This window comes from Phoca vitulina, unplaced genomic scaffold, assembly GCF_004348235.1.
Source record: "Phoca vitulina isolate PV1807 unplaced genomic scaffold, GSC_HSeal_1.0 scaffold1, whole genome shotgun sequence".
NCBI lineage: Eukaryota > Metazoa > Chordata > Mammalia > Carnivora > Phocidae > Phoca > Phoca vitulina.
The window spans coordinates 57,524,727-57,668,905 of NW_022589704.1; the positions used below are offsets into that span (position 1 = coordinate 57,524,727).

A 144,179-nucleotide genomic window follows, 5' to 3' on the forward strand; every position below is an offset into this window, starting at 1 on the left:
TTAATTTTAATTATTTCTCTTCTAATGCTTGGCTTAGGCATCATTTGTTGCTTTTTCTCTAGTTCTTTAAGGTGTAGAGTTAGTTGGTGAATTCGGGATTTTTCTATTTTTTTGAGTGAGGCTTGGATGGCTATGTATTTCCCCCTTAGGACCGCCTTTGCAGTATCCCATAGGTTTTGGACCGATGTGTTTTCGTTCTCATTGATTTCCATGAAGTGTTTACGTTCTTTTTTGATTTCCTGGTTGACCCAAACATTCTTGAGCAGAGTGGTCTTTAGCTTCCAAGTGTTTGAATTTCTGCCAAATTTTTTCTTGTGATTGAGTTCCAGTTTTAAAGCATTGTGGTCTGAGAATATGCAGGGAATAATCTCAATCTTTTGGTATCGGTTGAGACCTGATTTGTCACCCAGTATGTGTTCTATTCTGGAGAAAGTTCCATGTGTGCTCGAGAAGAATGAGTATTCTGTTGTTTTAGGGTGGAATGTTCTGTAAATATCTATGAGGTCCATCTGGTCCAATGTATCATTCAAAGCTCTTGTTTCCTTGTTGATTTTCTGCTTAGATGATCTGTCCATTGCTGAGAGTGGAGTATTGAGGTCTCCTACAATTAATGTATTGTTATCAATATGACTCTTTATTTTGGTTAACAGTTGGCTTATGTAGATGGCTGCTCCCATGTTGGGGGCATAGATATTTACAATTGTTAGATCTTCTTGTTGGATAGACCCTTTAAGAATGATATAGTGTCCTTCTGTGTCTCTAATTACAGACTTTAGTTTAAAATCTCATTTGTCTGATATAAGAATTGCTACCCCAGCTTTCTTTTGAGGTCCGCTGGCATGAAAGATGGATCTCCATCCCTTCACTTTCAGTCTGGATGCATCTTTAGGTTCAAAATGAGTCTCTTGTAGACAGCATATGGATGGGTCCTGTCTTTTTATCCAATCTGCAACCCTGTGCCATTTTATGGGAGCATTTAGGCCATTCACGTTGAGAGTGATTATTGAAAGATATGAATTGTCATCATGTTGCCTGTGAAGACGTTGTTTTTATAGATTGTCCCTGTAAATTTCTGTTGTATATCACTCTTGGGGTCTTTCTCCTTTTATAGAACCCCGCTTAATATTTCTTGCAGGGCCGGCTTAGTGGTCACATATTCTTTCAGTTTCTGCCAGTCGTGGAAGCTCTGCATCTCTCCATCCATTCTAAATGAAAGCCTTGCCGGATAAAGTATTCTTGGCTGCATGTTCTTCTCATTTAGTACCCTGGATATGTCTTGCCAGGCCTTTCTGGCTTGCCAGGTCTCTGTGGATAGGTCTGACGTTATTCTGATGTTCCTCCCTCTGTACGTAAGGAATCTCTTCCCCCTAACTGCCCTTAAGATGGTTTCCTTGGTTCTAAGATTTGCAAGTTTTACTATTACATGCCGGGGTGTTGGCCTGTTTTCCTTGATCTTGGGAGGGGTCCTCTCTGCCTCTAGGACGCGAATGTTTGTTTCATTCCCCAGATTAGGGAAGTTCTCAGCTACGATTTGCTCAAATACATCTTCTAGCCCTCTCTCTCTCTCCACTCCCTCCGGGATTCCAATTATTCTGACATTGGAACGCTTCATGGTGTCCCTTATTCTCTGATTCTATTTTCATGGATTCTGAGTTGTTTTTCCCTGGCCTCCTCTTTTCTCTTTTTATCTATTATATTGTCTTCCAGGTCGCTTATTCGTTCTTCTGCCTCAGTTACCCTAGCTGTTAGATTATCTAGATTGGATTGGATCTCACTGATAGCATTTTTAAGTTCTGCCAATTCAGCTTTCATTTCTGTCCTTAGAGACTCTATGTTGCCATTAATTGATTTCTCCATTCTAGCCATTGTCTTCACAATTGCTAGCCTGAATTCCATCTCCAACATCTTGGTTATATCTGCATCCATTTGTAAATCTGCAGCATAAGTCATGATCTCTGAGTCTTTTCTATTTTGGGGGCTCCTCCTCCTAGTCATTCTGTTGATGGGTGTTTGAGGGAATTTATAGAGTCCAAATTATTGACCAGAACCCAAGCAAGATGCACCTGTTTTCTTGGGACCTTAGGGTTGCTGGCCTATTGTTTTCCCAGCCTGTCTTCTGGGGGAGGGGCCTGCCGCACTGTTACTCAGGCAACCCTGTTTGGGCAGAGTTGCCCTGCCCCCCTGTGGCGGGGGATGGGCTCAGCGGCAATCAGTTTTTGGGGCTTTTGTTCTCTGGCGGCTTTCCGCGTCTCATCCGTGAGTCAGAGCAGAAGAGACCGTGTCCAACCCTCTGCCTCAGAGCAGAGACCGCAGTCTGTTCTTCAGTGAGCTCTCCAGGCCACACCATCTCTGTTTCTGTCCGTGCTGCTATAAACTGCAGCGTCCTGGGTTGTGCGCCCCTCCACAGCGCTCCCAGTCCTGCCTCCAGGTCAGGGCATGTCTCTGCCCTTTGTGCTTCTAAAACCACCAGCCGCTCCCAGTTCAAGCACGCGCAACCCTGCCCTCCGGGTTTCTGTCCCCGGGGCTGCAGTTCACAGGCACTACCCCGCCACTCCGGGTTCCTGCCCCGAGGGCTGCCCTAGAGTCCTTTCCCCGCCACTACCGGTCTGCGAGTCTGTGCCCGTCCACAGCGGGTGAGGCTGTCGCTCACCGGCGGTGTAGGATCCCCATGGCCAGGCTCCCTCCCACTCCCGTTTATCCTCCGATATCTGCCCGCGGAATCAGGGCTCCCCGCTTCGTACCTCAAAATCAACCGCCTGCGATATTCTGTTTGTAGAGATCCAGATCTTCTTACATCTCGGGCTGGTTTCGTGGGTGCTCAGAGTGGTCTGGTAGATATCCAGCTCAATTCCGGGGACCAGTTGAAATAGGGTCCCCTACTCCTCCGCCATCTTTCCTTCTCCTGATATGAGAAGGAGATTCTTAATCTCAGGAAACAAACCGAGGGTTGCTGGAGTGGTGGGGGGTGGGAGGGATGGGGTGGCTAGGTGATGGACACTGGGGAGGGTATGTGCTATGGTGAGCACTGTGAATTGTTTAAGACTGATGAATTACAGACCTGTACCTCTGAAACAAATAATACATTATATGTTAAAAAAAAAAAAAAAGAAGATAATAGAAGGGAAAAATGAAGGGGGGGAATCGGAGGGGGAGACGAACCATGAGAGACTATGGACTCTGAGAAACAAACTGAGGGTTCTAGAGGGGAGCGGGGTGGGGGGATGGGTTAGCCTGGTGATGGGTATTAAAGAGGGCATGTACTGAATGGAGCACTGGGTGTTATATACAAACAATGAATCATGGAACACTACATCAAAAACTAATGATGTAATGTATGGTGATCAACATAACATAATAAAATAAAAAAAATAAAAAATAAAAGATTTTATTATTTATTTGACAGAGAGAGACACAGCCAGAGAGGGAACACAAGCGGGGGAGTGGGAGAGGGAGAAGCAGGCTTCCCACCAGCAGGGAGCCCGATGCTGGGCTCTGCGATCATGACCTGAGCAGAAGGCAGATGCTTAACAACTGAGCCACCCAGGCACCCCTAAAAAAATTTTTCTTGGGCACTCTTTAAATATAATGATCCACTACTTTAGTAATAATCCTAATTACAGTGATAGCAACCAATAAATATGATAATATAATCAAATATCTAAAATACATATTTCTAGAAACCAATAAATAGTGTTATCTTGAGTTGGATTTTTCTTTTGTTTATTATTTGTGACTTTGAGTCTTGGTAATCTCTATGTAACTTTAACAAAGTTTTATAAACTTTGGGTAGATATTACTCATTTATAATGTTCATAATACATTAGACACTCTAATGTTCATAATACACTAGCAATCCTATTTCATTGCCACTATCTCACTCCTGTTACTATTTTTACTGAGTGAACAGAAATAAAATTTGAGAAAGATTCAAGACACAGAAACAGTATCTCCTAAGGTCTTAGTTCCCTTATCCCATTTCCTAATCCCCAGACAAGCTCTTCTAAAAATATTAAAAGCCTATAAAGGTGCATACCTGAAAAACTGCTTGATAATTAGAGCTAAAAGCTCACTGGTCAGCCAAGTCTTGACAAAAAAGCATGTCTGAATTTAATAAAAGTGTAATAAGATAATGTGTAAATCTAGAATATTTTGTTAGGGATGATTAACATGTACCTAATGAGAAAAAACTCATTAGTCGAAACAATATTTTCCATTACTAAAGAAAAATCTACTTTCTTGCTGTAAATGAGAAAATTATTTGAGGACAATACATAACTATAATAAACATAAATCCATGCATTATTTTAATATTTTATGCTTCATAAAGAATTGAATATTAAATTATTATAATTTTTAAAAAGGTATTATGGCTAAAAAAAAAAAAACACAAGTAAATACCTGAAATACCTCCTGGCTATCCCCTGATATACATGCCTAATTCCAATGTTATTTTCTTTCTCAATATTTCAGCAAGGCTATCTGTAGTTCTAATAGGCCATTAACGTAAATGCTATTAAAGAATAATCAGATCTGCTCAAATGAGGTTATATCATTTACCAAGATGATAGATTCTGACTTTGAAGAAGATTGCTGACCATTTATATGACCACTAAGGACTAATGTTTGACTTATAAATTCTAATTTCATCTTTTGCACACTGAGGAAAGAGATTAACAACTTTATCCACATCAAGATGCTTGTTTTGAAGAATTGATTCCATCTCTTTGAATAGTTCTTTCTCCAGTTTCTTCATGTTGTCCAACAGGGTTTTGGCTTTTTCCTGAACAATTAAAAAATAAAAATAAATAAACACACAGACACACGTACAAGTCTAACCAAATTCCAACTCACCTCTATGGACAAGATTTATTCATTCTGGTTTCCACTTATAGTTTGGTTCCCCTCCTCTTATTCTTTAGATATAGAAGGAATGAAATTCTTCAGGAAAAATCATTGTTCTAGATTGAATTAACGATTAACCCCAATTTATTAGGTATTTTTAGTAGAAAAGATAAGAGTAACTGCATAGGATTAGTCTATAAGCAAGAAACCTAAAAGACAAATAACAGGACCATTGAAATTATGATACTGTGTATGGGGAACATTGCTGAAAATTGAGGCTAAGATATTTTTTTAATGAATCTTTATTTTGAAAGCTTTATTATATAGCTACTACAAATAGTTGACTTAAACATCTTATTTTGATAGTATAGCTTTAAGCAGCATTTTTGTCGTAAGTAATCAATTTTCATATCATCAATGTTCCTTATTCTTCGAGGCTAAGATATTTTTATGAAGTTGGATCTTCTATATTTAAAATCAGGATTATCAGATTCAACAAAGGAAAAAGAACAGCAGTATTCAAGGGAAAGAAACTAAAAGAAAAGACATTTTCTCGATGATTCCTCCCTATGATTTCTCTCTGTTTCAAGAAGGGGGCAAATGGTCATGACTTTTACAGAATGAAGCAATTTTTCAGTTATTGATGAATTACCATAACCAGTTACAGGGTAGGTACTGAGAGAAAAAGTATGTAAGAAGAAAGTTATTAGAAAATGAGCTTGGGGGGTGCCTGGGTGGCTCAGTCGTTAAGCGTCTGCCTTCGGCTCAGGTCATGATCCCAGGGTCCTGGGATCGAGCCCCACATCAGGCTCCCTGCTCCACGGGAAGCCTGCATCTCCCTCTCCCACTTCCCCCTGCTTGTGTTCCCTCTCTCGCTGTGTCTCTCTCTGTCAAATAAATAAAATCTTAAAAAAAAAAAAAAAGAAAGAAAGAAAATGAGCTTGGAAGTTTTCCTTCCATTTCTATTTTTTGGAACAATTTCAGAAGAATAGGTATTAATTCTTCTTTAAATGTTTGGTAGAATTCCCCTGGGAAGCCATCTGGCCCTGGGCTTTTATTTGTTGGGAGATTTTTGATGACTGCTTCAATTTCCTTAGTGGTTACAGGTCTGTTCAGGTTTTCTATTTCTTCCTGGTTCAGTTTTGGCAGTTTATACATCTCTAGGAATGCATCCATTTCTTCCAGATTATCTAATTTGCTGACATATAGTTGCTCATAATATGTTCTTATAATTGTTTGTGTTTCTTTGGTGTTGGTTGTGATCTCTCCTCTTTCATTCATGATTTTATTTATTTGGGTCATTCTCTTTTCTTTTTGATAAGTCTGGCCAGGGGTTTATCAATCTTATTAATTCTTTCAAGGAACCAGCTCCTAGCTTCCTTGATCTGTTCTACTGTTCTTTTGGTTTCTATTTCATTGATTTCTGCTCTGATCTTTATTATTTCTCTTCTCCTGTCGGGTTTAGGCTTTATTTGCTGTTTTTCCTCCAGCTCCTTTAGGTGTAGGGTTAGGTTGTGTATTTGAGACCTTTCTTGTTTCTTGAGAAAGGCTTGTATTGCTATATACTTTCCTCTTAGGACTGCCTTTGCTGCATCCCAAAGATTTTCAACAGTTGTGTTTTCATTTTCATTTGTTTCCATGAATTTTTTTAATTCTTCTTTAATTTCCTTGTTGACCCATTCATTCTTTAGAAGGATGCTCTTTAGCCTCCATGTATTTGAGTTCTTTCCGACTTTCCTCTTGTGATTGAGTTCTAGTTTCAAAGCATTGTGGTCTGAAAATAGGCAGGGAATGATCCCAATCTTTTGGTACCAGTTGAGACCTGATTTGTGACCTAGGATGTGATCTATTCTGGAGAATGTTCCATGGGCACTAGAGAAGAATGTGTATTCTGTTGCTTTGGGATGGAAAGTTCTGAATATATCTGTGAAGTCCATTTGGTCCAGTGTGTCATTTAAAGCCTTTATTTCCTTGTTGATCTTTTGCTTAGATGATCTGTCCATTTCAGTGAGGGGGGTGTTAAAGTCCCCCACTATTATTGTATTGTTGTTGATGTGTTTCTTTGCTTTTGTTATTAATTGGCTTATATACTTGGCTGCTCCCATGTTAGGGGCATAGATATTTACAATTGTTAGATCTTCTTGTTGGATAGACCCTTTAAATATCATATAGTGTCCTTCCTCATCTCTTATTATAGTCTTTGGTTTAAAATCTTATTTGTCTGATATAAGGACTGCCACCCCAGCTTTCTTTTGGTGTCCATTAGCATGGTAAATGGTTTTCCACCTCCTCACTTTCAATCTGGGGGTTTCTTTGGGTATAAAATGAGTCTCTTGCAGACAGCATATCGATGGGTCTTGTTTTTTTATCCAATCTGATACCCTGTGTCTTTTGATTGGGGCATTTAGCCCATTTACATTCAGGGTAACTATTGAAAGATATGAATTTAGTGCCGTTGTATTGCCTGTAAGGTTACTGTTACTGTATATTGTCTGTGTTCCTTTCTGGTCTATGTTACTTTTAGGCTCTCTCTTTGCTTAGAGGACCCCTTCCAATATTTCTTGTGGGGCTAGTTTCGTGTTTGCAAAGATACAAATGTAGGGATCCAAAGGGGTACGTGCATCCCGATGTTTATAGCAGCAATGTCCACAATAGCCAAACTATGGAAAGAGCCAAGATGTCCATCGACAGATGAATGGATAAAGAAGATGTGGTATATATATACAATGGAATATTATGCAGCCATCAAAAGGAATGAAATCTTGCCATTTGCAATGACGTGGATGGAACTGGAGGGTGTTATGCTGAGCGAAATAAGTCAATCAGAGAAAGACATGTATCATATGACCTCACTGATATGAGGAATTCTTAATCTCAGGAAACAAACTGAGGGTTGCTGGAGTGGTGGGAGGGATGGGGTGGCTGGGTGATAGATATTGGGGAGGGTGTGTGCTATGGTGAGCGCTGTGAATTGTGTAAGACTGATGAATCACAGACCTGTACCTCTGAAACAAATAATACATTATATGTTAAAAAAAAAAAAGAAGAAGAAGAAGAAGATAGCAGGAAGGGAAAAATAAAGGGGGGGAAATTGGAGGGGGAGACGAACCATGAGAGACTATGGACTCTGAGAACAAACTGAGGGTTCTAGAGGGGAAGGGGGTGGGGAGATGGGTTAGCCTGGTGATGGGTATTAAAGAGGGCATGTACTGAATGGAGCACTGGGTGTTATATGCAAACAATGAATCATGGAACACTACAGCAAAAACTAATGATGTAATGTATGGTGATTAACATAATAAAATTTAAAAAAAATAAAGAAAATGAGCATAATTTAAAAAATTTGAACCATTATGGCACAGAACTCCAAAAAACAAAGATTCTTAACCTTAATGTGGACTTTAAAATCAAATTGTATCGACTTTTTCTGAAGAAATGCTACATTACATATCAGTGGGAAAAATGTATTTTGTCTACAAATGGTATTGGAATAATTAGTCAGCTCTTGGAAAACAGAATCCCTATTTCCTAACATACACAAAAATAAATTTCAGACAAATTAAAGAACTAAATATTTTTTTCAAACACACATATACATACTGGAAAAAAAATACAGAAGTTATATTTATTTTGAGGTGAGGCTGGCCTTTTCAAGCATAAAATCAAGATGCCTTAAAGGAAAAGACTAACAAATGTAATTGACTAAACTTAAAACTTTTTTGTCAGACAAAAAAGTTAAACAATAAACTGATGAAAAATCTGCAATATAACAGACTCAAAATTCACATATTTTTGCCTCTTTGAGGCAAAAGACAAAAACAACCAAGAAACAATTTAAAAATAGGCTAAGGAAAAGAAGAGGCAAGTCATTTAAGAGGAAATACTAATGGCCAATAAACATATGAGAAGATTTTTAACCTCATTAGTAATCAAGAAATGTAAAACAAGGGGCTCCTGGGTGGCTCAGCTGGTTAAGCGGTTAAGCAGTTAAGCAGCTGCCTTCGGGGGCACCTGGGTGGCTCAGTTGTTAACCATCTGCCTTTGGCTCAGGTCATTATCCAGGGTCCTGGGATCAAGCCCCACATCAGGCTCCGGGCTCCGCGGGAAGCCTGCTTCTCCCTCTCCCACTCCCCCTTGCTTGTGTTCCCTCTCTCACTGTGTCTCTCTCTGTCAAATAAATAAATAAAATCTTTAAAAAAAAAAAAAAAAGCGGCTGCCTTCGGCTCAAGTCATGATCTCAGGGTCCTGGGATGGATTGGGCTCCCTGCTTGGCGGGGAGCCTGCTTCTCCCTCTCCCTCTCCCTCTGCCCCTCCCCACTGCTCATGCTTGTGCGCGTGCTCTCTCAAATAAATAAAATCTTTAAAAAAATGTAAATTAAAAGTAGCATTGACTCTAAGACATAAAAGTAGATTAGAACCAGAGAAAGACAAATACCATATGATTTCACTTGGATGTGGAATCTAAAAAACAAAACAAACAGCAAAAATAGACCCATAAATACATAGTAAACAGATTGATTGTTGCTAGAGGAGAGGGGCATGAGGGGGTGAGCAAAATGGGTGAAGAGGAGAGGGGGATACAGATGTCCAGTTATGGAATGAATAAGTCACGGGGGATAAAAGGCACATAAGGAATATAGTTAATGGTATTGTAATAGCATATGGTGACAGATGGCAGCTACACTTGGGGTGTATATAATGTATAGAGTTGTCCAATCACTATATTGTACAGCTGAAACTAATGTTAACATCGTGTGTCAACTATACTTAAATTAAAAAAAAAAAGTAGACTAGAACCCAGCTCTTTGACACTTCTTCCCTCAAATTCTATTGTCTTTCCACTACTTTCTGTTGTCAATCAACATTTAATGCCTATTAAGTAAAGCCTAAAACAGTAACAACAGCTTTTAAATTTTAATTTCAGTATTACTTAGAAAAATGTCAATCAGCAATTTAATTAAACAAATATTTAATAATAAGTCTACAAAACCAACCTTCCAGAGCAGTATTGAGGGGAAAAGGAAGCTGACAACTCTTGGGAACTATAGTAAGCAATTAGTGCAGTGTGGAGGCTGCTCAGGGAGGAATGAGGGAAAATCCCCCCAGAGCAGTCTTGAAACATATCACTGAGGAACTTGAGCATCAAGGCAAGAGGAACCAAAGGGCTCATCACTCTTCACAGAGCTGTGCTGAGTCTGGAGGGTAAGCCAAGCTCATGCAGTGTATGACACCATGGCCAGTGGATTGGGCTTTCATCAGCACACTTAATGGGCTCCTGGGACAAATTGCTTGCCTCTCACTCCATGCCACCAGGCTACAAAAAGTGTTTACACTCGAAGTTTGTTTTTTTTTTCTTTTTTAAAGATTTATTTGAAGGAGGGGAGGGGCAGAGGGAGAGGAAGAGAGAGTCTTAAGCAGACTCCTCGCTGAGCATGGGGCCCACACGTGACCGATGCTGGGCTTCATGTCAGGCTCAATCTCATGACCCTGAGATCACGACCTGAGTTGAAACCAAGAGTCAGACGCTGAACTGACTGTGCCACCCAGGTGCCCCTACACTCAAAGTTTTAATAAAATAAAATAAATATAATATAATATAAAAAAATAAAGCAAGAATAGTGTCAAGAATTCACAGCAAATAGCAGGTCTGGACAGAACTATCTGCTTTAAGCGTAAGCAAAGCAGGCAGAGGAATGGCAACCATGCAAACATACTACAGACAAAAGTCAATAAACAATTACCTGGAGCACAATTAATTTAATTCACTTTATGTAGAAAGAATGTAAATGTATATACCTCGATGAAGAAAAGGAATTACAGGCAATAGAGTATAAACAGGTGAGAAAAGGTATAAGATGGTGAATCTTTTCCTTCATTGAAGGAAGTGAGTTGATGGTTCTGTAAAAAACCTTTAGGTAGCCCTTCCATTTCCTTCTAGTCTATTTTTTATCTCTGGAGCAGAGAGGGAAGAGGGCAAGAAGGCTGAAGAAGTATGGATATTATAAAATTGTCAATCTATGTGTGTATCTTATCTGTGTCCCCCAAAATATATCTGCTTATTTCTAGAGATGAGATTTTGGATGATATGTTAATCTTCTATAATGCTTACATTTAAAAATCACAAGCATTTATCATTTTTTTAAAACTCCAACTCATTATTATTATTTTAAGTCTAAGGGGTGTTAAACACTTTCCATTAAAATTAATCTAAGGCTATATGATTCAGAACGTTATGTAAGAGACTATGTTAACTGCCGTCCAGTAGCTTTGTCATTTTTGGTGTGAGATATAAACGAAGTAAGCTGCTTAAACTCCCTAAGTCTCAGATTCTTTATCAGTAAAATGAACATAATAATAGTAGCTACTCATAAAGAATGTGAAGATTAAATAAAATACTCTGTGTAATGGTACCATGATGCTGTTGGATAGTAAGTGCTCAGTAAATGTTAGGTACTGTTACTACATTTAATATATTAAATTTCCCTAAAAGATTCACAATGCATTCTTTTTTTTTTTTTAATTTTACAAACTGTTTATTTTCAGTCAACCTTTCCCATCTCTATTCCCATTTTGTTTGCCTTTGTGGAAGAGCAGCTTAAGACCGCTCAGTGGTTGTTCCTCCCCATTCAGTGGCCTGAGCAGTGGGAGCTGCAGACCAGTCTTCAGGGGCCGGCTGGGCGCTCCAGTCTTCAGTAGGGAACTGCTGCATCGGCACCGAGGGCACCTGCACGCCTTCAGACCAGTCTGCGACTTCAGGCTGAGTAGCAGTGACCTCAGGAGCTGGAGCCGTCCATTCACCCTGAAATTCCTCCTGGGTCACAGCCTTTTCAGCGGCGCCTGCTCTTCCTCTTCAATCTCTTCAGGATCTCTGTAGAGGTAGAGATCAGGCATGACCTCCCACGGGTGTTCGCAGGAAATGGTGCCACGCATGCGCAGAACCTCCCTGGCCAGCCGCCGCCACATCAGACCCACTGCAAGGGATGGCAATGTCCACACAGCGCAGAGGAGAGTCGGCGTTAGACAGAGCGATGGTAGGCAGGTTAACATAAGACGCCTCTGTAAGAGGCTGGTGGTCAGCCCCGGGATCAGTAACCACCAGCAGTCTCGGCTCCCGGAAGGCTGCCTGGATCTGGTTAGTGAAGGTTCCAGGAGCGAAGGAGCCGGCAATAGGAGTGGCTCCCGTAGCAGCAGCAAATTTCAGCACAGCTCGCTGGCCAGTGTTCCTGGACGATGTGACACTGACATCGGCTGGGTTTTCAATGGCAACAATGGCACGAGCTGCCAGCAGAAGCTTCTCCCAGGTTCTCCTCAGATTTATGATGTAGGTCCCATCACTTTTCCTTTTGTAGATGTACTGTTCCATTTGAAAGTCAAGGTTGGTGCCACCTAAATGGGTTCCTGCTGCAAGGAATTTGAGGACATCCTCCTCCTTCATTTGCAGGACATCAAGGGCTCCGGATATTGTGAAAGTTTCCCTTTAAGTTATGACGGGAACGCAAAACAATGCCGTATGGACACTTCCCTGGGTAGCGCGGAAAGGCTCACAATGCATTCTTAACGATTATTTTTAACCTTCAATTACAGGTCTATAATCTAAACATCTAAACTATTTTTAAACCTATTTTTGATGAAGGAAGGAAAGAAAGCTGAAATTCCGAAGTTCAAAATGTGGACTGAATCATACTTGAAACCATTCTTAATGATAAAACAGAATATAATTTAATCATACCTCCTTTTTATCTATTATTTCCAATGCCTGTTGATGTTTTTGGTAGAGTGGGTGTTTTCTGTCAGGCTTAAACTGAAAACGTGGCTTCTTTTTAACTGGATCTTCAAGTTCAAATGTTGGTGAACTGGTATCCAATAGTGGTGGAATATTTGGTACAAATATGAAAGGCTTAAAAATGGATCTAGAAGAAAAAGTCTTCATTAAATTGGCTTGTGGGGATATGAAAATATTCAGCATTATTCTAAATCTTTTAAGATTCCCTCTAGTCTCTATTAATTTGTTACATACTAGTTGTTCCTGTCATACTAGTTATACCCATGTCTGTCTTTCCTGGTACACTGGGCTCTCCTTTGGGGCTGGGGAGCACACTTTATTTAGTATTCCCATGAACCTAACAAAGGGGCTGGCACAGAAACAGTGCCAAGTGAAATTATAGTTCATCATTTTCTACTGCAAACTCCACAGTTGAAGGGTAAGAACAATCCTCAGTGTTATAGATTGAGGATTAGGATTTGGCATGAAAATCAGCAGCAGTATTAAGGTATTCATGAGTCTCATCCCATCTTCTTGAAAATATCTTTAATAACATGAAAGACCATAACACTAGGAGATAGTGACTATAAGATCATTTCTAAATGTAATGTACATTAAGTTCTATGAGAGACACTAATGACTAAAGATAGTCTGTCCAAATCCTACTTTAGATATAACTTCAACTACTGATAGCTTAAATTTTATATGCATGTATTTTCTAGATACGAGCAGATAAGTAACCATCTAAATCCAGCTCAACTACATCATTTAATCTTTTTACTGTTATTAATCATCTAATATTATAATATTGAATCTGCAAAAGAAAACCATCTACTTTTCTTTTCTTGACAATCTTAAATATATTTGGGGAAAGAGAGTAGGGATAACTGCATACAAGAATCTATTAACATATTCTCCTATAAAAATGAGAATAGTTATGGCAGTTATGTACATATGGAAATGGCAGACTACAACCTGAACAGAAAATGCATCCAAAAATTATTGTCATGTTTGTGTAAGAAAATTTAGCCTGACAAAATCACCAACAGACTAATGACTACCCCACCCCTTGACCCCTTGCTGGTTTACAATATTCTATGACTTTACCTCTCAGGATCAGGAGTCCCAGTAAAGAAGTGAATGCAAGGAAGGCTGGAGTCTTGAGGTAAAATAGAAACCATGCTTGCAGTGGTCAGGAATTCTCCCTCCATATTAATGCCACTTGGTTTATCTCGGAGAATTTCCATCATTGTTTCAAAAGTTATATTTCCTAGGGAAATCATTTTAAAAATCATCAAATACATATGAATTTGTAGATTGATATACTGTAAATATGAGCTGCTTTCTCTATATTGATAATATATAACATGAGATAATAGTCTAGGTATAAATTAGAGATTGACTCTAAACAAACCTTGTATGATAAATATTAGATTAGTTTCATTCCACTGTTGTAATGAAGATTTTTTTTAGAAAATATAAAATACAAAGTCTCAAAACCATTTATCAGGTAAAATTGTAACTTCTTAAGAAGGAATAAAAAATGCAAAATATGCTCAGTCTTGTTGCCCTTAACAAAAATTTTTAAGATGTATTTAGTTAGCAGTGAACTGACAATATCAGTAACTACTATCTGAGTCTATCCATTCTGGGAACAAAACATTAAGAGAATATTGTGCTTGGTTTCCAATGTTATACAAGATGTTCTTTATAAAATAATATACCACTTTTCCTATAATAATTTCTGTACCTGACTTTAATACCCTTATCTGAAAGTGTGAATTGTAACTAGAGTGGGAATGAAGGAGACAAAACACATTATTGGTTAATAGAATTTTTTTTTTTAAAGATTTTTATTTATTTGACAGAGAGAGAACAAGCAGAGGGAGAGAGAGGGAGAAGCAGGCTCCCTGCTGAGCAAGGAGCCCGATGTGGGACTCGATCCCAGGACCCTGGGATCATGACCTGGACCGAAGGCAGCCGCTTAACCGACTGAGCCACCCAGGCGTCCCTGGTTAATAGAATTTTTATGAACATAATTCTGCTGGACTACTTAAAAAACTTAAATGTCCATTGTGTGTGATGAAAATAGATGGCATTATATTTTGTTTTCTGTTTTCATATGTGAAGTTTGATATTTTAAGTTTTTTATTTTAGAAAAATAGAAAAAAATCTATTTTATCTCTTTAGCAAACACAACATGACCATTGTTACAGAGAGCCTCAGAATTCCGTATTTGCAAGGTATTTCCACCAAAAAATTTAAAAAGCCAATCATGCCTTCAGACAGCTCTGCTCCTTGCTATACATTTCCATAGTCAAAGATGTGGTCCCAGATCTAACTCCTAATAACAAGATGAATAATCTTATCCCTACACAATGCAGTCCTCCAAAAGTAGCCCAAATACCTTCTTCTAACATGTCATAATTCTCTTCCCAAAAATTTGACTCTCAATTCCCCTGAATCAAAACTCCTTCAAATTAAAACTTACCATTAAGCTTAACTGGAATAAGGTTCTCCTTTCCTATAAGCATTCCTGATCTTTTGTATATATTGGTCCTATCTCTGCCATTAGATTATAAATTCTCTAAAGACAAGAAATGGGATTTTTCTCTGTTTAGTTCTCATTCATTCAGTACATACTTATTGAGCATCTACTAAATGCCACGCACTGTCCTAGGAAATGGAGAAACAGAGAGATAGATATTGATGCACTTTGACATAGATATGTAGCTCTGTGAATGTAAAGAAGTGAAAGTCCCCTGGTCCAATTTCAGTTGGGGTGACCACAGTTAACAGTTCAAAAAAGGATCTTTCCTGAAGAGTTTCAGAATAGGTTTAAAAGCCTTCCCCTGAATAAATACAAGAAATTCTCATTATCAAAAGAAAATGGTACTAGAAAATAGCCATTTAAAGCAGCACATTTAAAATAAGAATCAAAATTTCATGGTAAATAGTGGAGGAAAAGGACTGATTAGGTCTTTAAAATGAAATAATAATATTACAAAAATAAATTTATATAAGCTTATAGTTAACAAAATTTAGGTTAGAATTTTAATATGCTAATTCTGAGAACAATGACTAAATCCAGTGTAATTTTTCCAACAAAAGTGGTAAGAGAATGTAACTTTAACTACTGCAACATGATCACAAAGATAATTTTTTAAAATTATTTATTTGAGAAAGTGAGAGCATGAGTGGAGGGGCAGAGGGAGAGGGAGAAGCAGACTCCCCACCAAGCAGGAAGCCTGACTCAGGACTTGATCCCAGGACCCTGAGATCATGACCTGAGCCAAAGGCAGACGGTTAACCGACTGAGCCGCCCACCCGCCCAAAACATACTAATTTAAGTCCGTGTCTGATGAAGCTAGTTTATGTATACCAGTGGGTCACTTTCTACTGTCTGCTTTCTCTTGGTTTTCAGTCACTTAGTCTTATTCCTTGGCATGTCTGATAATTTTTTATTGAATGTTGGACACTATGGATGAAAGTTTATAGAAGTTCTTCATGATGTTTTCCTCAACAGAGGATTTAATTTTCTTCTGGAAAACAGACAGAATATAAGTAGATTACCTATTGATCCAGTTGAGACTGGTCTATTCCCTATTGTAGCTTTTCTGGGTTCTCAACTGAAAGCCTGGGATATTTCCCAGGCCTCTTCCTGGTTGGCTATTAGATCTAAGTGTGTCCCTAAGGCCTTGTGAGATTCCCAAATCTCTACTTAGCTTTTTAGGCTCTTAGCAACTACTTTTGTCTTGATTTCTCAATATCTCATCCTATATTTGTGCTGCTTAGAACTCAAAAATTGCTTTAAGGAGAAATTGTGACATAGAAGGTCAGGCACTTTTCAGAGTATAGCTAATCTTTTCTCAATCTCTTGGATCTAGGCCCTCATGTCCTAACTGTTTTGGGTGTTCACCTATACCTTCAAACAGTTGTTTTTATTCCTCCAGCTTTTATAGTTATTCTGGGGGGAGGTTAGTGTAATACTAGTTATTCCTTGATAACCAGAAGCAGAAGTCCAGCTCAGTGCTTTTAACCACTCCACTATTGAGCCTCCCATCAGTCCCTTTTTACCCTCGAGTAGTATCAATTTTTCAATAATAGTAACGAACATGATACACCCATATTATAAAAAGTACAGTTAAAAAAAAAACCATAAAACATATAGTTCCTGCCATCAGATATTTTTACATACTTTATATTGGAAATGTTTAACTATTGCATTAAAATTCATTCTAAAGAAACAAATAACTACAGTTATTTGGTTGACCAAATAACAACCAACAGTTGGTTGACCACAGGTATTTATCTCCTCTCTCCTAATACCCTACTATAATAACAGTAAAGGAATACAAAATGAAATAACTCACAAAGACAAAGAGAGCATGAAAAGCAAGAATTTCCTCCCTCCATTCCCATGATATAAGGGAATAATTAAAAGAAAAAAGCTTACAGCAAGTCTGTACTCAAAATGTGATTCTGTGACATTTAAAATTAAAATAAAATTGACTTCCATATAAAATAATCTAATATTATACCCTCAGTCAATCATAAACGTTACTATTTCATGTTAATAGCAAATTTTCCATTTCTCCTTAGGATAGCTATGACTTCAAATTCAAGAAAAATAATTTATAGATAACTTGTTATAAGAACAAATCTTTCATTAATTTTAAGAAAATGCAGGAAGAAAAAAAGAGGGTGTATCTGAAAACAGCCCTTAACATTAAAACTAAACAATAAAGCAAAAGCCTACCATCCACACCTATCTATCAGACACATAGCTTCTGCACCTAGTGAGATTTTAAAATGATTCAAATCTAAATTCCTATAAATGGCAAGTTTTAATGAAAACAGTGTCAGAACCATAACACTGCGATAATACAGGTATTATGAAAATGTTTTCTGTATTCAAAACCTACAATTCTCAAAATGAAGGGAGGATTTACATGATCACTTGAGTAGGATAGCTATAAGTAATCCACTAGCAAGCATTGAATAAGTACTGAGACTGCAGTAGCAGGGTTCAGTAAAATGAATGCAAAACACAGGGTGCAATTTCACTGCAATTTAAACTAGTTATTTAAAATACATGAGTGAATATAGATACAATTTGGATATACATGCAGCACAGTTAATAGCTATCAGGTAGCTGGAAAGAAGAAGGGTAGGCTCTTCCACCTAGAAAAATCATAGGAAAAATTAACTATAATGTACTACCAGACAATTTTCTATGAAAGTACTGGAAAGACATTTATTCTTTTGGCAAGCACAGAAAGCTGGATGAACTGTACGTTATACTTGGGGAGAAAAAGAAGTTTCAGGTCAGATGCAACTCTTGCTATAATCATGCATTCATTTTAAATCTATATATAATCCAGCTATTTTGTAGTTAAAAATAACAGAATTAATTACTATGATGCAGTGGCTAATTAATTTATAATTACCTCTATTTTTTTCTTTATTTTGTCCAATTACCCAGTTAAACCCTAGGATTCTTGACATTTTCCTCTCCACCTCAATTATGTGTTGTTCTTCTTCATTTTTTTAGGAATACTTCCTAATTTATGTCCTGAACCTCTAAGTTATTGCCAGAAAAAAGTACACAACAGTGATCTTTCTTAAATTATCTGTAAGTTACAATTTAATTTAACTAACAATCCTTTGTTAACTTAATCAAAAAATACATATTAAACACATACAACATACTAGTGCAAGACACTGAACTAGGTGCTGAGAGAAATATAAGCTCAAATAAGAGAGTCCATTTTTTTCAGTTTCATAGAGGAGATAAATGAAGAGCACAGTTTCCTCATTTGTGAAATGAAGATAATACCTACTTCACATAGTTCCTTAGAGAAGATAATGCAATCACTTAGCACAGTGTCCAGCCCGATAGCTTTTAACAAATGGGAATAGGTACTGCTGCAACTGCTACTCAGTCTCTACTTTTACAGTAATAGTAAATCTAAAATTCCTTAGAATAACACATTTTAGCATTTTCTACATACCCATCTACATGAAAAAAAAGACAGTCTAAATAACCTATTTATAAAATGACTAACATTAAGAAACCTTATTAAAAAAACCTTTCACATGAGGGGCGCCTGGGTGGCTCAGTTGTTAAGGTCTGCCTTCAGCTCAGGTCATGATCCCAGGGTCCTGGGATCGAGCCCCGCATCGGGCTCCCTGCTCGCCGGGAAGCCTGCTTCTCCCTCCCCCACGCCCCCTGCTTGTGTTCCCTCTTTCACTATCTCTCTCTCTCTGTCAAAAAATAAAATCTTTATTTTTTTTATTTAAAGATTTTATTTATTTATCTGACAGAGACAGACACAGCGAGAGAGGGAACACAAGCAGGGGGAGAGGGAGAGGGAGAAGCAGGCCTCCCGGCGAGCAGGGAGCCCGATGCGGGGCTCGATCCCAGAACCCTGGGATCATGACCTGAGCCGAAGGCAGACGCTTAACCGACTGAACCACCCAGGCGCCCCCAAAAATGAAATCTTTAAAAACATAGTCACAAAATGTTTTCTGTCATACCAAATAACCAACAGATTACTAATGTGTTTAATGAATACCTAAGAAGCAAATATCAATCACTGACCTATCTCCAAATAGTTGCTTTCTGATTGGTTTACAGAACCATTTTATCCTTCAAGTGAAGGAGAATATATTAGTCACATATTTTGAAGTATTAATGGAATGACCCATTTAGTCGCTAACTGCCACCCAATAATCTAAATAGAAGTTACTTTTCTGGAGCTATTTGGAAGCAAAAGGACAAAGATACACTACAAGTTTTTTTAAGAGTTAGTAGTAACCAAATATAAAAATGGAAAAAGATATATTAATAAACAGGCAATTTGAAATTACAATTTTTCAACAAACATAAGAATGTAAGAATAATTAGACATATGAGAATATGTCTAATCTCACTAGTAAGAGATTTCTATTTTAAAATAATAGCATGCCATTTCTGCTACAAAATTTATCAAGGTTGAACAAAAATAATATCCTATATTGATAAATATATTAGAATGGCACTCAAATATTGCTGATGGAAATTTAAACTGATGCAACTTTTCTGGTGGTCATTTTGGCAATGTCTTCAAAAGCCTTAAAACATGCATATATGCTTTGACCCTACATCCTACTTCTAGAAACATATTCTAGGAAAATAATCGTGGGTGGGAATATAAATAAGCTATAAGCATATTATGTAATTTTCAATAATGAAAAACTAAAAACAACCTAAATAATGGGAACTTTGTTAACTAAATTATGATTCATACAACTAATCTTTACTATATGATGATTATAACCATATGGAAATAAACAAGATATCAAAATAACAGAAAATTATGCATCTGTTAAAAATATGAGAAAATTGGGAATATATTAAAATAGAATTATCTACATTATATATTGCTAACTAAAGAAAAGTTATATGCAGAAAAGTGTGTGTGGCATCCTACCATTTCTGTAAAAAAAGAGGAAAAAATTATACATATTTGTTTCATTAAGTATATATTAACTCTGGAAGAATATATAAGGGACTGCCTATGGAAAAAAGAAATTAATATCTAGGGACAGGATAGAAGGAAATGACTTCACTGTATACACCCTGTGTACATGTGGATTTTGAATCATGCGAATATATTTCTATAAATAAAATAAGGTCATAGAATATTAAATGACATAGGGAGTTCTGCTTTCAATTAGCCAAATAAGCTCCTATCGGACCAACCCTCCCTTAAATAACTATAAACTTGGGACAAAATATAGACTACCTGAAGGTTCTGTCAGTGAACAAAAGCAGGAAAATTCTGGAGGGAGACATTTGGAAGATGGGATGAAGCAAAGGATAAATTTCCTATTTTTGTTTTGGCTTTAGCCCAAGGGAAGGCCTCAGTCAATGCTGTGCAATATTGTGCAAATATTTACAGAAAACCTTGGGCTTTCTGGCCTGAAGAACTAGAGGTCAACCACAGGTACTAGAAAGTGAAGGAAGAATCCCATAAAAGGCAGAGTTAGAGAGAAAAACCCCCAAATTCTGTGCAAAAACGTAACAAAACAAAAAACAAAAAACCCTGTCCAAATTTCCATCTGTTTTGTGAATCAGCATGTGGGGCACACTGCAAGCAGCACAGCTAAAGAAAAAGAACTGAGCTGAAACTTGAGCTGCCCACCATTAGAGTTTGCAGGTTGAGTACAACCAGTTAAACTGTCTAGCAGACAACTGTCAAGAGTTATTCCTTTTTAGGTGAGTTTTGGTGGCTTGTGGCTTTCAAGGAACTAGTTCATTTCCTTAAAGTTTGTAGTATTTCCCCGTTATCCTCCTAATGCCAGTAGGGTAGATAATGATATTTCTTTACCTGACATGTAACTTGTGTTGTCTTCCTTTTTTTCTTTGTCAAGCTTTCTAGGGTGTATCAATTTTATTGATCTTTTCAAAGAACCAGGTTTTAGTTTGATCAATATTCTCCATTGTTTTATTGTCAATTTTATTGATTTCTGCTCTTATCTTTATTATTTCCATCCTTTTCCTTGATTGGGATTTTTGTTTGTTCATTTTTGGTTGGTTTTTTTTTCGTTTCTTGAGGTGAACTTTTAAGTTTATACTGTTGAGTTGAGACCTTTCTTATTATCAACTATAAGCATTAAATGCTATAAATTTCCCTGTAAGCACTACCTTTGCTGCATCCTACAAATTTTGGTATATTCATTTTCACTTCATTCCCCTCAAAATATTTTCTTTTTTTTCTCCCTCAAAATATTTTCTAATTTCCCTCAAGACTTCTTTTTTGACCCATTGGTTAAAAATGTGTAATTTCCAAGTATTTGGGGGACTTTGCAGATATCCTTCTATAATTGATTTCAAATTTAATTTCATTATCACCAGAGACCATACTTTGTTTTGTTTCTTTTAAATTTGGTAAGATTTGTTTTATGACCCAGGATATGGACAACCTTGGTGTATGTTTGTTGTGCACTTGAAAAGAATGTGTATTACACTGTTGTTGGGTGGAGTATCCTATAAATAATGGATTAGATCCAGTGGTTGATGGTATTGTTCGGTTTGTTTATATCCTTGCAGATTTCCTGTCCAGTAGTTCTTCTGATAACTAAAAGAGAAGTATTGAAGTCTCCAATTATAATTGTGAAATTGTCTATTTCTCTTTTCAGTTCTATCAGTTCTTGCTTCATATATTTGGAAGCTTTGTTGTTAGATGCATATACATTTACCATGGAGACATAATAATCCCATTTAAATGACCTTTTCTGATTATGTAGTATCCCTCTTTCTTCCTGGTAATTTATCTTGCTCTAAAGTCTAATTCATCTAATATTTATATAGCCAACCCAGCTGTCTTTTGATGAGTGTTTACAAGATCTATCTTCTCCCATCCTTTTACTTTTCACCTTAAGTTAGTTATTTATATATAGCAATAGCTTAGTCTTGTTTTGTTTTGTTTTTTAAATTCACTTTCACATGCTCTTTTAATTGGTGTGCTTAGAACATTTATACTTATAGATATGTTGGAATTCAGGTCTACATTATATTGTTTGTTTTCCCTTTGATCCTTCTGGTTTGTTGTTCCTCCATTTCCCCTTTCTCGCCTTATTTTTGAATATTTTCTTAGTATTCTATTTTAATTTATCTGTTCAACTTTTTTCTATACCTTATTATGTAGCTTTTTTTTTTTTTTAAAGATTTTATTTATTTATTTGATAGAGAGAAACACAGCAAGAGAGGGAACACAAGCAGGGGGAGTGGGAGAGGGAGAAGCAGGCCTCCCGCCAAGGAGGGAGCCCGATGCGGGGCTCGATCCCAGGACCCTGGGATCATGACCTGAGCTGAAGGCAGACGTTTAACGACTGAGCCACCCAGGCGCCCCTATGTAGCTTTTTTTAAAGTTGATCTAGGGGCCTGCAGAGCAACATGCCTAAGTTTTATTGTGACTACTGCGACACATACCTTACCCATGATTCTCCATCTGTAAGACACACTGCAATGGTAGGAATCACAAAGAGAATATGAAAAACTACTATCAGAAATGGATGGAAGAGCAGGCTCAGAGCATGATCGACAAAACAACCGCTGCATTTCAACAAGGAAAGATACCTCCTACTCCATTCTCTGCTCCTCCTCCTGCAGGGGCAATGATCCCACCTCCCGCCAGTCTCCCGGGTCCTCCTCACCCTGGTATGATGCCAGCATGCCATATGGGGGGCCCTCCCATGATGCCAATGATGGGCCCTCCTCCTCCTGGGATGATGCCAGTGGGATCTGCTCCTGAAATGAGGCCACCTATGGGAGGCCACATGCCAATGATGCCTGAGCCCCCAATTTTGAGACCTCCTGCCCGTCCCATGATGGTGCCCAGTCGGCCAGGAATGACTCGACCAGACAGATAAGAAGAGACAGGAACCTCTTTATATTCATTTTATATTACTTGGGTGCTGTGACTCTGGGTGTTTTCTCACAGCAGGACAAGGAAGACTTGCTCCCCCTTCCTATCAAAGAGAGAATAGTTTTGCCAGGAAGCAGTGGGACAAAAAAAAAAAAGAGCAATTTTCATTTGTATTGTGAAATGTGAAAATAAAATTGTCAACTGTTTTAGTTTAAAAAAAAAAGTTGATCTAGGATTACAATATACATACTTAACTTTTCCATTTACTAGAATTAATATTTTAAAACTTCAAGGAGAATGTAGGAATCTTACCACCATACAGGTCTCTATGTACTCCCCTCTTTATACTGAGGTAATTCTGTGTATTAAGGAAATGTAATGTTAGCTCATAACTGTCAGACATATTTTTAAAGTGTTAAGAGGAGAAACATAGTGTTATATTTACCCAGATATTTTTCATTTTTGCGGCTCTTCCTTCATTCTTAAAGTTCCATGTTTCACTGTGATATCATTTCCTTTATATCTAAAAAACTTCCTTTAAAATTTCTTTTAGATCAGGCTATTGGCAACAAAGTCTCTTAGTTTTCCTACATATCAGGATATTTTTATTTCCCCTTCATTCCTGAAGAATATTTTGGCTGAATATAGAATTCTGGTTTGACAGATCTCTTCTTTTAGAATTTTAAAAATGTTGTTTCACTGCCTTTAGGCATCCATGGTTTATAATGATAAACTCGCAGAAATCACTTTTTTACCTACATGTAATTTGTTTTTCTTTAGCTGCTTTCAAGACTTTTTTCTTTGTCTTTGGTTTTTAGCAATTTGTGCATTTAGGCATGGATTTGAGTTTATCTTGTTTGAGATTTCTAACACTCCTGAATCTGTAAGCTTGTCTTTTGCCATTTTGACAAGGTTTCAGCCATTATTCAAAAATTTTTCTGCATCACACCATTCTCTCCTTCTGAGACTCTAATGACATGAATTTTAGACATCTGGGTACTATTCCACAGTCCCTAAGACCCTATTCTTTTTGTTCGCTTGCTTCAACTTCTGTTGTTCAGATTAGACAGTTTCTACTGATCTATCTTCATGTCCACTGACTCTTTCCTCCGTCATCTCCATTCTGCTATTGAGCCTACTGAGTTAATTTTTACTTTGGTATTGTGTTTTTCAATGATAAAATTTCCAATGAACTACAGATTCTAATTAAAAGGCAGAACTTATTAGAATGGTTTTAAAAAAGAAAAGATCAAACTATATGCTTTTTATAAGAAATGCACTGATAGTCTGAATACTGATAGTTTGAAAGCAAATGATAGGTAAGTATATGTCATGTAAACAGTAAGCAGAAGACTGGGCTAAAATTGACTTCAAGAAAATGATCATTACAGTGAGAAATAATGTTCCATTAAGGCAAAAGGGCCAATTCACCAGGAAGACATAACAATTATAAATGTGTATGTACTTAACGATAGAGCTTCAAAATACAAAGCAAAAACACACAATTCCATAAATATAATTGGGAGATTTTCACACTCCTCTCTCATTAATATATACAAAAATTTAAAAAAAAAATCAGTAAAGGCATAATGATCACAATATCCAGAAGGATCACATCCCTTAGTTGTGGTACCAAACCAGCCCTAGAGTAAAGGCTACTCTAGAGCTATCCTAGAAAAGCTTAAAAACAGTTACTTAACTAATATAAGTCCAACACTCTTTAAAGGAATAAAACAAAATCCAGCATGCAACAAATAAAATCTACAATGTCTACTATCCAATTAAAAATTACCAGACACATGAATAAGCAGGAAAATTTGAACCCAAACCAGAAGAAAATCAGATCAACAGAAACAGATCCAGAAACTGCAGAGATAATGGAGTTAGCAGACAATGAGGCTAAAACAGCTATTATAAAACAGGTATGTGCTGAATATGCTCATTGAAAAAAAACCATGAAAGTAATTAATAGAGAAATGGGAAATATACACAAAAAGTACCAAATGGAACATATAGAGATAAAAAAATAATAACTGAAATGACAGTATCACTAGATGAGATTAACAGCAGATTAGATAACGCAGAAGAAAAGATCAGTAAACTTGAGGACATAATAGAAACTATCCATAGTAAATGTAGAAACTACATCCTTTTATCTCAGTGTCCACATAACTTAAATGTTTTCAATGGCAGTTACATGTAGATTCATTATGGCAGATTTCTCATTTGGATGGGAAATTTGAGTAAAATCTGAATATCTATCATATCAAATATTCACATAGTGACTACAGAGACACAGGTATGCTGAGATCCTGTGTGATTTACTGGTTCAACCAGTGTTTGTTCCTCAGCACAGCACAGGTAGCTCCAGCTGAGCCTACCAAATACATTTAGCTCCGAGTTCAATCTCTCACCAGAGACTGTGCTGACCCATAGCCTGAGACAACAGATAGCTCAATTCCAGGCTGGGACTCTGGGAAGGGAGCAGAATTGCATTTTTCAGATTCATAATCTTGGTAAATAGTCCAGTTCCTGCTCCCCAAATAGGTCTTCACCTAGACACCTACATTCTCATGGATGTTAGAACTATTCTTTAAGGCTTATATCTGGTCCAGAATCCCCTCTTTGATACAGATAGAACTGTATGAGGAAGAGACACCTCAAATCTTGCCAACACTATGGGTTCTCTCTTCATTTTTGGTAGTTGGTGATTTCCTTTTCTTGTGTTCAACCTAACTATATATATCCTTAATGTTTAAATATTTTATTCAATATTTCTAGAATTGAGGAGAAGAGAGAATTCTTACATCTGCTCACTTTGTCTTCTCAACTAGTTCTAGATATAACTTTTTTAGTAAGAAAATAACATAAGAGGATTATCAAAAGACAAATTAAAGAAACCTGTCTCCATGTTCCAATAATTTCTGAGAAGAAAAATGATCCCAATTTTGTTTAAAAATATTAGTAAAAACTGAAAAAAGGGGTCTGAGGATTGTGAATCTAAACCTGTCATTCAAAAAGAATTATTATCCTCTCAGAATTATACAGCACTTCACTTATCTCTAGAAAAAAAGCTTATATTAGTTTACAAAATTTCAGTTTAATAAAACTGTATCTTTACTAAGAATAATTCCTTCAAAACCAGATTTTATCATACCCACATTATACGCAGGCAAAATATAATTTTTCATTCTGATATTATTTCAGTGATAAAATTACCTTTGTGTTTATTCAGAAGCTTGTAGCCTTCACAGTATCTGCCTGGTGAAATCATCATCTTGGCTGTGTCAAGATAAGAGTATGTTGCAGCAAAATCAAACTCCTTTTTACCATCCCACCAACCTTTCTGCTTAGCATAGTTTCTCATGTCTAGATGTTCCCGATCAATCTTGATTGTTATAGAAAGCTGATTAGAAATATTACGAACTCCCTCTATTTTCAAAGAAGAAGAGGGGAAGGGAAAAGAAAAATCACATTTAACATGTTATATTTATCTGTACATTATGATTCTTAATCACTATTTAAAATGCGAATATAGACTTCTAAATTTTGTACCATGTGTATCTCATCTATTACATACTCAAAAAGATAAATAGGGGTGCTTGGGTGGCTTGGTCCGGTAAGTGTCTGACTTTTGATTTCAACTCAGGTCATGATCTCGGGATCATGAGACAGACCTGCATCGGGCTTTGCGCTGGGTGTGGAACCTGCTTAAGATTCTCTCTCTCCCTCTCCCTCTGCCCCTTCTACCCCCCTCTGCTCTGCTTGCACTCTTTCTCTCTCCCTCTCTCTCCCCGCCCCAAAAAAGATAAATGAATTACTTTTTTTTAATTAAACTTTTTAAACTTTTTATTTTGAGGTAATTGTAGATTCATATGCAGTTGTAAGAAGTAATACAGAGATCCTGTGTACCCGTTACACAGTGTCCCCCAATGGTAACATCTTGTATAATAGCACAGCTAAACTACTGGTATTGACACAGTCAAGATCTAGAATATTTCCATCTCCACAAAGATCACTCACGTTGCCCTCCTACGGGCACACCCACTTATCTACCCCCACTAAACCCTCATTAACCCCAGGGAACCACTAGTCTGTTACCCATTTCTATTACTGTCATTTCAAGAATATTATACACATGAAATCATATAGCATATAACCTTTTTTTTCTTTTCTCACTTGACAGCATTCTCTAAAGATTCATCCAGGTTATTACATATATCAATAGTTCCTTCCTTTTTATTGCTGAGTATTATTCCATGGTATATACCAGTTTGTTTAACCATTCACAAGTTAAAGGACATCTGGGTTGTTTCTAGTTTTTGGCTATCATGGAGAAAGCTGCTATAAATATTTGTGTACAGGTTCTTGTGTGAATGTAAGTTTCTGGGATAAATGCACAAGATTGCAATTGCTGGGTGGTATGGTAGTTGTGTACTTAGTTTTTTTAAAAAACTGCCAAACTGTTTTCCAGAGTAGCTACACATTCTTACCAGCAATGATTAAGTGGTCCATTCTCCACCATCTCACCAGTGCTTAGTAGTGTCATTTAAAAATTTTTAACTCTTTTGATATAAGTACAGAGATACCTCATTGTGGCTTTAGTTTGCATTTCCCTAATAGCTACTGATATTGAACATTTCATGTGCTTTTTTGACATCTGTATATCCCTTTAGGTGAAATATATCTTCCTGTCTTTTGCCCATTTTTCTGGTTGGATTGTCTTTTTACTGTTGAGTTTTGAGATTTATTTATTTGACAGAGAGAGACACAGAGAGAGAGGGAACACAAGCAGGGGGAGCGCCAGAGGGAGAAGCAGGCTTCCTGCTGAGCAGGGAGCCTGAAGTGGGGCTCTATCCCAGAACCCTGGGATCATGACCTGAGCCGAAGGCAGACGCTTAATGACTGAGCCACCCAGGCACCCCAATAAATAAAATCTTTAAAAAAAAAAAGATTTGATAAAATTAAAAAAAAAAGAATAACAGTCTGCTAAGTAGAAATCATTTAAATTACTCTAACAAAGTCATACTTGGGGTATTCTCACTACAAAAACTAGAATAACATCATGATAGAATCAGACAGGGAAGAGGAGTTTTCCATCTAACAGATAATTCACTAAAATTTAATTATGTAGTTCTTGGGCTCATTTAGTAATGGGAAGAGAAACCAGTTGGAAAAGTTAATCTACAACTGGATAATTACACTCAATGCAGGCGTTCATTTTGAATGGCTAGGTAGGGCTATCTTTCTCAACAGAATACATTTATTCATTTCTCTCTTGCATTTAGCACACTTAATAAAATAAAGAGTGCTAGTGGTACAATCAGGCCAATTATAAAATAAGAAGATAGTCTAAATTCAATTTTATATATTATGCAAAATAAAAACAGGTAAAATATAAAATAAAATGTCATCAAAACAACTGGCAATGACTTATTTTGAAAAATAACATCCAAATCCTCCAAAGCTCAAGGCTACCTTCATGAAGACTTTCTGAATTTCTCCAGCCCACAATGACTTTTCCTTTCTCTAAATGTTCACATCATCTATGTGCCTGAATCATTCAGGCACCATTTAATATTTTACATGTGCAAATTATCTCTCCTGTAAAACTAGGAGATCCAGGAAGTAAGTACATAAAAAGTACATGATTGTGCTTGAGTATAAGGCTGTACTCTAATGAAAGAATATTGAACTGAGAGTCAGGATGGAAAGATTTAAATTCTAAGTCTTTCAATCACTGCCTCAAGTAAAGCACTTCACATCTCCAGATTTCGTCACTTGAAAAATGAAAGGAATATATGGTCACAAAGAAACCATGAAAAAAATGCATGCAAAGCATCCTAAAATAATCAAATTGTTATTTTACTCAATGTTTACTCTTTACTATTGTATCAACATATTCTTTCCAGCCACTAACTGACAGACACCAATCCCCAGAAGCACTCCCCCTTCCTCACCTCCATATCCACACACAATAAAATGTTTGAGTTCAGCCCAAAGTTAAAAGAGGAAGAAATGGCAAGGGGTTATTAAGAAGTAGAAAAGTACTAAAACAACCAAGAGATGCAGCACAGAAAATATATACAGGTTATATAAAATTAGTATCATAATATGGAAAAGAGAGAACACTACCTTTTTCTCTTTTTCAGAAAAGCCCTTTGTAGTGCTCTTTCACTGTTAACATTCTTTCAAATTTTTTCATTTCCCCTGAAGTTCAACCCTTCATTGCACTGGATTATAAATCTTGAGAAACAATTAAATGCAATGTCTGCAGTTAAGGGGGTTATTTTATTAATTATAAGACAAATTTAAAAAAAAAAACAAATCATGAAAAGTTGTCCATACCTCGTACTTTTTCTGCAGCCCAGTACTTCCCTGCAGTCTCCAGAATCCAGGCTTCATTCCTATCAGCTATCAGGAAACTATTGTGATAGCTAAATACCATCCTACTCTCTGAACAATTTCCACCCTGGCCATATTTTTCTAATAGATCAACAATGACATTGAGGGCTTTTTCAGCTGTATCAGCTCTTTCAAGGCCAAGTCTAAAATAAAAATATAAAAGTTCTCAGATTAAATTTCCATCATTTCTCTTAAACAATTTCATGCACATGAGATTTTTTGTTTATATTCAAAGCAAAAGTTCTTTCAAGTTAATGGATAAACTGAAATCCAACTTCTAAGCCATTCCTTCTGAAGTCAGTTTGGAACCATGAAAACAAAGTCTTTGGAATCATAGATCAATGTTCAAGTTCCAACTTGGTAATTTATTGGCAAGTTGCTTTATCTCAGTATCTCATCTATAAAATGAGGATAATAATATATAGCCCATGAGGTTACTGTGAGAATTAATTAAGGTCTGATAAAGTATGTTGGGTACTTCACATAATTCACATAAACGAATCATAATTTTCAACTCCTTCCCTTCTCCCAATTAATGATCTTTGAGTCTGCAAATTACATGCATATATAAGCATACTTTGGAAATACTGCAGGTTCAGTTCCAGATCACTGGAATAAAAAGAATATCGCAAAAAGTGAGTCAAATGAATTGTTTGGTTCCCCAGTGTATATAAAAGTTATGTTCACACTATACTATAGTTTATTATGTGTGCCACAGCATTATGTCTAAAAAAACAATTACATACTTTAATTTAAAAATTAATTTAAAAAGACTTCCTTGCTAAAAAAAATGCTAACCATTATCTGAGCTTTCACCAAGTTATAATCACTAATTACAGATCACCATAACAAATATAATAATAATAAAAAGTTTGAAATATTGTGAGAATTACCAAAATGTGACACAGAGACACAAAGTAAGCAAATGCTGTTGGAAAAATGGTGCTGATACACTTGCCTGGCATAAAATTGCCACACCCCTTCAATTTGTAAAAACTGCAATATCTGTGAAATGCAATAAGGCAAAGCATAATAAGATGAGGTATGTCTGTACTCTGAAGCATTTTAACACAAACTATAAAGTATCAATGTCCAAAATATGGGAAAAATAGGAAAATAAAACTTGTAAGAGTGTTAGACAAGTTCTATACTGAAAAAATATAATTAAAAAATAACCTGACAAGGTCCATGCCCAGTAGTGCCTCTTCATCACAAACTTCTTCTCTTCCCCATACAGCTTCATTCCCAATGCAAACTCCATGCTCATTGGCTCCCATTTCTGCCCCCCATAACCAAGCTGGGCGACTAAGGACAACAGCATATGTTTCAGGAACTTGATCAATTTCTATGTAAGTACACTGTAAAGAAAGTCATAGCAACAACCATAAAACCAAAAAAGAAAGTTATCAAGTTTCAGAATCTTACAAATCAAGCAGAAGACATGCCCACTATGAAATAAAGTATAACTAACTTAAAATTTTCTATAATAAAGTTATTACCCTTAAAACTTATCCAGAATTGACCCTAAAGCTTTTATTCATTCAAATATTTATTAAGCATCTCTTACTACAAAGCACTCTAAGAGATATATTAGTTATAAAGATGAATCAGATACAAATCTTGCTTTCAAGAAACTAAGACTTTCACACTAACTAAAATACAACAAAATGTAAAGTATAAGGGCCATTAAGAAAAGTAAAAGTGAGGTGCTAACGTAAGCTCAGGAGAGAGAGTTTCTAGTTGTGAAATCTCGAAACATTTTGTAGAGGAAGATGTATTCAGTTGAAGCTTAAAGGGAATGGATCTCAATCTCAATGTCCAGTATTTCTTAATTAGTGACATAAGTCCCATATGGTAGCCCTTATATACAAGAGAATTGCTATAGAAGCCTACGTAACCTGTGGAAGTCACCCATCTGGTGTGATGGGTGTGTGTGTGTGTATGTGTGTGTATATATATATATATACATATATATATATATATAGTAGTATACTATATATATATAGTATACTATATATAAACTGTACTATAAAGTAGTATAGTAGTAGTATAAAGAATAAGAACCACTGGTTTACAGAATAGGAGAAATTTAAACATAAAGAGAGAAAGTGGAAATGGATCTAAGAGGAATAAATAGTCTCGCAAAAGAAAAAAAAGGCCTGTATACAGAAAACATCTAATATTTAATATATTTTAGTATTAGAATAGCAATAAAATGAAATCTGAAAAATACATAACTTAGCAATAAAAGCATAATGTGAAACGTTTTAAGTCCCATGTTGAATGGATTTTTTTTTTTTTAAGATTTTATTTATTTATTTGAGACAGACAGAATGAGAGAGAGCACATGAGAGGGGGGAGGGTCAGAGGGAGAAGCAGGCTCCCTGCCGAGCAGGGAGCCCGATGCGGGACTTGATCCAGGGACTCCAGGATCATGACCTGAGCCGAAGGCAGTCGCCTAACCAACTGAGCCACCCAGGCGCCCCTGTTGAATGGATTTTTAATAATTTTTAAAGGATCCTTTAATTAATGTGTATACTACCAAATGGACTGCATAAAATGCATGTTAATAGTATTATCACAGGGCCCCATAAGCCTTTTTTTGACGATAAAACTGTTATTTCCAGAGACTGGAATGACTTTCTCTGTTCTATACCAATCAGAATACTTTCTGTCCATCAAACTCCAGCTGAAACCCCAGCTCCTGGTGAAGACTTCCTTGATCTCTAGTCTGAATTAACTGCTCCTTCTCCACTGTTGTCACAACTGTTGCTCTTACTTAAATTGAGCATTTAAACCACCCTATTTTATAATAGGGTTAGTTACATACACATCCTATTCCTCTACTAGACCCTAAGCTCCTGGAAGACAGAACTGGTCTTGACAGCAGACTTTAAATCTTTGCCCTATTTGACATGCTTGCGTATGATAAACATTCAAATATTTGATCAAAGAATTAACAATTATTTTTATTGTTATTTCAGCTTCCTCCAAATCATTGAAATATAAGACCAGAAATCTAGTTCTGACTCAAATTATTTTTCAAATTTAAATCCTTGAATTTTTAACTTCTATAGTCCCTGCCAAATAGCTAGGTATTTTTTTTTTAAAAAGCTGTTTATGACATTTTTTAAAGAAAACTATTGCTAACAAAACATGTACTTCAAAAAAAAAAAAAAAAAACGAAAAACAAAACATGTACTTCACCCACCTGAAGACGTTCTCTCGGGTTATCATGAACTGCAGCAGGAAAATAAACTACCTCTTGTACTTCATCGCACAATCTATCTGAATTTTTTCCAAAAATAATCCTGTTACCAACAGTTGCTGGAGGTAATGCCACAAAAGTATCACAGGAACAAGGCTCCATTTTTAAAAAAACTAAAAAACATATAGAAGATTCAAAATAAAAGGAGAAAAACATTTTTAGTATATACAAAACAAAGAATTTTACTTGATGACCAATGGATGTTATTGCCATACCTAATAAAGGGTGTTCGTTAAAGTTTAAACTTTATACTGTACTACAAAAATCAGTAAGAAAACGACTTGGGAATGAATCTTGTACTACAAGAATCAGTAGGAACATAGCAATGACCAGTATCTTCTTCTAGTCTATAGGTCAAATTTATCCTCTAAGATCTTTCTCTCCTGAAGTCTTCCCTGAATCTCCTTTCACTATTTCCATATTTGGGAAGCCTGCATTTTACTGCTATGAAGACCGTATCTGTGTACACATATGAGTTTCCATATTTGTGCACATATAGGAGTCTCCTCCTGGATAGTAAGATCATTGAGGGCTGGGAGTACACTTTATTAATCTTTGTATTCTCATCACCTGAACTTATGAAGAGTCCCAGTATTTCCTCAAACAAGAAGAATACACTCAGAACATAATGCTGAGCTGGAGAAGAATACACAGATTATAATACTGAGACGACTAAAATTTTTAAAAACTCACTGAATCAGACAAATACAAAAATATTGTTTTTGTTGATATTTCCAGGAAGAAGTTCACATACATAACTTGTAAATCCTGATTGTAGAATTTAGTATCAAGATTGTGTCTTCATTTGTAATTTGGAAAATCTTAAATCCTCAATTTTGGTAGAATATATTCGCTTCCAGAATGGACATAATTTTTTTAGAGTTTCCTTCTTTCCTTTATGATGCCCAAACTTTAGAATGGCTTCATACAAATAGAGGCTAGCAATTTAAAAACAACATAAATCTAATAAATGTTTCATTAAAAAATCAAAATGACTCAAGTAAGAAAGCAACACCTTCAGCCTGAATTAAGACTTGTCTCTTTTCCTCAGCTATGGATAGTTCCTCAGTTATAGGATAGCTGCTATTCTTTTCTGTGTGAATCTCAAACTTTATGTCCTGGATCGCCTTTTCTTTGTGTTCCAAAGTTATTTCTACCACTGCATATCCTTGGCAGGCTATTTAATCTCTATCTAAGCCTTCTGTCTCGTCGGTAAATATCTCAGGAGGCTGTTATTAGAATTTAATAAGACAATATGTAAAGCTTTTTTGCATAGTGCATGAAACATACCAGACACGCAAAAAAAAAGCTGTTATAGTTATTACTGGACAGAAGAGTAAATTTCTCACAAAGGGTTTATTCTTGCTATCACACCCACTGCCTCCCTGAGAGAGGACTGGGTTGGTGGATCCCTACAGAGGTAGCAGCCACGTCCAATGAAAACCCTGGAGTCTCAAGGGCCGTCAAGCGGCACGAGATGATCAGTGCTGGCTTAACAGGCGTCCTCCGAGAAGCTAAGGAAACATGCCACCTAGTTAGGAAAACACCTAGCCCACTTAGAAAGGGAAGGTTTGAGAGCCTTTACGAACTCCTAGTACGCATTCATCATTCAACAAATGTTTATGAACATCTTTCTGAACCAGACACCGTACAGCTGGTAACAAAATATAATCCTCGCTCTTGTGGAGTTGGCATTCTATTTTATATGCTTTAGTTCACCAAGAGCTTTCAGAAACATCACATCGTTTGATCCATACGAACGTACTGAAGTTTTGGCGAGAATTACTGTTTTCACAACGCAGACGAGAAAATCGGTGCGGAAAACTTCATGGAACCCGAGTCAGAGTCCAGACTAAAGGGCTCAAACTTCAAACACCCCTTCCCACCCAGCACACACTCCACACCCCAGCTGGCGGCGCTCAGCCCACAGCCCGCTCCCCTCAGACCGGGGGCACCTCCCGCAGCCCCTCGATCCCGCCCGCGCTGCCCCTCGCGGCTGCCCACTTCGCACCTCCGCTATGCACGCCCCTCCCCCGTTCACGCCCCTCCCCCGGCCTAGGACCTACCCTCAATGAAAGGGGGAAGGGCGTGCTGGGGTCGGCGGAGGCGCTAGTCGCCGGAAGCTGTCACCTTTGACCGCGGAAGTTCCCGCTCGCCCTGGTGGCGCAGTTCCGGTTAGGCGGCAGTGTTTGTTTACGTTGTTCACAGGTCCCGCGGCTACCTTCCCCAGCTTAGGCTTTAGGATGGGGAAGTCTTTCGCCAATTTCATGTGCAAGAAGGACTTTCATCCCGCCTCCAAGTCCAATATCAAAAAAGTAAGTAGGGGGAGCAGGGGAGGGTTCTGGCCTTTGGCGTCTGGGTTCCCAGGGGCTGCTGGAGGTGAAAGTGGTGGTGTCTCTGGGATTCCTGGGACAGTCACCTCTTCCCCAGGCCTAAAGCCCTGGTCTTCTCGCCCCTTCTTCTCCGCTGAGAAACTCGCTGACAAAGCTGGCCCTCGACGCCTATTCTACATCAGCCAGAAGATGGGCAGCCTTCGTCTGCTCGGTCGGCTTGTCAGCTAGAAAGTAAATCTTTAAGATATGAAGAAGTCTGATCATAGGGTTACTCATTACTTCCTCAGCTGATTCTGGTTCCCAGAGATCGTGGCTTCTGAGCTCTGCCATCCTGTCCAAAGGTGATTCCCTGTTTATTTAAGATAACTCTTAAAAGGGAAATAAAGTCACCTCTTGTTCCTCTTTTTATCCCACCCGGTAATGTAGCGTCTGATGATCTCTTTGAAGTTTGGCTGTTTATTTTACTTACTATTTTTTAATTGAAGTATACACAGTGTTACATTAGGCTCAGATACACGACGACGTTTGGTTTTATTTTTGTATTTGCTTATATTTTTTAAAGTAATCTCTACAACCAACGTGGGGCTCGAACTCACGACCCCCGAGATCAGGAGTTACACGCCCTGCGACTGAGCCAGTCAGGCGCCCCCGTTTTGGCTTTTTAAATAATCGGTTACAGGCCTACTCGGTTCAGTACAGAAAAACCATGCTGAATAGTGTGACAGTGGAAAGCAAGAGTGGTCAAGTAGGAAAAGTCTGACCTTGGAATGAGACCTGGATTCTAGTTATTTCAGCACAGTCACTTTTAGCCCTGAGACCTTTCACAAATATTTAATATCCCTTATCCCCATCTCCTAATCTGTAAATTTAAAATGACCAGTATCAGTTACCTTGCCTTGAGAAATTGTTTTAAGGACTAAATAAGATGGTATATAAAGGTTTTGAAACAAAGTACCACCTAGCACGGGGCCCACCACGTAGAGGGATTGCTCAGTAAAATGCTAATTGCCTCTACACACAAACTTTATTTGTAGCCTGACCCTAAAATACATGTGTTACCCAGAGCTTCATCCTTGGCCTGTGCCTTTATATGCTTTCCCAGACAATCACATCCAATTTCATGGTTTTAGCTACTCCCTCTCTACTCTCGACTCTCAAATCTACATTCTAAGTTTTCTCCCCCTAGCTTAAGGCACCTCAAGACAACTATATACTAAACAGTGTCATCTTGGTATATTACAGGCATCTCAAACTCAACATATCTGAAATGGATATATCTTTCATCCTAAATCTGCTCTTCTTTTTATACTTCCTATCTCATATTAGTAGGAAATAGAGGTAGTAACACAAATCCTTCATCCTGACACCGAAGCCAGAAATTCAAGATTCCATCACCCCTTTATCTAGGTAGCTAATAAATTCTATTTGTCTTACCTTACAAATATCTCTTGAATTCATCTCTCCTCTTTGTCACTACTGCCTGTTTCTTAGCTTAGACCCTCATCATCTTCCACCTAAACTGTTAAATTTCGTAACAGGTTTTTTTTTTTTTTTACTCCAGTCTTGACCCCTCTTGACCCCATTCTCTATGTAGCCATCAGAATAATATTTTTTTAATTTGGCAGTTTTATTGAGATATAATTCACATACCATACAATCACCCACTTAAAGTGTACTATTTAGTGGTTTTTAGTATATTCTTGGATTTGTGCAGTCACCACCACAAACAATTATAGAACATTTTCATCACCTCCCCAAAAACGCTGTGTCTGTTAGTAGTCACTCTCCTTTTGTCCTTAACCTTCCCTGCTCCCCCTCCCTAGGTAACGACTAACTTGCTTTCTGTTTCTGTAGGTTTGCCTATTCTGAACATTTCCTATAAATGGAATCATGCAATATGTGGCCTTTTATGAATCGTTTCTTTTTCTTAGTATAATGTTTTAGAAGTTCATCCGTGTTGTAGAATGTATCGGTATTGTATTCCTTTTTATTGCCGAATAATTCCATTGTATGGATATAGCACATTTTATTTATCCATTTATCAGTTGATGAATATTTGGGTTGTTTCCATAGAGTGGTCTTTTTAAAACACAATTCTGATCTCTTTTGGCTCCTTATTAAAATACTACAGGATTAAGTCCTAGTTATCTAACTTCAGTTTATTTTTCCTTCTTCATCCCCTATTGCTGTTCTTCCTCAGATTTTATACTCCAGTAATATCAAACTACTTAATTCCTATTTTACACATCTGGGCCTTTGAGTTGTTCCCTCTACTGGTAGTATCTTACCCTGTTTTTTCCTTGGCAAAATTTTGATCCTCTTCAAAACCCTGCTTAACATGTATGAAATTATTTATGTATGGGGTTATTTGTTGAAGCAGAGTTTATAATGGCAAAAGATTGGAAATTACTTAAATGCCCATCAGTACAGCAGGAGATTAATTAAATAAATGATGAGATAGCTCCACAGTGGAATGATATTCAGCCTGTCCTCCCCCAAAACCAGGAAAGCTTTTATTTACTGATCTAGGAATGATCTCCATGATATTCGGTTTTACTTTATGCATATTCTGTGTGCATGTATGCAGTATATGTTACCATTTATGAAAAGAGTGTGTATGTTTGTTTTATATATATACATATATGTGTAATTTTATGTATATATGCATTAGAACATCTTCGGAAAGATTATAAGAAATTATAACCTTGGCTACCTATGAATATAGTTACTTAATTTAAAAATTAACCTCTAGGGGTGCCTGGGTGGCTCACATGGTTGAGTGTCCAACTCTTGGTTCAGCTCGGGTCACGATTTTGGGTTTGTGAGATCGAGCCTCCTATCAGGCGCTGCACTCAGTGGGGAGTCTGCTTCAGATTCTCTCTCCCCCCTCTCTCTAAAATAAAATAAATAAATCTTTAAAAAAAATTAACTTCTAAAAACCAGAACTTGCTAGAAAGCATTCCATTATACCAGACTTCCTCCTGTCCTCTAATCACTATCTTGTTCTATTTATCTTGGGCATATTTTTATTATCCTGATATCAAACTTTATTATTTTTTTGTTGTTGTTTTTAAAGATTTATTTATTTATTTGAGAGAGCGAGAATGAGAGAGAGAGAGTACATGAGAGGGGGGAGGGTTAGAGGGAGAAGCAGGCTCCCCGCTGAGCAGGGAGCCCGATGCGGGACTCGATCCAGGGACTCCAGGATCATGACCTGAGCCGAAGGCAGTCGCTTAACCAACTGAGCCACCCAGGCGCCCCCAAACTTTATTATTATTTACCCAATTCATTTTTCTTATTATGAAATAGCTTAAACATACAGAAAAGTTATATAATTTTTTTATTAGATTCTGAGCATTTTGAAGGCAAAAGTGTGTTTTATTTTTATTCCAGTCCATGGTACTCAATATGTATTTAAGCTCTTGAGCAATTGAGACTAATAAATAACTTTGTAAAATCTAGAGCTTTAAATAAATGGTATTCTGTTAGAAATAATATGTTATTCATTTGAATATTATTAATGTGTTATTCTACGAGGCAGTGACACCCTGATGTCTTTGTTGCAGCTGTTTTCACTTTGAGCTACAGTGAAAATTCCAAATGTGCTTTTTATTGCCTATTCCAAGTGTAGGGGTTTTTTTTGTTCCGTAACGTTACGTTGGTAAGTATGAAGTCAGTGGAAGAAACTTTCAGGAAACTTGTACCGAAAGAAATTTCTGGTGTATGCTGTCCCTGAAGAATTCTCTTTTCATTTCTGTTTTTGCTTTTATTTCCATATGAATCCCTTCTTGTCCACATCTAAAACAGTGTCCCCTTAGAACCTTCCTTTTTTATCACTACTAAAATACTGGTAACTACCCCTCTTTTGCTTCTAAAATTGAGTAATGGCAGTTTGTCCCACACCCTCTTCACCACACCTATCTGCCCCCATAATTAATAATTATAATTTTATCAATGTAAGTATTTGTCCTCCAGTTTAGCTTCTTAAAACTTAGCATGTTTGGAGAGAAAGTTTTGACTTGCTGTTTACATTGAATGGTTGTCAAATACTGTGTCCTTTACTGTAAAAGCAGTAGGAAGGCATTGATATCTTTTAAACCTAGAAATAACCTGATTAAGTATCCTTGAATAAGTTGTGTGGGCTTTTTACCTCCACCACTTTTATGATTTTGAGGATTTCACATGGGGACACATTCAGCCTGTGGTGTGGTGCCCTTGAGCAACTCCAAGACATTTGACGCATCTCTGTGTTGTCTCTGTTTCCTCTCTTGTCTCTTCCCTTTTTTCTACAATTACCTTTCAATTTCTTTTCTTTTTTCTTTTCCTTATCCTCCATTTCCCCTCTTTTGGAGTGTCTGTGTTACCCATTGGCATTGGTGGGCATTATTTATTCCTACTGGTTGTACCCTAGATGTTTTCTAGACTAGACATGTTCCAGACTAGACATGTTCCATAGAGAGAGATGGTCATTCTCTTCTCTGAGATAACACAGAGACTCAGTGCAAGAAGCTGTTGTACCACAGGTGCTCAAAGTGGTTCTTAAGTTTGATATTTTTGCCTGAAAGTTTAGCTGTTTTGAATGACTAGATTTAAGGACCTGTATCAAGGCACAAATCAGACTTTTTAGCTGTTTTTTTGTGGTGATGTCATTATTGCCAAATAGGTTATGTTGTAAACTATGTATGGTAACATTTTATATTTTATTATAAAGAAAAGCAAACTTTTTATTTAACTTAAATTTTTTACTTTATTAATTTAGGTATGGATGGCAGAACAAAAAATATCATATGATAAGAAGAAACAAGAAGAATTAATGCAACAGTATCTTAAAGAACAAGAATCATATGATAATAGGTAAGAAATTCCACTATGCTAGTGGTTTTATTTGTGTGTGTATGGTTGGCTTTTTTTTTAATTCAATTAATTAACATGTAATGTATTATTAGTTTCATAGGTAGAGTTCAGTGATTCATCAGTCTTGTATAATACCCAGTTCTCATTACATCACGTGCCCTCCTTAAAGTCCATCACCCAGTTACCCCATCCCCCCACTCGCCTCCCCTCCAGCAACCCTCGGTTTGTTTCCTATGATTAAGAGTTTCTTACGGTTTGTCTCCCTCTCTGATTTTTGTCTTGTTTTATTTTTCCCTCTCTTCCCCTATGATCGTGTTTTGTTTCTTAAATTCCACATATCAGTGAGATCATATGATAATTGTCTTTCTCTGATTGACTTATTTTGCTTATATGCTAGTGTTTTTAGAATAATCAGTTGCATGAGAATGATCACTTATTAAATCATGTATTAAATTAGCTTTTTTTGAATTGAATGCCCCAATGATAGGATTCTATTTCCTGGTACCCTTTTTACTCTTATATCTGTACATTGCCACTTTTTCCAACCTTACCCATAATTCACATAAAACATACGTTGATGTGACTCCATATACAGTTTATGAGCAAATCCCAACTTAGGTAAAGCTTGGAAGAACAATGAAAGTCTACACTCGAACTACTGAGACTGCTTACAAGATATTTCTTCAGCATACACTGAAATGAAGAGATGCACAGGACACCTTCAAGAAGTAAAATGAAGTGACTCTACTTGACCTGCATGTCGTTGCTCTATTAATGGCAGGATCATAGCTAGAGTCCTTTATTGGTTTATTCTAGCATAGGACCTGCCCTTTATTTATTGTCATTTTATGTTTATATTAGCAAGTCTAACTCAAGCTGGTTGCTCTTGGTTAATCAAGCAAGTGAATAGTGGTGCTTTAGTTATATAGACCATACTTTCTTCAGCTCATTTCTGTTTTTCATCAAAATATGAAATATAAGTACTACTAAACTTACTAAATATTCTCTTTAAAATATAGTATATCAAGAGTGAAATTATAGAAATAAAACTTTTAGTTTCAATTAAGTACTTTTCTCACTAATTCAGTTTAATCTGGTTAACTTTTATTGAGTACCTTCCATGCAAGACAATAAATAGGCCTTTTTGTTATAGGGGCTTATAAAAGTATGATATGTAGTTTGTCTCTGCCCTCAGGAATATCTACTAAGTATTATAGTTCAAAGCTGAATATAATAACTGATATATTAAAAACACAAATGTTTTAAAAACTGTAGCATGCTAATGTAGGACAGAATAATAATTTGGGATAACAAAGTAAGACTTCATGAAAGAAGTGACATTTGAGCTGAACTATGAAGAATGTTGAGGATTTAGATCTGTGGTTCTATCTGAAGACCATTATTGCCCCCACATACACCCCATGCCCTTGCCAGGGGACCTGTGGCAGTGTTCGGACATATTTTTGATTGTCACAACTCAGAGGTTGGATGCTACCAACATCTAGGGAGTGGAGACTAGGGATGCTGCAAAACAACCTACATTCAGAGAAAACAAACAAAACAAAACAAAACAGCCTACAATATGCAGGACAGCCCCACACAGCAAAGAATGATCTGGTCCAAAATGTCAGTAGCATCACTGTTGAGAAACCCTGATTTACATATAGTAAAAGCTTATTAAAGATCACAGGGGGAAAGTAGAGAGGGTGTTCAGGGAAGCAGCCAATAGTTGAGTTAGGCTGATAAAGAGATAGTGGAAGTGGAAAAGTAGGTTTGCAACAGATTATACTGCTTATTCTTTTTTTTTAATTAAGTAGGCTCCATGCCCAACATGAGGCTTGAACTCAAGACCCTGAAATCAAGAGTTGCACGTTCTACCAACTGAACCAGTCAGGCACCCGTTGTTTATTCTTTATCTTAAAAGAGAGTTACTTTATTCTCTTTGTAATTTAATATTTGAAGCTATACAAATACCCTGTTCTTCCTTGAACCATTGTTCACTAATTTAGCATTCACTGGTGGATATTGCCTGCATCCGTTATTACTGTGGTATTCTAATCTATTCCTCTCATTCCTTCTACATTTTAAAATTTGAATTCCTGTGGAAAAAAGAATTTTCCCTTTCCCTCCTTTAGTTATTTATTTAATTATTTATTTCTATCAGTATGGACTCAGGTATTTATTTAATGGGTTATAATCCAATACTATTGTTACTTATTTTGGTGCTCAGATTGTTTCAGTTTTGGCCTTTGGCTTTTGACCTCAGATTCTACCAGCTTGGCACCTATGTCCAGCCCCTGGTAACCACTATTTTACTTTCTGTCTCTTTGAATTTGCCTGTTATAGGTGCTTCCTATAAGTAGAATAAAAATATTTTCTCTTTGCGTCTGACTTATTTCACTTAGCACAATGTGTTCAAGATTCATCCATATTGTAGCATGTGTCAGAACTTTTTTCTTTTTATGGCTGATTAATATTCCATTGTATGTATATACCATATTTTGTTTATCCATCCATCCATGGATAGACATTTGAGTTGCTTCTGCCTTTTGGCTATTGTGAGTAATGCTTCTGTAAACATTGGCATGCAAATATCTATCTGTTCAAGTCCCTGCTTTCAGTTCCTTTAGGTATATACTTAGGAATAGATTTGCTGGATCATATAGCAATTCTGTATCTAGCTTTTAAAGGACCACCAAACTCTTCCATAGTAGCTGCACCATTTTACATTCCTACCAATAATGCACCAGGGTTCCATTTTCTCCATGTCCTTGCCAGTGTTTATTATTTTCCTTTTTTTTTTCATAATAGCCATCCTAATTAGTATGCAGTGGTATCTCATGGTTTTAATTTATATTTCTCTATGGTTTATATTTCTCTAATAACTAATGATACTGAGCTTTTCATATGCTTGATTTTAACTTTTAAAATGGTGTTAATTTAAGATATAATTTGTTAAAAGTGTATGTTGGCTTTAAGTATATATATTTACAGAGTTTTGGAGCCATCACCGTAATCTAATATCAGAACGTTTTCATCATCTGAAAAAGAAATATTGTACCCGTTAGCAGTTACTTCCCATTCCCACACCCTGTCCCTCTACCTGTCAACACTAAGTAACCACTAATTTACTTTCTGTCTCTGTAGATTTGCCTGTTCTGAACTTGGCATATAAATGGGATCATACATACAAATGGTCTTTTGTGACTGGCTTCTTTCACTTAGTATAATGTTTTTGAAGTTCATCTATTTTGTAGCATGTATCAGTAGTTCATTCCTTTTTATTGCAAAATAATATTCCATTGTATGGATATAGATCTGTCATCCTTTTTTTTTTTTGCTCTCCTTTTTTTTTTTTTTTTTTACGGTTCTTTATAAATTCCAATGGAAATAAGAGAAGAATTATAATTATGTAATATACCCTTTGTGATTGCCTTTTTCAAGTATAAGAGGAGATTCTATTCACTCTTTAGCTTTCATCTTTATAATCAGGACTTACTTGGATCTTATGAATTAAAACTTTAACTCAACCAGGCATTCAATTTATTGCAGAGCTTTTTTAAAAAAAAGTCACTGCATATCTCTCTAAACAGAACCCAAACTGGCAATTTTCAGTGTTAGAACTAGAAAGAAAATGATTTTTGAGGTGCAGCAGACATTGATTCCATCATAGTAATTAACCTGTTGTAGAATATCTTTAAACTGTTCTCTCCTCTTTGGCTTCATCAAAGAATTTGATTCTCCTATTGACTTTGACTCTTATTACAAGCATTAATTGGATTTGACTTTCCAAAGAAATTCCAGAGAGACTCATTTTTCCAAAACTGTTTGATCCCTCACAATTAAGAAAAAATGTTGGCACTATTTAACTTAATTCCAAATTTGTGCTGCCATATAGGATTTCAAAGCTGTCATTATTTCCATAGCATTTCAAAGTTTAAGAAAAGCATGTGAGAGTGACCATGGCATTTTTCCCCTTTTCTGTTGGAAGGGCGAAGATCTCTCAGGTAATGAGAAAGTCTCAAATTAAAACCAGTTACTAAAGAGGCAGTACTGTTTGACTTCCCATTCATGTACTTCAGATGTTATCTAATCAGTGAAGTAAAGTTTTGGAACTTTATCTCTAATAAAAATATTTTCTCTTAACTCCCTTAGGGTTGTGAGAGATGGGGAACGGTTATTCTGTAATTTTTTTCCTCCTATGTAAAATTGTTAACTCTCTTGTTTAATTTAGGTTGCTTATGGGAGATGAGCGTGTAAAGAATGGCCTTAATTTCATGTATGAGGCCCCACCAGGAGCTAAAAAAGGTACTTGCTTCATTTCCTTTTTTTTAGTCTTTGATGTGTTGACAACTAATTGAGAACTATTATGACAGACATTTTTTTAAAAATTGCTCTTCGGGGCGCCTGGGTGGCTCAGTTGTTAAGCGTCTGCCTTCGGCTCAGGTCATGATCCCAGAGCCCTGGGATCGAGCCCCGCATTGGGCTCCCTGCTCAGCGGGGAGCCTGCTTCTCCCTCTCCCACTCCGCCTGCTTGTGTTCCCTCTCTCACTGTCTCTCTCTGTCAAATAAATAAATAAAATCTTTAAAAAAAAAAAAATTGCTCTTCATCTTTTGGGGCTCCTGGGTGGCTCAGTCGGTTAAGTGTCAAACTCTTGATTTGGGCTCAGGTCATGATCTCAGGGTCATGAGATTGAGCCCTGTGTTGGGCTCCATGCTCAGCACAGAGTCTGCTTAGGATTCTCTCTCCCTTTCCCTGCTTGTGTTCTCTCTAAATAAATAAATAAATTTATATATAAATAATCTTTAAATAAATAAATACATACATACGTAAAAGTTGCTCTTCATCTTTTAAAATTGCTATTATTCTGTAAAGATAATTTTAAAATACTGAATTCAGTACAATAGAATAAATAGTAAAAATAATTGTCTAATCTAGTAATATTTCGTGACTTGACATTTTTAATGACTTGACCTTTGAGGAGGAAAAAATGTCAGCATCAGCAGAAGTGCATTTATTTTTTTATAATTTGTGTATACATCTTTAGTCCTTCTTACTGAATATACTTATAGATAGCATAATATTTTGTCAATGAAAAATATAAAAGTTTATTTTATTTATTTATTTTTTAAAGATTTTAGATTTTATTTATTTATTTGCGAGAGAGAGAATGAGGGACAGAGAGCACGAGAGGGAGGAGGGTCAGAGGGAGAAGCAGACTCCCCGCTGAGGAGGGAGCCCGATGCGGGACTCGATCCCGGGACTCCAGGATCATGACCTGAGCCGAAGGCAGTCGCTTAACCAACTGAGCCACCCAGGCGCCCAAAAAATATAAAAGTTTAAAAACTAGGAATTAACATGCTTACTGCATACGGTCTCATTCAATATTGTATTTATCCTTTAGTGATTTGAATTTTATCTTGTGAAAGAAGAAAAAAAAAGGTCAAACCAATAATTTCTTAAAAGTTACAATTAAATACCATGACATCATAGTATAGTATATGATAGCAGACTTTAATGTTGAAGTTTTTAACTTGATCTACCTTTTTTTCCCTCCCATATCTTTGATCTGCAATCAAGAAAACAAAGAGGTAAAGTACTATTTTCTGTGTTTGGATTTACTTGGCAATAGATTGTAGTTTTATGGAAAAATTGAAAGACTTCTTTATGAATGTTTTTAGAAAGAAGAAACAGAAGGAGAGACCGAATACAAATTTGAATGGCAGAAAGGAGCCCCCCGAGAAAAGTAAGAGCCAGTTTTCTTTTAAGATGAAATATATATCACGGGGCGCCTGGGTGGCTCAGTCGTTAAGCGTCTGCCTTCGGCTCAGGTCATGATCCCAGGGTCCTGGGATCGAGCCCCGCATTGGGCTCCCTGCTCAGTGGGAAGCCTGCTTCTCCCACTCTCCCTCCCCTGCTTGTGTTCCCTCTCTTGCTGTGTCTCTCTCTGTCAAATAAATAAATAAAATCTTAAAAAAAAAACTTAAAAAAAAAAGATGAAATATATATCACCAACTTTATCTAATATCCCATCTTATATTGTCTTTTCGTTCACTAGTGCAGGCAACTAATGTTAAAGGTATTTGTTTTATACAACTAATTTACTTGATCATAGACTTTAATTTTATATAGTTTTCATTTTTTTAAAATCACAAATCATCAGGGGCACCTGGGTGGCTCAGTCATTGAGCGTCTGCCTTCGGCTCAGGTCATGATCCCAGGGTCCTGGGATCGAGCCTTGCATTGGGCTCCCTGCTCGGCGGGAAGCCTGCTTCTCCCTCTCCCACTCCCCCTGCTTGTGTTCCCTCTTTCGCTGTGTCTCTCTCTGTCAGATAAATAAATAAAATCTTTAAAAAAAAAAAAAATCACAAATCATCAAACTGGACAATTAATAATAAGTGGTGTTTGGAATTACTAAATAGATTTCCTAGTTCTGTGTATTTATTGAAGTTACATATTTTATAATGTATTTAGAACTATAAAACTGTTTTCAGAATAACTGCTGTTTAATTTATTAAATTGTTCTTAATATTGTGTTTGTACGTATTCTCTACTTAATAGATATGCCAAAGATGACATGAACATCAGAGATCAGCCCTTTGGTATTCAGGCAAGTGACCCATATTTTACTCTGTAAGAATAATTTTTATTTAATAAATACTTCTTTATACTGTTGTCCAAAAGGTATGTAAGCTGAAAAGGGCTCTTTGGTTTTGATTTGTATCAGGTAGTAAAAGGACTAGGGGAGAAAACATTAAATGTAGTAGACTGATAAAATAGGAATCGGGAATCTCATGTTCATGTGGATTCCCTGTACATATGCCTATTAAATTTGATTTTCTCCTGTTTAAAAAAAAAAAAGATAGGAGTCAAAGTTTTGTACTGAAGGTTATAATGATAAGGGTCTCTTCAGTTTCCAGGAAATTGGAGAATTAGCTTAAGGTTAAGAAAAGATTTAAAACTATTTGTTTAGAACTGGGACAAAATATCACCAGAAGGCCAGATTCTTGTTGGAAATAACATTTTTTGGAATCCTGCCTTGCTTATTCATTTACATATTATCTGTGGCTACTTTCCTGCTACATTGTCAGAGTTGGAACAGAGACCTCTGGCCCATAAAGTTTAAAATATTTACTCTCTGGTTCTTTACAGAAAAAGTTTGCCAACCCCTGATTAGGAAACCGAAACTTTAAAGGTTAACTTTTAAAAATTAGAGAATTTAAGATTCAGCCATAACGTAATTCCTTTTTGGTATTTTACCATTTCTTTTTGGATGACATTGTTTTATTGCCACCAAGTAACAGTCAAAAAGAAATAGGATTCATAGCTTTTAGGCAGAATTTATAAAAGATATTAGTATTTGTATTAAATTACCAAATATAGTCATGGAGTCTTTCACTGGAAATCTTTTAAAAATGACAGTAATTTAACTTAAACTCTACCAAGGAGTAGGGATTTGAACATTTCTTAGATTCTTACTATCTTAATAACTAAAATAACGTCCACTATTTCTCAGGTTCGAAACGTGAGGTGCATTAAATGTCACAAATGGGGTCATGTCAACACAGATCGAGAATGTCCTCTGTTTGGTCTTTCTGGAATCAATGCAAGTTCAGTTCCCACTGATGGCTCAGGTAGGCACTAGACATGAATTATGTTTGTTTTAGAATTTGTATCAAGGATAAACATAACAAGGAAAGATAACATTTTTCTTTCATCTCTCTGGGTATTGTTTTCCTTTGGTTTGGTTTTTTTGGACTAAGTCATGTACCCAAAATATGATCAATGGGAAACTCTGGTAATATATTTTGAATTTGAAATGCTGTGTATTAGAATTAAATTTAATTTTTCTAGCCCAGAGCCTATAAACTTGATTTTAAAGGTAAAAAATATATTAAGCATAGTTCATCAGGTTAGTAACCTAAAAATAGAAGGAAGAAATGGTTATTTCTCATGTCCTCCAAAATTGTAAATGTAAGCTGACTAGAAGACTCAGCAATTGTGTCATTTTAGTCCAGAGATAAAATCAAAACTGAGATTAAAAAGATGTTAAATATGTTAAAATTTTTTACTTGAAAGTTATACCTTCCTGCTTATTATTGACGACTTAAAAAGACTGGTCTAATTTGGTTTGGATCATTTGCGTTCTCAGATTTTTTTTTTTTTAATTATCTGTTTATTTGAGAGAGAGTGAGAAAGAGAGCACACAAGCAGGGAGAAGGGCAGAGAGAGTGAAGCAGACTCCCTGCTGAACAGGGAGCCCGATGTGGGGCTCAATTCCAGTACCCCGAGATCATGACCCGAGCCAAAGGCAGACACCCAACCGACTGAGCCACCCAGGTGCCCCTGAGTTCTCAGATATTAAAGCTGAGAAGTTTTGAATTTATCAGTGCCTTATTAGTATATTATTGAGACAGCCACACCAATCCAACTATAAGTGATAATAAATTATAAATAAAAATAACCTGCTTAACTCTGTAATCTTAAACAAGTTACTTCACTTTTATGAGCTTCAACTCATCTTAAAATAAGGATGATAGTATAACTCAAGAGATTTTTCAGCATTATTTAAGAAGCTATAGAACCTTTTTTTTTTTTTTTAAAGATTTTATTTTTCAACAGAGAGAGAGGGAACACAAGCAGGGGGAGTGGGAGAGGGAGAAGCAGGCTTCCCGCCGAGCAGGGAGCCCGATGTGGGGCTCGATCCCAGGACCCTGGGATCATGACCTGAGCCGAAGGCAGACGCTTAGCCACTGAGCTGCCCAGGTGCCCCCGCTATAGAACCTTTTTTAAAAAGAAATCTTACATGAAACCCCAGTACATAGAACATGTATTAAGGCAGAGCTGCTGTACTGAAGCAAGTGCTCTGGGCGTGAAGGCCCGTCCCCTCAGTTCACCAGCCCTCTGATGCACCTTTTTGGACTCCCTGTGGCTTTCACTACCACCTTTGAGCCCAGGGTTCACTGTCAGTCAGCATATGACCTTCAGCCTCTATTCTCTCACAAGAGATCCTGCTTCCTTCCAGCAAGCCAGAGGCAGGCTTTAGGATTCAGGATGCCAGTTCCCATATTAAGAGTTTAGGAATTTGATCCATTGTCAAGTTTGACAGTGTTTTTTTTGTTTTGTTTTTGTGGGTTTGTTTTTTTTTTTAAGTAGGCTCCATGCCCAGTGTGGATCCCAATGCATGGCTTGAATTCATGACTCTGAGATCAAGATCTGAGCTGAGACCAAGAGTTGGAGGCTCAACTGACTGAGCCACCAAGGAGCCCCTTGACACTGTTTCTTTTATGATGTTATGGATGTTAGAATGAGTAGAGAAGTACAGAGACAGAATATTAACAATTGATTTTTTTTTTTTCCTTACTGCTCTAAAGAAGGTTTAGAAATCATATTTTACGGAGAGGGAAACTATTTGCTCAGTGATGAGAGAATGTTGGTCTGTACCTGGCAATCTCTGACAAAAGAATGTCCCACTAATTCCACAGTGCAGGTACTCTTAAAACCCACATACTGATGTTCCCTCCTCCCCTGCCCCCACTCAACTGATGAAAGAAGAGAGAGTGGTCCCAAAAGAAATAAAGCCCCAAAGAACATGGGTGTAGACTAGGTCACATAAAGAACCCGTTGATCCAAATATTTCTTTTTTTTTTAAAGATTTTATTTATTTATTTGATAGAGACAGACAGATAGTGACAAAGATAGCGAGAGAGAGCACAAGCAGGGGGAGAGGCAAAGGGAGAAGGAGAGGCAAAGGGAGAGGGAGAAGCAGGCTCCCCGTGGAGCAGGGAGCCCGACGTCGGGCTCGATCCCAGGACCCCGGGATCGTGACCCGAGCCAAAGGCAGACGCTTAACCAACTGAGCCACCCAGGTGCCCCAACCCAAATATTTCTGACCACTAATCTTAGTAGTCATAGGAATCTGATGTTGTATCTGAAAGGGGGTTGCATCTTTCTCATTTTTCCTTCACTCAGCCTTGTGGTGCCCTTACAACTCTATGACTCCTGTATTGGCTAGGGGCAGGCAGTGGTAATGGCTGTCTTTGTTCCCTAGCTTCATCTTACTTTGATCCTGCTTCTGAGAGAATGAGTAGGATAGACTCCAGACTTAGCCTTTTATTTAGTAATCAATAGACCTGCTTTGTCTTGATTCTATATTAGAAAGTCTATAACAACAACCAAAAGAACTTGTGCTATTAACCTATTTTTAAGAGTATTGGAGGGGCGCCTGGGTGGCTCAGTCGGTTAAGTTTCTGCCAGGGTCCTGGGATCGAGCCCCGCATCGGGCTCCCTGCTCCGAGGGAAGCCTGCCTCTCCCTCGCCCTCTGCCTCTACTTGTGTTCCCTCTCTCCCTGTGTCTCTCTCTGTCAAATAAATAAATAAAATCTTTAAAAAAAAAAAAAAAGTATTGGAAATGGTGAGGGGTGCCTGGGTGGCTCAATTGGTTAAGTGTCTGCCTTTGGCTCAGGTCATGATCCTGGGGTCCTGGGATTGAGCCCCACATCAGGCTCTCCCTGCTTAGCAGGGAGCCTGCTTCTCCCTCTCCCTCTGCCCCAACCCCCTGCTCGTGCTCTCTCTTTCTGTCTCTCAAATAAATAAAATCTTGGTGAATTCAGATACAACAAAGCTGGTTTATTAGCTCTCCTCCACCACCCGTTTACATTCATAAACTTTAATCATTCATTTTATACAAAGTTTTTGGAGCCCACTTATGGTGGGGTTATACTGTAGTACTGTTCTTCAGTCATATAAACTTTTTCAAAATAAAGTGAACCAAATAGAAAAATGCTGTATTTTTTAGCTTCTAATAAGTCTTAACATATTTGTAACCAAGCTTGAGATGTCTACAAATTAGTGACTCTTTCTCTGTATCTAAATGAATTGAGCAGTGGGGTGGTAGAGGGTAAAAAAAAGTATTAACTTTATTGAAATACTATAGTTGATATCACTAATATATAAAATGTTCTTTCAATAATACATAAAATGTTTTTTCAAGTCAACATGAAAAAAATGAACATACAAACGCAAAAGAGCAAAAGATATAAATATACGTAGCTTAGAAAAGGAGGACTCCAAATGGCCATTAAACCTATGAGGACATTTTCTTTTTTTTTTTTTTTTTTTTTTTTTAAAGATTTTATTTATTTATTTGACAGTGAGAGACACAGCGAGAGAAGGAACACAAGCAGGGGGAGTGGGAGAGGGAGAAGCAGGCTTCCTGCAGAGCAAGGAGCCCGATGCGGGGCTCGATCCCAGGACCCTGGGATCATGACCTGAGCCGAAGGCAGATGCTTAACAACTGAGCCACCCAGGCGCCCCAAACCTATGAGGACATTTTCAAGAGCATTAATAACCAAAGAAATAGGGGCACCTGGGTGGCTCAGTCAGTTAAGCATCTGCCTTCAGCTTAGGTCACGAACTCAGGGTCCTGGGTTCAAGCCCCATGTCAGGCTCCCTGCTTCTCCCTCTCCCTCTGCTGCTCCCCCTGCTTGTGCACACTCTCTCTGTCAAATAAATAAAATTAAAAAAAAAAAAATAACCAAAGAAATGAAAACTAAAATAATATATTATCTTTTTGCCTACCAAATTTGGCAGGTTTAAAAGAAGTATACATCCAATGTTGAAGCAAGTGTGGTAAAATTAACATTTTAATCCACCGTTGGTAAATTGGAATAGCCTTTTTAAAGAGTCATTTGGTGATATGTATCAAAAGCCTTAAAAACATTCATATTCTTTTACCTAGAAATTCAGCTTCCAGGAGTTTATAAGAAAGTGATAAGGGGAAGCTCCTGAGTGGCTCAGTTCATTAAGCATCCGATTTGTGATTTCAGCTCAGGTCGTGATCTCAGGATTGTGAGGTTTACCCCTGCGTGTGCTGGGCTCTGCGCTCAGTGGGGAGTCTGCTCCCTCTCTCTCTCCCCACCCCCCGCTTGCATGTGCGTGCTCTCTCTTTAAAAAAATTTTTTTGTTTTTTTTGTTAAAGATAGATATTGGTTCCCAAGCTCCTATTGAATCAGAGTCCTGAAAGGAGTCTGAGACTCTCACCCCTAGAGGATGATCATGATCTGAAAATTTAGGAAAACAGGTTTAGGCAAAAATGATGCCATAGAATATCCTGTGTAGTGTGGTGTGTTGTTTTTGGAAGTGGGATAGCACAGTGGAGAAGAAAAGATGGTAATGTGATGAAAATCCTTTTTTTGATTTTAAGGGAAATGTTCATTTCAGCATCATTTCTAATTTTTCACTCTTATAAACTAAATACCTAGCACTAGGGGAATGGCAGAATAAACTGTTGCTATATTTAGTGAATTAAGGAATACTAATTGAATCTACATTATGATTTTGATAATATAAAACTACATGTGTATACATTAGGACTGGAAGGAAACATGGAAGAATGAAATAGTTTAATAATTTGGTGAAATTACAAGTGACTTTCTTTTACTTTTATATTAAAATGTGTGATTAAAATTGGGAGAGAAACTTAAAATTTAGGCTTAATAGACATTGAATATTTCATGATATCCTTCAGAAGGTAATGTTTTCCTTTGTACTCCTATATTAAATTTATTTTCAGAATAGTGGGAACAGCTAAATAAAGCAAAGAGTTACTGGTGTTTTGTAAATTGTATATTCATGATGAGAAATAACTAGCAGTCTAATTCTTTGCCTCACTCTTTATAGAAAAAGGCATTAGGAAAATTTCCATTTCCATTTTCTCCTTTAAAACTGACAAATGTGTGAGAACAAATACTGGTAAATACACAGGATATTTTTTAATTTCTTAAATCCTTTATCTTATTCATCTGAGAATATCTCAAAGCACTGAACTCTGTAATAAAATTATGGTAAAAATAGATCAATAACTTTCACCATCTGTGATACCACAGGAGATGATGAAAGTTACTGATCTATTTCTGATGCACTGTCAAGATTGAGAACCATCAGCTTCAGCTGTATGTAAGAACAATTGATAATGATATGAAGATTTAATGATATGGATGTTGTCGAAAACATTTGGTCAAATAAAAAAACAGATTATAAAACAAAGCTACATGGATTCCATTTGTGTTTCTCTTGGTGTCTGTAGGTAGACATATAGACAGCTACTTGTAGAAAAATGGCAGGAAATAGACCAATATATTAACATTGGTTGTACATTTGTAATTTTTAAGTGAATATTATTTTAGAAGAATTAAAATTTTTTACATAGAAGTAAATTATTTAAAATTTTATTGCTTAGTTAATATGTTTGAAGTTTGACCTGAATTTAGAAGTGCCACTTAACTAACACTAAGAGAAACTCTTAAAGGTTTCTCAAAAACAAAATAAAAAACTCTACTATATCAAATAGGAAAGCAAATAATAATGATGTTTTATTCTGAATTTGAATGCAATGAAAAATAAACTGGCCAATTTCCTAATCCACTTGCTGATTCAAGCTAAAAAATCTTTTCATTTTAAAAAATCACCTATTGAATAATATCTCACCGGTGAATAGAGATTATTTTTGCAATAATGCAATTTCAGTGGATGTGGTTATCATGGGATAATCACACCCCTGGGGTACAGCCTTGTGCCTGTAATCTCCCAGGAGTGTAATTATTTCATGATAACCGCACCCCCTGGTGTTGCATTATTTCTATTATGAAATTCTTAGTTTAGTATATAAAGTAACTTACTTTGATCACTGGAAACTGCAAGGTGCTGTTAGAATGTTCCAGCTGTGAGGTTTACAGAGACCAGCTATAAGATTTACTTCTCCTTTACAGAGTTAAATTAGGCAATCAAAATACTTCTTTTGGCTAAGCTGGTTTATATCTTTTCTACCGATAAGATCATCTTAACTTTGTAAGTTTCCATGCACTCTAAATACATCAGAATTACATGTAAAACTCTCAAGCTTCAGTGGTGACTGAATTTTTATAAAATATTTTTATATTACAGTATAATTAAGTGGCCTGCCCACCTGCCTCTTACCCATACTCTTTGGCCCTTATTCTTACCATTGACTCTTACCATCTGTCCCTTATTTTTTTAGTGTATACTGAAATTAAACATTATTTTAAATCCACAGTGGGGGTTTTCAAGGTAAGAGGGGTATTTTTGTTTTTGTTTTTTTGCCTTCTTAATAGATTTAATAGTTACATATATCTGTGTGCCTCCTACTTAATCCTTTTGTTTTGTTTTTTGTTTGTGCTTTTTCTTAATAGACTACTTTTTTAAAGAAGTTTTAGGTTCAGAGCAAAATTGAGAGGAAACTACAGAGATTTCCCATAGCACCCTGCTCCCACAAATATATAGCTTCTCCTATTATCACCATCCTCTACAAGAGTGGTACATTTGTTACAATTTTTTTAATATTTTAGCTTTTAAGTGATCTTTATACCCAACATGGGGCTCGAACTTAGAATCCTATGATCAGGAGTTGGCGTGCTGCACCGCACTGAGTCAGCCAGGCGCCCCACATTTGTTATAATTGATCAACCTATACTGACACATCATTATCTCCCAAAATCCATAGTTTGCATTAGGACTCACTCAGCATTGTATGTTCTGTTGGTTTGAACAAAGGTATAATGTCATGTTTCCAACATTATGGTATCATACAGAGTAGTTTCACTGTCCTAGAAATTGTGCTCTGCCTGTTCATCCCTCCTTTCCCTCGAGCCTCTGACAACCACTAACTTTTTACTGTCTCCATAGTTTTAAACTTTTCCTGAAGATCATGTAGTTGGAATCTTAACAGTATGTAGCCTTTTCAGATTGGCTGCTTTCACTTAGTAATATGCACTGAAGTTTCCTCCTCATGACTTCATAGCTCATTTCTTTTTAGTGCTAAATAATATTCCATTATCTGGATGTGCTGCAGTTTATTGATCTAATGGACATCTTGGTTGCTTCCAAGTTTTGGCAGTTATGAATAAAGCTCTATAAACATCCATGTGCAGGTTTTTATGTGGTCATAAGTTTTCACCTCTTTTGGGTAAACACCAAGGAGCATGATTGCTAGATACTGTGGTAAGAGTATGTTTAGTTTTATAAGAAACTGCCAAACTGTCTTCTGAAGTAGCCATACCATTTTTACATTCCCATCAGCAGTGAATGAAAGTTCCTGTTATCCACATCCTCGCCAGCATTTAACAGTGTCAATGTTAGGAATTTTGGCCATTATAATAGGTGTGCAGTAGTATATTGTTGTTTTATTTTGCATTTCCCTGATGACATATGATGCATCACATGTTTTCATATGCTTATTTGCCCTCTGTGTATCTTCTTGGTGAGGTGTGTGTTAAGGCCTTTGGCCCATTTTTTTTAAATTGGGTTTGTTTTTAGTGCTGAGTTTTAAGAATTCTTTGTATATTTTAGATGATATTCCTTTACCAGATGTGTCTCCTACAAATATTTTTTCCCAGTCTGTTGCCTGTCTTTTCATTTTCTTGACCAGGTGTTTTTTTAGCAGCTTTATTGAGTTGAAATTTACATACCATACAGTTCATGCCTTAAAGTGTACATTTCAATGGTTTGAATTCGTATATTTACAAGAGTTATACATCCATCATCACCATAATTAATTTTAGAATATTTTCATTACCCCAAAGGGAAACCCCTCAGCCCTTCACCTTCCAGCTCCTAGTCTCCCCAAGCCCTGGGCAGCCACTAATCTACTTTCTACTTTTTTTGTAGATTGCCTATTCTAGACATTTCATATAAATGAAATCATACAATATGTAGTAAAGAAGGTAGATTTAGTATCATTTTCTTTGCCTTTAAATTTCACACTTACACAATTATAATTGCCTTTTTTCCACCCACCATCCCAAACACTTAACATCCAGTGTCCTCTTCCCATGGAGTCTACGCATGTCACCCTCCTTGCACATCAATTATGCACAGAGTATTGTTAACTAAGGAAGGTCACCTAAGCCAGAGTTTTTATTAGGGTTTATTTACATAGTCTTGATTGATTAACTTATTGGCCATATAGCTGAACTCCCCTCCAGTTCCTCTCCCTTCTCCAGAGACCAGGCTAATGTCATGTGGCTCAAAGCTCCAACCCTCTAATAACATGGTTGATCTTTCTGGTATGGCCAGCCCTGTCCTGACTCATCTCCTTAGCCTAACCTATCTAGGCACTCACCATGAGTCGCCTCATTAATATAAGCTGTCAGATCCCATCATGAATAACAGACACTCCTGTCACTCAAGAAATTTCGAGGTTCTTTTTTTTTTTTTAAACCGGAAGTTTTGATTTTTTTTTTAAATTTTTTAAAGATTTTATTTATTTGACAGAGAGAGAGACAGCATGAGAGAGGGAACACAAGCAGGGGGAGTGGGAGAAGGAGAAGCAGGTCTCCTGCTGAACAGGGAGCCTGATGCGGGGCTCGATTCCAGGACCCTGGGATCATGACCTGAGCCGAAGGCAGACACTTTACGACTGAGCCACCCAGGTGCCCTGAAATTTCAAGGTTCTATAAGTTACCCAGGAAATATCTAACCAAAGAGGTAAAAGATCTGTATCCTGAAAACTATAGAACACTTATGAAAGAAATTGAAGATGATACAAAGAAATGGAAAAACATTCCACGCTCATGGATTAGAACAAATGTGTTAAAATGTCTGTACTACCCAAAGCAGTCTACACATTTAATGCAATCCCTATCAAAATACCACCAGCATTTTCAAACAAGATACTATGTTAGATCGGTTAAGAATAAGAAAAAATATTTTATATTTTATTTTCAAATGCTCTTTCTTTATGTAGATCCAGATTTCTGATCTGTGTCATTTTCCTTCTCTCTGAAGAACATCTTTTAATCTTTCTTGCAAGGCAGGTCTGCTAGTGACAGATTCCTCAATTTTTGTTAGTTAAAGAAACTATTTCTCCTTCACTTTTGAGGGACAGTTGCACTGGTTACAGAATTCAGTGTTGGTAGGTTTATCTTTCAACACTAAATACTTTGCTCTCCTGTTGCTTGCATGGTTTTTTAAGAGAAGCATGATGTAATTTTTATCTCTGTTCCTTTCTAGGTAAGGGTTCCCCACCCCCACCCCACCCCCCCAGCATCTTTCAAGATTTTCTCTTTGTGTTTGATTTTCTGCAGTTTGAGTATGCTATAAGGGTAGATTTTTTGGTATTGATCATGCTTGGTGATCTCTCAGCTTCCTGAATCTGTGGTTTGTTGTCTACCATTAGTCTTGGGAATGCTCATCCATTTCAGGTATTTCTTCTTTTATCTCTCTTTTCTCTCTTATCCTTCTCATATTCCTGTTGTATATATGTTGTACCTTTTGTAATTGTCCCACGGTTTTTGAACATTCTGGTTTTCTTTTTTTCACTTTCTTTCCCTTTGCTTTCAGTTTGAGAAGTTCCTGTTGACATATCTTAAAGCTCACTGATTCTTTCCTCAGGCATGTCCAATCTACTGATGAGCTCATCAGAGGCATTCATTTCTGTTAATGTTTTTTATTTCTAGCATTTCCTTTAGATTATTTCTTAGAGTTTCTATCTCTGTTTATATTATCCATCTATTTTTACATGTTGTCCATTAGAACCTTTAGCATATTAGTCTTATTTTAAATTCCCAATCGGGTAAGTCCAAAATTTCCATCATAGCTAAGTCTGATTCTGATGCTTGCTTTGTCTTTTAGCATACTTGTAATTTTTTGTTGTTGAAAGCTGGACATGATGTGTCTTTAGTGTGAGGTCTTATGTTTATCTGGCTAGGAGCTAGGTTGTATTTACAGTTGGGTGTAGCTGTAGATGTCAGGGCCTGAATTTCCTGTAGTGTCCTTGTTTTTGTCTCCCCTGTTATCTTTTGGTGTCCCTACAGGCTGCTTCTTTATAACATAAAACAGTCTGAGCCTTGCTTCAGTTGTAATCTCCTCTTTTTATACAGGAGCCCTATTGATGTGGTGGTAAGATACAGGGGAAGGGGAATCATTCTATAATCCTATGACTAAGTCTCATTCTTTTCTAAGGTTTATTTTTATTTATTTATTTAAGTAATTGCTACACCCACCATGGGGCTCAAACTCATGACCCTGAGATCAAGAGTTGCATGCTTCTCCAACTGAGCCAGCCATGCGCTCCTAAATCTCACTCTTTTTAGTGAGCCTATGCTCCTGGGCTATAACCTTCACAGGTGCTTCTCAGCTTTTTTTCCCTACTTCTCAGCTTCTTTTTTTTCCCACGTAGGTTAGGCTCTGGTAAAATAGTTTCCCTTGAGAGTGAGCATATGTTCAGGACAACAAAATGCTCTGGGCATATTTTCAAAATGGTTACTTTTCCCTTCCTACTGTTGGAAGGTAAGTATAAGGGGATTATATTCACAGTGAGAACCTGGTGAGGCTCCTGGAAGTAAAACTCATTAAAGTGTTTTTAGTTCTCAAGCTAATCTGTGCTCAGTCCAACAATAGTATATTATTCTTTTAAGGATTCCTAGTAGTTGCTGACTCCATTGGTGGTTTCTGATCCTGTTAAACTGTGATTCTCTGTATCGCCCGTCTCTCCTGTTTTGGGGGCAGTGTTTTACCCTGTGGCCTCAATTCTCTAATACCTCCCAGAAGATTTGTTGATTTTCAGTTTTTTCAGCTTTTTGTTGTTGTAAGGATGGGAGGACTTTCAAGCTCTTTATATATTGTACCAAAATCTAAAAGTTGTTAAAGCAACATAATAGTGAATAAACATTGAATCCAAATTTGTTAACATTATAGTTTCATATTATACTAATTATTTGACTTTTGGTTTTTTAGGCTTAAGTTGCTATATATTTAAAGTTGCTCTGCCATTTTTTTTAACTTAGCTAAAATATTTGGAACTGACTTCATATAATACGGCAAATTTTACATTTTTAATGAAAGTAAATTTCAAATTCAAAAGAGTGCCACTGGATAGTTTTGACATGTACAAAATTTCTTTTTCTTTATAATATCTAAGTCTCAGAACCAGTCACACTACAGATGGCTAAACTGATGTTAGGTAGGTATGTTTCACATGTCTCTACGAGTTCTGTTTACACCATGGTTTTTAATCCGTTTCATTCAATATGAAAATGAATAAATAGCTTAAATTGAGGAACATATTATTTTTACACTTAATACAAAGGTTTGTTTGCCTATGAATGCTCTTTTCCTTACCTAATTTTCCCTAACTCTTGATTTAATTTCCTTGAAGAATGTTACACTAAACTGTAGCACTGATAGAAGTTTTCTGCAACAGTTTCCACATGCTGCTCTTCCGTCTTTTCATTAGCCTTTTTTTTTTTTAAGATTTATTCATTTATTTTAAAGAGAGCAAGAGAGAGAATGAGCATGCGCACATGAGAAAGCAGGTGGGAGGGCAGAGGTAGAAAGAAACCCAAGCAGACTCCACACTGAGCCCGATGTGGGGCTCAATCCCATGACCCTGAGATCGCCACCCTAGCCAAAACCAAGAGTTGGACACCCAACCGACTGCACCACCCAGGCGCCCCTTCATCAGCTTTTTATGTTGAAAATATTTTGTCATTTCAGAATATGTTTGGGAAATTTCGCAAAATAACTGTCTAGTCATAAGCTTTGCTAGAAAGATACCTAGGAGCATGCGAGAGGCACTTTTCTGTAGAAAGAAAGATGATAAACTCAGTTGCCCATCTGGCAAATCTCCCTGAATCTGTTATGGAGTTCCTTTATGCAACTCCTTGAAGAAGTTGAATCCTACCAGCATAGCTACTAAGATAGACCTATATCTGATGGCAGAATTTTTGTTTAATTCTCCAACATAATTCTACTGCAGAAAAAGTATTTGTGTTACCAGAATCTTATTAAAGCTAAATTGGGAATACCTGGCTGGCTCAGTCAGTAGAGCATGCAGCTCTCAGGGTCATGAGTTCAAGCCCATATAGGGTGTGGAGCCTACTTAAAAAAAAAAAAAAATAGGCTAAACTCCTAAAGTAGGCAGATATTAAAACTAATAAATAAAGGATTGACCTCAAAATAAAGAAGTGAAGTTAGTCACCATTTCTCTCCTTTATGTAGTTGATCAGTCAGGAACCAATTTTTTTTTTTTTTAATGCACGTGGAAGCTAATTAGCTGAAAAGAAATATTGACCTATTAAAGAGATAATTCAGTAAAACTTGTCAAGTCATGGTGCTTCAAAGGTCAAAATGGTGCTCTTGATTAATACTTTAAATTTTGGCTCTTTTATTTTAAGTGATTACCAGTGGTTAAGGCATTTCTAACTATTTATAAGCACTATTATAATTCAGTGCTTAAATTTGTTGTTACAGGGACTAGGCCTTGAAATTCCATTGACATTAACAAATTAATTGTAATCCTGTTCTATCAGTAAATGACTCTGCTCTCTGTTAAAAGCATGTGTGGGACAGTGGGAGCTATGCTTTCCATAATCTCCAAGGGGTATTAAGATTCTCAGATCACAGTCATAACTCTCTTTTACATGATTCTTCCTATTAACATCATTACATCTACTCAAGGTCTGCCAGCTTCAAGTAAAGGAAATTAGCTAGTGATTTCCTGGAAAAGGAAAATGAATGAAATGTAGTCCACCTAGTAAATATTAATTCTGCTACGCAAATCAAACTTAATGAAGTTAACAACCTTCATCATGTTCCACTCATTTAGAATGCCCTACTTTTTACCTTTTCCTAAATCATATGAGAGTTTGAAAATCAAACTCAGTTTCTTGTTCTTTCCTGGAAAGTCTAAGCTTTTCTGAATTAGGAACTGTATCTTACTTATCTTTGTGTCCCAATGCCTTGCACAGTGTACATGCTTAACAAATAATAGTTTAGTGATTGAATGGAAAGGTTTTGCTAACTATTATAAACATCACTGTTTCTTATCTTCTCTGAATATATCTCATAACACAGACTTATAATTTATATTTTTCCTGTTCTTTGATACGAACTAGTGTTCCCCAAAAGATTATAAACTTCAAGGCAAAAACTAAGTTCTCCGTTCTCTAAGAGGCCTAATGAAATAAAATAATTGCTCAGTAATACATACTGATTTTTTAAAATCACTTTCTCTATTATATAGTAGGGATGAATTAGTTGAAATTTCCTCTGCCAGGCTCTCTTCATAGTTAGACGTAATACAGAAATGTAGTGAGAATCTGTAATAACGTGGTCATTCAGTAATTACTGTTGACCGGTTTAAAATACCATGTGTAACTTTCTTTAAAATGCATTGGTTCTTTAAAAAAAAATTTTTTTTTTCAAAAAAAAATAATAAAATAAAATGCATTGGTTCTTAAGCGTAGAGTTTGAGCCTGACAGATGTATGTACCCATGTAACCAATGTCTCTGATAAGATACAGAGCACAGTATTGCCATAATCTAGAAAATATCCTTATGTCCCTTGCCAGTCAGCCTCCTCTACCCACAACTGCTATTCTAATTTCTAATCTCATATGTTAGTTTTACCTGTTCATGAACTTCATATAAATGGAATCATATGGTATGTATTTTTTGTGTCTGACTTCTTTGGCTCAACATAATGTTTTTGAGGTTCATGGATGAATAATTTTCAAGAGCTCTCATATTCTCTCTCAGGAGCATTCATATTCTTAAAACTTAATTAAAACATGGTGCTAACTTCTAATACTTCATGTTCATCACAGCACAAATGATTTTTCTTAGTGCTCTATGGACTCTGAATTCACTTTATTATCACTGGATATATCATCACTAAAATATTTGCATATAACTTAAGTTGAAGATGTAATCAAATGTAAGTCATATATTTAACTATTAATTCTGTTAAGGGAAGATTGTTTTTAATAAATAGTGTTCTTTACTGGCATACAATAAGAGAGGTTTTATTTTTTCCTTGTTTTTGTGTATTTTCTAGACACACAGACTAAAATGAAATGTTTAATTTTTCCTTTACATTGTATGTTTTAATAGAGATCAAATTAGCTGTCTTCAGTATGAACTTGGAATAAGGGCAATAAGAAACCCTATTGTTTCCAGCCTCCACTAAGCTGAACTGGCAGTGTGTCAGGAAAATTCCCAGTATGGAGCAGTTTTATTACAATTCAGTACAATTGGTTCTTGCATAACCTTTAGAAAATCATACATAAAACATTCTCATCTATATAAATAAAAATCACCCACACACTTTATTAATAGCTTTGTTCACTTTTTCCCTGGGACTTGTGCTGCATGTTCCTACTGTGCCCCCCTTTTCAGTCTTTTTTTAAGATAACTTTCTATAAGCTTTCTTAAAAGCAAAAAGGTTAGGTAATATTAGGAATCATATATAAGATTCTTGATAATTTCCACTAGACCAGATCTCCCTCTCAATCGTGTACTATATAACTAGTGTCTCTATTTGTCCTTTTTACATTTAGTAACAGGGAGTGTTTTTTTTTACTAGATACAGTCAGTTTAATTTTAGGAAAGAAAGACAGAAGGTTGTACTTTCATGGAAATAAGAATCAATATATTTTATTTGTGATAATGTTTGGGGTTTATTTTAAAACATTTTTAAGGGGGCGCCTGGGTGGCTCAGTCGTTAAGCGTCTGCCTTCGGCTCAGGTCATGGTCCCAGGGTCCTGGGATCGAGCCCCGCATCGGGCTCTCTGCTCAGCGGAAAGCCTGCTTCTCCCTCTCCCACTCCCCCTGCTTGTGTTCCCTCTCTCACTGTGTCTCTCTCTGTCAAATAAATAAATAAAATCCTAAAAAAAAAAAAAACATTTTTAAGGTTCTGCCACTGTGACTATGACTACGTGGTAACAGCAAACATACTAGGTTGAAGTCTCAGCCTTTTTTCCTTAGTCTAGTTCATTAGCCAGAAATGTGTTTGTTTCAAGTGTCATTTTTCTAAATCTAAATTTAAGAAGATTTTCTATGTACTCCTCCAAAGTATATGGCATAAAATGCCAAAATAATTTAATAATAAGCCTCTAGATCTAACTACCAACTTACAGAAATACAGGTGACTAGAAGAACATATGAAATGACATCACTATCCAGAATGTGGGAAATTTACAGGACAAATGACCCCGTTCTCTCAACAAATGAAAGCAGGTAGGGGGTGGAGGTGGTGACATTTTTTAGATTAAAACAGACTTATGTGTGGGGCACCTGGGTGGCTCAGTTGGTTAAGCGACTGCCTTCGGCTCGGGTCATGATCCTGGAATTCCGGGATCGAGTCCCGCAGTCTGCTTCTCCCTCTGACCCTCCCCCCCCTCATGCTCTCTGTCTCTCATTCTCTCTCTCAAATAAATAAATAAAATCTTTAAAAAAAAAACAACAGACTTATGTGTCATTTATATCTCATTTTTAGTGTATGTGCTGCTGAAGCTAGCACTGTGTCACTTATACCTCAATTTGAAAAGAGAGATTTGAGAGGTACGTGAACTAGATGCAGTGTGTGGACCTTGTTTGGATCCTAATCTGGACAAACCCAACTATGAAAAGATACTTTTGACACAACCTGAGTGTTGACTGGATATCAGATGATGTTTTAAAAATGTCAGTATGGAGGGGTGCCTGGGTGGCTCAGATAGTTAAGCGTCTGCCTTCGGCTCAGGTCATGATCCCAGGGTCCTGGGATCGAGCCCCACATCGGGCTCCTGGCTCAGCAAGGAGCCTGCTTCTCCCTCCCCCTCTGCCTCTCTCCCTGCTCATGCTTTCTCTCTCTCTGCTCATGCTTTCTCTCTCTCTCTCTCTCTGTATCTCTGTGTCTCAAATGAATAAATAAAATCTTAAAAAAAAAAAAATGTCAGTATGGATAGGTGTAATAAAGGTGTTAGGGTTTTGTTTTTAAGAAATACTCCTTGTTTATTAGTGATTAAATACCAAAGTGATACCTGAGATTTTGTATCTATCAAATAAAATCTAGGTTTATCAAATCTCTATCAATAACTATCAAAAAAGAAAGGAAGTTGGAAGTAATAGGTAAGAATGACAAAACATTGATAATTGTTGAAGCTGTGTAAGGGGTACATAGTATTCTCTCTAGGTTTGAAGATTTTCACTGTGTAAAGTTAAAATACACAGAAGGAAAAAAATTGATCACCACTGTATTTTTTTTTTAATTTTATTTATAAATTTTGGAGAACGCAAGCGACTGGGGGGAGGGCAGAGGGAAGGGAGAGGGAGAGAGAATCTGAAGCAGACTCCATGCTCAGCATGGAGCCTGATGCAGGGCTCTGTCTCACAATCCCGAGATCATGACCTGAGCCCAAATCAACAGACCCTTAACCCTGGCTTAGCCACCCAGGCGCCCCTACCACTTTATTTATTTATTCATTTATTTTTTAAGATTTGTTTATTTTAGGGGCACCTGGATGGCTCAGTTGGTTAAGTGTCTGCCTTCGGCTCAGGTCATGATCTCAGGGTCCTGGGATCGAGCCCCGCATCGGGCTCCCTGCTCAGCGGGAAGCCTGCTTCTCCCTCTCCCACTCCCCCTGCTTGTGTTCCCTCTCTCGCTGTGTCTTTCTCTGTCAAATAAATAAATAAAAAAGATTTGTTTATTTTAGAGAGAGAGGGCACCAGCAGGAGGGGCAGAGGGAGAGGAAATCCCATGCAGACTCTGCACTGAGCCCGAGTCCAACACAGGAAGTCGATCTCACAACCCTGAGATCACCCCCCAAGCGGAAACCAAGAGTCAGGAGCTCAACTGACTGTACCACCCAGGCACCCTGTCACCACTTTAATAGCAAACAAAACTATATTCACTTTAGAAATAGCAGACATTTTCAGCAAACAGCCATAAATTAATGTGTTAAATTTAGGGGAAGGAGTAAACGGCATTTGTAATACAGCCTTACCTAATGTACAATTCAGGGCCCTCCCTTCTCCCGCTGAATACCACGAAACTAGAATGTTTTGCTTGAAAGGAACGATGAACTTTCAAAGGAAGATACATTTGTCCTTGGGAGCAGATGGGCCTAGTGCTAGCAGTGAAACCCAACTGTCTTTGCCTTCACCATTCAGCTTTCTTTTGTGCCATTTGTGGGAGTCACTTGGGACTGCTGTCTAATTGTGAAGTCAGTGATGTGGCCTTTCTCATAGCCAGAACTTTTGACTTCCTATATTATTCTCTGATAAAACATCTATTTTACTACGGAATATTTTTTACCTTCCATTACTTTTGCTTAGTTCTATAAAAATGAACGCTCTAAATGAATAGATTAGGCCCTTTACAAACATAATTTTGTACAGCATAATTCGCCTTCTGGGATTTTTTTTTTTCCTGAGACACTGACTTCGTGGTGTTTTTCTAGTAGAACATAGTCTAGGTCTAATTGGGACATGGAGCTGAATATCATAGTCACAGTCAGTATTTTGATGCTTACCCATATCACAGCAAAGAGTTTGTAAAATTAGTGAATGTTGAAAACGGTTTCTTCAGTGATCTGCTTTTCTAAGTTGTAACATTGGTTTTCATGCAGTGGAGGCTTAACCTAGCCTGACTGAAATAATCTAGAAAGGAGCCCTCACAAATCTACGTTTTAAAACAAAAGCTCTTTTCCTGAATTCTCTAGAATTATTCAATCATAGCAAATCTAAGAGCAAACCAAACATTCCTGAGCTCCAAATACAGTTGTAATTTAAATTATTAAGGCACTATACATGAAAGTAGTCATTTTGCATTTTGAATATATTTGTAAAATGTATTTTTTCAACATATCTATATAATCTATTATATCAACTATCAACTAAATTTTGAGTTCTCAGCTGGAGTAATTTCTGTCAATTTAACTCTTCATAGCCACTGTCACAATCACGGGAAGTATAAAGATATCTTGCTAAATATATCTTAATTAAACCTGACTTGTCACATCTTCTAAACCCAGAACTTTTGATGATAGAAGAAGGTTTAAGTATAAGAGTATACGAGTAAGGGGTTGGGGCAATGGGGTAACTGGGTGATGGACATTAAGGAGGGCACGTGATGTAATGAGTACTGGGTATTATATAAGACTGATGAATCACTGACCTCTACCTCTGAAACTAATAATACATTATATGTTAATTAATTGAATTTAAATAAAAATATTCAGAAATAAATAAAATAAAATATGCCAGCTAAAAAAAAAAAAATGTGTTACCAACATTAAGGAAAAGACTGTATTGAGAAATAGTTTAAATACAATAGATGTTTTCTGAAGAGCCTATTGGCTATCCACTCCTCTAGATTAATGCTTCATGCAGTGATTTGTCCTTCTAGTTTACTCCCTTGAACATAATTAAACAAAAAAATAAATAAAATCATATTGTATTATTAAAAAAAAGAGGGCACCTGGGCGGCTCAGTCATTAAGCGTCTGCCTTTGGCTCAGGTCGTGATCCCAGGGTCCTGGGATCGAGCCCCCATCAGGCTCCCTGCTCCGTGGGAAGCCTGCTTCTCCCTCTCCCACTCCCCCTGCTTGTGTTCCCTTACTCGCTGTGTCTCTCTGTCAAATAAATAAAATAAAATAAAAATAAAAATAAATTAAAAATAAAAAAATATATGAATAAGACTGGATTTTGAAAAATATTACTCTAAAAGCATTTTTTAATTATAAAGAATATGTCATAAGATAATCATAAATGTTTTATAGCAACTGGCAAAAATAATAATTGTTACTGTATATTGAATACTGTTTGTCAGGTGGTTCCCTAAGTATTTAGTCTTACAGTGTGGAAGTGTATGCCAAGCATATGTACTACACAGAGTTCACTTGAGGTTTTGGAGCAATGCAAATGCTGCAAGAGTCCTGTTTGGTTCATAATCTATATAATCTGTCAGACTGGCTAAAGGGAGATAATTTTCTTGAAGTAGTTATAACTGCTATAATGAAAATGTAAAGGGCGCCTGAGTGGCTCAGTTGTTAAGCGCCTGCCTTCCGCTCGGGTCATGATCCCAGGGTCCTGGGATCGAGTCCCACAATGGGCTCCCTGCTCGGCGGGAAGCCTGCTTCTCCCTCTCCCACTCCCCCTGCTTGTGTTCCTGCTCTTGCTATCTCTCTGTCAAATAAATAAATAAAATATTTTTTAAAAATGTAAAAAGTGTGGTTTTTTTTAAAACTTACTAAGATTACCCATCTTTTGATGAAATTAGTAACCTGTCATCATAATGGCCAAGCTCTTTGACCCTTTCCTGGAGTAGTTTTTATCCTAATTTTTAGTGTGTTTGCTTTCTGAATTCATTTGACATCAAAAAAAAATTAACAGGGAAATGTAGGGGCGCCTTGGTGGCTCAGTCGTCAAGCGTCTGCCTTCGGCTCAGGTCATGATCCCGGGGTCCTGGGATCAAGCCCCACATTGGGCTCCCTGCTCAGCAGGAGGCCTGCTTCTCCCTCTCCCACTCCCCCTGCTTGTGTTCCCTCTCTCACTGTCTCTGTCAAATAAATAAATAAAATCTTAAAAAAAAACAAAAACAAGGAAATGTAGTTTTGACACTTCAGAAAACACATTTTCTACTTTATAAAGTTATGTTCGTACTTTCAGTTGTTCCTGGTAATATGAATAGAGTGGTAAAGCCCATAGATCATAATAAAAGATAGTAACATGCACCTGAACTTTTCCGACCAAACTTTTTAGCCAAAGATGCTACTGACAAGTGAACAGATTTGAATTTTATTGTCTTTTGTTTTCCATGGTAACATGTAGGTGAATTCGCAAATAACTAGTAAAAGACCAATAAAGCAGTGAAAAAAAAAAAAGAGATGAAGTATTTAATAAAAAACTAGAGAATCTGGGGTGCCTGGGTGACTCGGTTGAGCGACTGCCTTTGGCTCAGGTCATGATCCTGGAGTCCCGGGATCGAGTCCCGCATCGGGCTCCCTGCTCAGCAGGGAGTCTGCTTCTCCCTCTGGCCCTCCCCTTTCTCATGCTCTCTCCCTCTCCCTCTCTCATTCTGTCTCTCAAATAAATAAATAAAATCTTAAAAAACAAAACAAAAAAAAAACCTAGAGAATCTGTTTTTGAAGTTTCTCTATCCCCAACCCTCCCTTATGAATTCCTTGTTGGCAGGAACTGTCTTATTCTTCCTTATATTCCAGATAGATTATCCAGGGTAGTTCATTTAAGACAGTATAGATAATTTAGGCCAGAAACTTTAAATAGCTTCATGAAATGTTGTCCTTGTGTGCTACCTGCAGGGAAAACAAAATGAAACTGAAATAATATGAAAGAAAGAGGAAAGAATCCCTCCTTCCATATGGTAAACGTATTAATGTTTGAGGGAGGAGCACAGATATTTTTTAAATCATTTTTTAATTGTATCTATCTTTAGTCCATATTATGTATCTTTAGTATATATTATGTGACCAAAAAAGGAGCTTGCTTTTCAGTTTGGGATTTTGCGAAAGTGGAAACAGCAGCTTGTGAAAGATACAACACACACACACACCTATAGCCAGCCTAAAATTGTTTGTCACCAACCCCAAACTGGTAACTAGACATTTCAAACTCTGAGTGTATATATGGGAGATTAACAAAAGTGCTTAATAGTGACTCATAGCGTGTGTGTGTGTGTGTGTGTGTGTTCTGTTGATAATTCACAACCACATGGCAATGTGTTCAGTGTTGGTATTTGATAAATAAGGATGAGGAATTTTTAATTGGAAACTACAATAATAAATTGCTCATGTACCTTTAAAAGTATCTTTTTAAAATTGAATTCTTGCTGTGAGAATAACTGTTAAAGTTTAATTTCAGTTTTTTACCATTTTTCTTTAATTTTATACTAAAAACTGCCAAGCAGATAACATCTAAATGTATCTTTTTCAATGTGACAAAGTTACATAAGAAGAGAATCCCCTGGCACGTAAAGAAAAATGCAATTATTTTCTATTCTGAATCTCCAGACTGCTGTTTTAGAAAATCATATCTGATTATTTGCTCAGCAGAAGATTATTGAGTTGATTTAGCTGTGATTTTACTTAACAAAGCTTCAACTGCATTCCTACTGTGGAGTCCAAAAAAGGTAGAGAGATATAAATGATACATTCAAACTGTGATTTTTGTGAACAGGGCCATCGATGCACCCCTCGGAGCTAATAGCGGAGATGAGAAACAGTGGGTTTGCACTGAAACGAAATGTACTGGGGAGAAACTTGACCGCAAATGATCCATCACAGGTAATGATCTTTTTATCGGTAAGCTGAAAATGTCTATAAATCTAAATGTGATTGCTTGTGAATTGCTACTTAATGTTTTCCAATATGCATATATCCATAGGAAAGCAAGATAGAGCAAAGAAAATGCCTAAAATGTATTTTGATTTTGATTCTTTATTATTTTAACCTAAATGAGAAATTGTTTTTAAACCTGTATTTTAATAAATGAAACTGCTCCTCTAGGTTTATGTGGATAAAATCTCTAACCGAACTGGTGATAAGGTGTTTTTTTTTTCCTTCCTGCTAACTTACATTAAATAGAGCCAATGAGAAGTGGTATATGGTCGCAAACTCCTAAAAATTATAGAAAATATTTTAAACTTACTTAATTTATTAAACTGTACATAGATCCAGAAAATGGTTGCATTTGAAGGGTTATAGATATCCTAACCACAAACTATTTTATTTAATGAGGAAACTGGAGCCCAGAGAAGTAAAGCAATTGTCCTTGTGGCTCATGTGGTTGTTTAGAGAGAGAACTGACACTAAAACCCAGACTCCCATTGGCATAAACTTGTGGTACTCTGAAAATAGGCACATTACTTTTCAAACACTGCTAGGGACTCTTCATATAACCTATATAATCGTGTATCTGTACTGTTCGATATATTGGTATATACTTGATAATGTACTGTTGAATTTATAAAGGCTAAAATTGTGGATGTTTTGACCTTCTTGTACAGTTCATGAGCAGGGACACCTGGGAGGCTCAGTAAGGATCTGCCTTCGGCTCAGGTCATGATCTCAGGGTCCTGGGATCCAGCTCCCCATCGGGCTCCCTACTCAGTGGGGAGCCTGCTTCTCCCTCTCCCTCTGCCACTCCCCCTGCTTGTGCTCTCTCACTCTGTCAAATAAATAAATAAAATCTTTAAAAATAATAATAGGGGTGCCTGGGTGGCTCAGTCGTTAAGTGTCTGCCTTCGGCTCAGGTCATGGTCCCAGGGTCCTGGGATCGAGCCCCACATCGGGCTCCCTGCTGGCGGGGAGCCTGCTTCTCCCTCTCCCACTCCCCCTGCTTGTGTTCCCTCTCTCGCTGTGTCTCTGTCAAATGAATAAAATCTTAAAAAATAATAATAATAATAATAAATAAATAGTAAATAAAGTTCATGATCTTCTTGGTTTTAACATTTCATTAAGTTAAAAATAAAATATTTAAATGCTTAAGTGTTTAAATTCAAACTCAAGAGGTGGAGAGTAGAAGCCATGCTATAAATGTTTTATCTGTGTTTTCTATCTTCTTCTTCCTGATAAAGTTTGTTAATGCTGACAAAGCAGTTATCCTCACCTCTTAGTGTGTTATGATCCTCCTTGGCAAGCAGACTACAAGATTTTTTAGTCCCCCACCCCCTGCTTCCCAATCCAGGATGTCATACTCATCTTATAGTATGTCTCTAACACAAAATTCCTTATTTGTAAATGTTTTCTTTCCCATCTGATAACTAATTTGTCTTGCAATCTAGCAATTTATTGATGTCTTTGTTGATTCAGGAATATGTTGCAAGTGAAGGTGAAGAAGATCCAGAAGTCGAATTTTTAAAGTCACTAACAACCAAACAAAAACAGAAACTTCTCAGGTAATTAAAAGTGTATATTTAATGGATTCAACTATTTTTTCTTATATTTTATCTTAGTATCATATTTAACCCTGATCCTAAGAGCTTATGAAGCAACTTTAAACACATGAGTCACATCTACTAATTTGTTCTTTAGCTATAATAATACAATTTTGTCTTTCTTTCAGTAATATGAAAGTGAATGTAAGATTATGTATTCAGATTATGGCACAAAATCATTGTTCTTCCCAGAACATTTAGTTTGGAAATAGCTTTATTTGTAGGTGTTACTTTTCATAATGGATTTGTACATATCTTTGCACACAATTTGTTCTCATAAAACACTTGTGGGCCATGTATTATTCTTTTTGTAAGATTTTATGAGGAATGCTGAAAAATGTTTAAATTTAAGGTAAATATGAATCTTGTTAAACAGACTACCTCTGGATTAAAGAATTCAAGAAATGTCTGCTGAGTCCAATAGAGGGAGCTCATGATGTTTCAGTATGTGGATTTTGAGAATGGCTGGACAGAACCCTCAGTGAAGACATTTTTATTTCAGAGTAACTCAGACACATAAACAAGTTACTCTTCTGAGAATGTGAAGTACTCTTTAGAAATTCAGAATGCCTTAATGGAATAATATTGATTAATATTTCCATACTTTAAAATGGCACATATCATCAATTTTTCGTCTGATTATAGCTACATATTTGAGTTTACATTAGCATGTAACTAATGTTATAAAGCTTCCTTGAGGTCAGGATGACTGTTTATTTAGAGTGGTATATAATTTCAAATTTTGATTCAGTAAGAATTTTTTTAAGGATCATTACTATTAAGGAAAGTATAGTGAGAGAATTGGCTTAATGCATTTAATTTTATGTGTGACTTGAATAATTTAAAAGAAAATTGTCATTTAATAAAGAATGCATTTATATTTGAATACCACTTTCAGTAGTGTCAAAGAAAATATATTGTCTATTTAAAATTTCATTTTTGTCAACAAAAGGACTATTTTTACATAGTATGTTACTATTTTCCCAGGAAATTGGACCGGCTTGAGAAGAAAAAAAAGAAAAAGAAAAAAGATAGAAAAAAGAAAAAGCTTCAGAAAAGCAGAAGTAAACACAAAAAACATAAAAATAGGTCCCCCTCCTCCTCCTTTTCTTCCTCCTCCCCCCACTCCTCCTCCTCCAGTGAGACTTCAGAAAGCAGCAGTGAGAGTGACAACAAAGAAAAGAAAATACCAAAGAAGAAAAGAAAGAAAAATAAGTGTTCAGGGAATAACAACAGTGATTGTGAAGAGAAGGACAAGTCTAAGAAGAGAAAAGTTCATGAAGAACTTTCTAGCAGTCACCATCACAAAGAAAAAGCCAAGGAAAAGCCTAGGTTTTTAAAACAAGAGAGTTCTGGGGAGAATAGCAAATGGAGCCATTCTGATTCTGACAGAAAGTCCAGAAGCCATAACCAGCGCCCAGAGAAGAGAGGACCTGAAAGAAACGAGAGGGGCAGTAGGAGCCAGAGCAGCAGAAGTCACGGTGGTTACAAGCAGAGGGAAACAAGAAAACGGCCACAGCGAAGTCCCAGTGAAGAGCGGAATGGAAGGAGTGACACCAGAAGCCGTGGCACAGATGTACACAGAGGAGGAAGAGTGCGCAGAGAGAGCCCAGGAGATAAGCATACCAGGGTGACACAAAGAGAACGAAGCAGAAGTAGAGAGAATAAAGAGAGACTGTATGTGACAATTACCTGGGAATAAAAATATCTCCACTTCCTTATTGAGTATCTGTGGCAAGGGCTAAATTATATACTATTGTCTTTCTAATAAAAAAGCTCTGTTTTAATTTTCCATTCCTGAAAACTGTCATATCAAATACAAAAACTACATGAGTCCTAGCAGAATGAACTTCGCAAATATTTGTAAGTAATCTCTTCTGGGGCTGTAAAAATATTTTCTGTTGATTAAGTGTTTCTTGTGCCCTCTACTAGATTAAGCACCCCATATAACTCTGTGGCATTTTCTTTGTTCTGAAACATCATTAAAAGAATGACAGTACACTGAATGGCTATAATTTAATTTTCGTTGTTTTTTTCTATTCAAATGTATTACTTTTAAGATTTGAATTTACTTGAAGCAAAGTATAATCATTGTTGAAATTCTCTAGTATGAATTCAGTAGTGGATTTGATCACTGTTTCCTTAAGATGTTTAAACTCCCTTCACGTTCTATTTACATTTGGATGGCATATTAGTTTTCTGTGCTGCTAATTACCTCAAACTTCAAACAACACAGATGCACAGTTCTGGAGATCAGAAGTCTGAAATGGATCTCACTGGGCTAAAATCAAGGTGTCAGCAGGATTGGTTCCTTCTGGAGGCTCTAGGAGAAAATCCATTTGCTTGCTTATTTTCAGCTTCTGGAGTCTGCCTGCATTCCTTGGCTCCTGGCCCCTTTTTCCATCTTCAGAACTACCAAGAGTAAAGTTAAGTCCTCACATCTGATCACTCTGACATTTTGATACTCTGCATCCCTCTTGCACTAATTTTAAGGACCCTTGTGATTAGATTGGGCCACCAGAGAAACTCCCTATGTTAAAATAAACTGATTGGCAATCTTAATTCTATCCACAGCCTTAATTCCCCTTTGCCATGTAACCTAAGATATTCACAGTTCCAGGGATGAGAACGTATACTTTGAGGGGACATTATTCTGCCTACCACTGGTGGCCTTTCTGCTACTAGCACACAACTATTAAAGATTTTCCTTCTAAAGGTTAAGCATTTATATAATGTCATGAATGGACTATTATAAACTATTAAATAATTTCATGAGTATAGGTATATAAAGCATATTTAAACTTAGCTGCAAATTTTCCTTTGTGCTTCAAAGGATATGGTAAAGGAAAGCTATAGAAAAAGATTTTTTGATACAGATTATAAGTAACCTGCAATTCCAAAAAAACATCTACTAAAACATCATGGACAAAGTATTTGTTATTACGGTTCCACATTTTAAAAAAAAAATCTGTTATTTAATAGAATGCAAATATTGGTTAGTTTGGATTATTTTGAGGGTTGTCAGTCATAATTTCATAAATTCTATAAAAAGTAAGTTTGAAAGGAGTTAAATCGCTTTATGTAGTCTGATATATATGTCTTTGTCACATATATGCACACACACAAATGTCTGGTTTATAAGAAACGAAAGGCATAAGCAACCCTTTATTTAGATTTTTAAGAGGGTTTGAGGTGGGGGGAGAACTTGAATTCCTTATACAGTATTCTTTAATAACTTAGAGTGCACCTCAAAGATCCCTTTCCTTCATTTAAAAAAAAAGCATGCATTTGAAATTGATAAAGACTGCTAATTTACACCTTGAGTTCATCAGTGTTGCACTGATTATTTTCTACCTTATGCCTTTTTAGACTTTATAATTTTTATAATGTCAAAACCTATGCAGTACTTAACTGCCTCAAAGGGTTTCTGAACCAATACAGTGTTCATGAAGAGAGATGTTGAAATGCATCCTGTAATTAAAAGTGAATTAAAGAACTACATTGTCATTTCTTACACTTTTTTCATTTGACTTTCACAAAAGTGTGATCCATTTTTAAAGTGGCCATAAAAAAAAAAAAAGGTGGCCATGAGAATTTTTTTTTTTAATCTCTGGTTTAATTATCCTTCATTGTTAAGACTGAGAAACTATCAAGTACTGCCAATAGCCCCAATACTCTTATCCATCTAACAGAAAAATTCCTGTGTGGTTATGGAAGGTGTTGATTTGCTATTTGGCTTTCAGCTTTGGTCACCGAAGGGTGCTAGACAGACCCCCAGGGGCTAGCATTCCAATTTTGCAAACTTAAAACCCGAAGGGTGGGATTTTCACGTAGACTCAACATGGTAAGACCTTTAACGAGGCTCACTGCTTGTGCATACTTGTAATGGTATGGGTATAGGGAATTGAAAGTGATTTTTTTAAACAAAATGTTACACATCTAATTCTACTTTTGCTTTTGAAATACAAGGTAAAAAGAGATAAACACCGTAATAAAAAGGACGTCTAGTTGTATGTGTGGAGACTTCCCTAAGTACCAAAGATCAAAGAATCCTCCAAGTTTAATGAATCTATGATTCAAGAACCCAAACAAGTCTTCAACAGTGACATTTTAGAAAACCACAAGAAAAGTCTGGTTATATTTGCCATTCTTCTTAGCCTTACGAGAAAAATTCTTATAAAGAGATCTGGGTATGCCTAGTGACATTTATTTGTCCATGGGCCTGAGACTGCACTCCCCCCCCCACCCCCAGCCGGTTCTGGGGCACTCTCCTCTCCCCTCTTTCCCCGGCCTAACATTTAACATAATTTAACACTAGCAAATTAATTCCTGTAGGAGGTGCTGTCGATTTACAAATGCCCAGGAAAGATCAGGTTACTAGGTTAGGACTTGTTTATTTATCTGAATGTCTATGTGGTTAGTTAGCCATAATTTCATTTAGTAAATGTGCCCCAATAGGCAGAGGTGGCTGCAGCATAGTGGCAGGTCTGCTTACCTTGCACTGTGAAGTGGAAATCTTGTTTTGAGTCACACGGTTTTAAGCTGAAGAAAGCTTTTTATCTGAAAGGCTTGTAGAGACCTTTCTTGCTCTTCTTCCATGAGACTGCTTGCTGATAGTGAATCAGATCAGGCCATGCTGCTGGGAGCCGGCGTTTCCCAGTTTTAATCACCAAACATTTCATATGCTTTACAGTGAAGCTCTTAGATTTCAGAATCCACCCGAGCCATTTCACTCTCCTCCCTACCTAAGGCCCATAAGGGCCAAGTCACTGGGCGAAGTCGCTGCGGGAAGCAGTTCAGTGAGGCCGCATCCTCTACCGCCTGTGCTTAAGATCAGGGAGAAAGCTGCATTTTAGCTTCAGTAGCTGAAGGATATTCAGGAATCTTTTTCAGGTTTTCTGCAAGAAAACCTTGGTAGTTACCACTTCCTAAAAAGACAGGCATGCAATAGCTGCAGGCCTTGGGGGCGTTTTTTGGACCAAAAAGGAGAAATGCTTTTTTAACAGTCGTGAGAAACAAGTAAGACCGAGGGAACCCTAAGGTCTGGGAAGTGCGATGGCAACTGCGAGTTCTGCCCAGGCTCCTAAAACCCGGTTCCTGCTGACAGAAAGGGAGGCAGATACTCCCCATCACCTTCCGCCTTTCTCCTCCCTTCACGCCACCCTTAGCATCCCTCAGAATGTAGCAGTAATAACGAGAGCGAGGTGCGGGATGAAAGTCAGGAGCCGCTTGTGATGGCAAGAAACCCACACTCCGGCCCAAACTGCCCGTGAGCCGCTTGCCGCCCACTCATAGACCCGGAAAACCCCCGTCCGTCCCTTCGGCTCCAAGGCCTTCCCGACGGGGTGGAGAAATGGAGGTCCGGGGCCTCGGCTGCTGACCAGAGCGGGGCTTCCAAGGACCTCGCCCTAAAGCCAAAGGAAGCCGGAAGGGGGCTGGAGTAGGGAGATGGAGTGAGTCCGGTGCTGGGGTTGCCCCTGCCCATCCCCAGAGGCGACGCCACCCAGGGTACTGTGGCGCTTTCCTCCTAGACCTGTGTCCGGCCACCTTCTGATCGCACCTCAAACCCAAATGGAAAAGCTGAGACTTAGGGGGCGCCTCCCCTTCCTGGAAGATGCGCCTCCCGTGCCGAGAGGCCGCTGGACTCCCCACCCACAAAGTGTAACGGGAAGGGGTCCGGGTTAGCCCGCAGCACGGGTGCCCGCCCCCCGCCGCACGCCTGTGGCCCTGACCCGCCCAGGAGGAATTCCCGGGCCACTCCGCCAGGCTGCGGGCCAAGGGGGCTGCGCCCTGGGGGCCGGCCGCCGGGGCCGCCGCGCGCCCTCGCCCGCCAGCCCCCGCCTAACCTCGCCCGGCCTTCGGCGCGGTTCTCCTGCGAAGGTCGGAGGGTGGACTCGCCTTCGGTGGTTAGGAAAGCGAGCGAAATTTCTCTCGTTGCTCGGCTCCACAGGTGAAGAGGGCGCTTTAGGACGCTGATGCTAATCTCTCGCTCTTGGGGCAAAATGGAAATGTCAACTCCAGCCTGCAGTCTGCCAGCAGAAAACGGACTGGGGGAGACAACCTATCACTTTGCTTTTCTTTTATATATGAACCACCCAGAAACGGTTAGGTGTTCGCAAAACAATGCAAAATCCCTGATAAGAATTTCCAAAGGAAGAGAGTGCAGGGATCTTAGAAAAATCTAAAAACTTAGGTGTTTTTCTTTCCCGGGTCTCAGAGAACAGGCCCTGGAGGATTGTGTCCCCACGGACATTCTGAAACCTTCCCCTTAACTGGAGTTGCAAACACACTGTATATATTTATATCAATAACATATAGGGTAGGCATGTCTGTATGTATTTACCTCATACATATTTCTATAAACTCCAGCGTCTAGAAAGGGTGGGGGGTAAATAACACGGAACGGTTAAAATTATGGAGAAGGGATAATAACTGATTACTAATTTGAAAGTAAATAAACAGGTGACTTTTTCAGATCAAATTCCTCCTTGGATCGTTACAATAAATATCTCTGAAGGAAGCTCTCTATTTATGTTGTCATTGATTAATTCTTCACTACCTCATTTGATTTCGATTTAGAACGATTTGATTCTAATTTAATTAGCATGTAATTTGGATGTACATAATTACTGTAATTATGACATTCAGGTAAGGCAGCTTTAGGCTGAAAGGCAATTTCAAATTTTCTAGCAACCTACTTTGTACTGGGAAATGGACAAGGACTTTGCGCCCTGCTATCCAAGTAGTAATTAGCACATCTTTGAAATAGGCAGTGCGGCGGGGTTTGTATTAAAACAGCAAATACAAACCCAGCCGAGCTACTCGCTGCAAAGGTGGATGCGAGTTCCCGGAAACGCACCGCTTCTCCCCGGCTGGAGATCGGGGAGCCCGGCGCCCTAGCGTCTCGGCCGACTCTCGCTGTTGCGGGCGACCGCGCTTTTGCCGCCCTGGGCGCGGGATTTGGAGGTGTAGCTTTTAAGATCAAAATACAATAAAGGCGCGCGGGGGGGGGGCAAGAAAGGAGGGGAAGAAGGCACCGCACGAAGTCTGAAGATGAGGGGTGGGGTAGTGGACTGGGAAGAGGAGGGAAAGGGGCGGCGCGGGGAGGGCGATGCACAGCCTGGAGAGAAAATTGGTCAACGCCTCCAACTGTTACCCGATTTTAGATTTGGGTCTCAAAGGGGGAAAGGTGGGGACACAAGGGGTCAGTTTCCGCCGGCAGGGAGTGCGGACTCTTCAGGAGGGGCTGGGGCGAGGGGTTCCGGGGCTTCTGGGCGCCTTCGGGAGCCCTGCGCGCTCCTCCAGGTTCCGGCCTGCTCAGCAGCCCCCAGCACCACCCGACTCGGGCGGGACGGCTGCCTGGAGGGCGGCGGCAAGGCAAAAGGATACTTCGGCCCTCCCCGGTCTGGCTGCGGGCTCCCTCGCTAACCTCCCCTTCAAAGGGGAGTCTGGGGACGTGGGACGGACTGGTGGCCTGGTTTAATCAGCTTGGTTCCGGTCGGTCCCGGATAGTCCACGCGGGCGGGCCTCGCCGATCGGGAGCCCTCGGATCCCGAGTCCTTGGGCCAAGAGCGCGGGGGACTGTGCCCACGGCCGCGTCCCCGTCCCGGGGTCCACGTCGCCGCCGACAGCGCCCAGCGTGCTCAACTCCAAGTTGGAAGACCCTGAAGTTACCTTGAAAGGCATGTTAAATGAGACAATTCTAAGAGTTGGGCCAAGCGGGGCGTTATTTTGTTTTGTTTGGATTTTCAGTTGGCACGCTCCAAAAACGACCTCCTTCCTGGAACCAGTAATACCGGCCATTGCTAAGTAGTGCCCCTCAATGGCGGGGCTCGTCCCCCTCCCCTGGTACACAAAAACTCGCTTTTCTTTGCTCGCTTCGCTGGGTTGCGGCTTCTCGCGGCAAACGCCGGTCTCCCGGCGCTAATAGCGACAAGCCAGGCGGACAGCGCGGCCTTCCCGGCCCGGAGCTCTAGATGGCGCCCGCGAGCCGCACTCGCCAAGCTCCTCTTAAGGGAATCAAGAGCGACTGTCAAACATAAAAGCAAATCAGAGTTTTCAGTTTTTTTAATGTGTTAAGAATGTTATTCCTTAAGAAAATTTGTAGCTAAATTATTCTCACTTAAAATAAACACTTAGTATACCAATTACACAAATGGGCGGGATTTATGTGAGATTTACTTCATCTGCATTTTTGTAGTGGGAGAGAGCCTTGGTGAATACAGATAATAGATGCAAATAAGATTAGAGTTAAAATAAATAAAGTTTCCATCTGAATAACAAGAAATTCAATTTTACACGACTTATAACTATTTGACGGAATGTCCAGACACGCCGTTCAGGTGCACAATCTAATCTCGTCAAAATAATGTTGCTGTCTCTCCTTGAGGAAAGAAAATCTTTCTCTTTTTTCCTCTTTCTCTTTTTCCTCATCAGGTAGGCTCCAGTTCACTCCTCGTGGGGGAAAGAGACCCAGAAAAGGTTACCGCGGGGTGGGGGGTGGGGGGGAAGAGGGTGTGTTTGGGGGCTGGGTGGGCGCGGGGCTGAGGAAAACTTGCTCTTCGTTCCTTTACTGCGCAGGAAGCTTTGGGAGAAAGGAACAGGAAACGCTGGGAGAAACCGGCTGAAACGAAATCGCACTTCCCCTCAGGCGGGCCGCGCGGAACTCAGAGACCGGGTCCGCGCCCCCAACAGCCGGGCCGCGGTCCCCGCGCCACGCCGGCCTGCAGGCCGCTGCCGAGGTCTGCGCCCGGACCCCTCCCTCGGCCACCCGCTCCTCCCGGGCCCCCGAGCCGGAGCATCCCCGGCGGCCGGAGCCCCGAGGTGGCCCTGGCGAGACGCGGCCCCACCTCAGGTGGAGACCGAGCTGGTCTCCCCGCTCGAGGGCCTGCCCTCCCACGCACGCTGTCTCCAGTTTGCTCGGCCTCAGCAGGTCGCCACCCGCGCAGGCCAAGGCTTCCCCGCGCCCCCAGGAGCCCCTGGGGCTGAGGGTGGGAAGGAGAGGGGGACTGGGATCTGTTTTCGCCTGACGGGTTGGGCCAGGGGGCAGGGGCCCCGCTTCCTTCGGGTGCAGACTCCGCGAGCTCTGGTCTCCCGGCTGGACGCTCGGGCCGGGCCGCCGCCCGCAGTTCCCGGGAGCCGCGGTGATGGACGTCCGCTGACCCGCGGGGCAGAGGCAGCGCGCAGAGGCCTTGATCACTGGGCTGCGGCCGGAGCCGCGCGGCGAGCGGGACCTGCACGGCCAGGCCCTTTGATCTGCCTTTATTATCCACGAGAAACAAAGCCGCCTGGGACAGACGCCCGGGCGCCCTCATCCCTCAGGAAACCCCACCACACTCTCACCTCGGTGCCGCCGGCCCGCAGCCCCCAAACGCGCCGGGCACCCTCTCGGCCTCCAGCGCCACGGCCCAAAGCCCCCGGAGCGAACGCACCCCGGCCGGCTTCTCCGGAAGCCCGGGCCCGACCCAGGAGGCGCGCGGGCGGCTGGGGAGGGAGGTCCTGGTTACGAACTGTTGGAGCGGGGAGAGAAAATGGTCAAAGAGAAGAAAAACTCGAGGAAGAAGAGCGGGGGTAACCGAGGCTGTGGGGACCGCAAGAACGAGGAGAGGGAAGAAGACACCGAACCTCACGCTGCAAATGTCCCTCTGGGGACCTTAGCTCCATGTTTTATCGCTACTTTGCTACTTGGCTTTTCAGAGCAGAGTGTGCGAGAAAACATTTTGTTGGTTGTTAGTAACAATAATTTATTTTTTCATCCCTAAAAATCAAACCTGCATTCAAGTTCCCAAGATGGACAGTAAAAAAAAAATAAATTCCACTGGGGCTGAGTTTGCTTGTGTTTCCTATTGTGTGGGGAGCCTCTCAGAAATATTTTTATTCTGTAAATATGTACTTTATTTTCTAAATTAACATTTTCGAATTGCGAAATTATCTCATTTACCAATTTTCTTTTTCATCTCTCCCTCTCTTCTCCCTCTCTTTTAAACTGGGGCTGTTAAGTTGGTGGTCAGAAGACAAAGAGAGTGAAAATAATTTTCATTTCAATAATTGCCTTCTGGTCAATTTAACTGTGCCTTATTTTGAAAGAGACTGTCTAAATGAGATTCCTGTCCCAAATGTGTTCCCAGGCCTGATCCCAGCCTTTAATTATTCCTGAGTTTTTTTTCTTCAGAATAAGACGCCGCACTGAGTAATCACAAAGAAGTCAGAGAGCATCCTTGAACCTTTTCAGAAGCAGCGCCACTGATATTCAAATAACCTGCGAGGGCCATTTGACGGCGCGGGGACCTAGGCATTTCCAATTCACTATTTGCATAGATCAGCCGTCTTTGAAAAGGAAAGGAGCAGTTGTCTTCCATAACATTAAAAAGCCTAGTTATCAAATCAAGTGCTTAGTTTGGGGGCTTTTAAAACGTTTACATTTTATCTCAGGTTGCCCTTTACCGTTTGACATGCAAATTTGGTGCAGTTAATTTAGACAATTAAAAAGATCTTCAAGGGAGCTTTGTCACGGAGAATATTTGGAGTTTTCCCCGTGGACCAGCTGAGATAAAGTTGGCCAGAACAAATGATGTCTAGGAGATTAATTAGATATTTGATAAGACATGAATCCCTAATAAGGGAATACAAGGCACAGGGGGCTGCTGTGTGCTCTAAGTCAAAATTAATAACATTTAACAAGATTTTCATTTAGGCATGAAATGTCTTTTCCGGGGTATTGACTCTAGCGATTTATTCCCCTGAGTCGCTTCCCAACGTAGAGGGCTTGGGAGCTAAAAGACTTCTTTTAAAAAGCTTTTTCCTTTCACAGATTGTTTTTAAATCGCTTTTTAAAAACAAACAAACCCACTGGAGTTTTGTCCGACCCCTCCGGGAGGTGTAGGCACCTCCCCAGTTAAAGCTGCCAAGGATCTTTGCTTTATTTGAGGGGCTCCAGAGTTTTAGAATGTCACCTTCTGAGAGCTCTCTCATTAAGTAATACAACTACACGTTCTTATAACCCAATTTAATTTACGCTATTGATATACAAATAAATAATTTTGACTTCTCAAAAACGTATATGTATTATGGCTTTTATAACTCACATAAACCTTACATTACCTAAAACTAACATTAAAGGAATTTTTTTCCCAACCAAAAAAAAAGCCGACCCACGTAAAGGTTATTGACAGGGGAACAGGATTTAAAAAAAGGAAGTGTATTGTTCAGAGTCCTTTAATAATACCAAAATGAAAATATGATGTCAAGATTTTCTTCATACAGATAAACGCATTTAATTTCTTTAGATGACCTTAACTTACGTGTTTGTGAGTGAAATGATAACTCAACATTTTAAATATCTTTTACATATATACTGACTTTCACAAAGTGCATCAGAAAATTAAAAAAAAAAAACTCCCTGAATTTCAGGAATTCACCAAAAAAAAAAAAAAAACCCTCTATTCCAATGAACATTTACAAGAAAATAAAAAAGAACACAATCTTTTGAACCCTATTTATACAGATGTTATGAAATACAGAGAAACTGTCACTAGACTTCCAGTTTAATTTCTCACCTTAAGCCTTTTTTGATGCTTCCTTTTTAGGAAAAAAAAAGTCTCATTGTAAGTAGATATCAAGCAGGACTTGGAGCATTTTATATATAATATAATCCACACAAAGGGTCTGTTTTTATAGGTCCCGTTTGTTTTCAAATGTTCTGACAGTCCTTTGCAGAGTGGTGGCTTGTTTTTTGAGAAAAGGAAAGAGAAGGGTAGTGGGGGTGGGCGGTGGGGGAGGAGGGAGCGTTTCTGTGTATTGCTCTTCGCTCGAGAAGTTTGTGCGAGTGTTGTGTGTGTGCGTGTGTGTGTGTGTGTGTACGCGCGCACGCGCGCGCTAATGTGCGTGCTTGTGGTTGTAGGTGTCCGGTGTGTGTGTGTGTGTGTGTGTGTCTGTGTGCAGTTTTTTGAAGTGTTGTTTGCGTCGGAGGATGGTTTGCTTTTGTTCCCGGACCACGCGTTCGATTCTCGTCTGGGCTGGGACAGCAGAGGGGAGCTCCTGGCGTGGCCGGCGAGCAGCGGCCGAGGAGCCGGGCGCTGCTACACTTGGCGCTGGCCCGGGGGCGTCACTGGAGCCCCCGCCCGTCCGTGCCCCGCTCGCTGGCCCTCCGAACCTCTCGCTCGCTCTCGGTGTCTCTACTCGCTCGCTCGCACTTCTCGCCCGGCCTCTAAGAGTCGTTGGGGCCGGACGCGGCCTCCTTGCCTCCCGCCGAGGCCGCCGCGGCCGCCGCGGCCGCCGCCGCCGCCGCCGCCGCCCGGGCGGCACTGACGCTGGAGTCGTGCAGGATGAGGTCGGGGGACTCGGAGCGGGGCGTCTCCAGGTTGCTGGCGTCCGTGTCACTGTCGCTGCCCTTTTTGCCCCCGCCGCCCCCGTTGTGCGTCTTAATGTGTTTGCTCAGGTGGTCGCTGCGCATGAAGCGCTTGTTGCACACCGGACAGGCGAAGCGCTTCTCGCCCGTGTGAGTCCGCAGGTGCCGCTGCAGCTCGTCCGAGCGCGTGAAGCGCTTGCCGCAGAAGAGCCAGTTGCACACGAAGGGCCGCTCGCCCGTGTGCCAGCGCAGGTGTGCCTTCAGGTGCGACGTCTTGCCGTACACCTTGCCGCAGCCCGGGATGTGGCAGCTGTGCAGGCCCTTGCGCCGCAGGCTCGCTCCGGCCGGGCCCAGCCGCTCCGCCTCCTGGCAGTTGGGGCAGTCGCAGGTGGCGCGGCCGGAATAGCGGCGGGCGGAGCGCGCCGAGCTCCCCCCGGCGGCGGCGGCCGCGGCGCCCGAGATCATGGCGCTGGCAGCGGCGGCCGCCACGGCGGCGCTGGAGTCCGAGTAGGAGGGCAGCACCGGCTTGAAGCCGTCCTGAGCCAGCAGGTGCTGGCTGGTCGAGAGCAAGTGCGAGGCGGCGGCGGCCGAGGAGCCGAGGCCCGTGGAGCTGAAGGCCGAGTGCGTGAGCGAGCTGAAGTCGGGGTTGTAGGTGCCGAGCTGCGAGTGCAGCGAGGCCTGGGGGGCGCCCGAGTGCAGCGAGCTCTGGAGCCCCCCAGCGGGGTTCTGCACCTCCAGCCACGAGCCCGGGCTGCTGTGCACGTCCCACCACGACGACGCCGCGCCGTTGGTCACCTCGCCCGCCGCCAGCGTCGAGTGGAAGCCCGACTTGTACCACGACTCGTACGGGTGCGCCATGCCCACGCGCGGGTACAGGCCGTCGGCCGCCGTCGTGTGCACCTTGGAGATGAAGGCCGACTGGCCGCCCGCCTCCTGCGGGGACACTCCGGCCGCCGCCGCCGCGGCCGCCGCCGAGTTGGAGAAGAGGCCGCCGTAGTCGCTGCTGAAAGCGGACGACGTGGGGGACGTGGAGGCCAGGCAGAAGGCGCTGTTGGCTGCGCCCGAGCCCCCCGCCAGGCCGCCCGAGCCGCGGCCACCGGTGGCCACGGCGAAGCCCGAGAGGCTGGAGCCGAGGTTGCAGCTGGACGAGGAGCGCTTCCAGGGGTGGAAGCCGCCCTTGGCGAAGGCGCTCGACTCCGGCAGCGTCGTCAGCGGGCTCGTGTTGCCGATCTTGTTGCAGGTCGCCGCCAGCATGGCCAACGGGGTCGTTCCGAAGCGCGGCTCTTCCTAGAGTGGGTGGGGTGAGGGAGGGAGCAAGGAGAAGGAGGGCAGGAAGAAGTGGGAGGAAGACACAAAGTGCACCCGTGAGCAGCCTCGTTTCCCCGCGGCTGGTCCCGGGGGGTCGTGGCTCCCGGGCTCGCGCCTCCTCCCCGCGCGCTCGCCAAGGATGCGCCGCTCCCAAGGGCGAGGGGCCCGGCGCTGGAAAGTTGCTCTTCGCTGGGGCTACAAATCAAAGATGTCTCAGTTCTCCCCGTCTCAGCCGCTGCAACCCCTACCCAGGGCCGGACTCGGGTTGCTTGCCTCCCGCTCGCCGTAAGCCCGCTCCTCTCACTGAGGCCCCCAAATAGCCCTTCGGAGTAAAGCACGGAAGTAAACACAACGACAACAAACACCGGGTGAGGGCGGAGGCGGCCGAAACAGCAGCTCGGGGGCGGGGGAAACTTGGGACACTGCTTCCAAGGGTGGCTACGACTTGACTCTTTATTTTTTTTAAATAGAAAAAGGTTGTTGTTAATGTTTACACTCCCCCCCCCCAAAAAAACCCCTCGATTATGAAAACGAGAATCCGAGGAGAAGGGACCCAGCAATGGATTTCAAAGTCACAAGCGAACTGGGGAGCCACAGAAGTGTAAATGTTTGTTAACGTGACTACACGGACTGCAAAACGATTAAGGCTGTTTTCTGGAAACACCACTGTCGCGTAATTGCAACAATCCCCGGAGCAAGGGGGGATGGGGTATAAACCACCAGGGGAAGAAAAGAAACCTCTAGGTTTTCTTTAAAGCCACATTAAAAAGGACTTGCTTAACAAATCTTTTTCTTACAAAGGCATCTCCTAGGTTTCAATAACTTGGAAAGAATCAGTCCCAGAAATGTGAAAAGTGCTAAAAGGAGCTGAAGCTGCAGTCCGGCAGCAACAGTTTCTCCGGAGCCGCGGACGCAGAGAAGCCATAACGAAAATTTACTGCAGTTAAAACAAGCAAATGCCTTGCCGCACTTCCGACTTACCCCGAGTATAGACGTGGCCATAGCAGGTCCCTGGGCTGCGCGGCGGGGCCGGGAGCGGGGCTGAGCCTGACGGCTGCTCCGGAAAGCTGCTCGGATCCCGCGCAGCTCCCGCGTCCCCGCGCTCGCGCCGAGCGGACTCCGGGCTCCCGCCGGCTAAACTCAGCCTAAGTGCGAGGAGCACCCGCTTTGAAGTGCCGCTGGCTGCGCCTCTCGCCCAATGAGGGCGCAGGCGGAGCAGACGGGAGCTGCCCCGCAGCCAATCAGACGCGCCGAGGGGCCCAAGCCAGGGCTCCCGGCGCGTGCCAGTCAAGGCGGCTAGCGAGGTGTTGGGGGGAGGGGGCGCGGGCTAGAGACTGAAGAAATTACAGTGCAATTAAAAATTTACACACACGCACCAAGCCAGGTTTAAGTAGCGCTGAGACCAAGCCACAAGGCCCCCGAACCACCCCGAGATGATGCAAGTTAGAACTGACAGTCCTACTCCACTCCCCACTTGTGGGAAAGAAGGCAAGAGGGGAGGGGGCGCCGAGGCGGAGGCCGCACCAGCAAGGCCTAAGTAAAGACGGAAATGTCAACGCTCACTTTGTGTATCTAGGCTCTCGCCTGCGGAGCACAACTTCAGCTGGGATCCATCATTCTCGCTCGCAATTTTATCATTGTCGTTTGTCTTCTACTCAGTTCCTTTTCCCCACTGGATTCGGTTTTACCCGCTCCAGAGTCACATTGAGGAGAGGGCGCGAAAGGACAGCTCCTCTGAGAGGAGAGAAATAGGCCTCTCCGTCCAGGTCTACACCCACAGACTTGTTGGGAGGGCCTGGAGCCGGCGCATCCCGCTATTTCCCCCAGAGGTCTAAGTGACTTCCTAATTGTCGCTCTGGCCTCTGACCCGGGGGGCAATACAAGTGCCACTCACACCAGAAGCTTCTAGTGGTAATTGAGGGCACCCTTTGTACCGTTTCGCCAGCGCCTAGATACCAGGTTAACCCAGTTGTCAAATACGACTAAACAGTGGGAAGCGCTGATTATCTGCCGGGTTTCGCAGGGGGCTGGCGTGGGGGTGGGAGGCATCAACCCATACAACACGCTGCACGAAGCCGCTTATTTTCACATTGTAACAACTTTGGAAACATAGACCGGCGCGAGCTGCGTCCGCCCCCACCGCCACCCCCGCCGAAGCTGCAGCTTGCTCGGCTGTTTGTTTAACCCGGTGAAGATTTGCACGTCACGTTTCAGCCTGGAGTCGAGTTTTCTTGCCCCAGCTTCAACCCACTCCCACTCCAGACCTCCTGGGCCTAGAGGCTCTTGTGCTCAGCAAAGGCACCGTGCTGAGAGGTGGGCTCTCCCCACGCAGCGCCCTGCTTTCGTGGACGTGCTCCAGGAGCCTCTCTTGGGGACCTCCATCCGCGAGTGAGGGGGACAAGGCCACACGTGGGCGCCTCAACATTTTGTAGGCTGAAAGCATCCTGAAGTCCTTTCCGGATCTTGTCGGTGTGAAAAGAGGTGTCCTCAGACAGACAACTGCGCGTGCTGGAGTCCCTCAGCAATCGCTAAGCAGTTCGCTTTTCTTTCTGGGTCTCGCTTTCTCTTTCTTCAGGGCAGTTGGAGCTGCTTTTGAACCAGAAATACCAGCGTCCTCGGACAGACCTGGATACTGGTTTTAATGTACCACATTCCCTTCCAAACCCACATCCTGCTTTTTAAAAGACATTGTAACCACGAACCCCAAGTGCTTGGGTGCAAAAGAGGAGTTGTTGCCGAAGGGAGCAAGTAAGGAGGAGTGGAACTGTGTCCCCAGTGTTTTCTCTCCTCTTTGCAATATCTCTTGGCCCAAAAGTGCGACCACTGTGGCTCTTCTCTCGGCCCTAAGATGGAGCCTACTTGCATCCTGGTGCACTCGGTGGGTGGAAGGGCTGTGTGGGTTGCTTTCTTTGCTTTTCGTTATAATACCTTCGCTCAGAATTCCCCACAAACACACACACACTTTATTTTAAGGTGGGGAAAGCACCGAGGAAATTGTGACAGAGAAAGAAGGAGGGGAGAAGAGAGAGTGAGAAGACCCGTTGCTATCCTGAAGCTCTGTGCCCTGGGGGATTGTGGTGGAAATCGGGGGGGGGGGGGGGGGGGGGAGGGGGTCAAAAGGCGGGGGGGGGGGGGACTCAGGGTGGAAGGTTAAGGGGAAATCCAGGCAGCCTGGAAGAGCCAGAAAGCCCGGCAGGGGGACCCAGGAGCTGTTCCCAACAGGTGACTTCTGCCCTGGAAGGGGAGACTAGTGCTCGGCTTCCCGTAGAGTCTCCGCGTCGATTTACTAATAGAGGGATTGTTAAGTGGCAGCGAGGCGTTTCCGACTCACCCACTGCAGCCCGGGTAGGAGAGGCGCGGAGGTTTCCCCTTACCACCTCCTCCCCCACCTCCAACCCACCCCCTCCTTAAGGAAACCTGACAACGTAATAAATAAAGACAATCCGGAAAGCCACTTAGCACTAGTGACATTTTCAAGTCAACCATTTAAAACAGCTCATGCTGGCACCTCGGGCTCCGGGAGCCCTGGTTACCTTCCTCTTCTCCTTCTCCTCGTCTGCTCCCCTCCCCCTCCTGCCATTTTCAATGTGGTTCCAGCTGTCAGACTCTCTACGTGGGCACTCGGATATTCCTTTAGATACACGCGTCCGGATCACAATAAAAGTTAGGGAAATCTTCCAAACGAACGCAGGCCGACACCCAGGCCACTTCAACTCTAAGGTGGGGCCCCAAGGAAATCTTCCCAAAGAAGTCCAGTTTTTTTTTTCGTGTGACAGATTTTTTTCATCCTCGAAAAAATCTAGTTTTTAAACAAAGATCAATGTGTTATGCTAAAGTGTTGAGCTGACTGTTAAAACATTTGGGGAAATAATGACAATGTAACAAAGGCCTGGTTTGGAGTGAATCATCACCCTTTTAAAAGTTAAAGCAATTTTCGGGAGAATAGCTTTCAGCAAACGCTTTACATTATTCAAAACGGCCAAATAATGCTCTATTATAGCGCCTGAATGCTGCCAGTCAGCCCCTAAGTGCAATTTGTGCAAAGGCCCCGGTGCCTTATCTCCACTTCTTTATAAAGAGGTGAATATAAAACAATTTCTTCCAAACCCAGACAGAGAGCACGAAAATTGCTTCCCTTTCTGCAATCAGGGCAATTTAACTGGAGTGCAATTAGCACTATTAAATGTCGATTCTGCATAAACAAATCTGACTGAGCAGCGAAAGTGGGGTGAGAACCTCATATACACTGAAACTGATTTTTTAAAATTATGTATCCGGGTCCTTTACAATTGATCCGTGACGTTTTCATCTTGGAATATATTTACATCGCAAATACACTATGGTTAAATCAACATAATTTTTTTTTGCAAAAAAAAAATTCAGTAGGAATCCTAATAAAGAAGAATAGGGTAATTAAAGGGAAGAGTTCACTTCCTTTGAACAAATATTGTTTCTCCCATCTTGCCTCTCCCGAGAGCTTTGATCTGAGCAACTGCTCAAGTTGCGGCGTTTAGAAGGCAAAGCCGGGGAACAATTCCGTCATTAGCGCTGATCCGAAGGATTGGAGCTCCTACACCACAGGAAAAAAAATGCTTCTCCCCGATGCACAGGAAGCAGGGTGGGGACGGGGAGGACCATCTATCTTCTGAATAATTCGAAATATTAGGTGGCTGCCCAGTCTCCCCGGGGCTTCGGCCACTCCCAGAGTTAGCAGCGGATATACAGCTCCAGGGTGGGGTGAGGTAGACTTGGGGAGACTTGAGGATGTGGGCGGGAGGGGAGGCGTTGGGGGGAGGAGGAACCGAAGGTTCTCGCTTGGGCCCTGCTGGTTGCTGTCACAGCCTCGACCACCAGGACCGGGAAGCCCGGGGGCGGGCACAGGGGAGAGGGAAGCGAGAGGAGCCCGTAAAAAGCATTTATCTGACCTGTCCTCCTCCCACCTGCCTTTATTTACTTATTTGGTAAGCCACAGCGCTCCCTTTTTGAATCATTTGCTCAGTTAATTATGCTTTTCATTTGCATGATCTACACTAGAGCAGTGATTATCAGGTCAGCACGGTGTGGGGATTGGGGAGATACATTAATAACTTGGGTTAAAAAAAAAAAAAGCTGCCCCTGTGTACCATAGTCGCCTGCCACGAACAAGGGCGAAGGAAGCAGGGACAGACGGAAGCGCCTGTTGAGTGCAGTAAATCCTTTCCACAGTTGGAGCTTGCCAGTTGTGGGTGCAAATGAAATGCAGCTTTTGATTAGAAGGGAATCTTTTATAGTTAACACATATTTATATTTTAAAAAGCACCAGCCTTGAGATCAGATGAATGGAGAAAATTAATTGAAAATTGAGGAACTCTCCCGCAATTTCTGCTAAGCTTTCATTTAATACTTGTTCTATAACGCCCTAATTCCAACCCAACCCTTGGATATATAAAAGAGCCTGGAAGGATCTTTTCTCTACCTCAGATGTGATACTGTTATTTAGAGGTGGCAGGAGATGCAAATCCTTCTTGCCTGTAAGGGTCTACTGGAGAAAGTGAAAACCCCTGGTCATTAAGTACACTCCAAACATTTTCTCCACAACTAATTTTCTGCTGCTAGATGTATCTGGGCCTTATATTTTAAGCCTGCCTTGATCTGTTTATCTGAGCCAAAAATGCATTAACAATTAAAGGAAAGACTGGTGTGTCAAAGGAAGGAAGGGAACTGTAGACTGTGTGATGATTTTAATGACTGCAATTATTGGAAGATTATTCAACAAGCATCATAGATTTGTTTACTGCATTACTCGGAAACTATGGGGGGCCTATTGGGCTTGGAGTTTCACCTTCCTCCCTCCATTACCAACTACCACAGAGGGGTCTTAGACCTAAGCAAATGTGTCATTCAGTGTTGGCTTTCTTCTTTTTTTAGAGTGTTTCTACCAAAGAAAGGCACAATTTGTTGTCTCAACCAACCTAAGTGGAACCACCTCTGGAACATTAAAGTAATCTTTTGAGTTAACATCAAAAAAAAAAAAAAAAAAAGCCAAAGGCCAGAGGATTCTGGTCATCATTCGGCTCCTCCCAGCCAGGGTCCCAGTTTCCTCAGTTTTACTCTTTCGTAGGCAGCTTTTGAGGATACTTCCAACTCAGCCTCCTCCATCCAGAGCTTGGAGGAGACACTACCACCACAGGATGTTAAGCAGGCGTTTAGGCATATCTCCAGGACTCCATATTGGAGAAAGTTTGGCTTCTTCTTCCTTCCTTTTAGCATGCCCCTCCCCCCATATTATTTGCTATCACGACTCCTGGTGTTACCATATTAGAAATAAGTAAATCAAAAGAAAAGGGATGACTAAGAGAATACCCATTTGCTGCTAAGGAAGTTTTTACTGTACATACAGACATAAAGAATGCAAATAAGGAAGGTTTCTTGTCTGATATTAACAATAAACAATACATCCTTGCCTGGGCTTTGCTCATTAGAGAATTAGTAATTTGTTAAAGAAAAAAGACAGAGAGAGAGAATTACTAATTTAAAAGTGGGCTTTGAAAAGAGAAGAAGAAAAAAAAAGAATAGTAAATATCTCCAGTAAGCCCCCACTCCTCCCTCCCCTGAAGCACTGAGACTCCAGCGGCCAGGCCACTGTGGTGCTCCTCCTGGGTCTGTAATCATCCAGTCTCAAGATGAAGGTGGACTTTGGCTGGAATCGAAACCTTCCCTGTTCAAACAGGAACCTACAGAACTCTGCAAGTGGCAATTAGGAGCCTATTACAAGCCATTAGATTGATCAATGTACCTTAAACAATGCGAATGATTTATATGGCTGATTTACAGGGGGGAAGAAAAGGGAAAGGCTGGGACTGCAGCTTCTTTACATCTGTTGCACTGTTCTGGAAAAGACCCGGGTTCAGCCTCTGTTCATCACTGCTTGGAACCACCAGAGCGATTTATTTAGAAAACTTTTCAAGCACAGACACAGGCTCGCCTGGCTTGTCCGGTGGGTGGCGAGATGCACATTCTTTGCCCCTTTCTCTACTTTCTAAGGAAGAGCTTAGAAAGACCAAGGCCAGGAGGAGCAGCCGGGGGTCACAGAGAAGCCACTCCCCTAACGGAGGACACCGCCTGGAGCGGTCCCAGCTGCCTTCCTTCCCCGGGTCTGTCCCCGGAGAGGGGGAGGATGACTTACATACTTGTTTAACGCAGTGTTGGAGAGCTGTGTGGCCTCCTAATTACGGCAGGAACACAGAACCATTAGCCCTTGAAGTTTCAGGCGCGACTCGGGGAGGAGCGGCGACCCAGCTCCCCGCGTGCACATGACTGGGGGTGGAGGGGTGGGGTGGGAGGGGACTCCGCGGAACTGAACTCCTAGCTAGGGCTGACTATTTTGGCTAATGTGGAGAAGACAAAATTACAACAGAGTTGAAGCGATCAAAGCTGGCCCCCGCCACCCCTCCTCCCGCCCTCCTTCCCGTCCCAAAGTCTGTTTGTAGTTGTCTGCTGCAGACGCTCGTCGGTCTTCTCACGACAAGGAAATTCCTGCCAGTTTTTCCAGAGCCTGCAAGGAGAGGACAGATGCACTTGACACTTCCCGGAGAATTCCCTTTGTCTTAGCGCCCCCTCCCCCGGGCTGCTTCGGCTCTGCGGTGAGGAAGACAGCGCTCGGAAAGACCCTGAGCCCCGGGTGGGGGCGGGGGGGGGCGTTTGTAACCGAACCCCACGCCCAACTCTGCCCCTGCTGCTCCCTCCTCTTCCTCCTTCCTCTTTTTTCTCTTTCCCAACCTTCTCTCTTCCTTTCCCCTCCCTCCTTCCAATCCTCTAGATCCTCTTACCACTCAAGTCTTCTCCCAGGTTCCCGCTCCCAGAGTTTGGGCAGGCACTGTTTATTTCCCAGCCTTAGCGGTTTGGCGGGAAAGGGCTTCGTCCTGGCTTGTTTGTGGATGTCTGGAACAAATCCTTGTGTGTGTACCTAAATGTGGAATGGGAAGCATAATGGGTTGATAATGGGGCACAGAGGGAAGAGGGGGGAAAAAGAGAGCGAAACCACTTGCTTTGGGAGAGTCTTTTGCAGCCGGTATGGGATGGGAACCCAGGACTGGGAAACTCTTCTAGGTGGATCACGATTTCACACACCCACACACACCACTACCAACTGCTCTCATCTGCCCTTTTTGACCCCATATCTTGCTCTCCTGAGTTCTGCTCTGAGTTAGTTCTTTTCAATCCTCCGCTTCCTAGGATTTCTCAGGGCCCCCCAACGCCGTGAGTGGCTGAGGAAGAAGGTTGGTTATAAGATTCCCACCAAGGACCCCGGTACCCCTGTACTGTGATATGCCCGGGAACAGGCCTATCCTGGGTCCACACGTCCATGCTTTCTGGAGTCCTGCCGCTCTCCGGTCCAACCCTGAGCGGCTAGCCTCTCCTGTCACACGCACGGATGGATGTCACACCCACCCCCATGGCGAGAGCAGACTGACACCTCCAGCCTGACTCGCTTCTTGGAGGACACAGAGGGGAAGAGGGAGGCTCCGCACACATTAGGCACGTGCGCCTCCCCCCTGCCCTTCCTCCCGCTGCCGCATGCAGAATGCACATTGATGACACAGACACACTTACTCGGGCACGCGCCCGCGGCGTCCATCGTCCTTCCCAGCCAGGCAGCTGCAGGCGAGACGGCCTTGAGGCAGGTGACACAGCCGCGGGGAGGCGGGCTTGGCGCTCCAGATGCCTACCTGGGCGCGGGGACATTCAGGTCCCCCAAAGCCCGCTGCGGGCCTCCGGGGCCTGGTGGCCGGCGGCCTTGCAGCGGCTGGGCCTCCCCTCAGCCTCCTGCCGAGCTCCGCGTGCCGACTGCCGCTCTGCGCGGGGCTCCGCACCTCCGCCTCCGTAGGCCCCCGAGCGCCCCTCTTCCAGAAGCCTGCCGCCCTCCGCCTCCCATAGGCTCGGCTACATCTGGGATGCATTGCCCCCTAACTGTCAACCCCATTATTGTGATCAAGTGAACGTCGCTAATCTCTACATTTATTGTTTAGGTAAATAGAGGCTGCGTTTAATCAATACGCAGGGCCCCAGCCCTCGCTGCGCCAAGTAACTTAAGTCAACGGTGACAGATTTCAGTGTGTGCGTAATTATAGAGCACGCGGAATATTCACTCCAGCCTAATCCCACAGCTCCCCTCCAGCCCGGGGGAGCGGGGGGAGGGAACGTGAGGAATCTCCACCCTCCAAGGGATCGAGGGTCGGCTCCGTCCGGGGAAGAAAAGGATTTTGTGGCAGTGACGCCGCGCGCCCGGCGCAGGGGGCCTGCGGCTGGACTGGGGACCGTTCTCCCTCCCGAGCGGCCAACTCCCGCGCTCCGCGCCTCTCCCTGCGGGCTTTTGGATCCCTCCACTCGAAATCTGCCGCAGTGAAGGGGTTGGTTCCCCACCCGTCAGGTCCCCGCCGGGCGGGAAGGCTGAGGGCGGGGCCCGGGAGGCGGGTCGCCGGGTGCTCCGGTCGCCCTGGCCTCCAAGAGCAGTCTCGCTTTCCCCCAGCTGCTCCCTTCCCCGCCGGGACTCCAATGCCAAGCCTGGGCGCGCAGAGAGCGGGTTATTTGCGCTTCTTCTTAAATAGCTATTGTTTCTTAATTAAGAGGACTTTAGCCCAACCCAATCGAGAGGATCTGGGATTCGCAGCAGGGGATGGCCAGGCCTGGGGAGGTTGGCTCTGGAGAGGGGTGGTGTCGGCTCCTTACAGCAGCTTGGCTGCCGGACTGGCCTTACAGTGAGGGCCTCAGGGCCACCGCAGGGAGAGGGTTAGTTGGAAACCTTCCCGGCGGCTGCTGAAAGAACCGAGCTCTCCCGACGCTCTGGAGTGGGACCCAGGAGGTTAACCCTGCAGTCTGAGGCTCTAACACTTTCTCCTTGGGCATTTTGTCGCTGGCCTTTTCTGTTTCTCCTGGTGCCTCTTTCTGCCTCTCCATTACCCGAGAATGTTGGATATAAACAACCAATAACTCCGGTTGTAATCAGATACCCGCCTTTCGTGGAGTGGTCCCGTTTTATTTAAATAAGCTGGATTCTAACGTCAACTCATCATTTGCAAGTTTAGGGTGTTGGCGCAACCACCGAACTAAATTACAGCTGGAGCTTGAGTGAAGGCCGACAGTACTGGATGGCAGATGGCTGTTTTTAATTTTTGGAATTGAACAGTTCTCTTATAAGGTATCACTCTGCTTTCTCTTTCCCTTAAAAGTTAAAGAGCATTTAGAACAAGAGGAAAATTAAACACAAATGTCAGTGCAATCCTGAAATCCTTTTTCTTCCTCTTACTTCTTCCTGAGCCTCCCCTCTGCGGGCCCCAAGCCTCCACCCAAGCCTGTGAGTCTCCTCATCAGCTATTCAGATCTTTCACCACCCTGCTGCAAATCAGCGTTGCCAGTTACTCCAGAGGACAGATAACTATGACTTCAGACTCTTGATTGGGAATATCAACTTAACTTTTTCTGGGCTGTGGTTGTTTTTAAGCTAGAACGAGGAAAAGAGAGGCAAGGGGGCTGATGGTCAGGACTGCAGGGCCCTTTGGGACTTTGAGGAGCTCGGTGTGAGTAAAGGTCCACCACATGATGCTGTGTTCTTGGGCAGACCAGGAAGCTTCTCAGTTTCCTCTTCTGTAAACTGAAACTAATAATTTAGACTTGGAACGATTGTTATAAAAGTTACATAAAACTATATAGGATGATCCTGGCAATATGCTCAAAACTTAATAGTCAAGCTTAAAAAAGGTTCTTGCCTCCAGTTTTCCACTGAAATAGCATTCCCACCTAAAACTTACTTTGGAACTAAAGTCAAAACCAATAGCTACTGTAAGACAGAATTTTCGTTTGTGTGTGGAAAGCATAGGGCCTCGTACAGAATCAGGTTGGGTAAAGATGAATGGAATAACAGCTAACAGTTGCCTGTTTGGGAAGGAGTTAGGTTAGCTGTTCCCATCCGCAGCACATTTCTTGGGCCCAGCTTTCACAGGTCTGCACATGGGAAAGCGGAGGCCTTGTCTCTACGAGAGATGGCTACATTTATGGAGCACTTATATGCCAGGCACTCTGCCAAGTGCTTTACACACAGCATTTCATTTAATCCACGTGATAAATCTTATCAGGTGAGTATTATTGCTATCTCTCTTTTTAAACGTTTATTATGGGAAATCTCAAATATTTATTTAAAAGTAGAGGGAATATGATAATGAGCCCCTCTATGTTCATCAGGCGGCATCAACAATTGGCAGCTCCTAGCCAAGCTTGTTTACTCTCTACCCCATCCATTTCCTCCTCCCTTATTTTAATGCAAATCTCAGACATCATATCATTTATTTGTAAATATCCCAGTATGTCTTAGAATATCAAAAGACTCTTAAAAAGAAACCAAAACCATAATACCATGTTATATTCGTACCTAAACACATTTGAAATAATTCCTTAATATTATCAAACATCTAATCAGTGTTCAAAGTCTCCCCGGTTGTCTCATAAATGAGTTTTTACAATTGCTCTTTTTCCTTTCAAATCAGATCTAAGCAATAACCACACATTTAGTCTCTCAAGTCTCTTCTAATCTATAGATCCTTCTCCCTCTATTTCTTTCCTTGCAATTTATTTATTGAAGTAACCATGATGTTTGTCCTGATATCCTTTTTTATAAATGAAGAAACAGGATCAGAGAGGTTAAAGGAATTTAGTAAAAGGTAAAAAGGAATTCAGTCCTAGCTGTGTCTGACTCCAGAGTCCAAGCCCTTAATGGCTTTATTATATTCCCTTTAAATCAAGTGATGAAAAGAAAGACACAGGAAAACACAATCACCCGTAAAAGATTTCAGAACATGCATGACTCTCCTAAGTAACTAGTTCCTTTACCAAGTGCCCACAGAAAACCATTCACTTAAAACCCAGGCAGGGTTTGAAATGTGGGAAAAGAAATTGAAAACAGGATAACTCAGTATCCTCCTTATGTTTTGAATCTAACTGAATAATTCTTGTATGCAAATATATCTGTAACAGGGTGAAAGGATTTTATTTCCAACAAATATTTAGCAAAGCAAAAACATTCCTTGAATCTACCAGTTTCCTTTTCCTCTCTTCTCCTCCTTTAGTTTCCTCCTATTTCCCCCTTTTTTTCTGCCCTCGATACCTAGATAAGGAGAAAATACCTCTTTTAAGTAGTTATTTTAAAATACCAGTCAAATTAACAATTTGGTAGTTTGATATGTGATATCTGGCTTTTGTTACAGTAGTTTTGAAACCACAGTTACCCTAGCAACTGAATACATTTTTTTCTTTTAAAAAATTTTAGCTGTCGAGGAGAAAAAAAAAAAGAAGAAAAAGAAAACTTCTTGCCAGAATTTTCCCATAATAGCTTCCATTAACTGCAGTGACTTCTATTGGAGAGGCCAGCACTGCTGTCTCCTGCTGTCACCACTCATTCACTGATCTAGCAGATGTTTTGTTTGATAAGGCCAATTTGAGCTTTATAAAACATTTATTTTTTTTCACCTCCAAGGAGCAAATACCAGTAAGGATGGGATTCAGTGTCTATCACTGGATACCATACAAGGGCCTCCACCTGCCAGTGGAGTTTCTAGGTAAGAAGAAATACTAAAACAAACCTAAAGACTTCATTTATTTTTTTAAAAGAGCGGGGATGGTTAAACGCATTTGATCAGTCCCTAGAGACTTAGCAAGAGGAAAAGAGAAAAGAGTGAGGAGAAGAGCCAATAGCCAATGCAATCTTTCTGGAAAACACCTGGTGGATGTGTGCCCAAAGAGGGCAATGATGCTAAATAGTAAGATGAGGGAATAATAGAGGGAGTGATGCACATTGCATTGAGTTTTATAGATTTGACAAGCTGTGTGTTAGCATTTCAAGGAGGTGAAGTAGAGAAGAATCAGCAAGGGAAAAATGTGTCTATTAGGGCTTTTGGAGCAAGTAGACTTTGAGCATTTGTGAGAATCTTCACTTGCTTCTGAATAAAATTCCTCTCACAATAATGCTCCTGACACACATAGTCTTACTCTTTATTTACAACAAAACAAAACAAAAAAACCAACAACTGATTTTATAGAATTACAAATATTCAAAATCCTTTCTCTTGAGTAGCAGGAAGTTTGGTTTCAAGACCTGGGGCTATGGTATGAGTAAACTGGGTAGTTCTGTTCTTGTTGGTAAGATGCCTCCTTTTATGAATCTCCTGTGGGATTGTTTATTTTGTCATTCTGCAGAAGACCAAAAAAAAAAAAAAAAAAGAATTCAGGTTCAGGAAGTCCCCCTCTGCAATATAATGGCTCAAGAAAATGAAGGTTCCAGTCCTTCAATTTTACTTTAGATTGCCCTACCGAGGTAAAATATTTTGACTTGAGAAGTTACATTTTTAGCTAGGATGAAAACTAAAAAGAGAGAGGAAGAGAATGTCAATTCCATTTGCAGAAAATGTAATTTCTCTACAGTGAACTCATCCTGAGCAACAACAACAACAACATTTTTGCAAATATATGCACATTCCTCTCTAAGTCAAAATTGAAGGGGAAAAAAAAAAAGAGCAGAACCAGCAATGTCCCAGTTAGGGTTTTTTCTCAACTACTTGAACAATTAAAGAAATGTACTGCTCCTCTTTTTCCCAGCTTTTTTTTTTTTTTTTAGATATAATTGACATATAACATTGTGTAAGTGGAAGGTGTACAACATGTTGATTTGATGCACATATATATTGTGGAATGATCACCACAATAAGGTTAGTTCACACATCCATCACCTCACGTAATTACCATTTTTGTTGTGGCAGTGGTGAGAACATTTAAGATCTACTCTTTTAGCGACTTCCAACTTCCAAATATACAATACAGTATTGTTCACTATCGTCACCATGCTATACATCCTTAGATCTCCAGAACTTACTCATCTCATGGTGGTTCCACCAACATCTCCTCATTTCTCCCCCAGCCAGCCAGTCAGGAATTCAGATAGAGTACAGTGGGGATGGATGACTTGTCTCTGCTTCACCACATTTGAAGCCTCAGCTGAGAAGACTCAAGACTGAACTGGGGGGGCGCCTGGGTGGCTCAGTCGTTAAGCGTCTGCCTTCGGCTAGGGGGCGCCTGGGTGGCTCAGCTGGTTAAGCGACTGCCTTCGGCTCAGGTCATGATCCTGGAGTCCCGGGATCGAGTCCCGCATCGGGCTCCCTGCTCAGCAGGGAGTCTGCTTCTCCCTCTGACCCTCCTCCCTCTCATGCTCTCTGTCTCTCATTCTCTCTCTTGCAAATAAATAAAATTTAAAAAAAAAAAAAAAAAAAAAGCGTCTGCCTTCGGCTCAGGTCATGATCCCAGGGTCCTGGGATTGAGCCCCGCATCGGGCTCCCTGCTCTGCGGGAAGCCTGCTTCTCCCTCTCCCACTCCCCCTGCTTGTGTTCTCTCTCGCGCTGTGTCTCTCTCTGTCAAATAAATAAATAAAATCTTAAAAACAAAAAGACTGAACTGGGGTCCTGGCTGAGTCTTCATTCACACGTCTGGCAGTTGATTCTGGCCCTCAGCCAGGATACCCATATGTGGTCTCTCCTGGTGGTTTCTCGGATGGGCTAGTTTGGACTTCCTAGCATGTGAATTCCAGGAGTGAGTGTCCCAGGAGAGCAAGATGAAACGCGTGGCATTTTTGCAATCATTCTGCAGTGCTCTGTGGCTTGGGGCAGTCACAAATGTTGCCCAGTTTTGAGGGGAAAGGACATCAACTCTACCTCTCCAAGGGAGAAGTGTTTAGATCACATTGTAGAAAGAGCCCTTAAGATCCGAGATACTGTTTCAGCCCCTTTTGGAAAATACTTTCTGCAACAATATATGTGTATCCATAAGGGAGATTCCGAACAGAGTGCAGGGAGGTTAACATTTGAAAGCTACTTTTTACTGCCGGTAGCAGTTGAAAATTAAAGTTTTTCCTCAAAGACTGAGATGTAAAGCAGGATTTTACATACTCCCTATGCTTTCTTTATTAGGAATTATTTTCCACTAGTTTCTTGGAAGTGTAAAATTTGCAATGTGTTAACATTTTGCTCTCACATACACAATTAGTAAGTACATTACAATTCTTTAAACTTCTCATCAGCAGATAAACATCAGGCCCAGAAATTTCTGTACCTATGGGAGTTTCTGTTTTAGCTAAAAACACTACAATGAGGATATTGATCTAATAACTCCATTACTCACATCCTTTAAAATAAAATTTGAGGGGCACCTGGGTAGCTCAGCCATTAAGCGTCTGCCTTTGGCTCAGGTCGTGATCCCAGGGTCCTGGGATCGAGCCCCGCATCGGGCTCCCTGCTCTGTGGGAAGCCTGCTTCTCCCTCTCCCACTCCCCCTGCTTGTGTTCTTGCTCTCGCTATCTCTCTCTCTGTCAAATAAATAAATAAAATCTTAAAAAAAAATAAAATTTGACGACTGCTTTAATAAAGGACTATTGATAATAGAAAAAATAATGCTCAATCTCTTGGTTGTGCATTCTTTTTTATTAGCTTCTATTTGATTATGCAATGCAAAGGTTTGGACTGTTAGAAATCAGCCTATATTTTTAGAAAAAATTTTTAAATATTTTATTTATTTATTTATTTGACAGAGAGAGAGACAGCGAGAGAGGGAACGCAAGCAGGGGGAGTGGGAGAGGGAGAAGCAGGCTTCCCGCTGAGCAGGGAGCCCTATGTGGGCTCGATCCCAGGACACTGGGATCATGACCCGAACAGAAGGCAGATGCTTAACGACTGAGCCACCCAGATGCCCAAAAATCAGCCTACATTTTTGAAAGAAACTTTAAAACTTTTGTTACTGCAGATCTTTTTTTTTTTTTTTTTAATATGAAAAGAGACTGAGGAGATGTCCTAATGTTTGGTTAACAAATTAAAAACCTATGTTTAAATGCTTTAATATCCTGGTCCTATTTCACTGTGTCATCAGGGGTTGATTTACCAGCTGTAAAATTACATAAGAAATCTTTTAAATGTAGAACTGTTGACAATATTTGAACTTCTGTACGTATACTGTCATCTTCTGATAATGATTACATCAATTGTGACAGCTCACCCAGACCAGTTCTGAAAGCAGGGATGCATTTACAGAGATCTGAGATGGGTTATGAGGCTGGGTTTGATTTCAGTATCCAATGCTTGTTATAAATTCAACAGTTTAGGCCTTTTCCATCCTTCTCCAAGTCCTTCCTGCAAACTTTATGAACAAAACTTCTCTTTTAAGAACCAAACCATTGGTATATTTGGATAGCCTATCAATTAAGAAAGCAAGAAAGATGTTGATTATATAGCAAGGACAGACCCAAGAGAACGGAATTCTGGAAGCTGACAATCTGTCATTTTAAAACATTAGGTTGAATGTAACACACCTCATTTAATAGTTACATTAGATGAGGAGGCATCAGCTCAGAGCTAACCCATTTTTCTAGGCGCCTAACTCCACCATAACGGAGAAATAGAGAAAGAAGTACACAGAAATATGAATAAGTTAGGATTCATTTGGATACATGTGTCAAAACAATGAGAAGCCAAGATAAATGTGTTGGCTTGAAGTTGAGAAAATAGAAGTTTACTTCTAAATTGATATGGTGACTCCATGATCATCAAGGATCTGACTCCTCTCTTGATGTCTCACCTACTTGACTTAATACACAGCCTTAATGATCAAGATGCTTAAGTTCCAGCTACTGATTCTACATTCTAGTCAGCAAAAAGGAGGAAGGGTAAAGAAAACATATTCCCTCCCTTTAAGAACACTTCCTGGGAGCTAAACTCAACACTTCAGTTAACATCTCCTATAGTAGAATTTACTCACATAGCCGCATCCATGTGCAAGGAAGGCTGAGAAATCGTTTTTATTCCTCAAGGCCATGTTCCTAGCTAAAAAATCTATAACTGAGGGAAAGGGGTGAGACACAGGAGGGCAAATAGTAGCCCCTACCACAAAATTAGTGCTTTGAGAGAGGAGCGATGATCTAGAAACCAAGAATCTGCTGTGCTAAGACAAGTTTATACACATTTGTAAACTTCATTCTATCCAAGTGAACATCAAGAATTATTATCTAAATGAGACAAAGTTTTATCGATGTTGCTAAATGTGAAAATGCCATTGTGGTTATGTTAAAATAATGCTCTTTTTAAAGATTTATATTGAGTATGAAGAGATTAAATAGCATGATCTCTGGGATTTGCTTAACTTTTTAAAAAATTTATTGTTTTAGTAATCTCTACACCCAACGTGGGACTCGAACTCACAACCCCAAGATCAAGAGTCCTCTGTTCCTCTGAGCCAGCCAGGTGCCCCTCTCTGAGATTTCCTTAAAACAGTTCTGCAAAGGAAAAAATTGGGGATGGGGTGGGGGAAGATGAAGGAAATATGGTCAAAATATTGGTAAGTTTAAATTTGGGGTTATAGGTATTTGGGATTTATCATCCTACTATTTTTTGGTATGTTTGAAACATTTCACAGTAGAAATTTTTTTTGTAAATAATCAGGATCAAAATTTCTAAATCCTAAATGATAACATGAGTTCCTTATAGCCTTGGCCAAACTGCTAAATGTTTCTGAGTCTCGGCTTCTTCATATGTAAAATGCAGATGATAATACTTGTCCTAACCAGTTAACAGCGCTGCACTGAAGGTCAAATGTAAAAATGCCTGTGAAAGTGTTTCAGAACCTATAATGTAGTATGGTATCAGTTATTGTTAATGATATGCTTGCTGTCATTTTTGTTATCATTATTAATGTGAGGCCAGAGGCCATGTCTCATTATTCACTGCTGTATCTCCAGTGACTAGTAAAATGCCTAACACATAATAGATAGGAAATAAATGTTGGATGAGTAAGAACAAAAATTGTTAAGAAAAAAAAATACGTATCTGAAATTGACAGGGATAGAAGAGACCTGAGAAATAATCCAATAACCTCATATGACAGATAAGGAAACTGAGGCCCAGAGCAATGAAATGACTGGCTTAAAGTGACCCAGGGTGGCAGTTTCTGTACAGTGGAAGACGCAAAGGCATAGGCAGCCTTAGAATCACAAGGGAAGTCCCACAGACCCAGAGAGAATTGTATTCCCTTTGGCTACCTTGGGAAAATGCACCATAATATCATCATGTTATTTCTTGTTATAGTCCCAAGGAACAGCGTGTTCTCTAGCAGTACTCAGATTTTGTTCTATTAACTACCATTTCCAAACAGGAGGCTAACCAGTGGGAACTCAAAAATCCTTTTGTCATGAAAATATATTGGTTCTAATAATGGCCCTATCATAAGAATTGGTCTTGTAGATGGAACTATTTACAATCTTTTCTTTAAAAATTCTCATAGTACTGTTACATAATCTTTGTGGTCAAGGGCTGTGAATTCAGTCCAAATCTTTCATAGGAAATTCTCCACTTGAGTATGTATCTGAATTGATCATTTCATCAATGTCCTGACACAACAGGACTGAGTTAGGACCACATTTTCAGATGAACACTCTATTTTAATGTGTTGTATGTGGATGCTCAACACTCTCCAAGAGAATAACAGCAGATAGCAATCATCAAGTAGCCAAGATTCCAATAATAGAAATTATCAGACATTTATTTATTTTGGCATATAATAAATATGTATTTTTGCACATGAGTCTATGGCTTGGTTAGGTAGTTCTGCTGATCTGAGCTGGGCTTTGTTGATCTCGTCTGGGTTCACTTGAATCTGTGGTCAGCTGGCAGATCAGCCAGGAGCTAATTAGACTAGGATGGCCATGGATAAGACTCCTGCACTCTTGTCCTCTAGCAGGCTAACCCAGGCTTGCTATCACGTGGAGGCAGGGTTTCAAAAGAGCATACAGAAGCATGGAAGGCTACTTGAGTTCGCATCTCAGAACTGACACATTCACTTCTGCTGCATTGTACTAGTTAAGCAAGCAACAAGGCCAGTAGAGATTCAGAAGTAGGAAAAATAGATTCCACCTCAAGATGGGAGAAGCTACAAAATCACATCATTAAGAGGCATGGGTACCGGGAAGAGAAGAATTGAGGCCATTTTTGCTATCAGTCTACCATAATAAGGATGGGATTGTGCTAGGGGTATCTTAGTGAGGTTTCTCTTTGGAGTGCTCCCAATTAACCAGACACACAACTTTCAAAGTGCTTTACCTCTTGAGTTAGGAGAAGGGGAAAACTTCATAGGAATAGTGGAGAAAATCTTGAAGTCAGGCAGTCTGGAAAGAGGTATAAGACTTAGGAAGGTTACAGGGGTGCCTGGGTGGCTCAGTCAGTTAAGCATCTGCCTTCGGCTCAGGTCATGATTCCGGAGTCTTGGGATTGAGCCCCGCATCAGGCTCCCTGCTCAGCGGGGAGCCTGCTTCTCCCTCTCCCTCTGCTGTTCTCCCCTATTTGTGCTCTCTCTCTCTGTCAAATAAATGGATAAAATCTCTTTAAAAAAAGATTTTAGAAAGTTACAAAAATAGGCCTAGATGTTATTTTTCTGTGCTTTCCAAAGCTTGCCTATGGCCAATAACAACACAAATTTCTGTGTTCTGGGCCTTAAGCTCTTTGCATGCATATAGCAGCTCATTTAATCCTTACAACCATCATATGAGATATCATTATTCCTTCTTTGTGGATAAGGTGACAGAGGCTTGGGGAGGTTAAAGATTGAGCAGCCTGATCAAGGTCTCTCAGCCCTAAGTGAGGGAGTGTGGTTTCAAACCCTGTGCACTCTGATTTCAAGGCCAGTGGGAGATAGTAAACACTATGCTATTTAGTCTCATAAACTGCAGACGCTCCCCTATTTAGTCTCATAAACTGCAGACGCTCCCTCTGCATTAGCGTTGCACATCTATTTGGAGGTGCAGAAAAAGCCTGGCAATCCCAACTTAAATAAGTAATAGTATTTTCACTTGCAGTTAATATGGTAAAGTAGGTTGGTGTCAAATCAGAAAGCAGGAGTCAACAAATTTTTCCTATCAAGGGCTGGAGAGTAAATATTTTAGGCTTGTGGGTCATATAGTCTCTTTCAGAATTCTCAAGTCTGCTTTTGTAGCACAAAAGCCGCCAGAGACAATGTGTAAATGAATGAATGGCTGTATGCCAACAAAATTTTATTTACAAAAATAGGTGGCTAGCCAGATTTGTCATACAGAATTTGAAACCAAGCCAGGACTTAGCAAAAACGTACTTTGTTCCAAAGGACAGTTTGACATGTTCTCCAAATCCTCTCAAACATAATAATAATAATCACACACACTATAATAATTCATATATGCTACTAATAAAAGATATTTTTACAAATAAGGCAAAATCATGACTGTCACACAAATATTAAAAAGTCCATGTCAAAGATTTTATTTAACTCATTAATTAATGAGGGAAACAGTAAGAGGTTAAAACCCTTTCAAAGAAGAATCCAAAGAACAAACACATCTGGCAGCTCAGGAATGCTGAAATTAATTTGCTAGTAGATGAAAAACTGATCGATATTTACAGGGAATAAAACGTAAGGTTTGGAATCATCTCTTCTACAGGGTGATGGCCAATTGCATCTTCACCAGACACAATTTATTTATAGGAACATAAGAATATTTATAGGAATATAAGAATATCCATCACCCAAGAAAGTAGAATTCACAATGTAAATAATAACAAATATTTTTATATAATAATAAAATATATAATATAATCATTGAAAAACTGTAAGACATGTGAAGAAGCAGGAAAATTATATAGAGAAAAATCAATCAATAGAAATGGGGAGAAAACTGACACAGGTCATAGAATTCGGTAAGCAAAGACATTGAAATAGTTATCACAACTGTATTGCATATGTTCCAAAAGCTAGTAGTAGTTTTCAATAGAGGAGCAATTCTTCCCCCCAGGCAACATTTGGCAATGTCTGGAGATAGTCTGGTTGTCAGAGTTTGGCAGAAGTGATGCTATTGGCATACAGTGGGTAGAAGCCAAGGTTGCTGCTCACCATCCCACAGTGCACAGGACAGCCCCCACAATGAAGAATTATTCAGCCCAAAATGTCAGTAGTGGTGAGGTTGAGAAACACCAAACGAGAGGAAAGATTGAGTATGTTAAGTGGCGACATGGAAGATCAGAAAAAGACACAAATTGAATTTGTAGAAATGAAAACAATGACAGAGATGAAAAATACACTGGATAGGATTAATTTTAGATTGGATACTGCAGAAAAAACAGGAGTGAACTTGAAGACATGGCAATATAAACCATCCACAATGAACTCAGACGAAAACAAGTCTGGGGGAACAAAAGGAACAGAGCATCAGTGAGCCGTGGGACAACTTCAAGTGGCCTAATGTACATGTAATTGGAGCCCTGACAGAAAGAGGGATGGGAGTGACAGAAAAAAAAATCTTTGAAAAAACAAAAAGCCAACATTTTCCCAAATTTGATAAAAACTAGATCCAAGAAGTTCAACAAACCCTAAGCACAAAAAACATGAAGAAAACACCAAGGCAACATCATGATCAAATTGTTTAAAACAAGTTATAAAGAGAAAATACTAAAAGCAACCAGAAAGAGAGAAAAAAGACATGACATGTACAGAGGAACAAAGATAATGATGACAGAACATTTCTTGACAGAAACAACATAAACAATAAAAAAAAAAGCAACATCTTTAAAGTACTATAACAAAAAGCTGTCATAGATATACTACACTAAAATATCTTTTAAAAATGAAGAGTTTTTCAGACATTAAAAAGATGAAAGAATTCATCATCAGTGTTATCCACATTGCAAAAGATGTTAAAAGGAAATCTTTTAGGCAGAAATATGAAAGTACCAAAAAGAATCAAGAGCATTGGAAATGGTAAAAATGTAGGTAAATGTGTTAGATTTTTTTCTTATTATTTCAATCTTTTAAAAAGTTAATTGACTGTTTAAACAACAACAAAATAATGTAATGTGGGGTTTACAACATATGTCGACGTGAAATGCATGACAGTAATAGGACAAAGTGCTGGTTTACTTGGAAGGGATATGAAGGGGGGTTTGTCTAGGAATTCTTGTCTGTGATTGAATGAATGGTTTGTTAAACTTAGTGAGAAGTATTAGAAAACTTGTCTGGCCTACAGGCTGAGTCAAGCTCCCCCATTTGGTAAGTATAATATTTCTTTCCTAAAGCAAAGAAGAAGGAAGCCAGGTGGAGACTGTTTTGTGCAAGCACTCAATATGGATTTCTTCAGCAATAATATGGGTCACCGTTTGATTCTCCTTTTGAACATCCTATCCACTGGGTCCACAAGCCATCCGTACAACAGGCTTAGTAGGTTGGCCTGTCCTAGAGTAGACTGAGATTAGGGAACAGGCATTCAGGAAGGTTCTCCTTTAGGGTACATGGCAAGGAACAGACCAGCAAGCTGTCCTTCCTAAAGCCAGGAGGACATGGCTACTAGGATACTCAGATGGTGAAGTCCAACCTGGCTTAGCGGTGCTGCTGCCCTAAGTTAAGCTAATGGGCAGATAGCCCCACTTTATACAAGGCCTGGGTGTACTTCCCAAAACCTTTTTATTTGGCCCAAGTATGACAACCCAGAATGTTTTTATAATCACAGAGAGGCAAAGATATTTCTAAATATAAGACCAAGGCCAGAAATGAGGAATGTGGCCTCATTTACCAGTCCTTGGGATTCACTTTATGCCAACATTGTATTAAGCAACTGATTTACCTAACGTTTTCATAGATCTGACCAATCATCATGACATTGTGTAGATACAGAACTTGAAATAATTTGTCCTTAAAAGTGAGGCTGCATCATCTGGCCTTAAAGATGTCAAGCCTAGAAATTGTAAAAATTGGATTCTTAGGATAAAATATAACTGAAAGACAAACTAATTATGGTGTGGCGCTTCATTAGCTATAAAATCCCACAGAAAGCTCTCTGATTCCTAGTGCTTCTATGCTCTGTTCTAATATATGATTTTGCTTCTAATGCTGTTGGGAATGTTGGAAATCAACTGAATTGTTTATACAAACTCATAAATGCAAATTGATTTCTTACTCTATACGATACTCTGGGAATTAGTAATGTTTTGACCAAAAATGACGATTCCTTTAAAAGTAAGCACATGGTTTTTATTTGAAGAGACAAGCTGATAACAGTCTTAATTTGAGCACAGTGAAAATCTTTTTAATGAACATGGGGAAGCTGGATATATTATGTCAACAACCTGTTTGTTATCAACCTTCCAAATAAGTGGAAAAGTCCTAGGTAGAAAATTAAGATTAACATCAATTACATTTCTTTTGTGCGGCATGTCTTTATCTAAGCCATTTGGATGGAGCACTTCATCTGGATTTTACAGTTGACAAATACAGTTAATGGATAGCTACGGTGCTAATCCGCACGGTTATTGTATGAATGAGCTTTTTGCTAGTTTGTGTTGCAATAAGAAACATGCAAATAGCTTAATGGCTTACAACAGCAAAGGTTTCATTTTCACTCATGGAATGGGTTAGCTGCGTTTCTCTCTGCTCAATGTGTGCTCATTTCAGGATCCAGGTTGAACAGGTTGAAGGAGCAACACCTATTTAGGACACTCATTATTATGGTAGAGTGTAAAGAATATAATGTCTGAACCATGCAATGGCTCTCAAGCTTCTGTTTAGATACTACATATCAACTGTGTCTCACATTTCATTGGCCAAAACAAATCACACAGGTAAACCCAATGTTAATAAGTGAGGAAGTATGTACCTCCCCTATGAAGGGACTGCAAGTCACATGGAAATGTGTAGGATAGATCACTCTCTTCCAGGAAGTGTGATGAATAATTAAGAACAATAATGCAATCTTCCAGTTATTAAATGAGATGCATCTGAAAAAGAAATAATTCAACAGCCTGTGCTGTTCTGATCCTTCAAATAAGACCAATCTGATTATTTATGTAGTATCCTTGCAAATTTTATCACTATATTTCCAATTTAAGAATCATGAAACTTCTAGTGAAATATGAACCATTGCTTACTCAGTGCATTTTTGTTTGTTTGTTTTGTTTTGTTTAAAGATTTTATTTATTTATTTATTTAATTTGACAGAGAGAGACACAGCGAGAGAGGGAACACAAGCAGGGGGAGTGGGAGAGGGAGAAGCAGGTCTCCCGCCGAGCGGGGAGCCCCATGTGGGGCTCAATCCTAGGACCCTGGGATCATGACCTGAGAGCCGAAGGCAGACACTTAACGACTGAGCCACCCAGGTGCCCTACTCAGTGCATTTGTGTTTTGGGTGGAAAGATGGAACAGAAATGTTTCCTTAACAGGACCTATCACTAACTAGTTATGCCAAAGATCGTGGCGGATCTGTGTAACAGTTGTGCTTCAAAGCATTTCTTCCCAAATATGTTCTTTTTAAAATGTATGGCAGATACCACCGTTCGCAGTTCTATTACTGTTTATACCTCCGTCCTTTAAACTTTGTCCCCTATGCAAAATCATTTCTTCAGAAGAGCTGTCATTGATTTTTTCCAGTATTCCATCGAGATGCCACATGGTCTGAAGCTGAATGTCAGTGTATATCCTCCTCGCAATTCTTGTGGCTGTAATCATCTGCACACCTTCGAGTTAGCTCATCATATAGGAACTAGTGGTTATCCTGAGGCTACGAGCATGTGCCGGGCAGGGAACGATTTTTGAGGAGCTCTGCTACCATACAGATTTTATAAGTCTTCATTGTGATTCAAGGATTTTGATATGATGTTTGATTTTATTTATATTTTTTTTGAAAGAGATTGAGCTCCACCACAATTCAAGGATCTTCATTTTTGTCTGTTGCTTGATTCTACTCTATTTTTCAGTTTCCATTATGATATGGTGGTCTTCCTGATACTATTGTTTCATTTCCTTCATGAGTGCATGTGAGAATTTACCTCCCCCCCCCCCCACTGCCTGTAGAGAGAAAATTATCTGTCATTATTATTGGACCAGATGGCTCATTAAAGAGATTCTGGGTAATGGGCAGACCTGATAGAGTAGATAAAGGTGAGATGATTCATTGAGATTTGAACTTGCCTGTCACCTTTGCCAGGGGCATGAGCGGAGAGTTGGAGGTTTCCAAAGGATAAAAACCAGCAACTGAGTGGATGATCCAACAGAGGCATAAACTTTGAATTTGAAGATCAGAAATTCTGCTCACCCCTAACAGGATGCTGATATACGATGGAACACAAGCTATGAGGACTCAGATGAATGGAATTTGCTGAAGAAGCAACTGTTCCTTAAAAGCCTTCATAATTCACCAACAAAGGGTTTCAGCACTCCCGAAAGGGACTGAGAAGAAGGGTCTAGGATGAAGCCCCACCTTCATCAGTATGAAAGGGATGACTAGCAGGTCAAATTTTATTTATTTCTTTTTTTAAAGATTTTATTTATTTATTTGAGAGAGAGAGAGAGGGTGAGAGCGCACAAGCCAGGGGGCGGGGCAGAGGGAGAGGGAGAAGCAGACTCCCTGCTCAGCAGGGAGCCCGATGTGGGGATCGATCCCAGGACCCCAAGATCACAACCTGAGCTGAAGGCAGATGCTTAACTGACTGAGTCACCCCGTGCCCCTAGCCAGTCAAATTTTAAACCAGAGAGGGAACTCTCTCCCTTCTGTGTCTAGGGGATTAGGAAAAGGCAGAATCCAAGAGACAAGGGGGCTGATGGCACCAGCTAGGGCACGGAGCCCACATCCTGTGATAAGAACCAGCAGGTGGTTTCTGGAAGAGATGGAGAATTCTGTCAGTTCTGACATTGGTGCCTGCCACCAATTGGTGAGCAGTTTAAGCAAGTATCAAACTCAGACTGGGCAGGGGTATAGCATGGATGTGGGGACTGTGTCAGTGAAAGCCAATCCAGGATTGAAAGCTAGTTGCTTAGATAAGAAATTTGTGCTCTGTACACTATAAAAAGGGAAAGGAAATCTCATGCCCCTCTTTCCAGGGAGGAGGAGTTGACACTCTGGTTAGATTTCAAGAAACTTATTAGTCTACAATTACCTGTAGGCAGGGTCACTGTGATTAAAAACATGCCTTTTCTTCTCCTCCTGGCTTTCATATGGTGAGCTGACACAGACGCCCGCTCAAAACACTCAGATATTTTGTTCTTTTTGGTACTTTCCCCGCACTCATGCAGCAGAAGGAATGAAATGAACTGAGGCTGCTCCCTTGGGGAAGCCTGGGTTATCTTTCTCTCTATATCCTTTTCCACTAGATGTTTTAGTTCCTGGGTTAAGTCCCTTGCAGGGAGAGTATAGTCTTGCATGGTCCAGGTAAAACCAACTATATTCGTAAGCAGTTTAAAAAAGTCTTTCTTGTGCCTTGGAAATTTCTCTGAAGAACACAATACACCAACCTGAATCTGTTCCTAACCTGGCATCATTCTATTAGTTGGAGAGAATTCACCCTCCCATGGGCAACATCAAAGAAAAAAAAGAAGCAGGATTTTCAGGGCTACAGAATGTGCTCCGGGGTGTTCAAATTCCAGGTCTACATATGGTGGGCTTTCATTTGTTATAAATGTTTGCTTGGGATCATAATGGGATAAGCAATACACTGGGCAGATGACTTACCATAAACACATTCGAAAAGCCATGCTTTACAGGTGTTTTACACATAGGGATCTTTATGTGTAGACTGGGGAGAAAATGGATGTTCCACAGCCTTCCTAGCCCAGCAGACCTTTTCTTTTGGAGAATAATGAAAATATATCCTTCCCTGCACATTTCCTATTTCTGCTATCCAGAAAGATTGTATCCAGGAGGCATGTGACTCCAGAAGGTCCACTGGATGATGGGTGAATACTACAGATTAATTTGGCTAAATTTCTGGAAGTTGTACCCAACTATCCGTCCCATTCGAAGTGATGCACAGGATAGCAATTTGCTGCTGGCCTTCGGCAGTCTCTTTTGTGATAGACGAAAGGACCAACATCATGTAAATCATGATAGTGTTCAGACTTCTCATACGTCACTCTCACAAGGAACAAGTCTGTGTTGGCCAGACAATGATTCATAAGTCATAATGGAAACAAAAAAAGGGTGGGAAGATTAACAGTACAACATGGAACTCACTTTCAGGCTTTCAGTGGTAGGACATGGTAAGGGAAAGTGTCATGATGGGGAGCTCACTGCTAAGATCACTGAATGTACTTCCATCAGGAATTTCTCACCTTGTGCCAAGATCCATGAGCCAAGATGGGTAACCCTTGAATTCAGCTGCTCACTAGAAACCGTTCTGGTAATTTGATGGGAGCAGGAAGAGAGAAATGTAACATTGAATTGAGAACATTCCTGGGTACATCAAAGGAAGACCATGAATTGGCTTTTGCCACTTTGGGATTCCTTATGTCTGATTTATGACACAATTTAGATCCAAAAATTATCAAAAAATAAGTTATGGGTATGATTACTTCAGGTAAACATCTTTGTTCATATTTGATCGGAGCTCAGTGAATTGTTTTTAGTTTAACTGAAATATATTTCAACAAGCAATGTTACTGTAGCATCATTACACTCAAGGTTCAGAAGTGAAAATTTCTTTTCCTGGGATTTTTTGCTTTGAGTGATGGTTGGAGCTTAATATTATGTAGATGAGCCAATGACTATATCAACACTTATAACTCCATAAATATTATTGAGTATATAGTACTTGAAAAGTAGGCTCAAAGGTGAACTAAATAATGGATCCTGTTGGAAAAGAGATAAAGGTCTACATACCAAAATATCCTGATGAAATGTCAAAAATGTAATGTCCCACATTGAGATGTTCGCAAATTAAATTTTTTTCCAGACTGTCATCATCATGGGACAATGTAAAGGTACCTTCAAATATTGGTTTGCCCTCAGTGCCTAATTCTGTTAAATTTTTTCAAGTTTAAACAGTCACCTCTATTCACGATTTTTAAGTCCATGTTATTAATATTAATAGAGTGTTTCAGTTCTCATAATACTCTGCTTCATAAAGACACTTACCAGGCATTTTTATTCTTTATTAAAAGAAAATTCATAGAGAATTCAAAAAGAAAAATCAAAGAAAAAATCATAAAGTTCATTCTTCTAAAGTGTACAATTTGGTGGTTTTTGGTATATTCTTAAGATTGTTCAACAGTCACCACTATACAATTATAGAACATTTTATCATTTCAAAAAAGAAACCCTGAACCCCTGAGCAGTAACCTCCCATTCTCCCATGCCCCCAGTCCATGGCAACCACTGATCTACTTTTTGTCTCCATGGATTTGCCTCTTCTGGACATTTCATATAAATGGAACCATACAGTATGTAGCCTTTTGCATCTGGCTTCTTTCACTTAGTATAATGTTTTCAGGGTCCATACATATTTTAGCATGAATCAGTACTCTATTCCTTTTTATGGCTAAATAATATTCCTGTATGAATATACTATTTTTATTTATCCCATTCATCAGTTGATGGACATTGGGTTGTTTCTAGTTTTTGGCTATTATAAGTAATGCTGCTATGAACATTTGTGTATACGTTTTTCTGTGAAAATATGGTTTTAATTCTCTTGGGTATCTAGGTCATTTGTCTGGGTCATACAGCACATACTGGGTCATACAGTAACTCTAAATTTTACTATTTTAGGAATTGCCAGATTGTTTTCCAAAGTGGCTGTGCTATTTTACATTCTCATCATCGATGTATGAGAGTTTCAGTTTCTCCATATCCTTGCCAACATTTGTTATTGTCTTTTTCATTACAGCCATCCTAGTGGGTGTGAAGTGATATCTCTATTTTCAATTCCCTAATGACTAGTGGTGTTGAGTAAGCATCATTCATGGGCTTAATGGCTATTTATATACCTTCTTTGGAGAAATGTCTATTCAGGTTCTTTGCCCATTTTTTTTTTTTTTAATTGGGTTCTTTTTTAAAATTATTGAGCTGTAAGAGTTCTTTATATATTCTGGTTACTAGACCCTTATAGATACATGATTTGCAAATACTTTCTCCTATTCTTCACTTTCTTGATAGTAGTATCCTTTGAAGCACACCAGTTTTTAATTTTTTTTTTTCTGCCAAAAGCTTTATTGTTTCCGTTTGGTCTAGGGCTTGGGAGAGGGCTGCAGGAAGAGACTCAGGTACAAGCTTGGCACCAGGGGGGTCCCAGGAGAGCCCCTCCAAAGGCCGCCGGGCTCTGGAGGCTCCTAGTGGCGCTTGAGGGCGAGCCTTTCGAAGACATACTCGCCCAGCCCAACCTGGGCAGGTGAGTCAGGCGGTTGCCCATCTTCTTGTTGAGTTTCACCTCCTCATTCAGGAAGTGGCTCTCCGGGAAGTCACGGAGCTGGGGGTCCGCGCTGGCAGAACCCAGGCATGCAGCCCCAGAGCGCCGGGGCCAGGTTCTTTTTGGGGACCCTGGCGGCAGCCTGGTGCTGCTTCTGCGTGTCCTGGAAGAGGGCGTGGCTGCGGGCGGTTCCCGTGTTCCCGAGGGGCTGGAGCCTTTGCTCTTCTCACCGACTCAGGAAGCAATGTCCGCTGCGCTCCAGAGCCACATCCTCGTGGGGTCAAAATGGAAGCCCAGAGAGAGGTAGCTGTAAGAGGCCCGCAGATGCCTGTTGATCAGGGGGTTGACGGCTGCCTCCACCTCGGTGGAATAAATCTGGGAACTCGCGGGAGGTCGGCAATAAGGAGGTAAGCCCCCAAAACGGCGTTGGCTGGCCCTGAAGGCAGAGGATAGCTAGAGTAGGATTCTGAAGGGAAAAGAGGTTGCAGGGTGGTCGCAGGCTGGAAGAAGGGGCGTCTCCTGGGTCTGTTACACCCACTTTTTTTTTTTTTTTTAAAAGATCTTATTTATTTGAGAGAGAGTGAGCGAGAGAGAGAGAGCACAAGCGGGAGGAAAGGCAGAGGGACAAGCAGACTCCCCACTGACCAGGGAGCCTGACGCTGGGCTCGGTCCTACGACCTCCCACATCATGACCCAAGCCGAAGGCAGAGGCTTAACCAACTGAGGCACCCAGGCCCCCCACATCTAAACAGTCTTAAAGCAAGACACAGATCCTCAGCACTGCCAGGTGCACTGCCCAGTTTTTAATTTTGATGAGATCTAGTTTATACAATTTTTACTTTGGTTGCTTGTGTCCTATCTAAGAAACCATTGCCTAATCCAAGGTCATGAAGATTTAACCCTATGTTTTCTTTTAAGAGTTTTACAGTCCAAAAAAAAAAAAAAGAGTTTTACAGTTCTAGTTTTTGCATTTAGGTCTTTGATCCATTATTTTTAAAGATTTCATTTATTGGGCGCCTGGGTGGCTCAGTTGGTTAAGCGACTGCCTTCGGCTCAGGTCATGATCCTGGAGTCCCGGGATCGAGTCCCGCATCGGGCTCCCTGCTCAGCTGGGGGTCTGCTTCTCCCTCTGACCCTCTTCCCTTTCATGCTGTCTCTCATTCTCTCTCTCTCAAATAAATAAATAAAATCTTTAAAAAAAAATAAAGATTTCATTTATTTATTTGAGAGAGAGAGTGGGTGCAAGCACAAGCGGGGATGGTGGGTGGGGGTGGGAGAAAGAGGGAGGGAGAGGGAGAAGCAGTCTCCCCTCTGAGCAGGGAACCGGATGATGGGCTCAATCCCAGAACCCTGGAATCATGATCTGAGCCGAAGGCAGAGCTTAACCGACTGAGCCATCCAGGCACCCAGTCTTTGATCCATTTTTAATTAATATTTGAATATCGTGTTCAATAGGGGTCCAATTTCATTCCTTTGCATATGGATATTCCATTTTCTTTTTTTCTTTTCTTTTTTTTTGAGAGAGAAAGCAAGCAGAGCAGAGGGAGAGAGAGAATCTTAAGCACTCTCCACGCTCAGCGTAGAGCCCAATGTGGGGCTGGATCTCATGACCTGAGCTGAAATCAAGAGTCCCAGGCTTAACCGACTGAGCCTCCCCTGCACCTCTCTATTCCATTTTCTAGGCAGTGTTGCTTCTATTGAAAAATATGAAAAGTGTTGATAAAAGAACTGATATAATTCTAATGAAATACAGTATTAACAATAAAATGAGTACTCAATTTCTGATTTCTAGGTTCTTGTCCAAGTTACACTGGTTTTCATCTAAGAAACGACAAAATCTCTTTTGTTTAACTTTGAAATAATTTGAGCATCATAAATTTGTATAAATCTCTGAAATACCAACTGTCTCCAGGTTTTGTTAGTTTCTTACAGGGCATTTTCAAAGAGCAAACTGCTTGAACTGACTTTGAGTTCCCTAGTTGGTAATTGGTATTCTGAACATGAAGTAAACATAGTTTTTAACAAACAGTGAACTGTGTATTTTATTTTAGCATTACTTGCTCTCCATATATTTATAGCAATGATTGCACAGCCAATATTTTCAGCTCTACCCTCTTATTTCATGGCATTTTCTTGACTTGGCTTTAGTCAATTGTAGCTGTTAAATTTGAATCCTGTTCTTCCATCACCTATAATGCTCCTTTGCCTGTTTGTAACTAGAAGTATGGAGCTATTTTATTCAGCAGCAATCAATGAAATGACAAAAATCCCAAATGAGTAAAATTTGGCTTCATCTATCTCATTTTTGAAATTAGTGCAATTTGCAATTTAACATTCCTGGTCAAGGAAATACTGGCTGCCTTTGAAAATGTTACAGGAAAAAAAAAAAAAAGCACATATAGCAATGTACCTATGTTCCTCAAAGACATCCAGACCTAAGGTTATTCTCCCACCTGGCTGCTGTGGAACGGGCATTCTAACAAGCAGATGTTGTAAGCAAGAATGTGAATTATTAATGCACCAGAGCATTGCCACCAACAGACCACAAAATCCATTTTAAAAATTCTTTTACATACATAGTACAGATTCTGTTCTGGCACTGTGTGCTCTAAAAGCTGCAGATACATTTTAGAAAACACTGATGAAGCCATTACTGTTCTGTCCATTTGTTCATAGTATATGTCATTATTCAAGAAATTTAAGAATCATAATGACGGAAAACCACACAGAAAGAAAAGTAAAGGAACACGGACTCTGTCAGAAACAAGGGCTACATTTTTATTCAAGAGGTCCCTAATGATGGAAAATCACAGTGAAAGGCAGAGGTGAAACCGGGATTCCATAAAGGACCTGACACACACCAGTAGTACAAGTAGGAGAACAGTCATAGCAGACGGGTAAAAATAAAGAAAAACAAAATTAACGAGAGACAAGCTGTACTGGGGCTGACGCACAAAACAGCAACAAATCACAGTGAATTCTGAAGATTAATTTCAAAGAATCTTCTGAAATAAGCAAGGAGACAGACAGCATCAATATTAATGAAACTGAAATGGAACTCCAAAAGAGCCACAGCATAAAATGGCACATGAATGTTTTGTTTTTAAATGGATTGTAGATTGGATCACAGGACCATCAGGAAAATGAAGGGACATTCACAAGAACATCATAACAGGGCCAGCTGTGTGATAAGCAATTACAACATCAGTGCTAAAATCTCCAATGTAAAAGAAAAACATCAGTGTGGAAATAAAAGAAAATGTCAACAGTCTGCAGATGAGGTAAAAGAAAGTGAAGAATAGATTTTATTGAGACTCAATAGCCTGCACTATGTCAATATCGAATGTCTTTGATAAAACAGACAATAGGCATTCGAAGAAAGATCAAAATTTGATTCCATCTTGTATTGCAATTTCCCTTCAGATTGTCAGCTAACGCAGCTCTAGGATCAGCCCAATGCCTCCACTGCTTAAATTACTTACTGGTTGTAAACTAGATGCTTTGGGAAGCTGTGTAATTTTGACAGGCTCCTGGAATTCTGCAAAGGTGTCTCTTGTGCATCCTTGTAAATCAGATTTAAAATGAACATTTTTAGCGTGTTAGTAGTGTAGGCTACTTAGAGGAATTTTAGATCCCAAATTTTTATAAAATGAAGGATTTGTTATTAAAAGGCAAGTCACCATATCCCCATTGGTTTTATGGAGTGCTGACTTCCAGACGGACAGGTCCAGGGGCTGTGTAGCAATGTCATGTGGCAGTCCGCTTGGCATTTCCATTGCTATGTGGTGCCACAGAGGGAGAGAATAACACCCACCTCAAGCTTGTTCTCCCTTCCTTTAGCTCTACAACATTTATGATTGCAGGTTGTTGAGCTGTTTTAACCACTAGCTGAGCCAAAGCCTGTTTGCCAAGGAAGGAAGAGTATCGGGAGGTTCACTTCCCATCCACAATTAGAAAAGCAAGTCATGTGTGGCACAAAACAGCCTCTGTAGGGTTGGGTTCTTCACCAGTCTCCCCCCAAAAGATGGATAGGAAGTTATGGGCATTTCTGGGGAACTCAAACAAGACCCTATTGCAAGTGTTTTCTGCACTACCATAAGGCGATAGTATTAGCACTGTAGTAATTTAATAATATACCCAGAGATTCCTTGGTACTCTTCCCTTCAAGAGCTGGCACTTAATTCCTCTCTCCTTGATAGGGGGATGGAATTAGTGACAAATCAAATATGAGGGAAATGATGGGGCATGATGTTGGAGTTGAGGTCATAAAAGGCATTGAGGTTTCCTTCTTGCTGTCTCTTGAATAACCCACTCAGGGGAAATTAGTGGCAATCTCATGAGGTAATCTCAGGAGGCACTCGAGCAGTCCTACGGAGAGGCCGATCGATGGAGGAACTGAGCCTCCACACAGCCAACAGGAGTAATGGAGGTCTTTTGTCAAGAACCAGGTGCATGAACCATCCTCTTGTCCCAGTCAGCCTTCAGAGGGCTGTAGCCACGTCTTATATCTGGAATGCAACCTCATGAGAGTTTCTGAGCCAGAATCGCTCAGCTAAACTTAATTCCTCACCCACAGAAACCGTGAGATAATAAATGTTTGCTGTTTAAGCTACTAAGTTTGGGGGTGATTTACTATGTAGCAGTAGCCAATACAAGCCCCTGGTGTTCATTTATGGTATATGCCGGGCTCTGTGCAAAACTTCTTAGGAGAGAATGAGCTTCTCTAAAGAGGTCTAAGATCTCTAATTTCAATGCACATATGAATCAGCCTGTTAAAAATGCTGTCTTCGGTGGCTTATCAATGGGGCCTATGAATCTGTATTTTAACTAGCTTCCCATGTAATTCTGATGCAGTTGGCTAGAGCATACTATTTGAGAAATATTGCTTCAAACTTTTACCCATTTCCTTCAGAAAACCCAGAAACTGTATTGGAGTTTCTGGAAAGAGGACATAGTGTATCCTGATGAAAAGATATTTTTAGAGACTAACACCTCTCCAACCCAGATCATTTAAACAATGTCTTCTTTGCTTTGGTGAACATAGTGGGTAGAATATCTATACTCCCCAGGGAATTTTGGAGTTGCATTTAAGGTAAATCTATAGGTAAAAATCTAGGGCTCATTTGGTCACAATTTTTAGGAGGTGAAGACAGTGACATTTCAGAGGAGATAGTTGCTAACATGGTACATCTGAGGGTCCCCAAAGGTCTTTCCCCAGATAGAAATCTTTACTTTCACGGGATAGGTTAAATTCATTCTCTTATCTCAACCATCTCTTTTAAAATGTAAGTACATAAAAAAATTAAAATTAAATGTAAATACTTTTGGGTCAGGTATTATTTGTCCCTCAAAGAGAGTGAAGGCATCAAATCTTTTTTTCTTTTTTCCTGTTAGTTTTAGAAAGGAGTAGGGGAAGGGGCGCCTGAGTGGCTCAGTTGTTAAGCATCTGCCTTCGGCTCAGGTCATGATCCCAGGGTCCTGGGATCGAGCCCCACGTCTGGCTCCCCGCTCGGCGGAGAGCCTGCTTCTCCCTCTCCCTCTGCCTACTTGTGCTCTCTATTTCTCTGTCAAATAAATAAATAAAATCTTAAAAAAAAAAAAAAAGAAAGAAAGGAGTAGGGGAGTGGAGAAAAAGAAGGGCTGTTTCATGGAAACTATGATACCATCAGTCATAAGGAGTGCCTTTATTGCATTTTTTAAAAAAGATTTTATTTATTTATTTGACAGAGGGAGAGGGAGGGAGAGAGAGAGAGCGTGCGCAGGCAAGGGGAGCAGCAGAGGGAGAGGGAGAAGCAGACTCCCTGCTGAGCAGGAACCCCACTCAGGGAGCCCAGGACCCTGGGATCATGACCTGAGCCAAAGGCAGATGCTTAACTGACGGAGCCTCCCACATGCCCCTATTACATGTATTTTTTAAAAAGAAGAAGTACTTCCAACTATAGTTGGAAGATAACATCAATTGTAAGGTATATTTTGATTTCTGAGATATTAAAATGTGAAAAAATATGCATCTTAGATGAAGTAAGAGTAATTTTATGGCCAGCAACAGTGGTTATCAACCACTTCTCATTGGTAAGAAAGAATCTGGATTATGAAACTATTTCTCATTTTTGCGTCTTAAAATGCTAAAGATTATGATAGAAAGTAATATTAAAATTTTAAACTACTAATGAAATTATTATATTGGTTTGTGCTAAAAAGTCAAAGCAACAAAAGTGATTCCTAACACTTCTTTTTTTTTTTTTTAAGATTTTATTTTTAAGCAATCCTTATGTGGGGTTGGAACTCACAACCCCAAGATCAAGAGTTGCATGCTCTACCGACCGAGCCAGCCAGGCGCCCGACCTCTGACTTTTTATGATCCTACAACTTAACTAGAAATCACCAAGTGCTCACAATGCTTATATCCTTATATATAAGTATATATAAACAAATTCCCTAAGAATTTTTTTCTTAAAAGGTGAGCTTTTCATTCACTCATTCCTGGTCTCTGACATTACTGGGCCCTTCAGTGGTGCTAGCAAGGGTTTGGCAAAAGCTTGGGGTGGATTTTTGGGGAGGATGGGGAGAAAACAGAATAATTTTGTAGCCTGAAGATATACTTATCATTAATAAGAGGTCTAGAATATGCTTCTGTCTTTCTTTACTGGGCTCCCCCTACTAAACTTTCCTATTTTCCTTCATTACTCCTCTACCTCTCACTCCTAGAGAAAGCAGACACCATTAGACCAGAATTCCTTCAATGTCCTAGCAACACGTCTAAGAGCCTATGCTATGTCTATAACCTCTATTCCTCCAACTTCAGAGGAAGAGGCTCCCTGCTCCCCTTGTGTAAGGCCAATCCCTACATTTGTGCCCTAGACTTTACTTCCTTTTGATTTCTCAGAGAACTCACTTAAACTATTACTGCTTTTTCCTGTCCTTAACTTTAACCAATCCATCTCTACTGGCTCCTTCCCATCCACATTTAAGCATCCTCAAGTGTGTCTCATTTTAACAGTTCTTTGAAATAAATACAAAGTAGTAAGTTCAAATAAACTGAGTGAAATTATAAAACCTGGGCAGAGCTTAAATGAAAATCCTCCCTCCTTCGACTGCAGAAAGCATCTTCTGAGAGAGCTCCTGTGTTCCATATGCTAACTATTCACTTCTTCAAAACAAATATTTGTTAAGCACCTTCTAGGAATGTGGTGGAAAGCTGGGAATGTTTTCATTCACCAGAAAAATAGAAGTTGGCTCCAAAGTTCCAACTGGAATATATATATTTTTCATGAGTTTCCTAACTAGAAAGTTAGAGAGAAGCACGTTTTCTTTGTAGTTGGGAAGGAATAACCATAAATAAGGATTGAAATGCTTAGCCATTTGGATGAAATGTGTCCACCAAGACTACTTATTCTAGTCCTCGTCAATAAGAAATAGAACTGGAAGTATGGTAACTTCTACAGATTCTTGACATTGAAACATTTCTTTTTTTAATTAATTAATTTTTAAAGATTTTATTTATTTATTTGAGAAAGAGAGTGAGCAAGAGAGCACAAGCAGGGAGAGCGGCAGGCAGAGAGAGAAGCAGGCTCCCTGCTGAGCAAGGGGCCTGATGAGGGACTTTATCCCAGGACCCCGAGATCATAACCCAAGCCAAAAGCAGATGCTTAACCGACTGAGCCCCCCAGGTGCCCTGACACTGAAACATTTCTATACTCAAAACAACCAGCCATATTCTAGTATACCGAAATATTACATAAAGATGAATTAATGCAATTTAAAGACCCAATTTCTTAAGAAAAAAATTGTAATACCATCAAAAATATAAAATACTTTTCTGACTAAAGACATGCAAGACCTGTACACTAAAAACTATATAACATTGCTGAGAGAAGTTAAAGACCTAAATAAAAGGAAAACTATACTTTGTTCATAGGGTTGAAGACTAAATATTGTTAAGATGTAAATTCTCTCCAAATTGATCCATCCATTCAATGTAACCCTAATAAAAAACTCAGCAGGCCATTTTATAGAAATTGACAAACTGATTCTAAAATTCATATGGAAATGCAGAGGACCTAGCATAGCCAAAAAAAGTGAAAAAGAAGAACAAAGCTGGAGGACTATCTGATTTCAAGACTTTGTAAAGCTTCAGTAACCAAGACAGTGAAATGTAATGGCACAAAGACAAACAGATCAATTAAAGAGAATACAGAGTCTAGAAATAGGCAACATGATTTTTTGACAAAGATATATAGGCAGATATTTATTATATAGATATATATTATATAGATTATATAGATAATTATTCTAACAAATGGTGCTGGAATATTTGGATATCCAAACATGTAAAACAATGAGTGGATGTATATGTATGTCAAAACTTGTCAAATTGTATACTTTAAATATATATTATTTATTGTATGTCATTTATACCTCAAGATAATGCTGTTTAAAAAACATTATTTCTGAAAATTCAATGTGTAGTTTTTCAGACGATGTTGTCAAAAGTCTTCCAAATTGTAATTAGAATGGCATTTGGGTTAGGATCTCCTATGGAAAGAAACAAAACAAGAGAGCAACCCTCTACCTTTGTAAGTTTGTACCAGGTTAAGTCCAGATGCTACCATTGGATTATCTTCTTTTGAACTTAAAAAATTTCTTATTGGGGCATCTGGCTGGCTCAGTCGGTAGAACACGCAACTCTTGATCTCAGGGTTGTGGGTTCAAGCCCCACACTGGGTGTGGAGTCTACTTAAAAAAAAAAAGATATATTAAAAAAAAATGTTCTTATTGTATTGGGTTAGAATCAGTGATCAGAACTAATTGTCATTTTTGCTAAAAGTTAAAAGAATAGATTTGTAACTTTGAAATGACAAAAGTAATTCTCTAAAATAAATTCTAATTTTAGAATGATATGATTCATTCAGATTTTTTTCTATCATCCTTGATAATATGAGTTGATATTATTATATTAGGCAGAAAATCCTATTAAGTTTAGTGGCTCACCATGCTAGGGAAATTAAGTGATTCCTAGAATCCCCCAGAGTAAAATTCTAAGGGTAACAGTTTAGCTTTTTGTACATTCTGACAGCATGATAGCTCTTAGAATAACAACTGAGCTTGCTTTAGTGGTTAAGAGATTTGCCATTCAAAAGACCTGGGCTAAATGTCCATCGAGCGATGAAAGGATAAACAAAATGTGAAATACATATGAAGACATATTATTTAGTCTTAAAAAAGAATGGAATTCTGATACATGCTACAACATGGGTTAATTGTGACAGCATGCCAGACACAAAATGACAAATATTATATGATTCCACTTACGCGAGGTCCCTGGAATAGTCAAATTCATAGAGACAGAAGGTAGGATAGTGGTTACCAGGGGCTGGGAGGAGGGGGAATGGGGAGTTAGTGTTAAGAGGGACAGAATTTCAATTTGGGGATGACGGAAAAGTCCTAGAGATGGATGTGCTGATGGTTGCAAAACAGTGTGTATGTGCTTCTTGCTACTGAATAGTACTCTTCAAAATGGTTAAAATGGCAAATTTTATGTTCTGTACATTTTAACCACAGTAAAAATGAATACTTTTTAGAAGTCCTGGGCTGAGAACTGGTTCTGTCACTAAAAGCTATGAGATTTGGGGCTAAATGGGAGCCACAAGTTCCTCATATGCAAATAGGGATAATACCTACCTCACGTGTTTTGCGAGAATGAGATGAGATGAGATAAATCACATAAAGTATTTAAAAACTTTTTTTGTATAAAGTGAAGAAGTGGTAGTTATATATATATATATTTATCTACCTCTCTATCTCCAAGGTCAACAATTTGTTGAATGAATAAATGAATGAGTGAAGAAATGAGTGACCTGCAAGGGCTCGTTTTCTAGTGTATCTGAGATGTTAGAACAATAGTAATAAAAGGACTACTAATATTTGCATCCTGATTTAGAGTTCACAGAGAGCTTTCACATATCTCACCGTGTTTGAATGTCACCATAACAAAAGAGCAGGGCAGATGTGAGCCTGCTGTTCCCAACCACCAGGAACCTCCTGCAGGGCAGTGATGGGGGTGGTTAGGACGATGCAAGAGAGGAGTATGGCAGACTTATATGTTAAACCCAGGTTCAGGGTCCAGGGTCTTTTCCACAGACACAGAATGACCAACAGGACAGAAAAATGTGCAGAACATAAGATCATATGAAGGGTTAGTGGGTCGGACCACAGTTTGGTTCCTTTGCCCCAGATAGCCCCCCTTCCCTCACATGTAAAAATTAGTTACTCTGCCTCTGGCAAATAGGGGTTAAAGTGGGAATTCACAGCACGTGAGATAGGGTGTCTTGATGGTGAGTGAGGGCTAGAGAGGGTGGGAAAGAGAAAAACCTGACCCAGGAGAGCCTCCAAGGGAGAAAGAGCACTGGCCTCGAATCTCATCTCCGTTGCTGTAAGGAAACCCTGCAGCGATGAAGGGAGGCCGTCTCACTTCTTGGTCCGTGACTTCTCCCATTCTCAAGTCGCTGTCCTGCTCTACGGTTGTGTGATATTGCATTTTATAGAGCGTGGAAGATATGGATCAGGCAGAGCTGCAAAAAGACAAGGAAACAGAGCTAGTGCAAACTGGAGCAGATTAGTGATTTTTTTTTTTTTTTTTTGCTGGAAGTTGAGGACAGTGACTTAAGCAAGAAGTGAGGGCGATACCCGCCAAGAAATGGGACAGGCTTTTTTATTGCTCCAGAGCATTTTGCGGCACTGAAAATGACACTGTGGGGTCTCCTGTGCGTTATTCTCTGCGGCAGCGCTTCCTCCGTAATTCCCTGAGCTGTCTTTTGTTTTGTTTTTACAGAATAGATTTTTAGAGGTGTTGTTTTCTACCGACAAAATACAATTTCTGCCCTTAAATTCCACCACTGAAGTGTGTACCAAATCCTCATTTCCTTTACGATGTTAGAATTGAGGCATAAGAAAGCTGGATGGCCATACAATCACCAGGGAACGTGCTTGAAGCGAAGCCTTAGTGAGAGGACTCTAACCTCAAACTGCATGGCAAGCACACGGTTTTCCCAGGGCCTTCATCATGCGAGAGGTGATCTTCCTATAGGCTCTTTTGTTGTCTGCCCGCCTAAGATGCCCTTTCCGGCTCTAATGAGTGAGGCTACAGACACATGTCAGTGCTCCTTTTTCTCTACTCCTCTGACCTCGGATAGCATGCCGCCAGATTCTGTCTCCATCGTTACAACAGAAAGTGCTGTCTTTAAAGGACGGTGTCTTTTGCAGTCTTGTAAGAACTCCAGCTGGTCTGGCAAAGGTTGCAACCTATTTCACATCTTAAAGGACTACTCTTTATTTTGGGATGTCTTTAAAAAGCAACACTCTACAACTACCTGTTTCCTTATGTAAAATTCCCCGTGTCCTTGACCACGGCGCCTAAGAACACACCTAGGAGTCATAAATACCTACACGTAAGGTCTGAAAAACTTGATGTGAAGAATTATTAGCACGTTACTAATTGTACATAGTAAGAATCTTTAAAATAAGCAGAAACTTCTTGAATGAACATTTGTACGACACAATATATTTTCAGATCAAATCAGGTTGTTGGTCTATTAGCAGATACTAAGAAAATTTCATACGGATATGAAATTGTGATGGTTTCTAAAACTATGATGTCTCTGTCAGGAAAAGAAATACTGCTCCTAGCATGTGGTGTCCAGAGAGCATCTGATCTACTGTAATATAGATGTAGCTTTAGCTGCATGTAGGTTAAAGAAGCAATGGAGGCCTACAGAACACGGATGACTATTGGGGGTGAGAATGTACTGGAGCCTAGCGCACGGCCCCCTGGAGGAATGGAGCTCAAGGTAGGAGGGGCTGTCTCCTAAAAGGAACAGGGTCTTAGAGAGGAGATGAGATTCACCAAGTTTGAAGGAGGCAGTAGATGGCCTACACAGTAGGTATTTAGAAGGAGATTCTGGAGGAATACATGGGGAGTGAATTAGTTTGCTCTGGCTGAGATAACTAGTACCACAGACTGAGGGTGGCTTAAATAATAGAAATTTATTTCCTCATAGTTCTGGAGGCTACAAGTCCAAGATCAAGGTGACGACAGTGTTGACTTATTCTGAAGGCCTCTCTCCTTGGGTTTTAGGTGGCCATCCTTCTGTGTCTTAATCTCCTCTTCTTAAATGGATTCAGTCATACTAGGTTAGGAACCACCCCATATGATCTTACTTTACTTTAATTGCCTCTTTAAAAGCCCAAATATAGTCAATTCTGAGGTACTGGAGGCTAGGACTTCAGCATATGAATTTGGGACAGACATGGTTCAGCCCACAACAGAGAGCATTCTAGGCAGAGTCATGGAGACATGAAAGTATATGACAATCACTGAGTGCTACAGCAAAAGGGTAACATGCTCCTGGGGGAGTGGAGAGATGGGGCTGGAAAGGTAGATAGGGGTTACAGAATTGAGGGGCTTGTCTATCAATGCTGTAAAGTTTGGATTTTATCCCAGAGACTATGAGGAGCCATGGAAAATTTTAAATTATGGAAATGGCACAATCAAATTCGTGTTTTTGAATTCTCTGTCTGCATTAGGGATTGAATTGTAGAGAAAGGTAGTGTTTGAAGGCAGGGAAATTAATTAGGAAGGTAAGGGTGAATCCAGAGAGGGGGGGCAAACTAGGAGAAGACGCTTTTTAGGATGTTATCTAGAGACTATAAGGGAGGAAATGGTATGGAGGAACCTAAAGCTATGAATGAGGGAAGTCAACAGAATAAGTCAAGAATTAGTTCTCTTTTTTATTCTTTAAGATTTTATATATTTATTTGACAGAGAGAGTGAGCACAAGCAGGGGGAGCAGCAGAGGGAGAGGGAGAAGCAGGCTCGCTGCTGAGCAAGGAGTCCAGTGTGGGGCTCGATCCCAGGCCCCAGGGATCATGACCTGAGCCGAAGGCAGATGCCCAACTGACTGAGCCACCCAGGTACCCCAAGAATAAGTTCTCGAAAGAAGCCAAAGGGGTGCAAGAAGCACAGAGAAGGTGATCAATGGAGTAAAAAGGTGTAAGGATAAAGAAAGATTGAGACACATTTACAAGTGGAGGGGAATGAAAGTAGTTCCTGCCTGCTACCTCTGGTTTTGGTTTTGCTTACCTGCTGAGAGAATGGTGGAGAAAGTCTGGGACTTGAGGAGAATAGTAAAGGTTTGAAGTAGACATTATGAATAGAAGGAATAAAACAATTTCTGGGCCACGCTGAAATGCCAGCATGGTAGGTCTCTCACAGGAGTGCAGAGAGACCAGAGGATGGTAGTCCGGGCATAGAGAAGTCGAACTCGGTTGCTTTCTGCTTGGATGGCTGACAGGGTTGATGAGGCTAAAGCCCCCGGCTGAGGGAATCCAAGGGGCTGGGGAGAGAGTGGCTGACATTTTGGGATCCAGGGGAGGGGAAGGAAGAGGAACCGGAAGGGGCTAGAAGTCTGACAACCTAAGACACTGAAGGGAGAGATAAGGCCTGAGAACCCGTTTAAAGACAGGGAGGCAGGAAATGCAGGAGCAGAGTGGGTGGTGGTGAGAACAATGAGGTTTCTGATTAAAGAGTTGAGAGGAAGAACAGTTGCAGGGAGTGACAGCACGTGGAGGTCAGTATTACTGAGCGGAGAGATGTGCTAAGATTACGTAGTAGGGTCTGATATTAGACCTAAAAGGAAAACTTCCTAAAAGTGCTGGCAACATGGCTCTATTGTTTGGTCTGTTTTTAAACTTTGGGCTTGGCGAAGTATTGGAAACCTCTGTTCCCTAAGGAAGATGAAAGTGGAAAGATAGAGTTCTGAAAGGCCAGTACATCTGGGGACCATTAATTATACGTAAAAACAAAAACACCCTCTAAACAAGAAACAGGACAGGAGAGGTAAGCACTGTGCCTCTTGCAATGTTAAATAATTAGCTAGAAAGAATTCTTTGCCTAAATCTTCATAATAAGGCAATTTTATTTGGTTTATACTTCCTGTAAATCTTGAAACAAGAGAACTTTTATTTAACTTTTGTTATATAAATTCCCCCTACCCCTGAAAAACAGCTTGAATTCTCTTTTATGTTCTTGTCATCCTCCCTGGGGTTATGAGTTTGATTAGTAAAGTGGACCTGTAATTTCTAACTTCACACTCTACACTTAATCTAACTATTCATTATTGCCCTAATTTCTCCCTCCAGAAATCAGTTTTTAGACAGCTTTCTTTTCCAAAAAACTATCTATAATATTAAGATAAAAACTAAAAAAAAAGAAAAAAGAAAAATCATTAACCTTATTTATTTACAGTATTCTATAGGAATCTTTAAAGTGAATAAAGCTAAACATGAATGTTTACACTGTTAGTCATAATAGCCAAGAAGTGAAAACAACCCAAATTGTGTACCAGCTGATGAATGAATAACTAGAATATGGTATAGCCTTCTAATTGAATATCATTTGGCAATAAAAAGAAATGATGTACCAACATGTGCTACAGCACAGATGAACCTTGAAGACATTATGTTAAGTAACAGAAGCCAAACACCAAAAGCCACATGTTGTATGAGTCCACTTTGCAGATGTCCAGAATAGGCAAATTCACAGAGACAGAAAGTAGATTAGTGGTTTCCAGGGATGGGGGTGGGGCGGGTGGGAGGAATGGGGAACAACTGCTAATAGGTACAGGGTTTCTTTTCGGGGTGATGAAATGTTCTAGAATTAGATAGTGGTGATGGCTGTACATTGTGAATATATAGTTGACCCTGAACAATATGTGTGTGAACTGCACAGGTCTACCTAAACATGGTTTTTTTTGGATAAATACAGCTCAGTACTGTAAATGTATTTTCTCTTATGATTTTCTTTAATTTTTTAAAAAGATTTATTTATTGGAGAGAGAGAGAGAGTGGGGGGGGTGAGGGAGGGGGAGGAGGAGGGGGAGAGAGAATCTCAAGCAGACTCCTCGCTGAGTGTGGAGCCCAATGTGGGGCTCGATCTCATGACCCTGAGATCATGACCTGAGCAGAAATCAGGAGTCAGACACTTAACTGACTGAGCCACCCTGGCACCCCTCTTATGATTTTCTTAATAACACTTTATTTTCTCTAGCTTGCTTTATTGTAAGAATATAGTATGTAGTACCTATAACATATAAAATATGTGTTATCAAGTGTTTGTGTTATTGGTAAGTCTCCTGGTAAACAGGCTATAAGTTACGTTTGGGCACCCCTAACTCCTGAGTCGTTCAAGGGTCAACAATACTAAAAAACACAGAGTTATATATCTTGAAAAAGTGAATTTTATGGTATCTGAATTATATCAGTAAAAAATAAGGTGACTACAGCTACTGCAGATTAAAGTAAAGTCTATATGACACAGGGCATGCTACATAGAAATAAAGTATTTACTCCAATTTAATGCCCCATGGTTAGTTTATTTTGCTTAGTTATACCATTGTATACTATATATATATACTATATAATATACTTTACAGTATTACTGTACACCCCTAAGATAAAGTTATCTAACTTATGTTTGACCTCATTTTAAAAAATCGTATCTTTTAATCAGTTGGTCATATTTCCTTTTTGTTTGAATTTAACATTTCTACCTACATTAAACATTTCTTATTTACACCCATAGTTTGAAAAGTATCACTACACAGGCAAAACTCTTAACGGTGAATCTGGGTCTATAGTCCATGAGTCAAACAGCCAGCAGTGGAATCAACCAGTAAGAAATACTATGCAATTTGACACACTCTCTCATACTGCTTTGGGGAAATCAGACAAATGGTAATTGGTTGGGTACCATTTTATAATTCACGAAAAGTGGGTGATTGGTTCAAAGGAGATATCACTGATTTGAGCAAGATTTTCTTCTTTACCAGATTAGTTAAATGCATTTATGGTGTCCTAAAAAAAAAAAAAAAAAAAAAAAGGAAAGAAGGAAAGAGAAAAAGGAAGAGGAGGGAGCTTTGCAATCTTCTAACGTCTGGCGCAACATTCCCTGCTGGCCTGAGACGCGGTTTGAGGTTGAGACTGACAGCACTTGGTCTGGTCAGAGAGAGACTCCCACATTCAAGTGCACCGGTGCACAAGAAGAGAGCAGTCAGGACTCAGACTTCTTATAACTTACCCCAAACAAGGCAACTCTAGACTTTACTGTTGTGGTAGTTTTCTAAAATTGGCCGTCAACATTTCCTCCCCTCCCGGAATGCTTATTTTGTTCCTCATATTTAGAAGCAGCTGACTGTAACAAAACAGGATACACAGAGTGGCTTGAAAAACAGAAGTTTATTTCTCATAGTTTTGGAGGCTGGAAGCCTGAGATCAGGGTTCGAATTCTGGTGGGAGCTGTCTCCCACTGGCTGACTTGTTGTTTCCTCACACATTGGAAAGAGACAACCAGCTCTCTGGCCTCTTCTCGTATGGGCACTAATCCCATTCGTGAGAGCTCCATCCTCACGACCTAGTCATCTCCCAAAGGCTCTACCTCCTAATACCATTACATTGCAGATTAGATTTCAACATATGAATTCTGGGGAAACACACACATTCAGTCCATAACAGGAAGTTTATTCCCCTCCCCTTTAATCTGAGCTAGTCTTGTGGCTTGCTTTGCCCAATAGAACACAGCAAAAGTGTTTTTCTGGGACTTCCAAGCTCAGGTCTTAAGGGAACTTAGGGTCTTCATGTCCTATACCTTGGAACCCTGAGCCATCATGTAAGAAATCCAGACTCCTGGGGCGCCTGGGTGGCTCGGTCGGTTAAGCATCTGCCTTCAGCTCAGGTCATGATCCCAGGGTCCTGGGATCGAGCCCCGCATTGGGCTCCCTGCTCAGCGGGGAGCCTGCTTCTCCCTCTGCCTGCCGCTCCCCCTGCTTGTGCTCTCTCTCTCTAATAAATAAATAAAATCTTAAAAAAAAAAAAAAGAAAAAAGAAAGCCAGACTCCTCAGCCAGAGAGAGGCCACATGGAATGACCCTGGAGGAGGAGATATCATATGGAGAGAGAGACCACAAGGAGGAATACTGAGACACCAGACATGTGAGTAAAGAAGCATTTGTATGTTCCAGAGCCAACTACTGTTAATGCAGTTACACAAGGGACCTCAAATAAGACCAGAACCACCCAGCCAAAGCCTTGACAACCCATAGAGTCATGAGAAATAATAAAACTGCTATTATTTTAAGTCACTAAGTTGTGGGATTTTTTAGAAATACAGCAAGAGGTAACTAAGAAATTGGAATCTGGAAGTATGGAGCTGTTGTTACAAAGACCTAAAAACGTGTGGCACTGACTTTGGGACCATTGGGTGGAGGGCCAGAAGGGCCTTGGGGAGACTAAATGAAGACAGAAGGACAGTGATAAAATTATCATATGCTGGAGAAAAGGCAACTCCTGTTACATAATGGTGGAGAGTTTGGTAACACTGTTGTCTGTAGTAATAGGCAAGATAGAAGACACGCTTCGTGAACTTGTGAATATGGCTAAAAAGATTTCCAGGCAGAATATTGCCAGTACCAATTAGTTTCTTTTAGCTGCATATAATGAAATATGAATATAGAATGTTCAAGTCAGGACGTTGCTGGCAAAGATCAAATCCAAAATGCCGCCGGCTAGACGATAGGGCTTCTGAGAATTTTAAAGGCACCTCTCTTAGATTTTCTCTGCTGGGCAAAAGGGCTTACAAGAATCTTTTTTTTTTTTTTTTTTTTTTTGGTTTTATTTATTTATTCATGAGAGTCAGAGAGAGAGATAGAGAGAGGCAGCGGCAGAGGGAGAAGCAGGCTCCCCGCCTAGCAGAGAGCCCGATGCGGGACTCGATCCCAGGACCCCGGGATCGTGACCCGAGCCGAAGGCAGACGCCCAACCATCTGAGCCACCCAGGCGCCCCAGGACTTACAAGAATCTTAAGGGCATTTGTCCCATAGCACCTGACTCTGAATCTAAGGTGGAGGGGGTCTGTTTCAAAGGTCTTTATTTTATTTTATTTTTTAAGATTTTATTTATTTATTTGAGAGAGAGAGAATGAGCAGGGAAGAGGGACAGAGGGAGAGAGAGAGAGAGAGAGAGAGAAGCAGACTCCTCGCTGAGCAGGGAGCCTGACACGGGGCTCGATCCCAGGACCCTGGGATCACGACCTGAGCTGAAGGCAGACGCTTAACTGACTCAGCCACCCAGGTGCCCTGTGGGGGTCTGTTTCAAAGAGATTTGTGGGTGTGGCTTTTATCTAATAGATTATAATTTGATACACAAGAAGCCCACAACTTTTTTTTTAAGAGTTATTTACTTAGGGGTGGGGGTGGGGTGGGGGAGGGAGGAAAGGGCAGAGGGAAGGAGAGAATCGTCAAGCAGACTCCTTGCTGAGCATGGAGCCCAACCTGGGGCTCAATTCCAGGACCCTGAGATCATGACCTCAGCCAAAATCGAGAGTCGGTCACCCAACTGACCAAGCCCCCCAGGGGCCTCAGCCCACAAAGTTATTTTTAAAAACCAAGTTATACAAGCATGGACTGAAGGGACAGAGAGATTGATTAATAATGAAAGAGGCCTCTGAGTCTCCAACGTCCTCTGGGCAAGAAGCAAGCAGAGAAAGCTACTCACCTGTAAGCCTGGGCCATTTGTCACAGAAAAGAAAGAATGACCCCTGGGGCAGAGCCAAGGGCCTAGAGAATCTAAAAAAACTACTTGTAGCGGGCAGAACTAGGTCTTAATCAAGAACCATTTCTGATCTCCGAGTTGCAGGAAATGACAATATGCGTTTGGCTGAATTTCAGAAGTGCTGTGATCTGGTCACTGCTTTATGCCTCTCACCCCCCACCCCCTTCTGAATGGAGGTATCGTGCTTATCCTGTCCCCATTACGCCGTTGTATTATTGGATGCACGTGGGGCAGATATTTGTCTTTCTTGTTCAAAGGTCTTCATGACCGAGGTGCTGCCCCTGCGAGACCACACCTCTAGCGCCTCAAGGGCTCCCGGACCTTATATAGCTGCCAAGATCCTGGACTTTGACCTGATGCCATAATAGTAGGAGACTTTTAGGGGTTTTGAGAAGGGCTGAGTATATTTTGCACAGGAGAGGGATGTGAATTGTTATGGCCAGAGGGTGGTCCGTAGTAGCTAGTCTCCAAAGATTGTCTCCCCATATACTTCATACTGTATATGCTCGCCACTCTTCACATCAAGAAATGGGCTTATGGCCCCTTCCTTGGAGCGAGACTGGCTCTGACCAGTAATGTGGACAAAGTGACATTTTTGGTCTTGTGGACATAGACTCTCTAAGAGAACTGGCAGCTTCTTCTTCCAGTTGTTCCTGAAATGCTCCCACTTTGAACCCAGCCACCATGCTGTGAGACACCCAGAGCTACATGGAGGGGCCATGGAGAGGACTGAGGTGCCCTCACCAACAACCCCAGCTGGCTAGCACCAAATGCCAGCCAAATGAGAGAGGCTATTTGGGATCTACTAGCAATCCTAGTGCCTACCAGATGCCGCTTGAAGCAGAAAAACTACCCAAGGAGCACCTGGGTGGCTCAGTTGGTTAAGCATCTAACTCTTGATTTTGGCTCAGGTCATGATCTCAGGGTTGTGAGATCAAGCCCTGCGTTGGTCTCTGTGCTTGGCAGGTGTGGAGTCTGCTTGAGAGTCTCTCTCCCTCTCCCTCCCCCTCCCTCCCTCTCTTATTTATTTTTTTTAAAGATTTTATTTATTTGACAGAGAGAGACACAGCGAGAGAGGGAACACAAGCAGGGGGAGTGGGAGAGGGAGAAGCAGGCTTCCCGCCGAGCGGGGAGCCCGATGCGGGGCTCGATCCCAGGACCCTGGGACCATGACCTGAGCCGAAGGCAGACGCTTAACGACTGAGCCACCCAGGCGCCCCTCCCTCTGTCTCTTAAAAAGAAAAAAAGAATGTGCATATCTTGGGGAAATATTTTATGATTAATAGGAAAACTTCAAGTTTAACAGAGAAAAACATGATTTGCAATTTAAAAAATATTATTCTAGAAACCTTTATATTAGTAAGTACCAGAAAGGTCTTACTTTTACATACAGTGCTAATGTACAGCTAGCCAAAGCCTTGCTAAATTTATCATAGTCTCAATAAACAGACTTTCTTCTTTTAGTAAGTATTATTCATATAACAAGATATATTTGTGGCTTATGTGATAATAGATTTCTATTATATTTCTATGGAAAAATATTTTTTCTTGTTACTTATGGAGTTCTTTGGTTGGCTTAATGCTGTCAAACAACCTGACAAAGATCTATTCATTGCATCCTACTTTCCTTAAAGTTGATATTTGTGGCATAAATGTAAAGTGCAATAAAAGACAGTTATGTTTGACAGGTACAACATTCCTGAGATTTTGACTTAAGAAAAATAGTGTGGATTAGAACACTAACGTTAAAAAAAAAAAATCCCCAAACAGCATGAAATATCTGCTTGAAAGCCCCGTATCTAAGACAGAATCTGTGGTTAGAGAATAGTGACATTTCTATACTTTCCCAAGATAGCTCATTTCAATTTATTCACAAATGATTGGGTAGTTATATTTAGCTAACAATTCTATACAAAGGAGTCTCTTCCACTTTCTTTAGCAGTATAGTTTTATATAAATGTGAGAAATGGCTTTAGGCCAAATTGTTCCTTTTATTTGCTTGTTCTAGATGTTCACAATTTCATAATCCGGCTTTTCTTGGGGTTATTTTTTCTGGTTGGTAGGGACTTTACTACACTTTAATTGTGAACAGAAATATTGATGGAGACAGTGGTGAGAAGTCTAGCAGGCAGGTAGGTCCCTTGTGGATCTTGTCCTTGTCCCCTGCCCTGAGCCCCCTTGCTCTGCCCCAGGTACTCTTTACTAGTCACTAAGTGAATTGCTGTCTAGTGTTTCTCTGAGACTTGCTAGCTCTTCATCTCATTTAACCTCACTCAGTCTCTACAAGTTCGCATAGGTGTTCCCCACTCCAGGAAACCCTCCAGTTAGGTTCAATTAGGTTTCACTTTTAACTTCTTCAGCAAGAATATCTCATAGGCAATGCAATGTAAGTTATATTGCATCCCTTCAGGAGGTTTATAATGTCTGGTTGTCCAGCTTTTAGTGATGCTAAACTGACCGGTGGTAACCGCTTAATGGTTACATTGTAAAGTGAACTATCAACTTTCTCCTAAATAGTTTTATCATCCATTGATGAGCACTGCCTAAACCACAAAATAGTGGTTTTCAAATTCTGTCATCCCTTTTACATTTACTAACTTGATTTTTCTCTTCAGTTAGGACTATTTAGTGATTCTAAAATACAGTTTATAGAGGACAGGCAAGATAAACTTTTTCTTTTCCATGAATTTCTAATTTTTTTTTTTTTAAGATTTTATTTATTTGACAGAGAGAGACACAGTGAGAGAGGGAACACAAGCAGGGGGAGTGGGAGAGGGAGAAGCAGGCTTCCTGCTGAGCAGGGAGCCCGATGCGGGGCTCCATCCCAGGACTCTGGGATCATGACCTGAGCCGAAGGCAGACGCTTAACGACTGAGCCACCCAGGTGCCCCAATTTCTAATTTTCAAAGCAAGGACATGTGCCTGTTGCTACTAAAATGTGTCGTGTTCCCCCCGCCACTCCCCCCGCCCCCGGCCAAGTCATATGTTGAAGTCCTAACTCTCAGTATCTGTTTTTGGAAATAGGGCCTTTAAAGAAGTACTTAAGTTAAAATGAGCTCATTAAGGGAGGCCCTAATCCAGTATGACCAGTGCACTTATAAAAATAAATTTAGATACAGATATACACATACACATTCATACATGTGAAGCCCCTGGGAGGAGGTGGTCAACCACAAGCCAAGGAGAGAGGCCTCAGAAGAAATCAACCTTGCCAACACCTTGATCTTGGATTTCTGGCTTCCAGAATTGTGACGAAATAAATTTCTGTTATTTAAGTCACCCAATGGCCGCCTGAGCAAAATAATACAGTGCCCAAGTTCTAATGGTGACCAGTGACTTGCGTATTTAATTAACTAATTAATTAGTTTTCTTTCTCTCTTTCCTGTCATTACGAACTCATGGATTTTATACATTCAATGTGTTTCAGTCAGTTGCGGTCATTTTTTCTTTCGGATGTTTAAATTGGTCTGAATTTGGCCAGAGGAAGCCCCAGAGGAAGCTGACTTTTGTGTCATTTTGATACGACCCCAACATTCTTTGATAACTTCCTTGCTTTCTTTTTAAAAGATTTTATTTATTTATTTGATAGAGAGAGATATAGCGAGAGAGGGAACACAAGCAGGGGGAGTGGGAGAGGGAGAAGCAGGTTTCCCACGGAGCAGGGAGCCCGATGTGGGGCTCGATCCCAGGACCCTGGGACCATGACCTGAGCCGAAGGCAGATGCTTAACCGACTGAGCCACCCAGGCGCCCCAACTTCCTTGCTTTCAGGTAGAAGACACCGCAGGTTCATTTTATACATTTTCTGTTTCAGACCTGGGATCAGCTAACCTAAATGTGATATAATCTGGGTGTTAGGCCTGTTCATTGCTACTGGGTTTGTCATGGCTTCTAGGCTCTTTCAGGAAACAAAAAATTATAGGACTTTTACTTTTTTGTTTTTCTATGTTTCATCTCTTACATGTAAAGTTTTGGATCCTCACACATTAACATAATTATCTGCTCTATAATATCCATGAAAGAGTTTCAAAAATGAAACCAATTTTTTTTTTTAACTAATCCTTAGGCTATTAAATGAAATTTATAATTTGCCTTTCTTTTTGTCCTTAGGATTCACATTCCTAGGAATAGATTTAGTCAAAGTCTTGTGTTCTAAAAAAAACTTAAAAATAGTTCTTTTGTGTGGGTCAATCACCGTTTGATATACAGCTAAGTTCATTTGTTTTAGAATAGTCATCGTGGTAGTCTGTCAGGCAGTGTCCTTTGTTTACTTTATAAGCATCATTAGAAAATGCTTTTCTTCAAGCTGTAATGAGAACTGAGGTTAAAAGATGGAAGAAATGAGAAGAAACACAGTTCTGGGGCCTCATCTTCCTACTTATATGCATCATTTAATAGTTCACAGTGATTTCAGAGCAATACATCCAGGATTCCCTGAATAAACTGTTCCCTGGCAAAACATCTTAATCATTGCTTCAATTTAGATAATCCTGGTCATGTCATGAATACTGAAGCCTTAATGTTTCCAGGCTCTCGTTTGTTCTTGAATACCAAAGCTGCTTGATATATTGAATATGTTCTCCAATACACACACATATACACACGTTTCTTTCTTTCTTTTTTTTTTTTTTTAGGTGTATAAACTATTTTATTAACAGACAAGGCCTACAGATTTATTTCATCTTGGGCACACCCACGGTGCGGCCACGGTGCCCTGTGGTCTTGGTGTGGTCTTGGTGTGCTGGCCTCGGACACGAAGTCCCCAGAAGTGGCGCAGCCCTCTGTGGGCCCTAATCTTCTTCAGTCTCTCCAGGTCTTCAGGAAGTTTGTTGTCCAGACCATTGGCCAGGACCTGGCTGTACTTTCCATCCTTCACGTCCTTTTGTCTGTTCAAAAACCAGTCTGGGATCTTACACTGGCGAGGATTCTGCATAATGGTGATCACACGTTCCACTGGCGATCCTCAGTGAGCTCTCCAGCCCTTTTGGTGAGATCCATGTCTGCTTTCTTCCACACCACATGAGCATATCTTCGCCCCACACCCCTAATTGCAGTGATGGCAAAGGCTATTTTCCGCTGCCCATCGATATTGGTGTTGAGTACTCGCAAAATGTGCTGGAACTTCTCAGGGATCACTAGAGACATGGCGGCGGCCCCAGCGGCGGCGTGTAGGCCTCCTGTGGCTATACACACATGTCTTTACCTACGCTGTTAGACTGCATCATTTACTGTGGGTCAAACATCATTTGACTGGTGTGGGACAAGCATGTTTAAATAGAAAGTACAGGGCCGCCTGGGTGGCTCAGTCGTTAAGCGTGTCTGCCTTCGGCTCAGGTCATGGTCCCAGGGTCCTGGGATCGAGCCCCGCATCGGGCTCCCTGCTCGGCGGGAAGCCTGCTTCTCCCTCTCCCACTCCCCCTGCTTGTGTTCCCTCTCTCGCTGTCTCTGTCTTTCTCTGTCAAAATAAATGAATAAAATCTTAAAAAAAACAAATAGAAAGTACAAGAACTCTGGAGTCAGTTGGAATTGGTTTTATATAGCCTAATAGTTACTAACAATGAGACTATAGTAAAATAACCTTTTATGGACTTGATGTTCTTGGCTGTAAAAGAGACCTACTTACAGAGTTAGTAAAATAGGTCCCAAATGGGGGCGCCTGGGTGGCTCGGTCGTTAAGCGTCTGCCTTCGGCTCAGGTCATGATCCCAGGGTCCTGGGATCGAGCCCCGCATCGGGCTCCCTGCTCCGCGGGAAGCCTGCTTCTCTCTCTCTCCCACTCCCCCTGCTTGTGTTCCCTCTCTCGCTGTGTCTCTCTCTGTCAAATAAATAAATAAAATCTTAAAAAAAAAAAAATAGGTCCCAAATGTAAAGTGGCTCACACAGTATCTGGCGCACAATAGTGGTTTAATAACCATTTCATTTTCTCAACCTAAAAAGCCCCTATATTATATATAAACAGAAGCAGTAAAAATCATTTGATCTTGAAGATGATTGTGAGTAGTGCTTCTTCGCTTGATACTTAGGTCATTCTAATACAGCTCTACATTAAAGGAGCAACAACCTGAGCTATTATTTATTGCTTCAGTTCACCAGGAAACCAAAGCGTTAAGCAGGCTTTTTAGTTCTGTTAATTTATATAAAGGCACAGGGTAAAATAAAAAAAGTGGCTATCCCAATCAGAGATTCTCCAATAGACCATCAGGATATCCCAAAGATAGTTTCTAGAGGAAGATTCCTCAATAATTTTCCAGAGTCACTCAAGAAAGCCTCCAAATTTCATCTCCCTCTTTGGGGATCTTTTACCCCACCTGTATTCTCATTCAGAGTAAAATGAAGCACAAGACTCTTAATTCTTTTTTTTTTTTTAGATTTTATTTATTTATTTGACAGAGAGGGAGAGAGAGAGTACAAGCAAGGAGAACAGCAGAGGGAGAGGGAGCAGGAGAAGCAGACTCCCTGCCGAACAGGGAGCCCAGTGCTGCGGGGCTCCATCCCAGGACCCTGGGACCATGACCGGAGCCGAAGGCAGACCCTTAACGACTGAGCCACCCAGGCGCCCCAAGACTTTTAATTCTAATTCTAAGTTTCAACTTGATAGTGAGACATCTGGTGGGAGCAATGCTTTTCTTAGTGTTGGTGCTCACTTTTTTTCCTCATTAAATAGTCATCTTTGTCATTTGCTAGCTAAAAAAGCAAGGGAGGAGAATGCTCTTCAACAGATTTGCTGCTTCAACTGCAGCAAAAAGTAGTTCTCCTAAATCAGTTTAATAGCAACTTTCAAAGGGTTGCTGTTCTTTACAGAGCACATGTTCCAAGAGATTTTAATGTGCATTATATGGGAAAGTATGTACACATTTGATAATGCTGGGTTAAGGAGATTTAATAGGTCTCTTTACACAGAACTTCTCAGAACCTTAAATATACTAATGTATATTATCCATCTCCTGAAGGGGGATGTGGTATGCAGCACTTTTCTAAACTTACCTGATCCTAAATCCCTTGTTCCATAGAGCAGCTTGGAGGATCATTGTTCTACAGAACACACTCCAGGAAACAATGCCTTATAATTTAAAACTATAGGCAAGAGGAACATTGGATCACTGTGCCCCTAATATACATTAATAGTTTTCAGGACAGTATAAGTTCTTCGCTTTGGCTGCTGCAACCATTATTTGGCTGTAAGAAATAGAAACCCATTGCAAATCAATTTGAACAGAAAACCAAAGTTCTTGGTGAAACAAAGGGTTATCTCATAGAGTCCTAGAAATATAGGGGCTTTAGGAGGACTAGACTGGAACTAGAAAGTTGGAATTTGTGATTAAAGGACTACATGGTTGATTACCCACCCCTTTTCCTGCCTGCCCTGTTTTCTTTTTCTTTCTTTCTTTTGAGGAGTTTTATCTGTACCTGTCAAGAAAGTGTCTGACATAGCCCTGATTCTGTGTTCTCCAAGCAGTCAATAGTATTTATTGCTATGTTCTAAGTCCAACTTCTCAAGAGAAAGAGAATCTTGATTGCCCAGCTTGGGTCAGGTTTTCACCAAACCCTAGTCCAGTTGGCTGTAGCCAGAGGGTTCATGTGCTATATATGGGAAGACTTAGGCCTATCCCTCTGTTAGGGGGAGAAGAATGGATTTTTCTTAGAATGAGGGGGCTGTGGGACGAGTAGGCACCACCAAAGTAACATCAGTCATGGCTCCTCTCTAAGAATCATCTTAGAGGGGCACCTGGGTGGCTCAGTTGGTTAAGTGTCTGCCTTTGGCTTGGGTCCTGATCCTAGGGTCCTGGGATCGAGCCCCATGTCAGGGAGTCTGCTTCTCCCTCTTCCTCTCCTCCTCCCCCCAACCCGTGCGTGCTCTCTATCTCAAATGAATAAATAAAATCTTTAAAAACAATTATTGTAAGAATCATCTTAGAAAGAAGGGCAGCCTTGGTTGCAGTATTTTATATACTGATAATAGCATATTGATTTAGAATGTCCTTCATAGAACCTACTTGTGAATCTATTGTGAGTATTGTGTTAGGCATGATCACTCTTCATCAATATCTAATTCTTTCTACTTTAGGGTATAAGGATTCCCTGCCCCTGAATCAGTACCCCAATCAGTTAGCTTTCTTTTAAATACTATGACAATTCCGTAATAGAGAACAGTTGTTTAAATATGGGTCTTGTTCACAGGTAACTTATGGTATAGTTTCAAAAATTCAAAATCATGCTCTGTTAAGTAGAAGAATGAAAATTAGAAAATCTGTTTGTTTGCTGATGCCTCACAGTGTCTGTGTATTGCTCTTAATGGAACAGGGAAAGGGGATGATTAAACACTGCCTGGTATATAAAATCAGAAGTCCAGAAAGTAAGTGAAAATGAAAGTGGTTTATTTCAAATCTTCAAATTGTAATCAAAGTACTTAGGCATTCTATAGATTTTTACCATGTTCTTATATAGTTATTTGTGTAATTGCTTGCTTGTCTAAACTAAGAAGCTCCTTGAGGGTAAGGACCATATTTATTTTGTTCTTTACTGTTTCAGAGCCTAGAGCAGTGGCATGGAGTGGTACTCAAGAAAATAATTTCATGTGAATAACAACAAAAAGTGAAGAAAAGGATATTCTAAATATATGGGGACTGTTCTCTGGCTGCTGGATATATGATAGCTTAATGTAGAGAGAAAAAATGTGATACAGGTAACAGAGAAAATGCTATTTTGTAACTATACAGAGTACTTTAAAACTGACATATAACTAAGCTTAAGGTGTACAAAGTGTTGATTTGATACACAAATACATTGTAATATGATTACCACTATCCCTAGCTAACACCTCCATGACCTCACACAATTATTTCTTTTTTGTGATGAGAACATTTAAGATCTAGTCTTTTAGTAACTTTCAAGTATATAAAACAGTAGTGTTAACTATAATCACAAGGCTGTGCATTAGATCCCAGAACTTATCTTTTAACTGCAAGTTTGTACTCTTTGACCAAAACCTCCCTAATTCTCCCATCCCCCAGGGTACTTTTTTTTTTTTGCAAGTGGTTCCCTTCCCCTGTAAAGTTATTATCCTGTTTGTCTCACTGAGTCTTCGTTGATCATACAGAATAGTAGATATCCTGCTGGACCTTTGGGAACCGCCTGCTTTAGTAGTAAAGGTCACTCATAGGGATGTTTCTACTCTATAACCTCTACCTACTTGGCTAAGGCTGATGGGGCCCTTGTTAGAACTTTACCTAAACTGGGCCAATCAGATTCCCTTTTTTGTGACTATGTGACTGTGAGTTGGAAATGTAGTTCTGTTATCAGGTAACTTAGCAGTAGCAATTGGCCTCTCCTGAAACTCTGCCTAGCTCACTGAGATCTGTGTGACCTGTTTTGTCAAGGCACTTTAAAGGTGGTCAAAAGTGCAAGTAAGAAAGATGTAACTGCAAATAGAGAAACAGGTAATTGACTCAAGGACTTGATAGTGTGAATTGAAGGGAATGGGTAGATCTGAGCGATATTGAGATTGAAGAAGTAGCTATATTTGGCCAAAAGACAGTGATAAGTTGAAGATGATTCTACTACTCTATGACTGGGGAACATTTTCAATTAGTATTGGAGTGGCTGGTTGCTGGGCAAAGTAGGCTCTCTGGGATTCTTCAGCTTTCTAAGTAATGGTTCCTCTCTGTTTCCACAAGCAGCAGTGTGAAAAGCAACTATAGAACCTCACTACTAAAACAGCAGTAAACAATTTAGGAATTACTCTGTCAGGACTAGTCATAAGTTTATATTGATGGTGGGTACAAAATATGGCCTAGTTAGCTTACTTCTGTTTCATAGCTAGAGTGTACCCAGACGACTCTTTTATAAATGCATTGTTCTGGTAACAGGGGAGTTAGATTGAGAGAATATAAATAGTGCATGTTGATGAATGATATTAAACAAATAAAATCAAGTTGACTGTGTCTTTGAGAATTCCAAATTTACAGAAAAAGCTTTTTAACCTGCCTCAGTAGGTCACTCTCATAGGGCTAAGATAAACCTTAATGTAATTTTATTATAAATAATGGCTCAGTTGTTGCTTATAAGGAGTTATTAGAAAAAATTTTACTGAAAGGGAACGAATTTTTCAGTTAGATTGGGGTCTGAAATCTGGTTTCTGCCATTTACTAGTTGTGCGACATATCCAAATTACATTACCTTTCTGATTTTGTTCCCTCATCTATAAAATGGGGATAGCAACCAATTCATATTTTTTCTTTATTATGAACTAGCCTCTTTGTTTTATTTATTTTTTAGTAATCTCTACACCCAATATGGGAATCCAACTCACAACCCCGAGATCAAGAGTCACATGCTCTACCAACTGAGCCAGCCAGGCGCCCCATGAACTAGACTTCTTGAAAGAAGCATCTAGGGTCACAATTTTTGGGAAAGTATTACATTCTTGCAACACATACTTGAAAGTTTATGGAAAGAATTCCTTCTACAGATGGAGCTCATGGTACAGGTAGGTGTGGGCGGGATGGGATGAAATCTTAATATTAACACTACCCTTTATTACTATTTATGAACCTTTCCTGTTGTGCCAGGTACTGTTGCTGCAAGCTTTACACATGGATCTCAATAGTCTCACTTTTATCTAAAAGGAAATTGAAGCCCAGAGAGGTACTTTATCCAGGATCACAAGAGTGGAATCCAGATGGGAACCTGTTTCCCAAATTCCAAAGGCCCTTGCTCATAACCATCCAGAGGAAAAGCGGGGAAGCTGGCTCTATTAAACGCGTTATGGGATCCAGTGCCGGTAAAACCCCTGAACCATAAAGTGATGAAGGAATCCTTAGATCATAAGCTTCCCTTGCCGCCCCCCCCTCCCCGCCCCGCCTTTTTTTCCTTTAAGAAAGTTTATTTAACAGCATTTGGATTGGCTGAAGAAAGTTACAGGGAAAGGATGGCGGGCTGGGGCCGTTGTCCCCGAGGGCCCGGTTTGCAGCCAGGAGGTCCGCAGGATTGGCGTGGCTGTTCGCCAGACCTCAGGAGATCCGTCTCCGGGGGGGGGGTGCGGGGGGTGTTAGGCCGAGGGTGCTTCGCGATCTCGCGGGTGATCCGTGGGGCTGCAGGCCAACGAGAGAGCGCGTGCGGCAACGCGGGGCGCGCTCCAGGAGGGAAGCGGAGACCCGGCGCGGAGAAGCTCCACGTGCGGAGAGGGCGGAAGACGGGAACTCCCGGTGCTAGCGCGGGGGAGGGGGGTACGTGTGTGTGTAAGTTGAGGAGGCAGTCAGACTGGCTCTGGCTCAGGCACCCCCTCCCGCCCGCTCCGGCGCCGCGTGACTCCTCCCACCCTGCTCCCGCCTCCTGGCTGGTCGGACCAATGGACGGGGGGGGCGGGAGCGAGGGGCGGGGCGGGGCGCGCGGTCTGCGCGCAGGTGCCGCCCGGCGCCCGGCCCGCCCGTTCCGCCGCCGCCACCACCACCGCCGCCGCCGTCGTGCGTGCTGCTTGGCGGAGGGGCCGGGCCTGTGCTTTCTCCTCCTTCCTCCCCGCCTCCCGTTGCCGGCAGGATCTGTCTGCCGCTGCCGCTGGGACCCCGTGTCATCGCCCGCCCCGAGCACGGTGAGTCCCTCCGGGAGCCCGCGGGCGCGCTCCCCGCCTAGTCTTCGGCGCCCCAGCCGGTGGCCCTGAGGCGGGTGTGAGGCCAAGGCCGGATGGCCGGGATGGGCGAGGGCAGGGGGGCGGCGAGGGGTGTGTGGATGAATGAGGCGCTCTTGGACTAGGCCGCGCGTCCTGAGAGCGGCCCACGCCTCACCCAGGCACGCTCTGGGGGAAGCCTTCTGCAGAGGCCGGGACGACCAGTGGCCCAGTCCACCGAGGGAGATGTTGGGTGGAGGCCCGCTTTGGCAGGGCTGCCGGCCACCCCACGGTAGGAGGCCAGAGGACAGGAGAGGCTCTGCTTGTGCTTCGGCGGCCTGGGCTTTGGCTGGGAACAGGTGTGAGTTAAGACCCCGAGAAGGGAGATCCCTGGTCCTAGGGGTCAGGGAT

The 144,179-nt window shown here is 40.5% G+C and overlaps 4 protein-coding genes and 3 pseudogenes across 5 annotated transcripts in view; 3 read left to right on the forward strand and 4 right to left on the reverse strand.

Moving 5' to 3' along the window:
- Positions 1-3,521: 3,521 nt before the first annotated feature.
- On the reverse strand, positions 3,522-34,840 carry SCRN3 (secernin 3). The gene is made up of 8 exons (XM_032407829.1): positions 34,759-34,840; positions 32,636-32,805; positions 30,601-30,782; positions 29,368-29,567; positions 26,239-26,451; positions 13,712-13,874; positions 12,572-12,752; positions 3,522-4,780 (listed from the first exon to the last, which is right to left on the reverse strand). Exons 2-8 carry the CDS (start codon positions 32,792-32,794, stop codon positions 4,610-4,612), a joined length of 1,269 nt encoding a protein of 422 aa, XP_032263720.1. The 5' UTR covers positions 32,795-32,805; positions 34,759-34,840; the 3' UTR covers positions 3,522-4,609.
- On the reverse strand, positions 11,401-12,557 carry LOC116634482 (annotated as a pseudogene).
- Positions 22,548-23,171, forward strand: LOC116634489 (annotated as a pseudogene).
- On the forward strand, positions 34,813-72,618 carry CIR1 (corepressor interacting with RBPJ, CIR1). Its single transcript, XM_032407815.1, has 10 exons — positions 34,813-35,007; positions 39,785-39,879; positions 44,114-44,187; positions 45,461-45,471; positions 45,562-45,626; positions 46,442-46,490; positions 47,397-47,514; positions 68,854-68,960; positions 70,488-70,573; positions 71,600-72,618. Exons 1-10 carry the CDS (start codon positions 34,936-34,938, stop codon positions 72,312-72,314), a joined length of 1,392 nt encoding a protein of 463 aa, XP_032263706.1. The 5' UTR covers positions 34,813-34,935; the 3' UTR covers positions 72,315-72,618.
- A 9,398-nt stretch (positions 72,619-82,016) lies between these two features.
- On the reverse strand, positions 82,017-85,388 carry SP9 (Sp9 transcription factor). Its single transcript, XM_032421067.1, has 2 exons — positions 85,248-85,388; positions 82,017-84,245 (listed from the first exon to the last, which is right to left on the reverse strand). Exons 1-2 carry the CDS (start codon positions 85,266-85,268, stop codon positions 82,818-82,820), a joined length of 1,449 nt encoding a protein of 482 aa, XP_032276958.1. The 5' UTR covers positions 85,269-85,388; the 3' UTR covers positions 82,017-82,817.
- Positions 85,389-136,840: 51,452 nt separating this feature from the next.
- On the reverse strand, positions 136,841-137,312 carry LOC116642645 (annotated as a pseudogene).
- Positions 137,313-143,585: 6,273 nt separating this feature from the next.
- Positions 143,586-144,179, forward strand: part of OLA1 (Obg like ATPase 1) — a 189,375-nt gene continuing 188,781 nt past the window's right edge. For both annotated transcript variants that reach the window (XM_032407864.1, XM_032407875.1), the window contains exon 1: positions 143,586-143,753. The gene's annotated coding sequence lies outside the window, so the exon portion shown is untranslated. The remainder of the gene's footprint in view (positions 143,754-144,179) is intronic.

Coding starts and splice junctions, on each gene's coding strand:
- SCRN3 (XM_032407829.1), bottom strand. CDS start 32,794: ATGGAGCCTTGTTCCTGTGATACTTTTGTGGCATTACCTCCAGCAACT. Junction 30,783..32,635: donor ACCCGAGAGAACGTCTTCAG/GTGGGTGAAGTA, acceptor CTTTCTTTACAG/TGTACTTACATAGAAATTGA. Junction 13,875..26,238: donor GCTTCTGAATAAACACAAAG/GTAATTTTATCA, acceptor TGATTTCCCTAG/GAAATATAACTTTTGAAACA.
- CIR1 (XM_032407815.1), top strand. CDS start 34,936: ATGGGGAAGTCTTTCGCCAATTTCATGTGCAAGAAGGACTTTCATCCC. Junction 39,880..44,113: donor CAAGAATCATATGATAATAG/GTAAGAAATTCC, acceptor TGTTTAATTTAG/GTTGCTTATGGGAGATGAGC. Junction 47,515..68,853: donor AGTTCCCACTGATGGCTCAG/GTAGGCACTAGA, acceptor TTTTGTGAACAG/GGCCATCGATGCACCCCTCG.
- SP9 (XM_032421067.1), bottom strand. CDS start 85,268: ATGGCCACGTCTATACTCGGG. Junction 84,246..85,247: donor TGGCCACGTCTATACTCGGG/GTAAGTCGGAAG, acceptor CACCCACTCTAG/GAAGAGCCGCGCTTCGGAAC.